The sequence below is a fragment of the Myxocyprinus asiaticus genome, chromosome 14 (genome assembly GCF_019703515.2).
Source record: "Myxocyprinus asiaticus isolate MX2 ecotype Aquarium Trade chromosome 14, UBuf_Myxa_2, whole genome shotgun sequence".
NCBI classification, from domain to species: Eukaryota; Metazoa; Chordata; class Actinopteri; order Cypriniformes; family Catostomidae; genus Myxocyprinus; species Myxocyprinus asiaticus.
This window is the reverse complement of record NC_059357.1, coordinates 29,527,517-29,635,329: the sequence shown is the minus strand read 5'-3', so window position 1 is coordinate 29,635,329 and position 107,813 is coordinate 29,527,517. Positions and strand designations below refer to the sequence as shown.

At 38.6% G+C, this 107,813-nt stretch overlaps 3 protein-coding genes across 9 annotated transcripts in view; all 3 read left to right on the top strand.

Annotated features, from left to right (window-relative positions):
* The window catches only part of LOC127451259 (E3 ubiquitin-protein ligase SMURF1-like), a 59,657-nt gene extending 36,946 nt beyond the window's left edge, over positions 1-22,711 (top strand). The window contains exons 3-20 of one of the 7 annotated variants that reach the window (XR_007899076.1): positions 1,566-1,674; positions 2,172-2,305; positions 2,469-2,534; positions 2,689-2,764; positions 3,246-3,484; positions 7,523-7,552; positions 7,648-7,732; positions 10,495-10,641; positions 11,212-11,413; positions 13,331-13,434; positions 13,625-13,739; positions 14,843-15,021; positions 15,437-15,574; positions 15,907-16,027; positions 17,863-18,064; positions 18,293-18,377; positions 20,772-21,931; positions 22,411-22,711. Coding sequence is in view for 6 of the 7 variants with exons in the window: in XM_051715796.1 (XP_051571756.1) it covers positions 1,566-1,674; positions 2,172-2,305; positions 2,469-2,534; positions 2,689-2,764; positions 3,246-3,484; positions 7,523-7,552; positions 7,648-7,732; positions 10,495-10,641; positions 11,212-11,413; positions 13,331-13,434; positions 13,625-13,739; positions 14,843-15,021; positions 15,437-15,574; positions 15,907-16,027; positions 17,863-18,064; positions 18,293-18,377; positions 20,772-20,871 (2,132 nt within the window). In the remaining variant the exon portion in view is untranslated. Of the gene's footprint in view, positions 1-1,565; positions 1,675-2,171; positions 2,306-2,468; positions 2,535-2,688; positions 2,765-3,245; positions 3,485-7,522; positions 7,553-7,647; positions 7,733-10,494; positions 10,642-11,211; positions 11,414-13,330; positions 13,435-13,624; positions 13,740-14,842; positions 15,022-15,436; positions 15,575-15,906; positions 16,028-17,862; positions 18,065-18,292; positions 18,378-20,771 lie in introns of all 7 variants that reach the window. The other 6 variants (XM_051715797.1, XM_051715796.1, XM_051715799.1 and 3 more) reach the window with 6 other exon arrangements.
* An 18,961-nt stretch (positions 22,712-41,672) lies between these two features.
* LOC127451262 (urotensin-2 receptor-like) lies at positions 41,673-43,979 on the top strand. The gene has a single exon (XM_051715803.1). The coding sequence runs from the start codon at positions 41,933-41,935 to the stop codon at positions 43,037-43,039; it is 1,107 nt and encodes a 368-aa protein (XP_051571763.1). The 5' UTR covers positions 41,673-41,932; the 3' UTR covers positions 43,040-43,979.
* Positions 43,980-48,876: 4,897 nt separating this feature from the next.
* LOC127451258 (E3 ubiquitin-protein ligase RNF216-like) lies at positions 48,877-103,420 on the top strand. Its single transcript, XM_051715795.1, has 17 exons — positions 48,877-48,969; positions 49,700-49,844; positions 49,977-50,101; positions 51,605-52,204; positions 55,493-55,569; positions 55,659-55,761; positions 56,133-56,294; positions 56,459-56,573; positions 59,882-60,018; positions 60,141-60,191; positions 60,821-60,958; positions 61,414-61,562; positions 62,014-62,092; positions 89,706-89,803; positions 95,449-95,671; positions 100,160-100,235; positions 102,790-103,420. Exons 2-17 carry the CDS (start codon positions 49,778-49,780, stop codon positions 103,077-103,079), a joined length of 2,490 nt encoding a protein of 829 aa, XP_051571755.1. The 5' UTR covers positions 48,877-48,969; positions 49,700-49,777; the 3' UTR covers positions 103,080-103,420.
* Positions 103,421-107,813: the final 4,393 nt, after the last annotated feature.

The window sequence follows — 107,813 nt, the reverse complement described above, 5'->3', positions numbered from 1 at the left end:
TACAGAATATGGCTGGGTGATATGGCCTAGCTTAGCAATTATATTGTGATTTAAAATGTTTAGAGCAAGAAGTATAATGCGGTATATTTTTCCCTAAATAAAATCAAGGTGTACTGCAATTTAATTTCCTTTATTTACACCAATATAACAATGCAGATTATTTTTACTCTTGAGTAATAAACAGAGAAAAAAACTGTGTTATTAACCTACTTATTTTTTTTTGCTAAAACAGTTTAAAGCTTGTGAAATGCCACATGAGGACTTCCAGGAACAATTTTGAGAGATGACACAGACTGTTTTGATCCGGTTCATTGATGGACAGTTTAAAAGATCTCAAGGAAGTCAAGGAAATTAATTTCAATTCCCTGCTTTCAGCATTTCTGCTACTGAGGTTTAAATCAGAGACCATATCTGACTCTTGGGCATGAAAGGAGTCTGTCGTCATTGTCTTTAGGAACTTGAAAGCCAATTGAAAAACACGTTATCACTACAGTATTCTTGATGTTGATAAATTTAAAGGAGTAGTTCACACTAAAATTTCAATTCTCTCATCGTTTACTCACCCTTATACCATTCCAGATGTGTGTGACTCTCTTTCTTCTGCTGGACACAAGCTAAGATTTTTAGAAGGATATTTCAGCTCTGCAGGTCCACACAGTGCAAGTTAATAGTTGCCGAAACTTTGAAGCTCAGAAAACATGCATAAAGTCAGCACCATATTAATCCATATGGCTCCAGTGGTTTAATCCATGTCTTCAGAAGCGATATGATAGGTGTGGGTGAGAAACAGATCAATATTTCTGTAATTTTTTTTTACTATAAATTCTCCTCCCTGCACAGTATGTGGCAATATGCATAATGTGAATCAGTAAAAACAAAAGAGGAATGTGGAAGTAAAAGTAAAAGTGTAGATTTAGAATATATATCAATAGAATATTGATCATTGTCTCACTCACACCTATCATAACTACTCTGAAGACATGGATTAAACCACTGGAGATGTACGGATTACTTTTATTCTGCCTTTATGTAATTTTTGGAGCTTCGAAGTTCTGGTCACCATTCACTTGCATTGTATGGAACTACAGAGCTGAAATATTCTTCTACAAATCTTTGTTTGTGTTCAGCAGAAGAAAGTCATACACATCTGGAATGGCATGAGGGTGAGTAAATGAGAGGATTTTCATTTTGGGGTGGACTGTCCCTTCAATGTCACCAACAAAATATAACAAACTTCACAAGCCATGATACAGTATGCATTTTTCAATAGTCCCCCATCCCACTGACACAGGTTTCAGTTGGGCAGTTTTTCACAGCTTTTCACCACTGAATAAACAGTCCTCAGGGCATGAAACTGTCCTTTCAATAACATTGAGCAAAATGCATTGCCAAATATTTTCTGTCTATCTAAATTCTTTGAGCAGTCATTGTGGAAGCTGCTTAGCTTTCCAGATAGTACCCAGTCTTTTATAGGGCAATGTGAGGACGGTGTCCATCTTTCTTTGCTGTGACAGCTGAGTTTCGTCCTTTATTATTTAGACACTGTGATTGCCTTTCTACTGTAGGGTTGCCTGATCCTTTCGCCAAAGTGGTGGTGGACGGCTCGGGTCAATGCCACTCTACCGACACGGTCAAAAACACATTGGACCCCAAGTGGAATCAGCATTACGACCTGTGAGCAAATTCCTGCAATGTTTTGTCCCTCTTTGGAGTTACTGATGTCTTATTTCCTTTATGTTGTCTGTGGTATTCTTAATGTTGTGCAGTTTCGATCATTTGGTTAATCTTTATATAAGAAAGCAATATGAGTTGGTTAATTAAAACCAGGGTCAGAAATTAATCAAAGCACGGTACAAAATGCCGCAAAAATGCACCAGTTATTTAAATGTTGGGGCAAAAAATGTTTCCCCTGTTTTTAGTCTGTTATCTAAGATTTTAGATATTTCATAATATTCTGTTTTAGATACCATAATGACCATTTCAATTAACTGATTCAATTTAAGTATTTGATATAAACGGACAACATTCTGTGTGTAACATATTAGAAACATATGTTCTTATAGATAGAAATACCCCTGAAAATCAGTTCTTGGCGACAAATATTGTGCCTTACTTACTGTTTAAGACATTATTTCACAGAGTGAAACTTGCTAAATAGAGTTTCTCTGCAGATATATTGGGAAAACAGATTCCATCACCATTAGCATCTGGAACCATAAGAAGATCCATAAAAAGCAAGGTGCGGGTTTCTTAGGCTGTGTGCGGCTCCTTTCCAACGCCATCAGCAGACTCAAAGACACAGGCTGTGAGTGTAATATCTTTATAGCTGCCCTAATCTCTTCACTGTACCATATAACAATCATTATGATCTTCATTAAATACTTGAAGGACTGCTTCTCTGTACTCTATAAAGATTTGATCATCTCATACATCACACTTATGTATGGTCTCTCCATTCTCGCCATCAGACCAGCGTTTAGACTTATGCAAGTTGAACCCATCTGACAGTGATGCTGTCCGTGGACAAATTGTTGGTATGTACTGAACAGCAGAGGTAGAACCTAAATATTAAACCTAATATCAGTTGGTTGAACTGGTGAATATGTATTTTCTGCTTTGTGAAGATTATTTGAACAGCAGAATGTTAGAATGTGAAGTTTCTCCTTTAACTTTTTTCTTCATTTGTAGTGAGTCTGCAGACTAGAGACAGAATTGGCAGTGGAGGGCCAGTGGTCGACTGTAGAGGACTGGTAGAGAATGAAGGGTGAGTCAACCTCTGTACTTGGATTGCATGTTTAGTACTGGCACAAACTGGCTGCAGGTCATATGAAAATAGAAAACACTTTGTCAGCTTCCTAAAAGTTTCTGATGGTCTGATTCGGTTTCTGTTTTGACTCTAAATACTAGAGTTTAGGCTCTGTCTGTACAACATGAAATAATGAATATTTCTGATTGAAACAGCAGGAAATAATAGCGGTCTGGACTTTATTTAATCTATCATATTGTATATGATTTTGACAAGCGGACTATGATATTAGAGGTTAATATAATTTTTTTCCCGCCCAAGTTGTTTCACGGTTGCTAAGGGTATTAATTTTCTTTTTATTTTTGACTTTTTATAGAAGAAATGACATATATTAAGATAGCAATTAGGGTCAGTTTTGATGTAATGTTGCCTTTAGTAGTGTTTGTGTGTGCTGGGTATGTGGCTGTGTTTTTACACATGCTCTGTATGCGTGTTTCAGGCCCGTCTTTGATGATTCTGGACCCGGACGGCCTCTCAGCTGCTTCATGGAGGAGCCCATGCCCTACACAGATCCCACAGGGGCAGCTGGAGGGGGCAACTGCCATGCACTCGAGTCACCCAATCAGGAGCAGAGGCTTCAAGCACAACGAATCAGAAACCAGGATTCCCGAGGGCATGCGCACACACCCCAAAACCGACCACATGGACCCCAGTCCCCCGACCTCCCTGAGGGCTATGGTAAGTGTATCCACATTAGGCATGGGTCAGGATGGTGGATTAGTCATCTAACACGACTAGTTTATAAGTGAAGCTGACTAGTTTTTGTTATCATTTTAGCTTTAAAGGGGGAGGATTTTAGTGACACAACTTTGTGGAGTTTTAGTGTGCTGACAATCTAATAGTTAGACCTTTCCATGAAGTGACGTCTCTAAATTCATCCCCTTTAAAGGGGTCATGACATGAGGAATAACATTTTCCTTGATCTTTTGACATATAAGATGTCATTGTACTATAAAAACATACTGTAAGTTTCATAACTCAAAACTTCCTCCTAACTGCAAAAAGAGCATTTGTTGAAAACTTGTTCTCAACTTCTTCCATAATGTGATGTCACACTGAGGTAGACATTTGCATCTGACCGCCTCCACAACACATCAGTGACCCCCCATTTAATGACATAAATGGCATGTAGAGAGCAGGTCAGTCAAGAGCAAATTCATAAAAGAGAAGCAGCACCAAAACCAAGCGTTTCTGACAGAGGATCAGAATGAGGGTGGAAAATGATTATGTTTCACAAATATATGACTGTTTTTTGTGCTCAAAACTTTACTAATATTATAAATGAACCTTAAGGAACAAGGCATGTCATGACCTCTTTAAAGCACTGCTTCTGTAAGTAATTCATGGCATTCTGTGGTCAGATATTTATTTCATCTCACATACTAAAACAAATCCATTCAAATTAATATTTCATGTCCATTTAATTAAGTGGCAAGAAGCCATGGCATAAGTGGGATAATTAATAGTCGTCTGCTTATTAGGTAATTGTCACGAAATCTGTCAAGAAAATGTCCTGGTCCTAAGAAACAAACAAGAAATTACATTTTGCATATAGAAGGGCCATTTTTTAGGGCCATTAACATTTTTTTACATTGTGACAAAAATATTTTGATGACAGTTATGCACATTTTACCCCCCATTTGTCATTACCGTAACAGGTCTGGACATTTTACTTTTACTATTGTTTTCAATTATGATTCTCATTATCATAACATTGTCATTTTTTTTTTATACTGTTGTGCAATTATTATTATTATTATTATTATTTTTTATTTTTTTTACGTTAATATCAGCAAAAATGAAAGGCAGTACCAAGGGAGTATGTACCCTTAATTATCGTTATCACAATGCGAAAAAGATGAGATGTGCACTGTGTGCTTACACTATACAATATGCACTCAGCCATGTAGTGTATGATTATTCAGAGTGTAATATAGTCCCAAATTGAACACTAAAGTTTTGACTTCACGGAAGCTGACAGAAGTGATGTTTCAGATGCATGCGATGTGTTGCCTTTAGCTTCAGCAGGATAGCCAAACTCAGTTCATCACATATATCTCAAATAATGATCATATTCTTAAAATGTGGGGTGATGGTAAAGCATTCAACTTACATTTGTAAGGTGCTGTCTTGACTGAAATTTGGCTAGTTGCTACATTCACCATTAATTACAGTTGTTTTGTCAGGCCAGCATCACCACCAGGTAAATAAGGATGCTCTGATCGATCGGCCACCGATCGGTATCGGCCGATATTCATGTCATATAACTTGATTGGTGATCAGTAATTTGGCCGATCGCATAAACCGATCGCTAATGTCTCAAAAGATGCGCAACTCCTTTAAGACCCGAGCAGCACTGTCATAAAGTGTGGGGAATACTGGGATAGTGTTTTAAGACAATAAACTTGATTCAGCAGTTAAGAACGTTGCAGAGGGTGAGGTATGGTGAATATGAAAAGTTTGTGTACAGTTAACCTGGCGTTTCACACACAACAAGGCAAAGGGAAAACAGTGCAAGCTCTCAGAATCTCAGTAATAACGCGAGTTACAAGATGTGGTGTAATTCAAACATCTTTATTAAATTTCTCCTGATTAAAAGGCATTAACAATAGTAGCACCCGTAGAGTCCAGAAACATAAGCTCTTTCTCCGTTTCCCTCATGAGAGAGAGTGCATGTTCCCCTCAGTAAAGTTCAAGCAGCATCAACTGAAAAATGAACTATGAATGCAATCAGCCAACTAAATGAAAAGGCAGGGAAGGAATTTATAAATATAATAATTCTTTATACAATATTTATATACCACAATATAATGTTTTAAATATAATGCAACAAATCTAATAGAAATAAGATAAGGAATAATAATAATTATATGAAATCTTAATATAGATCATTTTTGGTGGTCTATACTTGTTTAAAAGTCTTATTAAAAAAAGCTTTTTAATAAAAGAAAAGTGATGTTACTGGGAAGAGGAAAATCAGTTAATAGTGACAGTGTGCAGAAAGCTTACATATAGCCAGTTATGACAGATCTTGATAAAAGGTGAAATGATCGGTATTAGGATGTGTATCGGACGATCAGGTGACAAGAAGATCGGTGATAGGTATCGGCTGTAAAAATCATTATCGAAGCATCCCTACAGGTAACTCCGCCCCTTCTGCTACGCAGGGCAGGCAGCGACCTTGAGTGCGTGAAATGTCCAACATTCCACACTGCGTTATTTCGGTTGAAGAAGTAAATCATCTGAGTACTTGTAGTACACTTCTATTTGTTGCATTATAGATGTAAACATATGACATTTACTACAAAATGATGTAGAGTAGTGCCAAAGAGTGTGATTTGGGACACATCTATGTTCATTATGATATTCTCATTACCGCAGTGTGAAAAAATGTTATGTTATCTAAATTGTAAAGTATTTATACACCATAGTAGTACTCCTCTGGTACTGCCTTTCATTTTTGCTGTTATTAATTTGAAAAAAATAATTGCACAACAGTAATGTTATGATTACAGTAATGAAAAGCATCATTGGAAAACATAGTAAAAGTAAAATTACAGTAATGCAAATTGAGGGTAAAATGAGCTTAAGTGTCCTGAAAATATTGTCACAATGCAAAAAATGTTTATGCAATTTCATATTTGTTTGCATTGATTTGGCGTTAAATATGACCAGGGCATTTCCTTGACAGGTTTCATGTGAATCACCCATTTCAAACTCAGTAACATTCTTTGGGATTATACAATATCCGAGATATGGTCCTGATCACCCTGTCAGGGTTTATTTTGCCATAATGACTGGCTGGTTTTCATTTTCCCTTACTTATTTATTTGTTGAATGTCTGTCAGTTATCCTATTGAAGGGCTGCGCTGAGTCCATATATCACTAAAAACTTGCTAACCCCAAACTAGCCTAAATGTACAGGGCTTCTTTAAGACAAAACACCAACTGGTTGAATTTGAAAATATGTAGTTTTGCACCTCCCTAGTACACATGCCTGGTCTCTTACACACAGGTACTGCTAGAGTATTTCCCTTGAGATTAATACAGCTTAGAGCTCAGGGGTAGAGGCTACTGAAGTGCAGTGAACTGGAGAGACTCAGCCTGAGCTCTCAAAGGAGTCTATTCACTCTGGCTCTACTGCCTGCATTGTACAGGTGGATTGGCTGTAGTAAAGCTTTTCATTTCAGTGCAACTGTGCCTGACTCTGCTGGTGTTGTAGTAGAGTCCTCTGCCTTGACCAGAGGACGAAACCAATGTAATTAAATCTCAGGCCAGACATGCCACACTGGCCGTGTGCAGCCTGAGAACCGGAAGCTCGGCGTTCCATTTATAGTAGCCCTGGCATTCACTCTTGACTTGTTTCAAAATATTGGGTGTGTACATTAGACCTTGCAGTGAAAATTCAGCCTAATAGACCTGTTGTTATTAATACTACACGTACAACAATATTGACAAGAAAATGAGAGAACTACTTACTGCTCTTAAAGTGATAGTTCACCTAAAAATTATTGTTCTGTCATCAAGTACTCTCCCTCATGTCGTATGACTTTTTCTTCCATGGAACACAAAATGAGATGTTAGGCAGAATGTTCAGTCTCAGTCACCATTCACTTTCTTTTGAATGAATGTATGATTATTGCAATAAAGGTGTATGGTGATTTGAGGCTATCAGTCCCTAATATTCTGCTTAACATCTCCTTTTGTGTTCCACAGACAGAAAGTCAGGTTTGGAACAACATGAGGGTGAGTAAATAATACCAGTGTAAATTAACAGTATTGAAAATTGGAGTGATGACAACCCTACTCTTGATATCTCTCTCTTCTCTTTTCTAATACAGAGCAAAGGACTACCGTACAGGGCCAAGTCTATTTTCTGCACACACAGACTGGCGTGAGCACCTGGCATGATCCCAGAATACCCCGGTAGGTTCAATCACCATCGGCCTTTGCTGAAATAATGATCAGCCTTACTTGATTCCTCCACACTGCTATTGTGATGCCACCCTAATCATAGCTCTTTAATTTCTACAATCAACTAACTTGATTATAAACAGTCTCACTTAAAACTGCTGCTGTTGACATTTGAAGATTAATTATTTGCTTCACATCCCAATAATGACCTCATGAGAGTGAGGAATAATACTTGAGGAGAAGCCAGTTCATGAGGAGAGCAGGGTGGGAAATTAACGCCCTATCGGCAGCTGTAGTGGGCGAACTAAAACTTCTCAGATTAGCCTTAGACAAGATGCTCAAGATGTTTTTTCAACACATGCATTTGAGTATATCTTTAAGAACAGACAGAATAAAGCTGGCAAGTCACTTCTTAATGGCTGTTTGTTTTGGATATTCTGTTTGAGTACAGTGAGAAAGTTGTTCATATTTGGTTCGCTATTGGGGTCCCAAAAAAGTTTGTTGGAAGTTTGGCTTATATGTTAGATGGTACAGATCAACTCGGACCATTTCAGATGTCAGTTGTGCTTTGTGAGATTATTAATTTACAGTGGCCCCAAATTACTGTGATGAACTACACCTGTGGTTACTCCGCTAGGACACCTGTGTGAACTTGAATGGAACTGACTTCATACATCCACTAAAAATGAACTTGACACCAGTTGCTCAGAAGATTGCAAAAATGGCAATAAAAGTTAGTTTTGAGAAAAGCTCTAGCATCATTTGTTTACAGGTTTCACTTTCTTTGATTGTTGCAATGAATTTGTTGATGCAATGAAAAATTTGTAAGTGTGGCTTAGGTGTTCAAAAGTGTCGAAATACTTTTTGGGGCCACTTTATAGTGAGTTATTTGATATTTCGGTTGTAAAAATTAAAAGTGGTTAGTAAAAGTTGCTTGTAAAATTGGTCAAAAAAAGGTAAATTTCCCACTCTAGAAGAGGGTATAGAGGCAGCGATTTGGGGCACCATAATATGTGTGACCAGTAGGGATGTAACGGTTTCACGGTTTCATGATGTACCTCGGTTTTAAAACAGACGGTTTTCATACCGTTGACGACATCTCATTCACGTTGTTGCATTAATATAGTCTTTTAATTTTTTCGGAACTTTTCTAAAATCCAAATCAATTCAAATGATAGAATCGGCTACATTCACACAGCATCATATATACTTGACATGATAAAATAAATCTCTATTTTACGACTTCCTCACTTTACATTCAACCATCATTCCATTGTTAAGATGACGCGCGTTTTGCGAGTGTAGCATAAGGCAGCGTAGCACAGGGTAGCACACAGACATGTCGAAGCCTGAATCTTTATTTCCCCCACCAAAGTCCATAGTGTGGGAACACTTTGGATATGTTAAAGACCCAGGTGGTACCATCAATATTTCTCAGTTACCCAGTTTGTAAGGATTGTCACAAAAAAGTGTCGGCTCAGGCAGGAAACACTTCAAACCTGAAGCACCATCTCCGCAAGCATCATCCCACAAAATTTACGGAGATGAATGTAAGTGAAAATACAGTATATATGATAATAAAGTATAGACCCCCTTTCATAAAAAACACCAGATACAATACAGTTTTACATGATTTGTAATGTAAACGGATTTAAGCATTTATATATGCAACGTTATTATGTGGCGTCTGTTTGTTCATGCATTTATTTGCTTAAAGGAATAGTTCCCCCAAAAATGAAAATGTTCTCATCATTTACTCATCTTCATGCCATCCCAAATGTGTATGACTTACTTTCTTCTGCAGAACACAAACAAAGATTTTTAGGAGAATATCTCCGCTCTGTAGGTCCATACAATGCAAGTGAATGGTGACCAGACCTTTCAAGCTCAAAGTAATGAAAGTAATCCATGACTCCAGTTTCATTTAAGTCCATTTTTACTGTAAATCTCCACTTTCGCATTCTTTCATATTTTGAAAGTTGAGATTTATGGTAAAAAAAGGACTTAAAATATTGATCTGGTTCTCACTCACACCTATCATATCACTTCATAAGACATGGATTAAACCACTGCAGTTTTATGGATTACTTTTATGTGGCCTTTATGTGATTTTTGGAGCTTCAACGTTTTGCTAACCATACACTTGTATCGTATGGACTTACAGAGCTGAGATATTCTTCTAAAAAAATTTTGGGTGAACTATCCCTTTAAGTGCAGCACAACAGTGGGCCAATATGTTTAATACTACTAATAATAAAATGTTTAATTTATACAGTACTAAATAAGGTTTACAGAATGCTTTAGGCATACAGTAAATAAACAGTGATACTGTAGCAGACAATAGATAGCACTGGAAAAAACACCAATAACCGCAAATGAATAATTTTCAATAGGTATATTTTAGAATCAAACTAAATTACAAAAGCAACCAATTACTGAATCAAATCAGCAACTGAACTGTTAACCTGGGCATTAATCGTTACAAATTATTAGTTTTTGTTTTTGCTAAATTTCATATATCTTAAAATAATAATAGAAAAAAAAAAGGTGTATGGTATAAAATTAAATGGCAGTAGGGAACGTCTTTTTTTTTTTTTTTTTGTCTAGATTTAGCAATAACGAAATAATTAACTATGCACCTTAATACCGTGATACCGTAATACCGTGGTATTTTTTGTGACGGTTATCATACCGTGAAAATCTTATACCGTTGCACCCCTAGTGACCAGTGATGGTGTTGAGCAGCAGGGTGATGGGTGCGCTTGCTCCTTCAGGGATCTGAACAGTGTGAGCTGTGAGGAGCTGGGCCCTCTGCCGCCCGGCTGGGAGATCAGGAGCACTGTGTCAGGAAGAATTTATTTTGTCGATCACAATAATCGAACCACGCAATTCACCGACCCCAGGTTACACCACATCATAAGGTAAAACCCCACGCTTCACCGCGGCTCCGCTTATGACATCTGATTACTCACCCCAGCTCACCCCCACTTAAATTATCTTTCATTAGATCATGTTTTTTTTTTTTTTTCACCACAATGAATAAATCAGCCTTGTGTAATTAAAGTTGCTAGTAATTAAATCAGCTAGTGTAATTAAAGAGTAATTGCTTGCTCATATGTGTTTATTAATTTAATTCTCAACATTTATTTAATTCTTAATTGTCCCTAATGAGATTGTAACCCAAATAATGCATGAAAATTTCATGGTCCAGTGCTTTAAAGGGATAGCTTACTCACCTTCATGTTATTCCAACTTTATATCTTTTGTGGAACATAAAAGAAGATCTAAGGCATAATGCTTCCACAGTCACATAAAAGTGAATGGTGACGAAGGCTAACATTTTGGAAAGTCATATGGTTTGGAAGGACATGAGGGTTAGTAAATGATGACAGAATTTTAATTTTTGGGTGAATTATTATTATTATTATACTAAAACCTCATATTTGAAAGGGATTTATTGTGTGTTGTTTGTGTGTGCTCGTGGTGAGCAGCCAACACTCTCAGGTGAAGGAGTCGAGCCAGGCTTTGCCCTTGCAGATGGATGTTGGTGTGGAGGAGAGTGATGGGGAGTTACCAGTGCGTTATGAGAGAGATCTAGTCCAGAAGCTCAAGGTTCTCCGCCATGAGCTCTCCCTGCAGCAGCCTCAGGCAGGACACTGCCGTATAGAAGTGTCCCGCGAGGAGATCTTTGAGGTAACTGCAGTCATAAAGCTAGATAATACCCATCAATCTATATATGTTTATTTTCTGTATGACTTTAGGTAAGTGTGTTTATTGTTTTCCAGAAAGTCGACATGAAATACAAAACTGACCTTATTTGCTCAGTGTGGCAGGCCAGGCGGGGCGGAGCAAGGACGGAGAGGAGTGAGGCCAAGATGTGCACAGCGCTGCAGTCGAGAGAGAGAGAGAGAGAGAAAGAGAGAGAGAGAGAGAGAGACATCTTGAAGCTGGTTGTTTTTGTTGCTGTGTTTAGTTTGATGTTGAATGTTCATCCAGCTCCAGCTTCCTCCTTTCCCGACCAAAAAGAGATCTTTCACACTGGTGCCGAAGCCCAGGAAAGGTGGAAGCTGGAGCCGGATTCAGCTTCAAGATGTCTCTCTCTCTCTCTGCGTCTCTCTCTCGACTGCATTTATTTGGATTTATCCCCCGCCTACTCGTGTCGTCTTCACTCACAGCTGGGCGAGATCATTCGCCACAGGTGCACACCTCGGTCTCGCTCCGCCCCGTCTGGCCTGCCACACTCTAATGCAAGTTCTTGCTCTTAATGTGGATGATTCATTGTTGCACCTTATTCCAAAGGAAAAAAGGTCAGTGTTCATAATCTTTCATTAAAGGGTAATAACTTACTCCGTCACTAAAATTACTTTCCTTTTCGGCTGACATCATATCGGCCATACTGGCCATTGGTTAACCTTAAAGAGCACCTATTGTGGTTTTTCAAATATTACCTTTCATGTAGTGTGTTATATAGCAGTTTGTGAATGTAAAAAGTCTGCAAAGTTTCAAAAATCAAAGTGCACGAAATATGGAGTTATTGACTCCCAAAAGAAAGAACCGATTCTGAACATCTGAAACGAGTCGTTAGTAATTCCAGACTTACTTCCTGTACTAACCTACATAATTTGGTAACAAAAAACCCGCTTCTGGTCTGTTTACATGTACAGCCAGTGCAGGCTGTTAGCTGTTAGCCTCTGCTAACCGGCTAACTCACGTTATTGTCAAACTATATATAAACTTACCACAGAGAAACATCCTGTTCTCGTCGTGCTTGCGATGGTGGTTCGGGTTGATCTTCCGATGTATCACTATCAGACTCTGGCTCAAATTGGTAAAACAGACATTTTTTCAGACGGAGCTGAAACTCGGATATGGTAGTGGGCGTTTCCTTTTGACACACGCTGTAAGCGGTAGACCAATCACAACAGACTGGGACATCTGACCAATCAGAGCAGAGTTGGCTCTCTGAAAGGAGGAGTTTAGAATGAATCCTTTAGAACGGATCATTGAATGAGTCGTTTTTGACACTGGGGAAAAAAAGGTAATTGACCTTGGATGCATGTAAATCTATTGTATGAGACCTTTAAAACAAAATTAGGCACGTTTAAAAACCATAATAGGTGCACTTTAACCAATAGCCAAATAATTATTTAGGCATTGTTTTAGGCTACTGTTGTTAGCAATGCAGCTTTTCTAAAATCTTGCCAACAGGTAATGTTAATGTAAAGGTTACAGAAATAATGGCACATAAGTATAGATTTGAAAAAGAAGCTTTACCATGAAGCCTCAAAGTGTCGGCTAGCCTTGTTTCAGAGGGGAGTAGTCTTCCACAATCAACTGCAAACTTGCATTCACGTATTTATTCTGGTATGGAAAAGCTATCTTTTCACTGTCCAGTCATTTCCCAGTGGATAAAGGTACAACCCTACATGTTTCACTTGGAACTATGGATTTTAAATGGACTGTGAATATGGTTTCATGTTGACTTTATTAACTAATTCCACTGTTACCAGCATCAAATACACAACACTGTATACTTTGTCCACTGTAGTATACTATTTATTACAGTTGGTGTCACTGCTCTAAGTGCGGGGCTTTATATCTGTTCTATAGGAGTCTTATAGGCAGATCATGAAGATGAGACCTAAAGACCTGAAGAAACGTCTAATGGTGAAGTTCAGAGGAGAGGAGGGGCTGGACTATGGTGGAGTTGCTAGGTAACATGTCTGTTTCATACAAAAGGTTCTCATTAATGAATTTCCCCTGTCTAGAACAGACGTGACTTTATAATTTCAACATTTTACCCGAGTCATGTTCACTATATTGCCTTTACATTGAACTACAGCCAGTTTAGCCCAGATATGAGCATCTTATCAAAAATATGACTTCTGTGTCTGATTTTTCTAGGGAATGGTTATATCTTCTCTGCCATGAAATGCTGAATCCATACTATGGCCTGTTTCAGTACTCAACTGATAATATCTACACATTACAGATCAATCCAGACTCATCTATCAACCCTGTAAGTCATGCAGCAACTTCATTCCTAAACAAGACCCACTCTATAAATCATTAGTTGATGAAGAAATTACATTAAAAGTTTATGTCTCAACAGTAAAAAGTTTTTCTGTTAGCTTTTTTGGACCAGTCATTAAAATGTGTACTTGTCTTGCACACAAAAAAAGTATAATATTTTATTTTTCGCAATATATTTTATATGCGTCAATAAAAATGTATTTATATTTTTTATTATACAACAGTAATTTCCGGTTCTCGGATCTGATTTGACAAGAGTGCTGATAGCTCACACCACCATCAGCACTAGGACGCTTTATTGTTTGTATCACTCCGCTTGTGTTTGTGAATTTTCATTCATCCTTGTGACATTAAAGATTTGAGCCAGCAGGTGGCGACAAAAGACCATGTTGTGTGTGCTGTGAACAAGTTCAGTTGAACTGTGTCATCGTTCAGTGCGCAAAATTCTTTGAAGTCATCCAGAATTGTCTCTCACTCCATGATTGCTTCTACACTATAGCTGAGAAATGAGTTAAACTAACAGCTTCAGCATTACTGCCTATCACTGAGAGTCGTGACAGACGGAGTAATCAAACACGCTCAGGGCTCCTACCTGATAAAAGTTTACAAGTTGGAAGAAGATGTAAACTTTCAACATGGTGGAAGAGAAAACGCTTTGTGTTGGTGTCAGAAAAAGAGTTCCACATGAAATGTACAAGAATGAATCTGCCTTCCATGTTTTCTCTCCGACAACAAAACACTTGAACATGAGTGAAATACTCGTAGGGTAATTCCGATAGCACGAATGGCACCACGTCATTCTTACAGTTTTAACAAAACCTCATCTATGTTAGCGAGCTAAATAATGTTACCTTAGTAAAATTTAAATCGGCTTAATATGTGATGGAAAATGAAATGTAGTGACAGTGCAGCACTGGCCTCGAGCGATCCTTATTGTTGAGCCCTGAGGTCTGCTTCCTAGCCTTGACTACAAATGGCCATCATGTGTGTTTAGGTTGTCCAAGGGTTCCTTTGCTTCTGCTGGGTCTCATTAAACTTCCTTTCACGTGCCCTCTGCTGTTTTTTTTTTTTTTTTTTTTTTTTTTTCAGGACCACTTGTCTTACTTCCACTTTGTTGGACGAATTATGGGTCTGGCTGTTTTCCACGGGCACTACATAAATGGAGGTTTCACGCTGCCCTTCTACAAGCAGCTCCTGGGGAAGCCCATCCAGCTTTGTGACCTTGAGACGGTGGACCCAGAGCTGCACAAGAGCCTCGTCTGGATCCTGTGAGTCCACAGATTATTTAATCATATTAAATATATCAGAGACATTCTATGTCTGTTCAAATACCATGTGAGCTGCTTACCTTGGCAGCTAGTGGTTATTTTTGTGGTTATCGAAGTATAGAGTCGTTAGCTTGGCAGCAGTTAATGTCAGACTCTATTGGAATCAACTATGAGAAATAGTTGGGTCTCTCATGTTTGTGTGACACACCTGAGTGAACGTTATTGGAGTTGCTGCCTAAGTGGAACATTTCAAATCAGTCACTTATGAGGTCCCATTTTGGTTTGTATGCTGCCTTAGACTGACAAGCTATATTCCTTGTTGTCTGTCTACATAAGTGGCTTCTAAGTTCTGTGTTGTTGATGTAAAAGAATTATTAAAATAGGTAAAATAATTTATTTTACCTGTGCTTTGCAGAGAGAATGACATCACATCTGTCCTGGACCATACATTCTGCGTAGAACATAATGCTTTCGGCAAGTTCCTTCAACATGAGCTAAAACCAAATGGCAAGAACATCCCAGTCACAGAGGAGAACAAGAAAGAATATGTCAGGTAGGAGATGCAACCATTGTGGACTAACAAGGCACAGCAAATTTTTAACCCTGTCTCAGAGTAAATCTGCCACCAGAGGGCAGCAGTAATCCTGGGTACAGGAGCTTGGCACTGTTTTTCCCACTGTCAGTCTGATTGAGTGAGCCCTAGAATGTAAAAGCTACCTGTCAAAATTGGATGTCAATTTTAATGGCAGTTTTTTATTTTTTGAGAGTCATTGCCAAATAGGAATGAACCAGAGGCTGTTAATGGAGAACTGAGGAGCACAGATGATCGATGGTGTTCTCCAGGTTTCATTATGGTTCTCTAATGATTGATTGGGTCTCTTTCAGGTTGTATGTCAACTGGAGATTCATGCGAGGCATTGAGGCCCAGTTCCTTGCCCTGCAGAAGGGCTTCAATGAACTCATCCCACAGCATCTGCTCAAGCCTTTTGACAACAAGGAACTTGAGGTACTCCAGTCATTTAATAATTATGGATATTTATTATTGTTTTAGATTTATTTTTGAAATTTGTTTCCAATTTCCCATCTCTTTTACTTTTGTTTATCTTGTTATGTCACGCAACAACATCCACATATTTATATGCAAATTTCAGGTTATTGCAACATCAAAATCAGAATCAGAATGAGCTTTATTGCCAAGTATGCTTACACATACAAGGAATTTGTCTTGGTGACAGGAGTTTCCAGTACGCAACAATACAAAACAGCAACAAGACTTTTAAAAAATAATTAAAAATTAAATAAAAATTAAATACATTTTGAAAAGAAAAAAGTATATATAGAATACACAATAGACTATATATATACACACACATACATACATATATATATATATATATATCTATACACACACACACACACACACACACACATATATACATACACACATATATACACAGACACACACATACACATACATAGTGCAAATCTAAATACAAATCGGTTATATACAGTGCAAGGGAATGTAACGGCAGAAGAGGTAGTTTGTGTTGGATAATATAAAAAGACTAAGCTGTGTATTGCACATTAATTATTGCTCAATGGGGCAGTTTCACTGTTCATGAGATGGATAGCCTGAGGGAAAAAACTGTTCCTGTGCCTGACGGTTCTGGTGCTCAGAGCTCTGAAGCGTCGGCCAGAAGGCAACAGTTCAAAAATGTAGTGGGCAGGGTGTGTGGGGTCCAAAGTGATTTTTACAGCCTTTTTCCTCACTCTGGAAGTGTATATTTCTTGAAGGGAGGGCAGGTGGCAACCAATAATACTCTCAGCAGTTCGAACTGTCGTTTGTAGTCTTCTGATGTCTGATTTCGTAGCTGAACCAAACCAGACAGTTATTGAAGTGCAGAGGACAGACTCAATGACCGCTGAGTAGAACTGTATCAGCAGCACCTGTGGCAGGTTGAACTTCCTCAGCTGGCGAAGGAAGTACAACCTCTGCTGGGCCTTTTTCACAGTGGAGTCAGTGTGGGTATCCCACTTCAGGTCCCGTGAGATGGTAGTGCCCAGGAACCTGAATGACTCCACTGCTGCCACAGTGCTGTTTAGAATGGAGAGGGGGGTCAGTGTTGGGGTGTTCCTCCTAAAGTCCACAATCATCTCCACCGTTTTGAGCGTGTTCAGCTCAAGGTTGTTTTGACTGCACCAGACAGCCAGCTGTTCAACCTCCCTTCTTTATGCAGATTCATCGTCATCTCGGATGAGGCCGATGACAGTGGTGCGAATAAAATTGCCAAAATATGCATAACATTATTCAGTAAAAAGACACGTGCATAAACTATGATGGAAACACATTTAGCAAATAAAACCTAGATGCGCATCAAAGTCATATGACTGAATAATTTGCTCAGAACTGAACTGACCAGTGGATCAATATGATCACATAGCATCTCAAATGTTGCTCTAGTCATTTTGAATTCCAGAACCAAAGCTTGTCATCAAAATGTCTGACCCATAGTTGCTACAACTTCCATTTCTCTTTTGTGCCTACAGTGAGTTTGCACTAGTATCCGGATTCTTCCAGATCTAAATAATATTAGATTGTAAATGTGTGTTTGTCAGAGCCATGACTTAGCATTTAGCACACATACTACTGACTCATTGAGCCTTTGTGCTCAAATGGTTTGAATCTGACCCCAAGTCGTGTCCCAATACTGTTCGCCCTTGTTCTCCTCATCGTCTTCTGTCATCCACTTTGAATATCAATGAAAAATTGCAAAAAGCAAAAGACAATTTAGAAAATGAGTGGCTTGTAAAAGTGTTTTTATATGCATCTATGCATTGTAGCTGATCATCGGTGGTTTGGGGAAGATTGATCTGAACGACTGGATGGCCAATACACGACTGAAGCATTGTGTGGCTGACAGTAACATAGTGAAGTGGTTCTGGCAAGCAGTTGAATCATTTGATGAGGAAAGGAGAGGCAGACTGCTACAGTTCGTCACAGGCTCCACACGTGTTCCTCTACAAGGCTTCAAAGCACTGCAAGGTGGCTAATGGATAAGCCATATACACTCTCAGTACACTTGATATATGATGCATAGAACTCATTGAAATGTTAAACTTCCTAGTCTGCCATGTTTTTGTTTACATTAAGTTATAAATTCCCTAGACTAACTTGTAAAAAGTAGTTTGTGTAGCATAAATAATGCATGCTCAGTTTTGATTCAGCATGGTGATTTGGAGAACAGTGATAACTAGAATGTATCTTTGTAAGGTTCTACAGGTTCTGCAGGACCAAGACTCTTCACTATTCATTTAATTGATGCCAACACAGATAACCTGCCCAAAGCCCACACTTGGTAAGATGGGGCTTTTGAACACTTAAAACTAATCCGAGATATTGTGTTGAAGTTGTGTTGTTCTTAAGTAATATAAATTGATTACTTTATTAGAAACAAATTCTGGGTTCAAAAATTAAGCACCATCAACAGCATCTATGGCATGCTGACAATTACCACAGAATATAATTTTGACTTGTTTATCAGTTTATAAGAGCAACTAAAATTGTCTGTTACAGTAATGCTCTTACAGTGGAATTCAGTCGGGCAAGGCATTGCACTGGAATAAACATTAAAATATTTAAAAAGTGTAGCCACAAGATATGTGTTTACTAGAGGTTAGTGTTTTTGCTGATTAATCTGTGCCAATAAAGCACAATAAAAAAATATTTTAAAATAAAAATAAAAATCACAATAAAAATCTTTTGGAACCAAATCTATAATTTTTTTTCTGGTTATTATCGAGACTGCATCTGGGATTTCATAAATTCTAGACTCCTGTTAGCCTCTATGTTTGATTGTGCTGCCCTGTCACATTAAGGAAAGCCTTTTTTTAACACGTTCATTAAAAACTCTGATTAATCAGTTATCGGCTTTCTTCCTACACCCTAGTTATCGGTATCTGCAAAAATCCAATAACAGCCGACCTCTAGTGTTAACCTGTTGAAGCTCATAGTCTACTGTCCAAAAATGTTAATGTTGACAAATTATACAGATGTATAATTTGTCAACATTATTGAATGTTTTGGACAGTAGACTGTATAGTAAATGTGAACGAATGTAAGCAAAGTGACGTCAGGCCTGTGGGTGGGGAGGCATGAGCTTTAACAGGTTTTAACAAATAGACGTGTTAAAATCACTTATTACATGGGTCTCTGGAATACTCTATTCTGATTGGTCAGTGGCACCATCTAGCGGTCGGATATATGAGTAACAACCGCACATCTGGGGATTAAGACAGAAGTCAGCTTTCCTTCTTGTATCACACTGCGATCTCTACAAATAAGCTAATAAAATAATTTCAAATAATTTCGTCTGCATTTAGTTATTTATTTGGCAGTTAGTCTTATAATAAGCTGGATAATGAGCAGTCAGACTACCATTTTCACCAAATAAACTCCAACAGAACACAAACCAGAGGTGCAAATCAGCTTTTTAGCGGGTTTTTTTTTTGTTTTTTTTTTTCAAATAATAGCATAATTTCAATGCAAATCAGTATTTTATGTCCATTTACTTTTTGCCAAGTGTTCTTGTTATAAGCTGGATAATGAGCAGTCAGAGAACCATTTTCACAAAATAAATACCAACAGAACTGACACAAACCAGCTTTTTAGCGATTTTCTTTCTTTCTCACATAATAGCATAATTTCAATGCAAATCGGGATTTTATGTCCATTTACTTCTTGCCAAGTGGTCTTGTCAGACAACCGTTTTCACAAATAAACACCAACAGAACTCTGACACAAACCGGAGGTGCAAATCAGCTTTTCAGCGATTTTCTTTTTTTTTGTCTCTTCTTACATAATATCATAGTTCCAAGGCAAATCAATATTTTATGTCGATTTATTTATTTGGTAAGTAGTTTTATTATAAACTGGATAATGAGCAGTCAGATGGTAATTTTTGCAAAATAAACACCACCAGAACGGCAACGCAAATCAGAGGTGTAAATCAGCTATTCAGCAGTTTCTTTTTCCTTTCGCATAGAAACAGAATTTCAATGCATTTCGTGTCCATTTATTTATTTATTTATGTAGTAGCCATGTAATAAGTGAGAGGATGTACAGTCAGGTGATTGTTATCATAAAATAAACCTGTTCAGGGTGATACAAGTGTCCTCCGCTTGGCGTTGGGTCCTGATCACCCTGTCAGGGTTTATTCTGTGATTACAAATGGCTGACTGTACATTATCCTTTACTTACCTTGTCTTTCCGAAGTTCTGTTCTATTTTTCAACTCCTGCCACAACCATATATAGCTAAATACCAATAAATAGGGTAACTTTCACATGATGTGTGCAAGGATATCAGGAAGGGACTGTTTACATAGTTCAACTCACAGAAATTACAGCAACATATAACCAGAAGTTAAACCAAGTACTCTCACTGTCAAAAGGATGATTTTGATAACTTTAATTTGAAATTATAATTATTATTAATTTGAAAAAATGTATATAAACACTTAAACATACTGCACATTTCTGCTTTTAAACCCTCCAGAATATCTTGAAATTAATGTTTGTTTTTACAAAACTTAGGAAGGAGTCAAAAAACATTTCTGTGGTAATCAACAGCATTCCACGGATTCTGTTGATCGAGCTGGATGTGTATTTATCCCAGAACCTTCCCTTAGAAGTAATACCTTGGATATTGGTGTGGTGTAAAAACTGAACCTCGATTTTCTCGTATTTCCCCAGCTTCAACCGGATTGACATCCCGCCTTACGAGTCATATGAGAAGCTCTATGAGAAGCTCCTGACAGCTGTGGAGGAGACGTGTGGCTTTGCAGTGGAGTGAGCAAGTTTTCCTGTCCAGCCAGCCAGCAATGGCAGCAAACCCACCAAAAAACAGCCCCACACATCCCCCTCCCCTTTTCCAGGACAGATAGACTGGTGTCTCCTGACAGACTTTAGCATCACCCGCCACCCTGAAACCCTGGACTGCAATGGAGGGGAGCAACCACCCAAGGACAGGAATTCTTCAAAGACTAATCCCTCATGGTGTGATTCAGGAATTGTTTTCGCATTACCATAAAGTTCCAGAGAACTCTGATCAACGTTTCTCCTTGTTTGTTTTTGCAAAACAAAATCGACAATTGTCTTTGTCACTGAAACGGTGGATTGATAGTTAGAGTCTCAATACAGGTTTGTACTGCTCAGCTGCAGTAAGCAGAGCCTTACGGAGCCTGTGATCTACAAGAAGTAGAGCTCATAATAAGGAATAATTTAAAGGGATGGATCACCCAAAAATGAAGGTTCTGTCATTTACCCAACCTAATGCAGTTGCAAACCTGTATGATTTTCCATCTTCTGTGGAGCACAAAAGGAGATGTTAGGCAGAATGTTAGACTGTTAGTAAATGGTGACTGAGATTGTTATTCTGCCTAACATCTCCTTTTGTGTTCCACAAGAAGAAAGTCATATGGTTTTGGAGCAACATTTTTGGGTGCACTATTTGTTTAACATACACACAGCCTGTGATCATTAAACCAGTTTACCTAAAGCAAATGTGTCTTGAAGGAACAGGAGGACAGGTGGTCTTCATTGTCATGCTCAGTATGTACGCAGTGTCTCCACTTATTTTCGTTGTTTCCTTGATTGCATTTCAGTGGTTGCATTAAGTGGCTCTTGTACCGTCACCATTCTCCATGTTGCAGTTTTTTAACTTGATTGCTTGAAATGTAGTAATGAAATGTTTGTTTGTTTGTTTGTTAGCTTAATGGCAAGACTTAGACCTCTTTTGGGAACTGGGAATGTAACAGTGCCTGTGAGTTAAAGTTCCTCACCTGATGCACAAAGATGATGTGCAGTGTAGAGAAGGCCAGAAAGCCCTGTCAGCAGTGTCTGCATTATCCCAAGTATGTCAGTATTTTATTTTTTTACTTTGTTTTATCCCGTGAGCATTCCTCCGTTATCAAAAAAAGAAAGTAATGTTAAATGAATGGTGTTTTTAAATGCAGATTTTAAAGCAACTCAACTTTTCTGTCAATTTCTTGAACAACTTTGTGTTGCATTGTGATCTCATAGACCTAAACTGGACTCATAACCTTAGTTTTTGTGTCATACTAGTGAAGAAATGCAAAGAGAACTGTTTTAAGGATTGTGAATGTTTTTAAAAAGCTCTTTTTGTCCTTAATTTTCCCCAAATTAATATTGCTGTTATCTGACGGTGACTTAGCATTAACTATTTTAACTTGTCTTGACATGGTTTCTTATGAAATTCACTTCTAGACTGTTGTTCACACATCTCTGTAACCGTTGAAACCACTGCTTAGAGTAACACAATCAAGCACTTTCACCGGCACATGTACAATCACCCCTCATTTCTATTCCACAGACAGCCATGTGGTGTTTGTTTTCCAATAGAGACGTGCTGATGGCTCCACTCAGCTGTAGTGGTACATCTTGTCCTTTGTGATTGGCTTCAAACTCTGAAGTACGGGAGGTGATTAATTCCAGGTTAGGTTCAGGTTTTTTTTTCTAGTTAAAGTACAGGGAGGCATTTCAGATTTCATTATGTAGTCCTTGATGTGCATGGCATCAGATTATTCTTTGTAAATGTAAAGAATGAGCCAACCTCAGTGTTTCTTCAACCACTTTTTATCTTAATCCTTTTTTTTTTTTTTTTTTTTTTTTAACCAATTATTTATTACCATGTAATGTCCTTTTAAGTATTGCTGCTATTATCATTATTCCCTAGTTTTCCGAGAAGGCAGAGTTCTTGTGAAAGCTGTACACTAATCTCTTTTATGATATGTATGAAATAAAGTATTTAAACCTGCTGCTAATTCTTAAAGAGGTTATGGGGATGGGAAACCTGACCTTTGACCTGGATGGAGTTAGCAAGTGATGTAGGCTGGGCCCTGGTGGTCATGTTCATATTTGTGATATATGCAATAAAATCCATCACCTTTATATTCTTGGTTCTGGCTTAAAACGTCGCTTTTTCTCACTTGGATCAGATTGGTCAGAATTTGTCTTTTTGACTTGTTTTCCAAAAAGACTGTGAATGCCTAGAGCGGTGAACCGTTTTTAAACTTGCATAAACACAAAAGAGGTGATGTTAAATGTTGTGTAATTGTGGGAATGGTTAGTGAGCTTGAAGATGAGTATGGGCTTTGCCTGATGTTACAGTTGTTTTCATATTTCTCTAAGAAAAACGTTTTCCAAGTAATGTGACCAGTATCATCACATTGTACAATTATTAGGTCCTGAATGTCATGGTTTATTCGATGCAAGTGTAATGTAACTTACTATGTACTAAACATTTCTGAAAAAAATTCAGTGTAAATAAGATTATATTAAAGAAACTAAATTGCAAATTGTCTCTCCTTGCTTTTTTTGTCTTGGGTTACATAGTTCTGACAGTATTAAGCAATGTTTTTATTTTTTTAATTTTTTTCCTGAACCACAAATAAACCAACTGCTTGCTTAAATATTATGAGCATAAATATGCACTGTTCCAGGTTTTATTTCCTTATTCAAAAGGAACAGGTGGCTTGTCTAATATATGGCTTAGGACGTAATGTCCTTTGGCATCTGTGCGGAGAGCACAAGCAGAGCCTTGTGTCTGGGGTCTCTCAGTCGAGCCATTTGCAAGACTGGCTTTTAATCTTGAAGTAAATTTAGATTGGGAGGACTCTCCTGTCATGAAAAATCCATAAATGCCAACTTTTCACCATTAATTTCTTTGCCATTCTTTTTATAATGATTGGCCTCATGGGACCAATGGGACTTTTTCTGTTTGCGTCTTTTGCTATATGTTAACGGTCTACAGTATAGTATAAATACTACAGGTTTAAAAATTATGTACATAAGATGGTACACTGTAAACCCTAATGTTGTCATTAAAATCAAATCTTGAAAAATCAAGTTGTCATAATTAAACATCACTTGAAATGTCATGTTTTGGGCTCTCAACTCAAATATCTATGCTTGAACTTGTATATCTTAAAAATCCATAGACTTAAGATATTAATTCAAATGATTGAGTACACAATTGAGGCTATGGGGAATACCCATAATCACTTGCGGTTGATATATTTATTGATTGATATATGTGATGTCACCATTACTCAAATGGTGACATCACACAAAAACATATTTACAAAAAAGAAAAGGGAAAAAAAAATACTTTCTTAATAACTATTTAAATGCCTCCATAAGTTCTATTAGACCAAAGAAACATAATTAAATATATCAACCGCAAGATATATTTAATTATGTTTCTTTGATCTAATAGAACTTATGGAGGCATTTAAATAGTTATTAAGAATTCAAAGTGTTTTTTTTATTTTTTTTTTTTATATTTTTTTGTGTGATGTCACCATTTGAGTGATCTGTGTCCCCTTTGGTCAAGTTGGACCCCGTTAACATTATCTCAGTTCTCTTTGTACATGTGCATCTGATGTACAGACATGTACGTATTAATTTCTGTGGAGAATTAAGTATATTTTATGATTCATTTAGAATTAGTTATTGTATGATCTAAATTTGAGTCAATTAAATTTAAATTATTAAGTAGAAACAATATTTAAATGGCATATTTGAGTTTAGTCTACATGCTAGTCATCTAGTCACCTTTACTTAAATAGTTAAGTTAAATTAATTGCACAAATTTTGTAGATGCCATTACTCAATTAAATTGAGGGAACGAGTTTACTCAATTGAGTATTCAACTTATTAGGGTTTTCAGTGTAGGATTTTCATGTAATATTTTGTTAAGCAGGGAAACACCGTAGGATACATACTGTATATACTATATATATATATATATATATATATATATATATATATATATTATGCATTAGTTATCCTGAACTAACTATCAACAACATTTATTAATATTGGTTACTGTTAATTTATGAAGTTGTTTTTGGTTAGTTTATAATGCCAATGTTAACGTGGACAACTTTTAAAAATCTATTAGTATATGTTGAAATTATATGTTGAAGTATTGTTCATTATTAACATGAACTAACAATGTATACGAATATGTTATAACAATTGTTAACAAATAAAACCTTATTGTAAAATGTTACCAACAATATAGCAGTATATAGACCTATAAATAATTACAAATAATTACCTTCAGTTATGACATCTTAATTGCCTAACACTTTTGAAAAACAAATGACCACAAATGTCATTTGACTGAACACTGTAGTAAAATTAGGAATAGGAATTAATTAGGAATGCATTATTAAATGAACTGTCCCAACTTAAGTTTGCTGTGTCTTTTCCACTATAAAATACGTCTGGAAATTTTTATGAGAAGATGACATAAACACGAATAACCCTACCAAAGAAATAACTGCAGTATCCTTGAAGGGGGTTTTCCCCCCTTCTTAAAAATCGCTTTCCCTTAGAACATTTTGAAAGCTATATCCATAACCAATGTGTGAGCCAATACAAAACTGATTTTTATGCATTTTCAAGGGTGGTTGCTAGGGCATTGCCTGGTGGGTGTTAGTCAAAAGAGCCCACCTCTTTGTCTTTATGATATTCTGATCCCTAGTTATGGCTCAGGTCCCTTGTTCACTGTAAGGATTTTTTTTCATCTGTTTTTATTTTATGCTTTATGCCACACACAAAAATATAAATCTGAGCAATAGTAACAGCGCTTTCTTTAAAAAGCACCACTAATAAATGTTGTAAGGCTCATAGAAATATACAGTACCTTTATACAGAAGAGTGAAATGCAGTAGTTTATTTAGTGTCTCAAGGACATTGACTAAAATAAAATGAGTGAATGAAACCATTCCTCCCTGAGATCAATGCATAACAGATTTGTAATTGTCAGACTGATGTATAACAGAGCATTTGGTTTGGCAGAGGTGTGTTATCCGTAAAGTCTGTCCTCACAGGCTCACAAAAAATAAGAAGGCAAGAGGTCTCCATCACAGTCCAGCCAGTTTGCTTTTAGGAACTCGAGTGAGTTTTGATAAGCAAGATAAGATTGAAGCTTGGTGTTTGTGCATCATGTTTATTACAGACAGGCATATGCAAGTAAATCATGAGTATACTCATAATTGTCTACACAGCCTGTCTGAATTACTGGAAATAACATTAAGCACTGCCACATCTGGATTTGAGTTATTTTCATTTTTTTGTGCTGACACACCTGTTATTTGACAATAACTGTTCCAGATGTGGCAGAATGAGAAACATACAATTATTTTCTGATTGCTTAGTACTGAAAAGAACCACCAAAATAGATATCTGGCTTACTTTCTAAATATCCCATGGTGCTTCATTGTGTTCCATTCAGTCTCTAGAATTCTGCAGATTTACAACGAAAATCAGCGCAGAAAATGCCACAGATTCTGTCTGTGCCTGCCGACTACCTTTAGTTTGTCCAGTGGCACAGTTTCACTCGTCTGATAAATGCACAATATTCCATTACTTTAAAATGTCTCTCACCTTCAATAATTTCAGTAACCTTTAATATTTCATTTGGCAAATGGGCATTAATGGTGAGATATATTGGTCAAATAATATCATATAACATTTTTATTTTAAGGCCTCTAAATTATTTTTATGTGTTCCTCTGACTTTTCGCCAGATATTAGGTACTGAAGCTTTATGGGTGTCTGTTGTATCACAATGTATGCATAGACTTTTCAGAAATATGACTATTATTAATATAGTAACATTGATTCTGTTGGGGTCAAATCACATTGTAAAAAAAGCACAATAAATACAAATTAAATCTGGTGAGAATACACTGATATACTGTCCTGAAAAAATGTTCACCTAAAAACATGCTATGTGTGGTAACATAAATTAACTGCTTTGATTCAAGTAAAAAATATGATTAATAATTTCTGAATCAGCCTAAATACATCACGCAAAAATAGCTCCTTAAGGAAACAATTGCAGGTTATCACTTCTTAGAGGCTTTTAGCATGTAGAAATTAATTGCATTTATTCATGTATCTGAGACCCCAGATGGAAGTATTGCATATTTTGTATGGTGGATATCTGAAGCATGTTATCAAGTTGGCATTTTATTCATAATTAGTTCTCATTAAATAAGGAAAAGTCATGAAGTATCAACCTGTTATTAAAATGTTAAGTATATCTCTCAGATCACAAACAGAACATAAGGGGTTAAAGGCAATACAGGCTGGACTTTTGAGGAATTAAGTTTTAGATATTTTTGAACAATATTAGAGCTTATATTTCATCCATCCTTTTTGTTTTCAAAAACGTCAAACCTAAACCAAAAAATGTAGCACCTTATTTCCCACCAGGGTTGGTTTTTAAGAGACATTTTATCACTCGCAGTTTTTACTGCTCATGTAGCACTTGTTCACAGCAGGATTGGGTCATTGACAGCTGCCAAAATACCAAGAGGAAATATTGCAAATGGAGACATAATAAACCAAAAGCATTTGAGTCCCAGAGAGAGGGAGAGAGAAAGCTACAACAGTCTACAGGAGCTTACTCAACTGATACAGGTGAGCCATAAACATGTGTCCATCTGCCATGATAAACTTATATTAAAGAATGCAAGGAAAACCCAATCATTTCAGTGAATCTGTTCTTTCGGACAGTTCATGTCAATGAACCAATCTAAAAAAGATTCCCTGATACCTAAAGTTAGGATTAATTTTAGTGAATTGATTCTTTCCTACTGTTCATAGTTGATTCACATGATTCACTGATTCACTTGAGCCCTGCAATGCCTTAAAGGAATAGTTCACCCAAAAAAAAAAAAAAAAAAAAAAAAAAACAATCCCCTCATCATTTACTCACCCTCATGTCATCTCAGATGTGAATGACTTTCTTTCTTCTGCTGAACACAAAAGTAGATTTTTTGAAGAATATTTCAGATCTGTAGGCCCATACAATACAAAGCTCCAAAAAGTACAAAAAGGCAGAATAAAAGTAATCCATATGTCTCCAGTGGTTAAATCAATGTCCTCTGAAGCAAGCCAATCAGTTTTTGTCAAAACAGACCAAAATATGAATTTTCTTTTACTGTACATCTTGCCATTGCAGTCTCCTTGGCGATCATGATTTCAAGCTCGATTACACTTCCTAGCACTTGACGCGTGCACAGAGTGCTAGATGGTGCTAGAAAGTGTAATCGAGCTTGAAATCATGATCGCCAAGGAGACTGCTGATGACAAGATGCACAGTGAAAAATAAGTTATATTTTTGTCAGTTCTCACCCAAAACCAATTAGATCGCTTCTAGAGACATTGATTTAACCACTGGAGTTAGATGGATGACTTTTATGCTGGGTTTATATGCTTTATGGAGCTTCAAAGTTCTGGCCACAATTTACTTGCATTGTATGGACCTAGAGATCTGAAATAATCTTCTAAAAATCTTAATTTGTGTTCAGCAGAAGAAAGAAAGTCATACACTTCTGGGATGGCATGAGGGTGAGTAAATAATGAGAAAATTTTCATTTTGGGGTGAACTTTGCCTTCTTTTTTAAGCAAAATATTTAATTAATTTCTGCTGTTTATCGCTATATTTTGATGCAGAAAGTTGTATAAAATACGGTGTTTTCTAGTTTAATTAATTTTTAAGTATATATTTATGTTGTCACCCTATTTCTTTAACCCTTATAAAAATTAACCATGGTTCTACTAGTAAAACTATGGTTTTACTATAGTAATCCTGTTGTAACCATGGTTAATTTTGTGGTTACTATAATTTTACTACAAATAACATGGTTTAAACTATGGCTACTATAGTAAAACCATGGTTAATTTTCATAAGGGAACATCAGCCAATTAAATATACACTGTAAAAAAAATCCTGTTGTTTTTACAAAAAAATAAATAAAAAATTGGCAGCTGTGGTTGCCAGAAGAATTATGTAAAAAATACAGTAAAAATGTAAACAACTTTACAGAACAACCTGTAAATTTTACAGTTTAAAACTGTTGTAATTTACATGATCACGATGGCACTGTAAAAAAATAAAAAATAAAAAATAAATAAAATAAACATGATATTAGCCTTCTGAAACTGTAAAAATCTGCGTTTTACTTTATAAGGTATTTGTTGTAACTACATAAGAGCACATAATGACATGAAGTTCACCAATAGTGGCTCTTCCAGGAGCAATGACCAATAACCATGTAGAGACAATGCTCAGTGTCACTCACACAAACACTAAACACCATCAGGGTAACACATGTGATATTAAAATTATGCAGTAAACATGTCCTAAACTACATCAAATATAAAACAGAACACCCCAATGTATGTAACTGATATTAAAAATAAGAAGAAACATAACTATTCCCATAAAATATAATGAAATGTAATGGGTCACGCAGGGCATTTTGGGAACGCCCGATTACTGCTTTATACTGTCATTTTTACAATAAAATTTTTTTTTTACCATTAATTATACAGGAAAATCATATTTTTCAATCTAAAAAAAATTATTAATTTATTGTAAAAAAAACTACTGTATTGTCTTTTAAAATATATTAAAAATTTGTACTGCATATTTTACAGTTAATAATTGTTAATCAATTAACGTTTTATTTCTGTAGCATTTTTACAGTCTTTTACTGTTAAAATTACACACATTTTTTTACAGTGTTTAACTTTCAAGTGATTTTATTTCTGATTGCAGGATTGAATAATATCATCTGATTATTATATATCTACAATTATTTTCTTCATTAATTGTAGTTTGCTAATTTTTGATAGTAGCTTGTAGTGTAGATAACAACATTTTTTTTTAAAGATTCACTTGAGTGTAGTTTCACTACTTGAATGAGCATTTTGGGAAGCTTCTGTTTCAAAGAAGCTTTCCCAACACTGCTAAACAGTAAGCTTCAGCTTGGGCAGATGAGTGTGAAATGAAATTTCTCTATGTTAACAGTACCAGTATTTAGTTGATTCTGTGACTGTTTTATTTTAAAAATAGTTAAAACCAAATGCAGAATTTTGACAGCAGTAAATATAATCTAAAACAGATGCCTATATCAGTGGAATCACAGACTGTCACTTCTTAGCAGTATTTACCCTTTTTATAAGACTGCACAGTGCAAATGAAGAATTCACCCCAGATAAAGTAATCTGGTTACAAGGGAAGTGAATGTGATGATAGGATGCTTTCTCTTTCAAATGGTTTTTGACTTTCCTTTATATCCAGGGTATAGACATACTGTATATATTTTCAGTGATATCCACTGTGATTTCTGACTGCTTTGTGCACCTGGAGTCAAGCACATAAGCTGCTGTCATATTTATGACAGTTTCTAGATAACATCTGCAAGCCGCTGCGACAGGTCTGGAGAACATCACAGAGCAGTGCTTCAGAATGTTCCCTCCTTTAACTTAGATATACTGCTGCCTTTTCAAACAGTTTCACTCAGTCAGAAGGGTGCAGAAAATCTGACGCAGCATTTTGGCTCAGGACATCACATGGAGTTTGTGCATGGCATTCAGTCTCAGATTCCTTTCAGCAAAAGCACATCAAATGCAGCCACAGTACTCACACAACAAGCATAAGTCCTCTGAAGCTTATTTGGATCAAACCCTGGCCCATTCCCTCAGATTCTCTTTCTTGCTTTTAAGATAGATCCAATAAATTTTTTGACTATGTGATAGTCAACAAAGTCTTTAAACATGTTTTAAGAGACATAAGATTTTAAGTCTATGAAGAAAATTTTGTTATGAACGTGTTTTGAACCTATTTATCATTCATTTTATAAAAATTGTTTATGGTTTATGAACTACTTATAACCTTATACCAAATATTAGCCAGACAAGGTATTAAGCACAATTAGCTATAAAATAAAAACTAAAAAAACTGGGATAATTTATTGAAGCTTGCTTTCTGCACTGCGTTTGTTATTATACTTAACATGGCTCACAGAAGTGGAATTTAAACAAAGTCATTCAATTTGTTCACACTGTAAGTGCAAGTTTTGTATTTATTTTTTTTTATTTTTTATTGATTCATAAATTAACACACACAAAAACAACAACATATATATATATTGAATCAATTACTTTAAACATTAAACCCCCACTATATCTCCTCCCCCTACCAAACTCCCACCCCACCCTGACCCCCCCACGAACACCCCTGTGGTCAATAGAATATAGACACACACAAAAAAAACACAAAGCTAAAACAACAACAAAAAATAAAATAAAATACAATAATCAAGTATAATTAAAACAATAAAAAAAATACAAATAAATAAACTCTAAATTACTCCCTCCACCGCCCCTCCTTGAGATTCCCCCAAAAATGCTAAGTAATTGCCCCATTTCTTATTGTAAGAATCCCTAACTCCCATCCTTATGCTCGACCCCTCATCGAAGGCAGCCACCCTCCCCATCTCCACACACCGCTCCGGGAACGAAGGTGCTCCATCCGACTTCCAACTCCTCAAAATAAGCTGTCTACCAATCATCACACTGGCCAAAACCCAGTCCTTCATGTACTTATCCTCCAAATCCATGACCTCCCCATCTCCCAAAATACAGAGTCTGGGGCAGAACGAGACCTGAGTGCCCAACACATCACACACAAAACTTTGCACCTTCAGCCAAAATTCTTGGATCTTACGACACCCCCAAAAAACATGGGTGGTGTCTCCATCTTCAGAATGGCATAGCCAGCAGATGGGTGTGTCCTTAAGACCAAGCCTATACAATCTAGAGGGGGTCCAATAAAATCTATGTAAAATCTTAAATTGCATGAGGCTAACCCTTGCATCTCTAGATGCAGACTTGACGTTTTTTAGAATCCTAGCCCACACTACCTCCTCCAATAACAAATTTAAATCCTCCTCCCCTAATCTTTTGAGAGAATTTAAAGCTCCGTCCCCCAGACTCTGAATTAGCAGGGAGTAATACACTGATGCCTCATGACCCAAAAGCAGCAATCACCACTCCCAGGATAACAGTGCAGAGCAGGTGGCGCAGCTGTAAATACTTATAAAATTGAGATCTGGGAATCCCAAAATGTTGAATAAAATTTTCAAAAGATCTCAATACTCCACTCTCATATAGGTCACCAACTGTATTAACCCCCTCACAATCCAATCTGACCAACAGAAAGGGGACTTATTAATACATAGTTTAGGGTTCAGCCATATGCTCGAGGCTACGTTTAAATAAATATCCGAGTTAAACACTCTAGACACCTTTGTCCATATCGAGTGTAAATGCGAGATAACTGGGTGTGACTTAACTTCTCCAATTAGTTTGATAGAAGGGCTTTGCAGTGGCGAGATAGTGTCAAGAACTTCCTTTTCAATACAAAATCAGGGAGGGGCTCTCTCAGGTGGAAGCGACCAATGAGACAAATGTCTAAGGTAGGCCTAGCCCACCTTTGTCAATCGGCCTATGTAACTTGTTAAAATGTAACCTGGGATGCTTTCCATTCCAAATGAAGGACTTCGCTATGCTATCAAATTGTTTGAAATAAGAGAGGGGGACATCTACAGGGAGAGATTGTAGTAGGTAGTTGAATTTTGGAATACAATTCATTTTAATGAATCATCCTCCTTTCTTATCACGTTAAGGTTCCAGGGCAAGACAGAACAATAATGGGGAAAGAGGGCAACCCTGCCAAGTGCCTCTATTCAGAGTAAAATAATCTGAAATTAATCAATTTGTTTGTACCGCCACTACAGGGTGTCTATAAAGTAACTTAATCCATCCAATAAAAGTATTTCCGAACCCATATATTTCCAAAATCTTAAAAAGATAATCCTATTCAACCATATCAAACGTCTTTTCGGTGTCAAGTGACATGGCAGCGACCGGAGTCTGATCATTCGCCACTGACCACATTATATTAATGAAACGCCTAATGTTGTCAGAAGAGCTGCGGCCCCTAATAAACCCCACCTGATCTATATGTATAAGAGATGTCATAACTTTACTTAATCGGTTAGCCAGAATTTTTGCCAAAATTTTTACATCTAGCTGGATAAGGGAAATTGGACGGTAACTTTTACACTCTCTTGGATCTTTGTCCTTTTTAAGAATCAGACTGATCCGGGCTTGGTTGTCATGGTTGGCGGAACCTTTCCATTCTTTAATGATTCTGTAAAAACTTCTAGCAAAAGTGGAGCCAGTTCTGTAGCATAAGATCTAAAAAATTCAGTGGCAAAGCCATCTGGCCCCAGAGCTTTGCATGTAGGCAGGGCATTAATTACCTTGTCAAGCTCCTCCAAGTTTATCTCAGAATCAAGAGAATTTTTTTGCTCAGTCGTCAGTTTAGGAAAATCTAATGGTTCCACAAAATTTATTATATCTTCATCAGTAGATGAAGACGTGGAACTATAAAGATCAAGATAGAATTCTTTAAAGGCATTATTAATATCAGTGGCTGAGGTAAATATTTCACCACCAGCAGATTTCACTGAGGGAATGGTAGAAAAAGACTCTCTCTGCTTTATATATCTAGCCAAAAGCTTCCCTGCTTTGTCACTCGACTCAAAGTATGACTGTCTTGCCCTGAATAATCGAAACTCCACTTTCCGCGACAAAAAAGTATTATATCTGTATTTCAAATGGGTCAATTCTCTGAGGCCATCAGATGACATTTGGCTCTTCAGCTCTGCCTCTGCACTTTTAATATTCCTTTCCAACTCCACTAGCTCTCGTGCTTTGGATTTTTTGGTGAATGAGGCATACTGTATGATCCGACCCCTAAGAACCACATAAAGTGCCTCCCAAGCCACGCCCACAGAGGATACTGAGGACCAGTTGGTCTCTATATAAACATTGATTTCAGTCTTTAACATTTGTTGGAAATCAGGATTTTGCAAAAGGGATACATTAAGGCACCAACTATATGATTTCTTTTCAGGGTGTGATCTGAGACCAAGATATTTCCAATTGAGCAGTCAACAACAGATGAAAATACCTCCAAATATCTGCAAGACCAAGATTTTTACACATCCTGTGAAGCGTCAGTGTTGCTCTAGGGGGCTTACACACTTTTGCTTCACTATGATCAAGGACTGAATCCATCAATAGATTAAAATCTCCTCCCAATATTATATCATGAGGGGTGCCAGCGGCTTGCAACATCTGTTCAAGATCTATAAAAAAGCCCTGATCGTCAGTGTTAGGTGCGTAAATATTAGCCAAAATCAACCTTTGCCCCTGAATTTCTCCTAAAACAGTAATGATTCTTCCACATTTTTTTTTTTGTTTGAGACATTTGAATTGTAGATGCTTACTTATCAGTGTAATGACTCCCCTGCTCTTACTTGAGCCAGCACTAAATAAAACATGTCCACCCCATATCTTCCCAAATTTTTCCGCTTCCTGCGGGGAAAGATGCGTTTCTTGCAGAAACACTATATCATATTTTTTACACTTGAGAAAAGAAATAACCTTCCTTCTTTTTATGGGGTGCCCCAACCCACGTGGAGAGAGATAATCCACTCATATTAATAACTGACATATTGATATAATAGGAAAAAATAAATTGTGTGTCAAAAACAAGATTATAAAGACCACATTCCCCATTAGAGCAACAATAAAACCCTGAACTTCCCCCCGAACAAAACAAACAGAAAAAAATTAAAACATGCGCATTAACCCCATGCACGACAGCACCAACCGGCGTCGATCCCTCTAAACTCAAAAGGTCCATGTACACTTACAAGAACCCCCGCGACGACTTTGCCATTGGATTGCTCAAGTCCGGTGCTTCTGCACAAATTTTGTGAGGCAAAATTACATAACAGAAAATACTTTGTAAAACAGATCCCAGCCAACAGGCAGAATAAAAACAAAGAATGTGCAGATTAATTCACAGAACTGTCTTGAAGGTGTGTTCCTCCACAAAACAAACTCCAGCTGATATAAAGCCGTTCAGTTTCCTCGGACAGACAAACAATTGTTCAGTGAGCCGGCTGTTATGATTGCAGCAGATGACATAATCATTCTAATGTCCCTTAAAAATACTCCACAAAAACAAACTCCAGCTGCTAGGCGGAACCAGCACGAAAAGAATCAACACAGGCATCCCAGTTCCTCGGATGATCAAGAGCCAAACTCACATCATGACTTACTCAGCCCGTCAACTTTATAAAAGACATCCATTATGTTAGCATGTAGATATTTTGCGGTTATACATAGTGTTCATTCTCAATCTGGCCGGGAACTTCAGTATAAAAGCGATCTTCCGTCAATGCAAAAGTTTCTTGAAGGAGTCATGCCACAAAACAAACTCCAGCCACCAGGCGGAGCCAACGAAAAAAAAAAAAAAGGTGCCCAGCTTCCTCAGACAATCGAGTCACTAAACAGCGAGTCAGTCCACTAATATAAGAAACATCAAATGGCTTACTCACACCAATGTATTTATAAAGGAGAGTGCCTGTTTGGGACATGTAAATACTTTGCCGCCGTCCCTGGTGTATTTTCTCAGTTTAGCCGGAAACATCAGTGCAAAAGCAATCTTCCGTTGATGTAAGAGTTTCTTACATTCCTTGAACTGATCGTGTTTCTCTCTTGTCGGACTCGCAAAGTCTGGGAACAAGAAAATATTGTGACTCTTCCAAGAAAGCTTTCCTTTGCTCCTCGCCTGGCGCAACACAAGATCTTTATCGGATGATCTCAGAAATTTAGCCAGAATTGATCGGGGCCTGTCTCCCTCAGCAGATCTGCGAGCCGGGACTCTGTGAGCTCGCTCGATTTCCAGTTTATGGCCTGTTATGTTGAGCAGACTCAGGAAGAGCTCATCCAGGAGTTTCACCATATCTCTGCCTTCTTCATGCTCAGGAATTCCAACAATTCGTATGTTATTCCTTCAGCTTATATTTTCGAAATATTCAAGTTTTTCCAAAATGTGTTCCAAGTCTGTTTTGGACGAGGGCGGATTAGTGGATAATTCCCTTTCCGACAACTCCAGGTAATCGATTCGTTTCTCAACATCTGCAACTCTTGTGACCAATTCAGAGAATTTAGTTTCCATCGCCGTAATCGATCGACGTATTACAGCGAGTTCCTCCAAGTCAGCAACAACCTTTGTCAGCATCACCGAGATGTTAGACAACTGACGCTGAATTTCATCTCCCGACGCGCCATCCAAATCGAGTCCCTGGCTCGCAGGCCCGTCAGAGGCCTCAGCTTGAACACTGTGAAGTGTCTTTTAATGTCTCCAGAGTCTGAGGATTTTGACTTCTTTGCCATGTTTACCTCAAAGAGCAAACATGTAACTGGGTGTATCGAATCTCACCGGATAATAACATGAAAATAATTAAAAAACTAGCAAAGTGCGCACAGCCAGTCGCTCCCACGTCTGCTTCTCGCATGGTGTCACGTGTCCCCCCTTCCTGTAAGTGCAATTTTTAAAATCCTAAAGTCCAGATGTATTTGTTATATGCAAAAGAGATTTGTATTTCTCTGGGATACTTTTTGATGGAATGGACAATCCCACCCCATCAAACAATGTTTGGATGGGTAACTGCTTGTCAGGGTTTTCTATTCAACGACTGCTGAAAATGAGATGAGGCTCCAGTTTCGTGCTTACTTTATATTCTTTAGCATGGTTTCATTTTGCTGAATGAAAACTTGGAATGAAATTTGAGACTATGCAGACAGTATCCCAATTCAAATATTTAGATTTTATTTTTATTTATTTTTAAATGTTATACATAATTTTTTGTTCCTTTTTTTTCTTTTAGATCATGGATAAAGCAGACATCAGTACAGATTAATTTGCAGAGAAGAGGAAAGTGTCCACATCCTCCCTGTTTCTGTCACTGTGTCAGTACTGTGAAGGACATGGAAGGTGAATTATAGACATGGCTGTTATGCCAACCACCGCAGTGTGATCAATACTGTAGGCAGGGGTGCAGAAATTGGGTATGCAACATATGCAACGCATAGGGGCGCCATTTAAAAAAAAAAAAAATGTTTATCAAGAGCTACTGCTCAGCTCACCCTCTGTCTACCGGCTCTGACTGTCATGACAAAAATGACAAACAGAAAAAGGAAGCTGGAAATGAAAAACAGTGCATTAAAAATAAAGAAAACAATGCTCATTTGATAAAGAGAGATATGAGTATTTTTTCTGTCACGATTATGAAAAAAGTCACCTTAGGTTTGGGAATGGGCGTTCAGTCGCTTTATATTTAGAGAGAAAAGCTTGTTAAAAAGTTGTTAACTGACCCTCCGCCATGTCCAGCCAATTCTTGGGCTCCTCTTACTAACCATAACTAATATTTCTGCACTTTCCTACCTTCGCATGTTGTCTCACTGTGAAACATGACGTGAGGAACCACTGGATGTGGTGTGAGTAAATTACCTCAGGAATTATTAAGAAACACCTGGATCAGGGGGACTGGGTAGCTCAGTGGTAAAGACGCTGGCTATCACCCCTGGAGTTCACTAGTTCGCTAGTAGAGGGTAGAGTCACATGGGGTAACCTCCTCGTGGTCGCCATAATGTGGTTCGTTCTCGGGGGTGATAAGATGCGCGGGCTGACAGTCTCAGACGCGGAGGCAACTGGGATTCATCCTCCGCCACCTGGACTGAGGTGAATCACTATGTGACCACGAGGACTTAAAAGCATGTTGGGAATTGGGAGAAAAAAGGGAAAAATAAAAAAAAAAAACAAACAAAAAAACACCTGGATCAATTATTAAATAAAGAAATGGGTGATGGAGAGGCTTGCTTCAGAATCATGACTGTTCGTATATAAATTATATTCTAAATACAAAAGTATTTTAAATAATTGGCATCACATTAAGTTGTAACTTTTTTTATTTAGTTATTGATTTAAAAAAAAATTTTTATTCATTTTAATTTTAGTTGTTTTTTTATTTTATTTATTATTGTATTCTGAATTGTAGAATTTGTTACATTTTGAAGCAGTTTGAATGTTGAACAATTAGGCATCTTCTTTCTTTTTTTTTTTGTCTTTTTTTTTTTCTTTTTCTGTTTGGATGGTAAATAATAATGCAGATAAAAGGTTTAAGTGGTTTACGAGGACATTTTTTAAGTTACAAACTGGTAATTACAAGGGTATTATGCTATAAATGTGGTTTATGAGGACATTTCTAGGTCCCCATAATTCAAATCGCTTAAAAAACATACTTTTTTTTTTTTTTTTTTTATGTAATAATGCAGAAAGTTTTTTTATGAGGGTTAGGTTTAGGGGTAGGGTTAGGGGATAGAATCTATAGTTTGTACAGTATAAAAATCATTATGTCTATGGAGAGTCCTCATAATGATAGCCGCACCAACATGTGTGTGTGTGTGTGTTTGGTGGGGTGGGGGTGCCAACATTGATGTTGCATACCCCTCAATAAATGTGGAGTTGCGCCCCTAACAGTAGGACTAAAATACAGTATTCACAATGAAGCAAAAATGTAGACATATTTTGATCCTCTGGATACAAGCAGAAATGTACGTTTTCTTTTTTTGAGGTGTAGGTATAATGTTTGAGGGTTTAAAAAATTACATACAAATGATGTCTCAAATAATGACCCACTTTCTTGTTATTAATAATTCCTCAATCCTCAGAGCAGACATAACCTTCCATCTGAGTGGACCTAAGCTATATTTTATGTCATATAATATGCTTCCTTTACAGATGAAGACTAATGCTCATGGCGGCCTCTTTGAAATACTTTCAGTTCAGGAAATGCGGTGACACACATGCCCAAATGGGACTCAGAGAGCACATATATGTGTCTTAATAAAATGTTTTTAATAAATAAAATGTTTTTATTATATATTAAAGCTTCTTCGAATCCTGCACACAGCTGCATTTCTATGGCTGTTTTTGCAACAGTAAATGGAATGTCTGACATTTCTCATTTCAGCATTCAAACACCACTTACTTAAAATGCATAAACAACACACATATTCCAAGGCATGAATATGCATAATTGAATAAAAATCAGTTGTATGTTTTTCAAAAGAGCCTTTATGGCTAGAATCATGCTTCAAGCTTTTTCAGATCCATGATGGGATGTATTATACAGAAAGATGAGATCTGAAGGGTACAAAATGGCAAAGGTGATTATTTTCAGTGTAATGGACAAATGAGCAGTCGGCTCCCTGCTGATATAATTTTGTATTCATGCACATGAACTCAGGCGGTCAACGCCACAGAAAACTTGATAATTTGGCAGAAATTATACAAATATTATATTATAGATTATAAAAAATATAACTGTCTGGTTTGGTTCAGCCACCAAATCAGACAGAAGGAAACTACAAGTGACAGTCAGGACTGCTGAGAGGATTATTGGTGCCCCCCTGCCCACCCTCAAAGACCCCCACGCACCCTGCCCACTCCCTCTTTGAACTGTTGCCCTCTGGCCAGTGCTACAGAGCACTGAATGCCAGGACATCCAGGCACAAGAACAGTCTCTACCCTCCACATGAACAATTAAACTGCCTCAGGACTCCCCATAGTGCATTAATGCAAATACAGATCTCATGTACATATGTAAATTCACTCTTATTTAATTCAATAACTGTACATACCCCTACCTTGCACATATATTACCACTTGCACATGTACATAAGCCATTCTATGTTATGTCCTATTATTTGTATGTCTATTTATACTCTTACCTTGTTTTATATTCTGTGTCTCACTGTAATGTTCTGTATGCACTTTTCATAGATAATTTCATAAATAACATTTTATGTATCCAAAATACACACAATTAAATATTATCTTCACACATTTTGTATAATTTGGTAAAATTATAGCTTGATTGAAAATGATGACCAAATTAAAAAAAATAATCTGCTCACATGTGATATTAACCTGGATTTTTCTTTGTTTTCTTCAAACATCACTTGTCTCATATTTACTAGGCTCTTCACTGACACTTTTCTTGAGTACACAAGATGTGTAAAAAAAAAATTTGAAATTGAAAATTTCAGGGGCCAAATTCTTTGGTGTGGTGGAAATGACGCCACAACTGTAGGACAGTCGTATTTTTGAAAATTTTATATAAACAATTTTCACACAATAAATACTGAAATTGTTTGTGTTTATTTTATCCACTCTTTGTTTAGATTGTCATAGTTTAAAAATATTTAATAATTTTTATTTTTAGAGCTGTAAGAATTAACGCGTTAATGCATCCGATTCTTTTAAAAAATTTAACGCGTACATTTTTCTTAATCGCGATTCCGTTAATAAACACTGGTGTGAAGGCGGAATCTTTGTAATGTGTCCACCCGGAGTCATTACACTGACGCACACACCACAGCGAGAGTCCTTGGTAGAAGAGTCCTTCTACCAAGGTAAGCCTACAAGCTTAGCATAAAATAGCATAACGCAACAGTCATATAGACATTCTATTGGCAGTCCTGTCGTATTTTAGAGCTCCTTGGTTGTAACACGCAAGTTGACTGTTACGCTCTCTCCTATAATAGAGCCGCAGAGGTTATCTCAGTAAATAAAATAATCTCTGACAACGTTTCCCTGTCAGTGATAAAATGATGGAGAAAGGAGCTCTTAGCGCTATTTAATGTACAAAACAAGCCCAGATGAGACTTGTGATAGAAATCACGTATTTTTCAGCCTATGTAAGGCACATGGTGATTTCAAAGCGGCGCTCAATGCTGAATGCAGCTTCATGATTGCTGTAGGAAAGCGGATAGCCACAGATCAATACTGTTAATGATGAGAGTTTAAGAGATTTAACACCCATTGCAATGAATTTGCAACCTATGTGGGGACTAGTTCTTTCAATTAGTCACTCCCACTTAGACTTTTGGAAACATTTGATGTGACTTGAATTAGTGATAATTTAATGCATTTCTATGTTTATATTGTGGAAGGCTTTGTTTGGAAAATGTTAATAAAGCATTATATTGCTACATATTGTTTTGATCTCTTTCTAAGATGGAAATAAATACATTTGACAAGAAAATAAGTATATATAGTGTCAAATTTCAGCACTTTCCACATCTGCGATTAATTGCGATTAACTGCAAAAAATTATGCGATTAATTGCAATGAAAAAAAATTATCGACTGACAGCACTATAATATTTTTTACATTTACTTTCATAGTTTACTGTAATATTGAAAGTCTGAGTCTATACAAGGCTAAAACATTAAAATCTGTACATAAAACTCATTTGAAAAGTACCAAAAATAAACAATGAAGGTGTGTTAAGAGTCTGTTTTAATGTGACCTTCATATAACAATAATAAAAAAGTTGAAATCTGTTAGTTTTAATAAAAATCAATCCCTAAGTTAAAGAAAAGACCAGATACTCACAATAAATGAAATGTTATATATATTAACTTTTATGAACATATCATGAACATGGGTCACAATACAGATGATTCAGATGTCAAAAATACATATATTGGAAAAACTTGTAATAATATCTGTGCTGCACAAACACGTTTACATTTTGTCACTGTTCTTTTTGTTTTACTCATGGGTTCATTTGCTGTGGATAAGGACTGTGCTTCGTTCGCAGAACTATTTTTCTCTTATGTTGCTGATAATTCTCAACCAAGATAAAAGGACCTATTTATGCGGTTAATTGCGCACTGTGTGCATTCAAAAAAAAATTGCGCACTCGAAATACTTAATTGCTCTAAATTTAATGGAGTACTCACAACAGACTGATTCTCATTAATCCCACCCTCCTCACCAGAATAAATGTGTGACTGTGACAATATTACTCCCTGCTCGCAGCGAATATGACGAGAACGCAGCACAAAGTGAAATACATTATGGGCATATTTATGTACAAATGACTGCTAGAATGTACCTTTTAGCGCGTTATCTGGTTTTGTACGTTGAACATTTCTTGCAATAGTTCCTGAAATTAAATTATTTCACCACGGACTAAACTCTTTTCATACCTGAAACATTAAAAAAAAAAAAAAAAAAAAAAAAAAAGAATGGGGACAGTTGATCGACTTGCACTTGGCCTGCGTAATCAGGTAAATGTATCCTCAAACGCTTTTGCCAACATATCACCAATAACAGGACCTTCCGAAGATGCGCCCGTGTCCTCTTATGACATCCTGATAACATCTATACTCGGCACAGTTTTGACCTGCATGTGTTTGGTTGGTGTGATCGGAAACGTTTACACTCTGATCGTCATTAACATCTCCGTCCGAGTGACTGGATCCATGTATGTTTACATTGTAAACTTGGCACTTGCGGATCTGCTGTACCTCTCCACCATTCCTTTCGTGGTTTGTACCTATTTTGTCAAGGACTGGTACTTCGGCGACATCGGGTGTCGTGTTCTGTTCAGCCTGGATTTCCTCACCATGCACGCCAGCATCTTTATCCTGACCATCATGAGCACGGAGAGATACCTGGCTGTGGTGAATCCGCTGGACACCTTCGGTCGCTCCAGGCGCTACAGGCGCGCGGTCATTTGCATGGTTTGGTTCGTTTCTTTTGTCCTGGCTCTACCGACCATGATCATGATCGCTCTAAAGAGAGACGTGCACAACGGCGTAGTAAAACGCATGTGCCACCCGACTTGGCAGATAACTGCGTACAAGGTGTACCTGACTGTACTGTTCAACACTTGCATCTTGGCTCCTGGCTTCATCATTGGCTATCTCTATCTGAAGTTAGCCCGGACCTATTGGGTATCACAAACCTCTGTGTTTTCATCCAGAGAAATGAATAAGTGTCCTAAGCAAAAGGTCTTGTATCTGATATTTGGTATAGTTCTTACTTTTTGGGCATGCTTTTTACCCTTTTGGTTATGGCAGTTATTAAGTATCTATTATTTTGGGCATGGGGGGCTGTCAAGCAGTACAGTTGTATACATTAACTTTGTTGTGACTTGTTTGGCATACAGTAACAGTTGTATCAACCCTTTCTTGTACACTTTATTAACAAGGAATTATCAGGAATATGTGAGGGACAGACAAAAGAGCAGCATAGCCTTTAAGAAAAGGCTCAGACAATCATCTCAGGTGACAAGGTCCGTGTCATCTGGGAGTCAACAATTTTGTAATACTCTGACTAATACACATTAAAATGGCATCCTGGATACTTACAGCAAACTTTGATTTTTTATTTTTATTTTTTGTACATGGCAGTGTTTGCAGTGGCATAACTGATTAGAAGTCTTTGTTTCATAGAAGTTAAAAAGTCAGACTGAAAAACAGGGATTCAAATTTTTATTTAAATCTGGAAAAAAGTGAGTGTTTTGGGAATTTAAGAACATTTCAACAAAGAAATGTTATAAAGTAAAATGAACAAGATATAGAATGTATGTGAGATCCTGCACTTTTTCTTGGTCACTAATCAGATGATCAAATCTGTAACATTGACATTGTATTGAATTAGGAAAATGCAAAATAGAAGCATTTTCACAAGTGGAATATTCCACTTAAGGTCTCTTATAAGACATGATCAATAGACCATCTCTGTACATAGCGCTCAATTGCACATTATCACAAGCATACATGTGAATGTTCATATTTTGCACTATTCATGTTATTGTATTCACATTGCTGAACAGATTTGTAGATACCAGTAAAATGGTGACGTGGACGTTGTTCTGAACACAAAGAACATAAAAACATGCTGGTTTGGAAACAAACCTTGTTTTATAATGAAATTAGTGGCCTCTTTGTTAGATTATTATGAGGAAATATGTGCAATCATAAATACAGAGTTCAATATTAATGTGTTTAAAACGAAATATCTGTTTATTTAAAATTTCACTTGGCCTTCAAAAAATAGTTTGTATTATATTTGAATATGTAATAGTCTAGTTTCTACAGTTTAGTTTACACATAAAATGTTTTGTACTTCAGTGCTTTAGATTGCAGTTAAAAAGCTATTGTCAGTTTGTGGTTTCTCAATCTCATGCTGTTTAGACAAGAGTTACGACTGCGGTTAGGAATGAGAGCTGACTGCATGAAATGATCAAATGATAGCATGCGATAAAGCATACGTATGTGACTTTTAATGGTGATAATGTCTCATGTTCTTTTAAAAGCATTGATGCCTGAAATATTTAAATAAATTGTCTCAATGCAATAGAGAAACATGTTTCAATTAGATTTTTTGTAATTAATTTTCTTGTTTTCCTCTTTTATCTTAAAATATATCTCCTTGTTTTTTTGCTGACAACACTGAAAACAAACCTAAAAAAAAGATTGTCCTGAAAACGACTTGTTTCTTTTTCCAGTACCGAAGAGTTTGTTTGTAATTATTTGTTCTTTTGCTAAAAGATGGCCCACATTTTGTCATTTAACCCTTTGTGGAAATAAACTTAAAGCCACATGGTTAAGCATTTCCATAGCTTGCTGTGAATGAGATATTGCATTCATAGCCTGAGTTAACTTTGCTTAAGTGCTGAGCAGTGAGGCTTGAAAGCATTTTCACTACCTAATACATACTTATATCACCAACATATAAATGTTCAAACAAGGTTGCTTGGAAGCCCCTTATCCTGTTTTTTATAAACGCAGCAGTAAATTGTTAAGTACCCAATCATTTCTTAAATTGAACACTCACAGGACAAAAATCACGCATTTATCTAATTATCTTGTGATATTGAATCCAAACACTTGTTCTGTCAACAGAGAGGACTGTATTTCATGAACACTCCGTACTGGGTATTTTGGCACAGTATTGACACTCCATATATATTTGTCTACTGTTCTCTTGGTCAATCCTTTTTAGACTTCTCGAGTCACCTTCAGTTGTGCAATAAAAGCTACTGTGCAAAGAGCCAGTTATATCTTGTATATATAAAACCAAGAAATACCTTTACCACAGAAAGGTTTTTAGCTTACATTAAGAGGAGCAGCAGCAAAGTAGAACTGACACTAAAAGTCATAAGGTTCATTCAGTCATGACATACACAGACATACTGAGTAAACATGTTAATTAATTAATTTTATTTTATTTATTTATCACAAATTATACATTTGCACATATACAGTGAAATTCTTTTTTTCACATATCCCAGCTAAGCTGGGGACATACTGTTGCTGCTGCACAATTAGAAAAACACAAGACATGTTGCATCAAGTATGTAGATGTAGCTGCTGCACAATTAGACATAAATACAATCCCCCAACAAAGCAGGAAAGCTGCACAAACTCATAACACAAAACACAACCCCCAAACAAGCAGATCTACAGCAAAGACTTAGGGGAGACGTATGCACCGAATGTGTGCCTGCTGGCTGAATGGGATAACCCTAATGAAATAAATCTCTATGTGTGCCTGAGCTTGCTTGGCCGAATGGCTTAAACGGCTAGTGACCTGACTCATAATGTCTAGCCCAGAGCTTATTTAACTAGTGAATTAGCCTGGCTATGTGTGGATTTATTTAAACTAATCTCCAAATAAAGCAATGTGTGCCTGTGCCTAACTTGGCTACAGCTTACTTTGATAAAGACAAGCTTCTATGTGTCATGGCCAAAAGCAGACCTAACTGTGCAAGCTGTTAAAAGAAAAAGCCCTAGCAACCACCTGAGCAAATAGTATTTTCAGAGAAAATTCTAGCAGTGAAACTGGCTTACTTGCAAACTGAGCAAATTTTAATATTAGGCAAATAGAGAGTTCGTAAACTGATTAGCTACTCGATTTCTTGTCAAAGGGCTTATTGGCTTACGCCATGTGAGACGACTGGCTTGACATATCACATGTGAGCAAGCTGATTTGCTAACAGACAACAAGTTTAAAGAGCCTATCTGCTTGCACCATTCAGAGTTTCATGCCTGAACTTAGTAATTTATGTGTTATGAAACATTTTAATCACACAGGTATTAAATTATATCAAGGATGAAGCTTTTATGAAATCAGGAACATTTCATGTAATAAAATAAATGCTATAAATGTAATGAGAAAATCCTACCATACCTTAAAACTGATTTCACATGAGGAGTGCATTTTTAAACCTTCTCTTCATTGAGTTTTTGGTTTTGACAAAGAGCATAAGTTTAAATTAATAAATACTTGACAGATATGCATTACATATCCTTTTGGAGTAATATTGAACAATATATGAATTTTAACATGTTTAAAAAATGAATAAAATCAACCCAAGAGATGATTTTATGGTTCCCCTTGAATGTCATCATTGATTTACAGTGGAGGGTTGTTAACCTACTTTTTGATATTCAAGTCAGGTTTTGCAATCCCAAGCAGTAACCTCTATCACTTTGGTGTGCCACAGACTTAAAAATGTGCTCTTGAAAAGAGCCAACCAACAGATTTTCCAAGGAACATTTTGAAGCATTTCAAGGCAGCATTTTTCTGTAATGATAGAGACACAACCAGACTTAATGTGACTCAGAAATCAAACACACACACACACACACACACACACACACACACACACAAAAACTGTTAAAGGGATAGTTCACCCAAAAATGAAAATTATATCTTTTTTTTACTCACCCTCATGCCATCCCAGATGTGTGCGACTTTCATCTGAACACAAACATTTCGCAGTCTTTGAGCATCCCGCCACCTACTGGGATGGTATGGGGATGAGTAATGATGAGAGAATTTTTGGGTAAACTATCCTTTTAAAACAGCAAAACCATAAATGGAGGCTGTCCTAATTTTTTGTGATCTTATGTATTTATTTACAGTATGTATTTAAAGCGAACATTTGCATCTTACCTTAAAGTTTAGGAAGATGGCTAGAGCCATTTCCCCCATTTTTTGACAGAAAATACCACATTTCTTAAGGTATTTTGATGAAAACTTAGTGAGGTAGGTTAGATAAGAGAAACCGCAAATAATTGGTGTCTACCGATTTTAGTGGCTTGGCAGTCATAATTTCAGGGTAATGATTTCACTGATTTATATTTCAATACTCTTCCCTGCTATGATGCAGCTAACTTCCAAATTTGAGTGATGACTACTGGGTGCAACCACCTTTTATGAGAATTTCTTATGAGACTTTTATGAATAGCTTACATGTTTGTGCAATCATTCGTAATGGCACCATTCATGTATAAATCATCATGGCACAAAAATTATGTTTTTGAATAAGGATACAATTGTGTGTGAGTTGGATCCCACAAGATTATTTTGTTTGAAATAAAGAAGCTTAGACTGTGTTAGCAGTTTCCATTAATAGATCCCGTATTTAGATTTCAAGTTAATTCTTCCATATGGCACCAGTCATGGCCATTCGAGGCATGCTTTTCAATTTACACTGGCTTACTTTGAAATGTCTTCATAATTTCAGTCATCACCTTTTACAGGAGTGCCTATTGCATCCTCAGGGAGTCTGTGCATAATTGCTCTCTGTCCATCTCTCCATGGGCCAGCATATTTTCCGTTTTCACGAAATGAAGCTGAGGATGGTCATTTTGTTTGACTTGGATATGTGCCACTCAGAATAAACACTTACTTTGTTAGAGAACCTAATGGGCAGTTACTTTCTTAGTGTTTGGACAGTAAATCCAAAATCTTTGGTCAGAATATTGAGTCTGCAGCATTGGCTACTAGACTACTTTAACTATGTGTTTAACTGTACCTCTATAAATCATTCCATCAAGCAATGTCTAGTAGCAACTACAGCATTGATGCCAATCTGAGACACAGGATACCTTTGTTTGGAAGGCTTTGTGTAGACATACTTAACCAAATAGTCAGCAGATGTTGACCAATAAGACAAATAAGCACTGGATTTGAGGTATTTCCTGTAACAAACCTACCCAACTGAACTGCCAAGTCTGAAGTGAAATGAGTGATCTATCTATCTATCCATCATCTGACCTTTTTACTGTAAACTCCCCCCCCCCCCAAAACAAAAACAAAAAACAAAACGGATAATTAAAAGGACAGTTCATCCAGAAATTAAGATTCTGTCATGATTACTCGACCTCATGTTGTTCAAAGCCCACAGAAGTGAGAATTATTTAAAAAAAAATTTTTTTTTAGAATTCTATCCCCTTTTCTCCCCAATTTTGGAATGCCCAATTCCCACTACTTACTAGGTCCTCGGTGGTGGTGCAGTTCCTCGCCTCAATCCAGTTGCCTCCGCTTCTGAGACAGTCTATCCGCGCATCTTATCACGTGGTTTGCTGTGCATGACATTGCAGAGACTCACAGCACATGGAGGCTCATGCTACTCCCTGCGATCCACACACAACTTACCACGCACCCCACTGAGAGCGAGAACCACTTAATCGTGACCAAGAGGAGGTTACCCCATGTGACTCTACCCTCCCTAGCAACTGGGCCAATTTGGTTGCTTAGGAGACCTGGCTGGAGTCACTCAGCACACCCTGGATTCAAACTCAAGACTCCAGGGGTGGTAGTCAGCGTCAATACTCACTGAGCTACCAAGGCCCCACCCAGAAGTGAGAAATTTAAAGGAAATACAAAAGGCAGAATGTTAGCCCCAGTCACCATTCACTTTCATTCATCTTTTTCCATACAATGAAAGTGAATGGTGACTGAGACTAACATTCTGCCTAACATCTCCTTTTGTGGTCCATGGATGAAAGAATGAATGTCATCTATCTATTAATCAATCAATCTATCTATCTATCTATCTATCTATCTATCTATCTATCTATCTATCTCCTGACCATTTAACTGTAAAGTACTCATTAAAAACTACTTGGAGGGTCATGATTTGTAGGATAATCAGAAATGTTAGCAAAAGTTATTTTGTTTATGATTTAGTCAAAAAATCCCTATTTATTCGTACCTAAATCCTGAATTTACATATGAGATTCTAATGTTTTTTTTGTTTCAAATCCATTCTGAACAACCAAAGAAAACAGAGACATCTAGTGGCAATACAAAATTGACTCTAAAACCATTCCACAGAGAAGAACTACAACTCCCGTTCACATTCACGGCTCCGCCACATTTCGACGCACTTACGTCTGACGTCACACTCGCTTGTTTTGGCCGTTTGTTTTGATATCCGGCGATCAAACGTTGTGGATGTGTTGGACATTCTGACTGAGAGGTATGTGTAATAAATTACACAGTGTCCGTCTGTTGTATGTCTTTAATGACTTCTTTTTCTCGCCTTTAAGTTAGAGTGAATAACAGCCTGAGTGTGTAAATCTGGCTTGTTTAAGTCATGTCAGCTGGCGCGGAGGGTTAACGCCAAACAGCTAGCTGAGCTTCGCTAGGGGACTTTAGCAAGTCCAGATTTCTTTGTTTTGTGTTACTTTATATTGTAATTCTCTGTCACAGTATAAGTACATCACAGTATGTGACATGAAAAATAAAGGAAAATGGTTGATCAAAACAGCAATAGTGTTTCACATTCTTGCAATCTTTAGTTTCTGTTTAGAGACTGTCTCAAAACATAGTGAGTTCTCTACATAGACCGCATGTTTGGGCGTCACAGACGCGGATGAAACGTAATGCATAAACTTAAAGCATAAAATGCACATGCACTTTACTTTTACTCAATGCTCAGAGTCATTCAGTGACAAGATAATACTTGAAGGACACGAACTTTTTTCAACCCTTCTTGTGTTATTAATATGTATGAAATATGCATAGTCATGTTTGGAAACCACACCAGTTCCTGGGGAAATCTGATGTGCGCACACAACTGTATCATGAAGAATTTGCCTGGCATGCCTTTTATAAAGGGTTTCACAAATAAAGTGTATTTTCATTATAACCATGATGAATCCTACATCTAAAAGTATTAATGTGGTTTTATATGTGTCTGATTTCAGGAGCCTGTGTGTGCATGGGTGTTTGTGTGTGGAGAAGAGAGAGAAGGTGGAAGACTCAGGGAGTCTGTGTGGCTTATCATGGCTGACGGGTCCAGTGATGATGATGTCATACACCTGGCTAGCTTCAACACGCATCGCAGTCGAGGTTGTTGCTGGCTGATAATTTGAATACTTGTGAACAATGCCTGGCTTTATCTGATCACCTATTTTGTAAACAGTACTGGTGTTCAGGACATCCTGACCCTGTTTTTGTTTTGTTTTTTTGTGGTTTTGTCAGGTAAGAGTGTTAGGACGTACATAACCATATCCTCATCGTCGGATTCTGATGATGAACCTGTCAGGTTTGTACCAAATGTCCCTGTTGTGGTCAAGGATGATGAAGAGGAAGTGAGCATCTTAGAGGTAAATGGGTTTAACTTTGAAGTTATAATGAGCTTTCGTGAGTACAGTGGACCAAGAATGCCACACTTAAAAATGAATGAAACTCATTGCATGAGATACAAAATGTCAAACCAAGTGGCGTCTGTGAAAAACAAATAAATAATGGCAGATCTTTTTTCAGAACTAGCCGTTTTTGCTATTATTTTTAACCAACTGGTTTTAAACAACAAATGTGATTTTTAGTGGATGCATGAAGTCAGTTTCCCTCCAATTTACACAACTGTCCTGGGAAAGTAACCACAGGTGTAGTTCATGACTTTGACTATGGACATGTTTCACTAACTTTTGACACCCAGAAAGTGTTCAGATACTTTGTTTTCATTTTGAACTGTATATTTATTTTATTATTTAAAATTCAAAATTCTTTTTGTTTGAAAATTGTGCTATCTTTCTTGAAAATAAACACCACTTGGTATGATATTTTTTTATCTAATGCAATGGCATTCATACATTTTTAAGTGTCGCTTAATCTCCAGATACTTGTTAGGGTCACTGTATCTCATTTATACATATTATTTGTCTCTATTAAAGGAATAGTTTACCCAAAAATGAAATTTCTCTGATCATTTACTCACCCTCATTCCATTCCAGATGTGTTTGACTTTCTTTCTTCTGCTGAACACAAAAAAATATTTTCAGAAGAATATTTCTGCTCTGTAGGTCCATACAATGCAAGTGAATGTTGATCAGAACTTTGAAGCTCCAAAAAACACATAAAGGCAGCATAAAAGTAGTCCAATAAAACTCCAGTGTTTTAATCCATGTCTTCTGAAGTGATCCAATGCATAAATGTAACTATTATTTCACTGTACATCTTGCCATTGCAATCTCTAGGCATAATCATGATTTTAAGGTAGATTACACTTCCTAGTGCTTGACGCATGCACAGAGCGCTAGATGGCACTACAGGAAGTGTAATAAAGCTTGAAATCATGATCGCCAAGGAGACTGCTGATGTCAATATTTAAAGTGAAAAAGGAGTTATATTTTGGCCTGTTCTCATCCAAAACTGATTGGATTGCTTCATATGGATTAAATCACTGGAGTTGTATACATTTAGGCTGCCTTTATGTGTTTTTTGGAGCTTTAAAGGTCAGGTCACCATTCACTTGCATTGTATGGACTTACAGAGCTAGAAATCTTTTGTGTTCAGCAGAAGAAAGTAAGTCATTTACATCTGAGATGGCATGAAAGTGAGTAAATGATGAGAGAGTTTTAATTTTTGGGTGAACTATTCCTTTAAAAGTCAGTTTCAAGAAAGGTAAAGAGAGTGACATTTTCTTTCTGCTCAAGCCTTAAATTCATGATTCTTTATAATGACACAAAGAAGTGTGCCACAAGTTAATTCTTGGTTAATCTATTTCATACTTGTTTCAAACAAGTAGTAAATAGCCATTGTACTCAGCACATTGAAGTACTGATGATCTGTTCCTGTTCAAATATTGATTGTACACTCTCTTGCAGCCACAGCCCTCACCTCATCGTGAACTGATCCGACCTGCTGCAAAGTGGGGTGAGAAGTCCTTTCCAAGCCAGACATCTGGATTCGACAGACATCCTTCCAACACACACACCCATCACCCTCCCGTAGCCACTGTACATCCTACATTAGGAAACCAAGCCATAGGTGTCTTAACCACGGACAGGAATGCTGTACCCTCAACGTCTAGAGGAAATGCTTTGCACAGACCTCCATTGCCTGTTAAGGACTTACTGCCCTTTCATAAGGATCCTTTACCCAGTGCTCACTCAGAAAATCAGGCCATTTCTGTTACAACTGCACCTGCCATTGAATCGGGTCCGTCAGTCATGGGCCATACAATTGAAGTGGTCATCCGGCAGAGACCTGAAAGGCACACAGACAGTCCTCCGACGTCACAGGGGGTTGTGCTAGTGGAAATCCAACGAGATGAACCGCAACGGCAGCCTGTGGCCGCCCCTCTTGCTCCTGCGCGATTCCCCGCACCGGCTGACAATGAAAGACCTGGACCGTCAGAGCCCATAGAGCCCCGTGTACAGCAGGCCCCTGACCAGACTGCCCTGAATGTCCTGGTGAAGGGAGTGGTGAGTCCACTGATCAGGGTTGTGCACCATTCAGAATTGAATTGAGAGTGCCTTTTCAATTCCAGTTCGCTTTCTGAAATTGAATTGATGTAGCAAACAGGATGCAGAATTGTGATTCAAATTTGAATTTAAGTAGAATTTAAATGTATTGACATTCCTAGAAATACTTGTGACTGCTTTATGTGTAGTTTATAAGTGGTTTCATTTTTCAGCATACATTTTCCAAAAACATGTTATCATACAAACAGTATATAACATGGATAATGCCAGAAATATGAGATATTAATAGTCAATGTTTTATATATATATATATATATATATATATATATATATTAGGCAGGGCTTGACATTAAGGATTGTCATGTGCTTGTCCTTTGGACAAGTAAATTAGTCATTCACTTGTCCGAGTAAAAGGGATTTTTTTCAACTGTGGTGTAAATATAAATTTTTCAGAAGCAATATTCTCATCAATATTCTTATTCAGTCACTTGTTTCCCAGCAAGACGTGATACAATCATGTACCAACTTACATTTACACAGTTGTTTTTTCTTGACAAATAAAAAAACAGATAATTAAAAGGACAGTTCATCCAGAAATTAAAATTATGTCATGATTACTCGACCTCATGTTGTTCAAAGCCCACAGAAGTGAGAATTATTATTATTATTTTTTTTTCTAATTTTCTCCCCTTTTCTCCTCAATGAATTTTGGAATGCCCACTACTTACTGGGTCCTCGTGGTGGCGCGGTTACTCACCTCAGTCCAAGTGGCAGAGGACAAGTCTCAGTTGCCTCCGCTTCTGAGACAGTCAGTCAGCGCATCTTATCACGTGGCTCGCTGTGCATGACACTGCGGAGACTGACAGCACGTAGAGGCTCATGCTATACTCCGCGATCCACGCACAACTTACGACACACCCCATTGAGAGCGAGAACCACTTAATCACGACCACGAGGAGTTTACCCCATGTGACTCTACCCTCCCTAGCAACTGGGCCAATTTGGTTGCTTAGGAGACCTGGCTGGAGTCACTCAGCACACCCTGAATTTGAACTCGCGACTCCAGGGGTGGTAGTCAGCGTCAATACTCGCTGAGCTACCCAGGCCCCACCCAGAAGTGAGAAATTTAAAGGAAAGACAAAAGGCAGAATGTTAGCCCAGTCACTGTTAACTTTCATTCAACTTTTTCCATACAATGAAAAAGAAAACGTAGACTTTGACTTAGTCTGGCCATTCTCTGTTGACCTCTCTCACCAACAAGGCATTTCCGTCCACAGAACTGTCACTCGCTGGATGTTTTTTTTTTTTGGCACCATTCGGGGTAAATTCTAGAGACTGTTGTGTGTGAAAATCCCAGAAGATCAACAGTTATAGAAATACTCAAACCAGCCCATCTGGTCAAGCCCTGTATTAGGGCTATGTGGATACAATCAAATATTGATATATAACGATACTTTTTCTCATGATATTATATAGATACTTTGGTCCATGTATCGATATTTATATTCAACTATTTGTGTATTCATATGTAAACACACAACAAAGTTTGCACACTGTTACTTCCAAATCAATAATGAGCTCACCAAGAGACAAAAACATTTTGTTTCGAGCTACATGCTCTTCATCGGACATCAGTATATAATTGAAATTTACCCAAATAAATTGGAATTGATTTGTAGTCACATTAAATTATGATATCGTGATGTATTGCAATATATTGAATTGTGACTTGTATTGCAATACGTATCGTATCGTGAGGTGTCAGACGATATCCAACCCTAATATATATTATAATTAACTTTCGTTGTATGGTCCATGCTGGAAGAACAATTCAATTCCCCAAATGCTTTAATTTACCACTAAATCTTCAAAATGGAACCAAAATGAAACCCAACACCTTACAAGTTATCTATTCTTGCCAGATTGTTGTTGTGTTGGTCTAATGAAATCCTTCTGTTGTGACTGTTTTGTATTTCTTTGAATTACATTTCAGTAAATTAATTATTCCTGTCATTCCAATTCAAAATCCTCTGGGGTGCAGCCAATTCAAATTCCAACTAATGATTTGAAAGGGAATCAATAGAACTGTTTAAAAGAATATTCCAGGTTTAATACAAGTTAAGCTCAGTCGACAGCATTTGGGGCATACTATTGATTACCACAAAAATTAATTTAGACTCGTCTGTTCTTTTCTTTAAAAAACAGCAACATTCTGGGTTCCAGTGAGGCACTTATAATGGAAGTGAATGGGGCCAATCCCTAAATGTTAAAATACTCACTGTTTCAAAAGTATAGCCACAAGACTTAAACAATATGCGTGTAAACATGATTTTAGTGTGATAAAATCAATTAAGTTTTCTGTGTAAAGATAAAGATATCTAAAAAACTTTGTTGCCATGACGACATAATGCGTAAATCCTGAAACCCTTAAACGACCAAAAAACTACCATTTAAACAACATTGCAGCTCAAATAATACATGACTTTTAAGTGCTTTTATAAAATTATAAGCTTCAAATTTCTGTCTTTAAACCCTCCAAAAATTGTCCCCATTCACTTCCATTGTCAGTGCCTTACTATAACATCGATTTGTCCTTTTTTTTTTTTCTTTTTTCTTTAGAAAATGAGGGATATTTTTTAAGCCATGGGTTCTCTAGGGATTTTCCAATTGGTTTTTAGAATAGCGGTTTTCAATTTCAGAGTCAAATAATGTCTGTGGTTAACACTGTTAAAAGAGACATTTGTTCTACAATATACATTACACAGTGACAGTCATACGTCAAATATGAATTTTGAAGCTGTTGTGTGCTTTAAAAGCGTTCGATATAAGTACGTAACAAGTTGCTACATAACGATCACAAAGGTTGCTTGATTCATCAACCATGTACATTCTTGTGTTAGTTGTATTCCATATGAAGCAGCTTGTTAGCAACTTGCGTTTAAAGCACACAAAAGCTTAAAAATTCATGTTTGAAGTATGCCTTTGAGTAATTTGTTGTAGAACATAATTCTCTTCCAGTAATCAATTACTCTTCAAATATTGTTGACTACAGACCTTATTTTATTCATAAATTATAAACCACTATTCTTAAAACCCTGAGAACCTACAATGAAATAGCCTTCAGGGGTGGCATACAAATTGACATGATGACTGAACAGCTCCATTCTTAAATTCAGAATTTTGCCCAACCCTGCATTTGATTAGCACTTCACTCAGAAGTTACAGTATGCCACTGTGCATACTGTACATTAACAGCAGGGTTGGTTTTGCTTTGGCTCATATTCCCAGATGGACCTTTTTCCAGATGTGCAGGAAGCATATGTAGCTGAACTGATAGAGAGAGGCGAACTGAAAGATTTAAATGTGTAAGTCCAAGCTTTTCTCTACTCATTTCTCACTGAGACTCACCTTCTACCCATAAGATGTTTGTGATGCATTGTGTTTGTTATCACAGAATATGCAATTTGTTGTTGGAAAATCCTGACTATCCGAAGAAAGCCAACTCGGTTTTAATGCAAAGCAGTGTGCTCCTCGAGACTAATGACTCTGAGACACAGGTTTGCACATGTCTGTTTTCATCATGTGTAATGCAATGGATATCATGTCATTCATACAGTTTCCATGTATACTGAGTCGATGGTTTAATTACTGTGAAGTTGTTCAGTTATATGGTAAACACAGGGTTCCCGTGGTCATAGAAAACGCAGAAATACCAGGAAATTCTGAGTTATGTTTAAATTCTTTTCACAATCCTGACAAGTCATGGATATTGTCTAGAAATTGCTCTTTGGAAATGTAATCTTTATAAAATTATTTTAAAAATCCATATCCAGTAATCACAAACAACTGTAAAAGTGATGGAAATGTATCTGCCTAAATGTGTGGGAACCCTGTCTAAGAAGATCTCCTTTTTCTCTCATTTGTGCAGGAAAGTGAAAATTATTTTGATTATTTCAAACTAAAGACTGTTGGCCCAGAGGTTGTAGTCCAAGCTGCAGATATGCTGATGCGTGATTTCAAAATGTTGAGCTGTCAGGATATCAGATGGGCCCTGAATTGCCTCAAAGGACACTATGCAATCACCCGAAAGGTGCTCCTTCATATGTACTTAAATTCTTCTGTGAGCATTTAATGGCAAGTGGTTTTAATGGCATGCCATATCAGTAGTGTTGTGTTTCCATGGTCATGTTTAAGTATTGATGAAGGCTTTTGAGTTCAGGTGTTTGTTATTAATACCTCTGGTGTCTATTGAAGGCCTTATTCGAAGCCCTCAAGAAGTGGCAAGAGAACTCCACTGACCCCTCAGGGAAGAAGAAGAGAAGGAGAGAGCCCAATGAGCGCGCCTTCATAGACTTCAAGTTTGAGCAGGGTGACTACATGTATTTCTTACCTTAGGGGCCGTTCACACAGGACACGGTATTGCATTGAAAAACTGTCCAAAAATGAATAGTTCACCAAAAAATTAAAGACGAAAAAGTATCATGAAAATAGATCATACAACTTGAGTGTTATTTAAGTCTTTCGAAGCCATACAAAAGCATTGTGTATGGAACAGATTCAAATTCACATCATTATTCACTGTAAATGATGTGAATTATTTCTCCTTGGATCATCGAATCAGATCTTTGTCATGAAATGGTCGAACCAGTCAACAAAACCAGTCTGAATGATTTGTTCGAATCGGACAGATCCAGTTCTCATTCATTACGTTTACATGGACACCAGAAAGCGGCTTATTGTGAGAGAGCGTGTTTTTTTTGGGGGGGGGGATTTTTCCCCCAATTTGGAATGCCCAATTCCCAATGCGCTTTAAGTCCTGGTGGTCGCATAGTGATTTGCCTCAGTCCGGGTGGCGGAGGACAAATCCCAGTTGCCTCCGCGTCTGAGACAGTCAACCCGCACATCTTATCACGTGGCTTGTTGAGCGCGTTGCCACGGAGACATAGCGCGTGTGGAGACTTCACGCCATCCACCGCGGCATCCGCGCTCAATTGTGGGTATAGCACAGGGGCAGTGGTGGCTCAGTGGTTAAGGCTCTGGGTTACTGATCAGAAGGTTGGGGGTTCAAGCCCCAGCACCGCCAAGATGCCACTGTTGGGCCCTTGAGCAAGGCCCTTGACCCTGTCTGCTCCAGGGGCGCTGTATCATGGCTGACCTTGCACTCTGACCCCAGCTTAGCTGGGATATGTGGAAAAAAAAAGAATTTCACTGTATATATGCAAATGTATTATGTGTGATAAATAAATATAATTATTATTATTATTAATATTAGTTTATAGTGTATGTGCTTTTCCCACTCTACTCCCAGAAATGTTGAATTATTTCCGCTGTGTTGCTCCATCCTATGACGTTTGTTGTTCGGTCTGTTCACACACATCCTGCTTATGTGTTTACATGGCCACATTAAGCCGCGTTCTCGAGGAGATACCTAGAGTTGAAGTCAGAAGTTTACATACACTTAGGTTGAAGTCATTAAAACTAATTGTTTAACCACTCCACAGATTTCATATTAGCAAACTATAGTTTTGGCAAGTCATTTAGGACATCTACTTTGTGCAAGACATGAGTAATCTTTCCAATAATTGTTTACAGACATATTTTTTCACTTCTAATTGACAATATCACAATTCCAGTGGGTCAGAAGTTTACATACACTAAGTTAACTGTGCCTTTAAGCAGCTTATGTCAAGCCTTAAGAAATTAGCCAAGTACATTCTGATAATTGGAGTCAATTGGAGGTGTACCTGTGGATGTATTTTAAGGCCTACCTTCAAACTCAGTGCCTCTTTGCTTGACTTCATGGGAAAATCAAAAGAAATCAGCCAAGACTTCAGAAAAAAAAAAATATGGACCTCGCACAAGTCTGGTTCATCCTTGAGCAATTTCCGAATGGCTAAAGGTACCACGTTCATCTGTACAAACAACAGTATGCAAGTATAAACTCCGTGGGACCACACAGCCATCATACCGCTCAGGAAGGAGAAGCATTCTGTCTTCTAGAGATGAAAGTAGTTTGGTGCGAAAAGTGCAAATCAATCCTAGAACAACAGCAAAGGACCTTGTGAAGATGCTGGAGGAAACAGGTAGACAAGTATCTATATCCACAGTAAAACGAGTCCTATATCAACATAACCTGAAAGGCTGCTCAGCAAGGAAGAAGCCAATGCTCCAAAATCACCATAAAAAAGCCAGACTACAGTTTGCAAGTGCACATGGGGACTTTTTGGAAATATTTTCTCTGGTCTGATGAAACAAAAATGGAACTTTTTGGCCATAATGACCGTATTTATGTTTTGAGGAAAAAGGGTGAGGCTTGCAAGCTGAAAAACACCATCCCAACCGTGAAGCATGTGGGTGGCAGCATCATGTTGTGGGGGTACTTTGCTGCAGGAGGGACTGGTGCACTTCACAAAATAGATGGCATCATGAGGAAGGAAAATTATGTGGATATATTGATGCAACATTCAAGTCATCAGCCAGGAAGTTAAAGCTCGGTCACAAATGGGTCTTCCAAATGGACAATGACCCCAAGCATACCTCCAAAGTTGTGGCAAAATGGCTTACGGCCAACAAAGTCAAGGTATTGGAGTGGCCATCACAAAGCCCTGACCTCAATCCGATAGAAAATTTGTGGACAGAACTGAAAAAGCAACTGCGAACAAGGACGCCTACAAACCTGACTCAGTTACACCAGTTCTGTCTGGAGGAATGGGCCCAAATTCCAGCAATTTATTGAGAGAAGTTTGTGGAAGGCAAAGTGTTTGACCCAAGTTAAACAATGTAAAGGCAATACTACCAAATACTAACAAAGTGTATGTAAACTTCTGATACACTGGAAATGTGATGAAAGAAATAAAAGCTGAAATAAATAATTCTCTCTACTATTATTCTGACATTTTCACATTCTTAAAATAGTGATCCTAACTGACATATGATGGAATGTTTCTACGATTAAATGTCAGAAATTGTGAAAAACTGAGTTTAAATGTATTTGGCTAAGGTGTATGTAAACTTCTGACTTCAACTGTAGGTGTGTTAAACCGCTTTCTCTAAATCCCTTAAGCAGTATGACATTTAGAACGCCACTTTCTGCAAGAACGTGCATGTAAGTGTGGTCATTGACTCTGTTCGCAGCAAACAGGTCTCTGGAGTGTTAGATTGTCAGTAAATAATGACTCAAATTTCAGTCTGTTCATTATGCAGAGCAATCAATTGACAGCAGAAGATGTGAGAGACTGTGAACTGACCACTTTTATTTCACTTTTATGCTGCTTTTAAGTCCTTTTTTTAACCTCACTCCATGTTCATTGTTACTGCACGAAAAAAAGCATTACAAAATGTCTCCTTTTGTGTTCCCTGAAATAAAAAAAAATCATACAGGTTTGGAATAGGGTGAATAAATTATGACAGATTTTTAATTTTAGTGAACTAAACCTCATACTTGATGTTGTCTAAAAATACAGTGCTCATGGCGCAAGACACGTCACAACAGTCAAAGCTGGGGCATTTACTGTGTGTTTACACAGACCAACAATTTAAAAATAACACAGAGTTAACACTAAACCCAAGAGTGCATCCAGTAGGAACAGGCTATGGCTTGCAAATACATCAAAACAAAATCAGATAAAAAAATTAAAGACTTGATTGATTAGCTCATTTTTGTCTCATTCATCTCAGGTTCCTTTAAACTGGAGAGAAAGATGTACTTTTTGGAGAAAAATCGGAGATGGAGCCGAGGTAACGAGACTTCACAGCAGCCGTCTCTCATAAAAGAGCTTCAGTTTTACGAGCAGAAAGCCAAGGAAATGGCTGAGGTACAGCTCATTTCTTCAGTTTATCTTATGTAATAACCTAAAGAAATAGCGTTGTGATGAATCAAGCTTTCAGGCAGCCAAACGTTCAATAATTGTGTGGTTCTTTTGTTTCCCACTTCTAGCATGAAGATTTCCTTTTGGCTTTGCAAGTGAATGAGGAGCAGTATCAAAAGGTGGGTGTGAAGTGTTTGCATACTTTAGACGCTTCTGGAATGACATGTCAAACCACATCATAAGAATCGTAAGCTGTAATCTCAGCTGCAGTTCTATGTGCCTCAACAACTGGTTGAATCAGTGACCACCTGTTTTAATAATCTATTTTAAAACATTTAGTTCTGGTCCACTAATTCGATTGGACAAGTGGCGTTTCAAGAGTGTGGACATTTCGTTTAACAGCTCTGAAATGTTTCAAAGTTTGTATCTCTCAGTTTTTCTGTTATTGCTTGCTGCATAAAATTCCAATTATGTGGTTTGTAACATTGTAACTAAACTATTTTCATTGGTGAAAAAACCAGTTGGCTCTTTATGTCCGAAATGGTGTTTACTCAATATTAACTTCATGTTTATAACTTAATAACTGTTGTATGTGATGGTCACAGCCATGTAGTTGGATTAGCTGCATTTAAAGCCATAAAATAGCGTAACTAATAATGTTTTATCTACTGTAATATGTTTTAGAAATGAAATGGTTGACCGGTCTCAGACATGGTATTTTGTTATTGATTTGGATGCTGAACATTGTGATTACAGAGCATTAAATTATGACATGAAAATTACATTTTGGTCTTTTCTGTGCTCTCAGGATGGGCAGTTGATTTTGTGTGGATGCTGCTGTGGGGATTTTGCCTTTGAAGAGATGACCCAGTGTATGGACGGCCATCTCTTCTGCAAGGAATGCCTGGTGAAGTATGCCCAGGAGGCAGTGTTCGGCTCAGGACGGGTAAGCCAGTCCTAGAGGACGATTGTAGAATTATAGCTGCTGATAGTTAGTACTCAACCGCATCCTGTTTTACAGATATGATATTTCATCATCCGGGACTGGAGTGCTGAGATTAGACTATTCAGTCTCAGAGGTTACCTTTGTGTCATTTGAACTCTGTGCAAACAGCATGTTTTGTGTGAACTCATATTTTGAAATCCCCTTGTATTTTGGTTTCATTTAAGCCCTGTGCTTTTTAGGTGCTTTCCAGTTTCTCTACTGTGTTCCTTTCATTTTTATCCTAAAATGAATTCAGTTCCAATAAAATTAAGTGTCAAGCAAAACATTTCACAGAAAGAAGTTTAAGTTTTAAATGATAAAACAATAGACTGTCCAGCACTTACACAAGAAGTATTTGTACACCTTCTGGTTCTGGCTAGAAATAAGTGAAAAATATTATTTGTGTTTGTTTGCAGTCAGAGTTGAGCTGTATGGACGGAAACTGTACGTGTTCCTTCCCTACCAGTGAACTGGAGAAGGTTTTACCTGAGAACATTCTGTGCAAATATTACGAGCGACAGGCAGAGGAGGCCGTAGCAGCCACCTGTGCTGACGAACTGGTCAGGTGAGTAAAAGGCAATGGTTTACCCAAAAATGAACACTCTTGTCATCATTTATTCAACTCATGTCATTCCAAAACCCATATGACTTTCTTTTTTTAATGGAACAAAAAATATTTATGCTATTGTTTTCCATGTAATGAAATTGAATAGTAACTAAGTAGTCAATATGACTTGAGCGTGCTATATTCCAAGTCCTCTGAAGCCATACAATAGCTTTGTGTGAGAAACAAACCAAATTTTAAGTCTTTATTCACTAACAATCTTGACAGCCTATTTAATTTTAGGGGCCGGAGACTGTCTTAGGTTCAAATATATCAATGTTATTAATGAATCAAATTACAATTGGACTCAGGGAAAAAATAAAAATGTGAAAAAATGTATGAAATCACCTCTTTAAGTGGCTCACCATCATAATTTATAAAAAAAAAATGTTTTCCTTACTTTCTTTTCAAGGTGTCCATTTTGTAACTTTCCAGCACTTTTGGACAAAGAGATTTCTCTGTTCAGTTGCCCAAACCCTCGCTGCAGAAAGGTTGGTCTGTTTGTTGGATCTACATAAGGGTGTGTGTGTGTGTGTGTGTGTGTGTGTGTGTGTGTGTGTGCTGTGTCTGTTAATAATTCAATGACATCTTTTTTTGCAGTAGCCCCTTTATAAAAATACTGTTGTGATCTGGCTCAATTCTCTCTCTGTCCACTTCTATATGTGTCTCGAAGCTGTCACTTGTAAGGCTGTCAAATTAAAATTAAAAATTAAAATTTTCTTTGAAATTAAGATAAAAATGCACATTTTGAATGCTAAAAGTGTGCATTTGATTTTTGGATGTGTGCCAAGTACTGTCGATGACCTCAGACTCATCGCATTTTTGCTCTGAAAAAGGCTAGATGCAGCGCAACAAATACAGTTTAACAGAATGCAGGTGTGTCGAGTGTTTTTAAGTTGAAAAACACAGCGCTCTTGAACAAGACACTGAATAAACAACAAAATGTTGTGTGCACTCACTGCAACATAAAACAGCTGTTAGAGATATTTCCCACAGGTGTCAATCCTTACCGCTCTTCCTCTCCTGCCTCACTCTCTACAGACGTCGCTTGGCCATGCCCCCATCACCACATACCACCATCGCCCAACTCAGGCCGTGGAGCCATCTGGCCTTTCACTTAGCCCCCCCCCCCATTTCTGGAGAGGAAATCCGTAACAGCCATCTGTGCCCCTGGCCTGTGGACCACCTCAAACTTAAAAGGCTGGAGAGCTAGATACCAATGGGTGATCTGCTCGTTGGTATCCTTCATAGAAGGATGGAGCCACTGGAGTGGGGCGTGGTCTGAACAGAGGGTGAAAGTATGCCCCAGCAGATAGTACCGGAGGGTGAGGACCGTCCACTTGATGCCCAAACACTCCTTCTCGACTGTGCTGTACTTAGTCTCTCTCAATGAGAGCTTTTGACTAATGTACAACATGGGGCGCTCCTCCCCCTCCACCATCTGGGACGGTACCGCTCCCACCCCTCTGTCTGATGCATCCGTCTGCAAGATAAAAGGGAGAGTGAAGTTAGGAGAGTGCAATAACGGCCCACTGCAAAGTGCAGCTTTCACCTGTGTGAACGCCTGCTGACACGGCTCCATCCACTGGACCAGATATGGTGCCCCCTATTTAGTAAGATCAGTCAGCGGGCTGGTGACGGTCGAATAATTAGGTACAAACCTGCGATAATAGCCAGCCAGCCCCAGGAACTGTCTCACCTCCTTTTTGATCTTAGGTCTCGGGCAGGCTGCAATCGCTGCGGTCTTATCAGTTTGGGGCTTCACCTGCCCATTATCCAAGTGGAAGCGCAGATACCGTACTTCCACCCGCCCAATTGTGCACTTCTTTGGGTTTGCCGTGAGTCCCGCCCGTCTCAATGACCTCAGGACAGGCTGCAGGTGCCGCTGCAAATCATTACTGAAAATTATGATGTCATCTAGATGCGTGCGGTTTGAGGATTCTGTCAATGAGCTGCTGAAACATAGCCGGGTCCCCGAACAAACCGAACGGAAGCGTCACAGATTGGTGTATTCCGAACAGTGTGGAAAATGCCGTCTTTTCACAGGACATGGGAGTTAAGGAGTTAATCCAGTGTCGAATAAAAGCGAGCACGCCTAACCGATCGAGCAGCTCATCAGTCCGTGACATTGGGTACGCATCAAATTTAGACACCGCATTGAATTTTCTATAATCCACACAGAACCGGACTGAGTCGTCGCTCTTAGGAACCAAAACCACCGGGCTGGCCCAGTCACTGTGGGATTCTTCTATTACCCCCATATCCAGTATGGCCTTTAATTCTTCCTGAACCACTTCTTTTTTGTGCTCAGGTAATCGGTAGGGATGACTATGTACTACTTCCCCTGGGGTCGTTTCGATATTGTGCTCTATGAGATTCGTATGACCAGAAAGAAGTGAGAACACGTCGGAAAATTCTTCTTGCAACCTCCGTGACTTGGGATGGTGAGAGGTGGTCTGCACATGTGACCGGGGTGACTCGATCAGTGGCTTTTAAGTTCACTTCTGGTCTGAGCTCCTCCCTCACCGGAACCACCATCGCCAAAGTCACAGGGACTGCCTCTCTCCACGGTTTTAGGAGGTTGAGGTGGTAAATCTGACATGTTCCGCCTCTATCTGTTCGTTTCACCTCATAATCGATTTCCCTAACTCACCGTGTGACCTCAAAGTGTTCTTGCCGCTTGGTGAGTAATTTAGAGCTCGATGTGGGGAGCAATACAACGACTTTATCTCCCGGTGAAAATTCCCGTAGCCAAGGACCCCTATTATACAGCCGGCTTTGACATTTTTGAGCCTGGAGCAAATTCTCCTGTGTTAATTGCCCCAGTGCATGGAGTTTTACTCTCAGGTCAAGAACGTATTGAATTTCGTTTTTGCTGTTTGATGGTCCCTCCTCCCAGTTTTCCCATAGAACGTCGAACACGCTGCATGGTCAACGCCCATACAATAATACAAATGGGGAGAACCCAGTGGAGGCTTGTGGGACCTCTTACGAATCATATTCTTCAGGGTCTGATGGAATCGTTCGACCAAGCCATCCATTTGGCGGTGGTAAATGCTGGTCCGAATCGATTTAATCCCCAATAATCCGTACAGTTCGTGTAGTGTACATGACATAAACATAGTGCCCTGATCAGTGAGGATTTCTTTTGGAATCCCCACTCTGGAGATGATTCTGAAAAGTGCCTCGCAACACTTGGGGTGGCCATCACTAAAGGGTAATTTTGGGTATCCCCGTGTACACACCTTACCTTCACCGGCCTGTATCCAAAGCCTTGGATTGAACCAAGCTTTGGTAAATGGAGGTTTGATTACAACCTGAATCCACCAAGGCTTGGCATGTACCCCCCTTAATACTCACAGGTATCCGGTACACTCCTGCTCGATCGGGGGCGGCCTGTGGCGCGTCAGACATCCGGACCAATGTCTCCACCTCCATCGCGAGGCATCGGACCTGGAAATGCCCAGGTTCCCTACAACTCCTGCAGACCGGCCCAACCTTCATGCCCACACCTGCGGCAGTGGATTCACCAGCCTGTGGGGGTTAGGGAAAACCGGAGGGTTGAACAGCCCAGGGAACCAGTTTTGGGATCTGAATTCCCTGTTTCCGAGGAATAGGAACAGTAGGAGGGGAATGTTAGGGGGAGGGAGGAGAGAGAGAGAGAGAGAGCAAAGATGAAGGGGACTTGCCAGTCCCCGAATACTCCGCCATATTGTCCTCAGCCAGCTGAACCGCCCCATCCAGCGATGCTGGTCGGTGGCACTGGACTCACTCCGCTGTCCCTTTCGGTAGTCGGACGATGAACTGCTCCACTACCACCAGATCGAGTATCTCCTCAGCGTCACAATCTTCAGCCAGCAGCCACCTTCGGGAGGCATCACGGAGCTGTTGAGCGAATGCGAATGGCCGGCCAAGCTTGCCGAACATCAGCAAGCGGAAGTGTTGGCGTTGTTGCTCTGGGCTTCAGCCGACCCGTTGCAGGATGGCTTTCTTCAGATCTTCGTACACCAGGAGGTTGGACGCAGGTTGTTGGTGGGCTGCGAGTTGGGCTTCCCTGGACAACAGCGGCACGAGGCGGGCCGCCCACTGAGTGCTGGGCCAGTTCCATGCTCCCACCATCCGCTCGAAGAGCTCAAGGAACGCCTCCTGGTTGTCTTGAGGTCCCATCTTCGTCAGTGTGATGTGCTGTACAGCCTTAGGTGGGTCCGGGGTCATGGCGGAAGATCCTCCTGGTGTACCACACCTGCCAGTTCTGCGCTTGAGCCTGGAAGAGTGCCTGGAACCGCTGCTCCTGTTCCAGATGCATCAGCAGAGACTGATGTTGGGCTTGGTGGATGCTGGCGAGGGTCTTGAATACTTGGGCCAGTGGCGAGGACTCCATGACGGTGTTTTCTTCCTCCTAATTCCCGTGGTTCGGCATCACTGTGATATTTTTCTAACTTGCTTTCTAGGAAGAAGTGGGAGCCGGACAAACAATTCACCGTGAGTCTTTTATTCCTGGTACTTTTCAGTATAACACACATACAGATGGCCTTTCAGCCCAACCGATCACAGACACAGTTAAATTCTTGTGTCACGCTCTCTCCTTCGGTGGTCTGGATTGCCCTTTTATCCCTCTCCAGCATTCACTGCAACACAAAACAACTGTTAGAGATAATTTCCCACAGGTGTCAATCCTTACCGCTCTTCCTCTCACGGCCTCGCTTTCTACAGACGTTGCTCGGCCATGCCCCATCACCACACATGGCGAAACGATTAAAAACGTTCATCTAGCACGTTTACAAAGAAAAACAAATGGCAAAATGGGTGGTTGCACAAGCGTTCGGTGTGAACAGCCCCTTAGTTGGAGGTCTTTGGCTGTTACGTCTTGCTCTCTTATCAGCATTTCTCAGATTAAGCTATGGGATTTATTTTAAAATGCTTTGTCAGGTAAGGAGTTCAGTTTTGAAATGTGTGTCTCGAGATCCTGGTGTTCTGTTCCATCCTGTTGTGCTCCGTCTGTATGAACAGCCCCTACCTGAGCTCAGAGTCTGGGAATATTGCTACCGTACATGCAACTAATTAAAAAAAAAGAAAATGAAAAACTATGGTATTGCTGCTATTATGATGCTTGAGTCCCAGGTGTACTGTGGCATCAGTGCAACACTGTTACATTTAACTGTCTGCTGAAGCATTTTTCCCCTATTATATTTAAGCAATATCACACAAGCAAGAGTGCTGTATGGTCCTACATCAGCGAGGCTGTGATTTAGTCGCAGTCATGAGGCGCAGGCCTGTCACAAAAAATGCAATTTCTTACGCAATGGATCAGAATACTTTTTTACGCAACGGATCAGAATCTGCTGTTGCTAGTTCAAGATATGCGCACAAGCGTCTGTTACTAATTTGAAAATGTCACTTTAGAACTAGTAACGATAGTTTGGGCTGTTTCTAACAAGTTATTAGAGAGAGAAGGATTTGTCTGTGTGTGTATGTTTGAGAAAGAGAGATTGAGCATGTGTGATACCTGCGTCTGTCTCGACTCTCAAGCAGAAATGCTGTAGTGTGTTAAATAATGTAATTTTGGTCAAAGACACCCTCTGTGGAAAAATAGGCATCTGAGTGGGGGGTATTCCTCCCTATTTCACAGTAGCCGGTGCGCAAGAGTCATCAATGTTTACATCTTCTACAATGTAAGCGCTTTGAGTTTGTCTGATTACTTAGTCTGTCGTGTCTCTTAATGCTGAAGCTGTAGTGTAGTAGTAATTAGAATGATCATGGAGTGAGAGACAATGCCTATGACTTCAAAGAAACCGCTCTCTGACTGTCAGCGCTGACTCAATGCACATCAGACTTTACAGTCTCATAACACACAAAAATGGTTAAATACATCCTATTTTCTCTGTGTAAAAATAGATGTCTGAGCGGGGGTCCCCCTGAGTATTTAACGGTAGCCGGTGCGCAAGAGTCATTCACTACAGAAACTGTTCTCTCCACCACCATGTTGATTAGATCTCCTCACAATGTGGAAACTCTGGTATTAGCTAAGCACCTTGAGTATGCTTTTGATTTTTCCATCTGTTGTGTCTCTCAGCTATGATGAGCATTAATGCTGACGCTGTTAGTTTAACTATATTTCCCAGCTGTAATATAGTAGTAGTAATCTGAGCGATCATGGATTGAGAGACAATGCTGATAACTTCAAAGAAACTTTACTGACTCATAACACATAAAAATGGCCTTTTGTCGCTACCTGCTGGCTAAAATCTTTAATGTCACTGTGAAAAATGAAAAGACACTCATCTAGCTGCTTTTTGACATCTACACTGCTCTTACACATTAGTTTAGAAAGCCACAAACACAAGCGGAGTGATACAAACAGTGAAGCGTCCGAGTGCTGATGGTGTGTGACATTAGTACTTATGGAACGTCTCTTGTCCAGATTCAAGGACCAGAACTAACTGTTGTATATTTATATTTTAATTTTTGTATACACTTTAGTCTGCTGACTTTAAAATGTTAATTTAATTCGATTGATGATAAGCAAAATCATTTTTTCAGATTTGTAGTATGGGGCACCGTGATATACAGTGTTAGGGGATGTGAAACTAATGGTATTTTTTCATTGGCAGGGTTTACTCTGCTGGAATTAGTCAGGATAGGGCAAGAACAGAGAAAGTCATTCATCATATCTGCTATACATTTGCAGCACTCTGAACTCAAAACAGAGCTTAACAAGGGTTGAGGAGTTCACCACAACCAGATGAATCAGTATTCCAGTATTCTCATGATGTTTGGTAAATGATATCAGGGAAAATGTGGATTTTAGCCTCAGGATGTGAATTACAAACCACAGCTTGTGCCAGGATTGTGATAGGTGAGGTCTTGGAAAGCAGGCTGACTAGTCTATATCAGTTCAGCCTTTCAATTACAGTAGAGTTCAAAAGTCCACATTGAAAATCTGGGATTCCAAATCGAATTTAAACCTGAAAATAAACAAAGTTTTAAGTGTAAAAACAAAGGTTTTGACGTAAAATGAAAGCAAAATAATTTAGATTCTGCACTATTTCTAGGTTACTAATCAAAAAGCTAAATTTGTGAACATGTTAACTACTTTGTACAAAAGTATTTCCTTGTTTCTATTGAGACAGCTCAAGCTCAGATCATACTGGGATAACATGGATCATCAGGCTTTGCACAAACTTGCAAAGTCCATGCCAGCTCGAGTGCATGCTGTTATTAAAGCAAAAGGGAGACATACCAACAATTACTAAGAATTTCTTACATTCATGTTAATTTTTCCATTCAACTTTTCACTCATTGTTATTCTGATAATAGTTGTAAAAAAGCTACCTTAAATCTATGAAGCATTTTCACAAGTGGATACAGACGTTTGAACCCCACTGTATTGGCTGAATTTTAAGAAGAATGTTGTGTCATGCCCAAATCATGGTGTTTTTATGTCTTTTGTCTTATCAGTGGAGGACATTGTTGTGTTATGCTGTAAGGAATGTATCAGGCAGTGCCAGGAGTTAGGGAGCGGTCTGCCTGTGTGTGTGCTAGTGGATTACAGCTGACATGCAGACCTTGTCAAGGACACTGAACTAACAGCCACATTCTCAACAGTCCTGAGAGGAATGCTAGAGCTGCCTGCAGTTTGTCAAGTCTTTCTTTCCATTTATCTCTCTCCATCTCTCTTTGCCTTAGTCTCTCTATCACTTATCACAGTAAATACATGTGGAAGGTCTGTGGTCATGAGTTTCTTTCAAACTAAAGCTCAGGGAGTAGAATATTGCTAGATATTGTCATTTAATGAAAAGTATGTTTTGAATTCCTGTCTTATGGTACAGTTTTCCATGTTAGTTTGAATCTTAAACAGTCAGGGAAACCAGTTTCTTGTCAGTTTGCTCGTTATTCACAAGTAATGGCTTATCAATAATGTTTTTGTTACTGTGGCAGCCTAGTATCTTGTAAGCAATACTTTGTTTACCAGCAGACTGATTCAAATCTGTGCAACCTCAACTCTGGAAAGTTGCATAAAGCCAGCCAGTCAGACTGAAACCAATTTTGTGCCCTCTGCAGTATGCATCATAGGTCAGTAACCAGTCTTTGGGCAATCCATGAGAGTGCATTCTGAAGCCAATACTGGGCCTACATGGCAATAATAGAGAGATTACATACTGGTACTTCTAAATATTTTGTTACAGTACGGTAACAGGTTATAAAATTGTCTTTATACCACAGACCTCCTTGTTAACGTACTGTTTGCGTTTGCATGTATTTGCATCCATTCCACCACAGATGTACTTTTCCATAGTGCAAGTGGTTGTGGGCAATGTTAGCCTAAAATGGATGCACATTCAGAAAATAGTACAACATATTTTAGTACAACAATAGTACAGCATCAGAATCAGAATGAGCTTTATTGCCAAGTATGCTTACACATACAAGAAATTTGTCTTGGTGACAGAAGCTTCCAGTACACAACAATACAAAACAGCAAAAATAAAGTATATATAGAATACACAATAGACAAATATATATACACACACACACACACACACACACACACACACACACACACACACACATACATATATACACATACATACATTCATACATATATACACATACATACATACATACATATATACACATACATACATACATACATACATACATACACACATACACATACGTAGTGCAAATCTAAATACAAATCGGTTATATACAGTGCAAGGGAATGTAACGGCAGAAGAGGTAGGATGTGTTGGATAATATAAAAAGACTAAGCTGTGTATTGCACATTAATTATTGCTCACTGGGGCAATTTCACTGTTCATGAGATGGATAGCCTGAGGGAAAAAACTGTTCCTGTGCCTGACGGTTCTGGTGCTCAGAGCTCTGAAGCGTCAGCCAGAAGGCAACAGTTCAAAAAGGTAGTGGGCAGGGTGAGTGGGCTCCAGAGTGATTTTTCCAGCCTTTTTCCTCACTCTGGAAGTGTATATTTCTTGAAGGGAGGGCAGGTGGCAACCAATAATCCTCTCAGCAGTCCGAACTGTCGTTTGTAGTCTTCTGATGTCTGGTTTCATAGCTGAACCAAACCAGACAGTTATAGAAGTGCAGAGGACAGACTCAATGACTGCTTAGTAGAACTGTATCAGCAGCACCTGTGGCAGGTTGAACTTCCTCAACTGGCGAAGGAAGTACAACCTCTGCTGGGCCTTTTTCACAATGGAGTCAGTGTGGGTCTCCCACTTCAGGTCCTGTGAGATGGTAGTGCCCAGGAACCTGAATGACTCCACTGCTGCCACAGTGCTGTTTAGAATGGTGAGGAGGTTCAGTGTTGGGGTGTTCCTCCTAAAGTCCACAATGATCTCCACCGTTTTGAGCGTGTTCAGCTCAAGGTTGTTTTGACTGCACCAGACAGCCAGCTGTGTAACCTCCCTTCTGTATGCAGACTCATCATCATCTTGGATGAGGCCGATGACAGTGGTGTAGGGGTGTAACGGTATGACATTTTCACCGTATGATAACTGTCACAGAAATTACCATGGTATTATGGTTTCATGGTATTTAGGTGTATTGATAATATTAAAAGCAGTTCAATATTTGGTTATGAAATAGGCTATTTCTGATTAACACACAGATAAATATTTCAGTTATAACCAATTCTTGAACTTTATTTTGGATTTCTTCAACTTTAATTCTTTAACTGATCTTGAACATCATGACACTCTCTTAATCCGACAAGGTAAAAAAAGAAAAACAAATCACAAACTGGTAAATATTAATAACAGTTTTTTTGGCAACATGTACAGTAGTCAGATGATTATAACTAAAAATATTTTGTTATTGTTATTTTATGATTTATGAAATTGAATTGAATCATTTGTAATAATGATTGCCCAGGTTAACACTTAAAATATGCATTTGCATGCATTCAGTAATTTGTTGCATTTGTGATTTTAGTTCAATTATACAATACCTACTGAAAATATATTATTCATGTGCAGTTTATTTATTGGCATTTTGACCAATACTGACAATTTCTGCCACAGTTTCTCTGTCAATTTCTTGCATGCATATTGTCAGTTTCCTGAACACCAAAAGCCATGCATTTTGTAAACTCTATTTAGTACTATGTTTTACAAATAATACATATTATTAGTATTATCAAACACATTGGCCTACTGTTGTGCTGCACTTAGGCAAAAGAACAAACAGTTGGCACATCGTAAAGTTGAACAAGGTCTTAAATCCTTTTGCTGCGTTTGTGAATGTGACAAAGCATAAACATAACTTGAGCCTAACTAGTCATTACAAATCATGTAAAACTACGTTGAATCTGGTGTTTTTATGATACGGGCTATAATTTATTATCATGTGTACTGTATTTCCACTTACATTCATCTCCGCAAATTGCATGGGATGGTGCTCACGGAGATGGTGCTTAAGGTTTGAAGTGTTTCCCGCCTGAGCCGTTACTTTTTTGTGTCAAATTTACAGACTGGGTAACCATCAACATTGATGGTGCCTCGTGGGTCTTTTACATAGCCAAGTAATCCCAGACAGCGGACTTCAACTTCTGTGGCGGCAGAAATAAAGGTTCAGGCTCGGACACGTCTGTATGTTGCGCTCGTGCTGCACTGCTGCTGCTCCCCGCTCATGCTGGACTTCTGTTGTGTTTGTGATGCTCAGCACTTGTGAAACCTGCATGTCACCTTTAAAGTTGAGTGACAGTCAAATGCAACACGAGGAAGGCGCAATTTAAAGATTTATTTTATCTAGCCAAGTTTATATGATGCTGTGTAAATGTTGCAGATTCTGTCTTAATTAAACTGATTTGGATTTTAGAAAAGTTCTGAAAAAATATGTCTTAATTTTCATGCAATACAGTCAATGAGAAGATTTCAACGGTATGATAACCGTCCGTTTTAAAACCGAGGTATATTGTGAAACCTTGAAACCATTACATCCCTACAGTGGTGTCATCTGCAAATTTCAGGAGCTTGACAGAGGGATTCTTGGCGATGCAGTCGTTGGTGTAGAGGGAGAAGAGTAGTGGGGAGAGCACACATCCCTGGGGGGCACCAGTGTTGATTGTACAGGTGCTGAAAGTGAATTTCCCCTGTCTCACAAGCTGCTGCCTGTCTGTCAGAAAGCTGGTGATCCACTGACAGACAGACATGGGAACAGAGAGTTGGTGTAATTTAGTCCGGAGTATAGCTGGGATGATGGTGTTGAAAGCCGAACTGAAGTCCACAAAAAGGATTCTTGCATATGTCACTGGTCTGTCCAGATGTTGCAGAATATGATGCAATCCCATGTTGACTGCATCATCCACAGACCTGTTTGCTCTAAGCAAATTGAAGGGGATCTAGAAAGGGTCCAGTGATGTCTTTCAGGTGGGCCAACACCAGTCTCTCAAATGACTTCATGACCACAGATGTCAGAGCGACGGGTCTGTAGTCATTAAGTCCTGTGATTTTTGGTTTCTTTGGGATGGGGATGATAGTGGAGCGTTTGAAGCAGCATGGGACTTCACACTGCTCCAGTGATCTATTGAAGATCATCTAATGTTTCCAATGTACTATAATTGTACTATAATTTGGGACACAATAAGCCTAATCTCGCAGACTATTTAGGATAAACTAGTGTTGTCACGATACCAAAATTTCTGTAGTCAGTGAAATTTCACGGTTCACGATATCAATTTTGATTCCACCACAAAAATATGGTAATGTGCTATTGAATTTAACAAACTTTTATTCAGTACAACAGCACTCTTAGATATAATATATATATATATATATATATATATATATATATATATATATATATATATATATATATATATATATATTCTTACAGCTGTGCTCAAATGTTTGCATACCATGGCAGAAAATGTGAAATTTTGGCATTGATTTTTATTTAAGGTTAGTGATCATATGAATCCATTTATTATCACATAGATGTTTGGCTCCTTTTCAAATCAAATAATCAAAATAATGATAACAGAAATCACCCAAATGGCCCTGATCAAAAGTTTACATACCCTTGAATGTTTGGCCTTGTTACAGACACACAAGGTGACACACACAGGTTTAAATGGCAATTAAAGTTTAATTTCCCACACCTGTGGCTTTTTAAATTGCAATTAGTGTCTGTGTATAAATAATCAATGAGTTTGTTAGCTCTCACGTGGATGCACTGAGCAGGCTAGATACTGAGCCATGGGGAGCAGAAAAGAACTGTCAAAAGACCTGTGCAACAAGGTAATGGAACTTTATAAAGATGGAAAAGGATATAAAAAGATATCCAAAGCCTTGAAAATGCCAGTCAGTACTGTTCAATCACTTATTAAGAAGTGGAAAATTCGGGCATCTCTTGATGCCATGCCAAGGTCAGGTAGACCAAGAAAGATTTCAGCCACAACTGCCAGAAGAATTGTTTGGGATACAAAAAAAAACCCACAAGTAAAGACGGTGTGGCTGTTTCAAGGAGCACAATACGACGATACTTGAACAAAAAGGAGCTGCATGGTCGAGTTGCCAGAAAGAAGTTTTTACTACACCAATGCCACAAAAAAGCCCGGTTACAATATGCCCGACAACACCTTGACACGCCTCACAGCTTCTGGCACACTGTAATTTGGAGTGACGAGACCAAAATAGAGCTTTATGGTCACAACCATAAGCGCTATGTTTGGAGAGGGGTCAACAAGGCCTTATAGTGAAAAGAATACCATCCCCACTGTGAAGCATGGTGGTGGCTCACTGATGTTTTGGGGGTGTGTGAGCTCTAAAGGCACAGGGAATCTTGTGAAAATTGATGGCAAGATGAATGCAGCATGTTATCAGAAAATACTGGCAGACAATTTTCATTCTGCACAAAAGCTGCGCATGGGAAGCTCTTGGACTTTCCAGCATGACAATGACCCTAAGCACAAGGCCAAGTTGACCCTCCAGTGGTTACAGCAGAAAAAGATGAAGGTTCTGGAGTGGCCATCACAGTTTCCTGACCTTAATATCATCGAGCCGCTCTGGGGAGATCTCAAACGTGCAGTTCATGCAAGACGACCAAAGACTTTGCATGACCTGGAGGCATTTTGCCAGGACGAATGGGCAGCTATACCACCTGCAAGAATTTGGGGCCTCATAGACAACTATTACAAAAGACTGCATGCTGTCATTGATGCTAAAGGGGGCAAAACACAGTATTAAGAACTAAGGGTATGCAGACTTTTGAACAGGGGTCATTTCATTTTTTTCTTAGTTGCCATATTTTGTTTTATGATTGTGCCATTCTGTTATAACCTACAGTTGAATATGAATCCCATAAGAAATAAAAGAAACGTGTTTTGCCTGCTCACTCATGTTTTCTTTAAAAATGGTACATATTACCAATTCTCCAAGGGTATGCAAACTTTTGAGCACAAATGTATGTATATATATATATATATATATATATATATATATATATATATATATATATATATATATATATATATACAGGTGCATCTCAATAAATTAGAATGTCGTGGAAAAGTTCATTTATTTCAGTAATTCAACTCAAATTGTGAAACTCGTGTATTAAATAAATTCAATGCACACAGACTGAAGTAGATTAAGTCTTTGGTTCTTTTAATTGTGATGATTTTGGCTCACATTTAACAAAAACCCACCAATTCACTATCTCAAAAAATTAGAATACATCATAAGACCAATACAAAAAATATTTTTAGTGAATTGTTGGCCTTCTGGAAAGTATGTTCATTTACTGTATATGTACTCAATACTTGGTAGGGGCTCCTTTTGCTTTAATTACTGCCTCAATTTGGTGTGGCATGGAGGTGATCAGTTTGTGGCACTGCTGAGGTGGTATGGAAGCCCAGGTTTCTTTGACAGTGGCCTTCAGCTCATCTGCATTTTTTGGTCTCTTGTTTCTCATTTTCCTCTTGACAATACCCCATAGATTCACTGTGGGGTTCAGATCTGGTGAGTTTGCTGGCCAGTCAAGCACACCAACACCATGGTCATTTAACCAACTTTTGGTGCTTTTGGCAGTGTGGGCAGGTGCCAAATCCTGCTGGAAAATGAAATCAGCATCTTTAAAAAGCTGGTCAGCAGAAGGAAGCATGAAGTGCTCCAAAATTTCTTGGTAAACGGGTGCAGTGACTTTGGTTTTCAAAAAACACAATGGACCAACACCAGCAGATGACATTGCACCCCAAATCATCACAAACTGTGGAAACTTAACACTGGACTTCAAGCAACTTGGGCTATGAGCTTCTCCACCCTTCCTCCAGACTCTAGGACCTTGGTTTCCAAATGAAATACAAAACTTGCTCTCATCTGAAAAGAGGACTTTGGACCAATGGGCAACAGTCCAGTTCTTCTTCTCCTTAGCCTAGGTAAGACGCCTCTGACGTTGTCTGTGGTTCAGGAGTGGCTTAACAAGAGGAATACGACAACTGTAGCCAAATTACTTGACATGTCTGTGTCTTGATGCCTTGACCCCAGCCTCAGTCCATTCCTTGTGAAGTTCACCCAAATTCTTGAATCGATTTTGCTTGACAATCATAAGGCTGCGGTTCTCTCGGTTGGTTGTGCATCTTTTTCTTCCACACTTTTTCCTTCCACTCAACTTTCTGTTAACATGCTTGGATACAGCACTCTGTAAACAGCCAGCTTCTTTGGCAATGAATGTTTGTGGATTACCCTCCTTGTGAAGGGTGTCAATGATTGTCTTCTGGACAACTGTCAGATCAGCAGTCTTCCCCATGATTGTGTAGCCTAGTGAACCAAACTGAGAGACCATTTTGAAGGCTCAGGAAACCTTTGCAGGTGTTTTGAGTTGATTAGCTGATTGGCATGTCACCATATTCAAATTTTTTGAGATAGTGAATTGGTGGGTTTTTGTTAAATGTGAGCCAAAATCATCACAATTAAAAGAACCAAAGACTTAAACTACTTCAGTCTGTGTGCATTGAATTTATTTAATACACGAGTTTCACAATTTGAGTTGAATTACTGAAATAAATGAACTTTTCCACGACATTCTAATTTATTGAGATGCACCTGTATGTATGTATATATATATATATATATATGTATGTATGTATGTATATATATATATATATATATATATATATATATATATATATATATATATATATATGAGAGAGAGAGAGAGAGAGAGCTTGATTTGTATCATTATTATCATTTATTAATCATTATTTATTATTAATAATAATATTACTACTGTGAATATTACATTTTACTACACAGTTGTAATATATTTCTGTTGCAATTTCTTACATTTCAGGCATTTATCTTTCATTTTTAATCTGACTTTAATTTTCATGTTAGCTTTTATTTTGACACTTTATTTTAAAGCTTCACTTCTGACAGACAAACAGCAAATGCTACGATTTAATTTTATAAATATATAGTCTACATGTGCTGCATGCTTAACAGTAAATTAGTGCTCTGCTTTATCTTATACAATGCAAATTATTCTCAATGTCTGTGGAGTTTCCAGTGTATTCACACATTCATTTAAAGCTCATGCAAACTACGTTTGGAGCCTTTCGCGGTTTAATAATCACACTAGGACCAATCACAATTTTAATTTGATTAAGTGTACATTTCAGTTTAAAAGGAGTTACAGAGAACACGCTCAAATAAGCGTGTGCATTTGAAAGCAGTCGTGTGTCAGTCAGACAGCGTGCGGGTATTGGATTGAGTCGGTGCTTGGTACTACCGGTATTGCAGAAACACTGGTATGGTGACTTTGTTTTTAATTTTAGTACCGACTTGCTACCAAAGTACCGGAACTTTTGACGACACTAGGGCTTTGTTCACACTGCAGGAAAAATCCGATTTTTCCTCAAATCCGATTTTTTTGATTGACTGTTCAAACTGTAAGTTAGATGTGGCCAGATCAGAATTTTTTCTGTTCAGACAACAGTCGCTTTTGCATCCACATTAGTTGTCATGGTAACGCAGCAAACTTGCATATATTCACCATGCAAGAGATTTTAGTGATGGATGTTTTACCATTGATTATGCTTTTCATGATGGCAGTATCCAAATATGAACATTCTTCACAGACAACGGCTTAAAAATGGGGCAGCATATGCAATGTTTGTTGCTGCTAGTGTTGTTGCTGCCCGTTTTAGTGGGTATGTCCTGTATTTTGGCCGAAATTACATCTCATATGGGACGCATTTTATCTTGGGTTCCTGTATTATAGCAGAGAGCAAAACATCCCGTATTGAAGGCTTGATGTCCCGTATTAAATCATAAAAAGGTCAGATGCTGAGACGAGGTCCCGTGTCCTGTGATGAAATGCTTCTCAAATGTCCCGTATTCGCACGACATTCAATACTTTATCGCGTTGTGGTTTCTCGTGTACGGGTTACTGCATCTTAGTGCTTTTCTTTGGGTTAGTTAAGCCAATGTCTGTGTTATTATAAGAGGTTTGCAGTGCTTTGTGTGCCCTGTAACATATAAATGACATATGGGTGTGTTTCATTCAGAAGAGATGATCTCTAGGCCCTGTTTACCTTCCACTGATTTGTAGGGCTCAAATGTGTAATAAACAGGCTGAAATCACTTTTTAAGTAATTTGTATTGAAAATTTTGTTTGTAACGATCCTACTGCATGGCTATCATTATTGTATTAAATTCAATGTGCCCTGTGAAGGCATTAATTATGCCGTTCGGAGCGCAGTATGATTTGTCATCGCAAAACATGACATTTAACAGCCATCACGCACAGCAAATGATGAAAAAACCACATAAAATCCGATCTGACCGTTCAGACTGAGATGCATTAAGAAAAATCACATTTTAATCTGATTCCAAACTACCTACGAATGTGGTTTGGATGAGGCTTGTAAAAATCGGATTTAATGTGTTTTTGTCCTGTTCAGACTACAAAAACCTAAACGGATTTGAGTGACAGCATCCAAAAAAATCTGATTTTTTTCTGCTTGTGTGAACATAGCCTAGGATAAATGGTATAGAAACTGGGTTGCAGACCTTATTAGGAACAAAAAAATCAAATTTTCTTATCTATTAGTAGATTAGTTGCCTAGGAAAATCTGCTAGCATTATCTTTATTAAGGGATTGATCATGGTAGGCATTCTCTTTAAGACTCTTTATCCTTCTGTGTGTTATCTGTCTTATAACAGTTGTCCTTTAGGTGGCAATGTTGCTCTATAATGCCAGTGAAGTTTCTTATTCTGCCATATCTGCTGCTGATTACACGCCTACACCCACCTCACACTTCTGCAGCAGCTCACAGCAGGGCGGGAGAGGGAAGGCGGGGGAAGGCGCTCAAACGGCCACATCTTTGGCCTTCCTCTGCACTGCTGATTGATTAAGTGTGCCATCAGGCAGGGCCTCCATTTTCCCGCTCCTATTTCTCTTCCCCCTGGCCAAGTCACAGTGCAGGATGGGGGAAATGGAGAACTGCAGTGTAGTATGATTTCATAATGTGACCCACTTTCACTTCTTCTTTCTAGTCCTCTTTCTGGCTCTCAACATGGCATTCTTATCAATATGGAGAATTGGGTTTTTGGCTGGCATTATGAGGACTTTTCTAAAGTTGCTCCTCTCTAGAACAAATTTGAGGGGTAGATAATCTGCATAAAATGGCAATTGCCTATTGGATCATGAATTGATCTTTGACAAACTCATGGTCTTGAAGTGGCTAGTAAGGAAAATGTATGGGGTGGTGTGGTTAAGTGGTTAAACATCTGGACTGGTAAGAGAATGGTTGTAGTTTCAAACCCCACAAGAGTTGATCTTTGAGCTGTCAGCACTGTGCCCATGAGTAAAAGACTTCAGGTTACTTATAGATTGGATGATTGTCCCAGCATAAATGTACTATAGGTTGCTTTGGTGTCAGCTAATCTGTTTCTCTGGATGACTTAGATTTAGTGGCGACTCATCATTGTGGTCAGCACAAACCATGTTTGTCTTTGTTGCAAGTGAATGTGTATTTAATCTGGCCCATTTTCTTTTACCTTACATTGTCTATTCATGGTTTACAAAGATGAAGGCATGTTGACTAGCTTCTACCAAGTAACAAATGTATTTGCGCCAATATACCGTAGGATTTGATTGGAACAACAAAAGAAATGGCAAGTGTTTTCTCATTTTCTAAAGATGATAAGCCTATTTATTTTGCTCTTCTACCTATACACAATCAATTAGTAAATTAGTTTATACTCTTAATACGTTTTAGTGCACTTTAAAAGTTTTATTTCAGTCAGATGTAAAGTGTGAAGTATGTAAAAGATTTTGATGTGAAAATACGTTCTACTATCCCAGTTTGTTGTTCATTTACAACTATAAGTAAGCCATTATTGGGTTTTCCTCCCCAAAAAATATAAACACTGAGCCTCCCAGGTACTATCAAATCATTGATGTTTATATTTTCAGCAGCCCACTCCGCTCCACCCATCCCTTTCTAGCTCAACCTATAGTGTGAGTTTGGGGTATGGCTACTTGTTTAGCTAGGTGAATATGAACATCCATGTGAACGTGTACAGATCAAAAGAAATTTAGCTTTGCCAAAATTCAAAGACTTGCAAAAAGACACAGATACTGAGAATGGAATATTGCCAGAATTAACTTTGGCATAGCATTTACAAGGTGGAGGACTTTGAAGGAATTTATGGGGTTCGATGGAGATGCTGAGTTGCTTCTCGACAGGTAAGCTACACTCAAGGTATTGCCAGACAAGTAAGCTCATTACTGTCGAGCTCCAGAAATATTTGTAATATATTCTGTATATATATTATTATGCTTACTAGTTACCAGAAGAACCATCCTACCCCATGTGCTGGATCCCCCACACATCTATCTGCTGTACAATCTTGCAATGTTATCGGATGACCCGATTCCTTTGCCACGCTTTCTGTCCGGTGTGTATAGGTTATAGTGGTCTTGTTCATTACGACGTTAAACGTTTATCACCTTTTATTTAGTATGGCCTATTTGTTCATAGGGTTATCAGAGAGTGTGAAAGGGAATGATGAGTGTTATGGTTGTCGGCAAAGGTTGTTTGAAAGCATACTTTATTTTTGTAATTACATTTGGTGGCACTAGTAGCGCAGAAATACACACTTAATCCTTTAGACAGCTTTTAAAAATGTAATTTAAATGTTTTAGTCAGACTGAAATCGTGCCTGTTGTGAAGTCAGGCTAACATACCTTGATAATGCAATTGTAGCTTGGCTATGTCCAGCATGTATACACGTTAATCGGACCACAATCTGAACTCTGCGTTTCGCACATGATTCGAAAGACAGAGATGACACATAACGTGTATTGCAGACACTTTCTCAGCTGATGTCCTTCCTTACACACTGAAGTTGTAAGACACTTTCTCAGCTATGCAAAAACCCACTGTAGCTCAATTATTACTGTGCTTGTAAATGTACTGACCGAGCCACATTACTGAGCTTCACATCTAAGGTTGTAACCGAATATTCACGATTTGGGGGGACCAAATGAAAAAGTTTAAGAAATGATCATTGGAAAAGCTGTATTGTTAGACCTCTGTTTTAAATGTATCGGGTTGGACATGTCTTGATGTCTATGGTGGTTACAGCCCTGCTCAGACCATTTAAAATCATCTTGTTGTTTGGGGATGTTTTCTGGTGTCTAACTCACATTTGTTCATGATAAGAACAGTTGGCTGTGGAAAACTCTGGAATCCCAGTGCCCCATTAATGACTCCGATACTCATGTTTCAGTATTTTCCCTCCTGTATCTCTCTCTCTCTCTCTCTGTCTCTCTCTCTCTCTCTCTCTCTCTCTCTCTCTCTCTCTCTCTCACACACACATATTCAATTTGTCTGTGGTGATGTGTGCCCTCAAGTTCCTGTCTTGAGAAGGGAAGAGACACCCTCTGCTCTGCCCTTTGCCTCCCCTCTTTTCACTCGGTGAAGATGAAAGTTATAAAACTGACACACTTTTTTTCTCTTCACTGCCTCTTTGGCTCCACCCCTCACAGCAGTTACAGAACTCTCATTGGCTGAACCTTAATGGCTAAAATTTGAATTTTGGTACAGTTCATGTTTGACCCAGATTTGTTTTCCTTTTTTTTTTTTTTTTTTTCTCAGGCTTGAAAATTTCAAAAAATGCTGTTTTTTGCTTTTTGTTCCCAACAGCGATGTTGATGAATGTTAGGATGGCTTTCACAGGCCAACTTTCCCCACTCTTTGGCTCTGTGTACTGGCTTTTATATTACACTGGTTATTTTCCATGTATCCATGTTTCTCTAATTTGCGTTGAAAGACAGCAAAATCTTGGCATGTTTTGCACAGCTCATGGTTTACACACAGGTTTGAGTTTTGTATAACACCATATTCAGTACTCTTATGTTTGTAGAGTTTTTATACTGTGGCTTTCATATAATCCAGCCTATCTAATAGTTGCATTACATAGAATGGAAAAAAGTGTTAAAGTTTTTTGTGTTAAAGCTCAGTGATATCCAGCCCTGGCCTAGAGATGTTTTAATGTGTGTTAGCACATGCTGTGGGTGCATCACTCTCTGCCTGAGGCTCATTCAGGCCTGTGATCCTCCAAAACAAGCAGCCCCAATCAGATGCTCCGTAAATCTCCTGCCTTATAAGGCCTGCTGTTGCTGAAGCCTCTTACACGGTGCTGCAGGAGAGAAGCAGAAAGCTACCAAACAGATGTTGCAACAGTTCGCACTCAGAATCAGAATGAGCTTTATTGCCAAGTATGCTTACACATACAAGGAATTTGTCTTGGTGACAGGAGCTTCCAGTGTACAACAATACAAAAACAATACAAAAACAGCAGCAAGACATAGAAAATAATAAAAAATAATAATAGTTATACACATACATACACACACAGACACATACATACATACACATACGTAGTGCAATCTAATACAAATCTGTTATCTGTTATGTACAGTTCAAATGTTTTTTGTTTTTTTTCTCTAGAGTAATGAAATGGCTGAAGAGGTTGGATAAATATATAAAAAAGACTAAACTGTGTATTGCACATAGTTATTGCTCAATGGGGCAATTTCACTGTTCATGAGATGGATAGCCTGAGGGAAAAAACTGTTCCTGTGCCTGACAGTTCTGGTGCTTAGAGCTCTGAAATGTTGGCCAGAAGGCAACAGTTCAAAAATGTAGTGGGCAGGGTGTGTGGGGTCCAGAGTGATTTTTCCAGCCTTTTTCCTCACTCTGGAAGTGTATATTTCTTGAAGGGAGGGCAGGTGGCAACCAATAATCCTCTCAGCAGTCCGAACTGTCGTTTGTAGTCTTCTGATGTCTGATTTCGTAGCTGAACCAAACCAGACAGATATTGAAGTGCAGAGGACAGACTCAATGACCGCTGAGTAGAACTGTATCAGCAGCACCTGTGGTAGGTTGAACTTCCTCAGCTGGCGAAGGAAGTACAACCTCTGCTGGGCCTTTTTCACAATGGAGTCAGTGTGGGTCTCCCACTTCAGGTCCTGTGAGATGGTAGTGCCCAGGAACCTGAATGACTCCACTGCTGCCATAGTGCTGTTTAGAATGGTGAGGAGGTTCAGTGTTGGGGTGTTTCTCCTAAAGTCCACAATGATCTCCACCGTTTTGAGTGTGTTCAGCTCAAGGTTGTTTTGACTGCACCAGACAGCCAGCTGTTCAACCTCCCTTCTGTATGCAGACTCATCGTCATCTCGGATGAGGCCGATGACAGTAGTGTCATCTGCAAACTTCAGGGGCTTGACAGAGGGGTCCTTGACGATGCAGTCATTGGTGTAGAGGGAAAAGAGTAGTGGGGAGAGCACACATCCCTGGGGGGGCACCAGTGCTGATTGTACAGGTGCTGGAAGTGAGTTTCCCCTGTCTCACAAGCTGCTGCCTGTCCGTCAGAAACCTGGTAATCCACTGACAGATAGACGTGTGAACAGAGAGTTGGTGTAATTTAGTCCGGAGTATAGCTGGGATGATGGTGTTGAAAGCCGAACTGAAGTCCACAAAAAGGATCCTTGCATATGTCCCTGGTCTGTCCAGATGTTACAGGATATGATGCAATCCCATGTTGACTGCATCATCCACAGACCTGTTTGCTCTAAGCAAATTGAAGGGGATCTAGAAAGGGTCCAGTGATGGTCTTCAGGTGGGCCAACACCAGTCTCTCTCAGTAACAAGTTTATAAGTTTACCTACCTAAAAACCTAATGAGTCATTACAAATCATGTAAAACTGTATTGTATCTGGAAAAGATGTCCCCAGTTTAAAGTATTTCCTGCCTGAGATTACACTTTTTCAACAGACCTTACAAACTGGGTAATCATCATCATTGATTCTCACATGTCACCTTTAAAATGGAGTGATGGTTGAATGTAAAATGAAGTCACAATTTAGAGATTTAATTTTCTTAATTTAAGATTCTTTAAGATGTCTTAATTAGTTAGATATATTTGTAGATGTACGTTACCAAATAAGTAACTAATTTGGATTTTTGAAACCTTACTTTATATTCATGCATTACCATGAATGAGAAGAACGGAAAAATGGAATGAAACCACCTGTTTACCAATTTTGCTGAAGTATAACCATTTTAAAACGATAAATTCCATGGATTGATATCTCATGGGGCTGCAATGGTACATGTTTTTATGATAAACTGAATGGATACAGGGCTTTTGGTACACAGTGACTAATAATTAAAACCAATAAAATTAAAATACGGCTTTTTTTTTTTTTTTTTTCTGAGAAAAAACAAATTTGATAATGTAAAACTAAGTTCTAATGATGAATGGACGTTTACACACAATTATGCTCAGTCCAGATAAAACTAGCCTGACTGCCTGGAGCTGTGGTTTCTGGTTATAAGCTTTCACTCTTAAATGAGAGGTATTCATGCAGCGATTAACAGGAAAAGGAGGGTTGCTAGTTTTGGCGAGTCAGATACAAGTTACAAGAATATGTGGCGAGACCGCAATTGTCACCCCTGGGCTTGTTTTGTCGAGATAAAGACTTGTCGTTGTAATTGTTTTCCTTGTGTCGCTGAGGTTGTTTTTCCAGTTTGTTTTGGTACTGTGCTCTCTACACCAGATGACAGCTATTTTTTATATCTTCATTACACTGAACAGGCCCTCATGGGTACAGACGAACGCTACATACATCCTGTGTGGGTAGAAGGTTTCTGTGGCTCTTGTGCAACATTATTTTCTGTGATAAACGGTGCTGCAAAGTCACATTTCTTCTGCACATTAGATATATCGCCCCCTCGCAGCACTTACTGTGATTCATGGCACACTAGCCTGTCTGAAGTCTTTCCCTGCAAGAACTTTACCTCACCCTTTATTTTCCAAGCAAAACGTTTCTCAGTACCATAGATTTTTTGGTTGAAAGGGTCAGCTTAAATGAATAGTTGTCATCAGCCCCCTCCCCCTGTCATTATTTACTCACCCTCATGTTATTCCAAACCTGTATGCTGTTATTTTTTCTGTAGAACACAAAAGAAGTTTTAACAAACTTCATGCAGGTATTTTTCTTTCAACAATCCATGTCTGTTAAACTCCAAAAATGACTCTAGGGATGTTAATGAATAATCGATGATCCATTATTCGTCATTGATAATTTGAACAATTAAACTTAAGGTTTTGTGATTAATCAGTTTCAGCACATGCGTTAAGTAATAATGCTAGCAGATAGGGAAAAGACTGGCTATACAGTCATCCGATGCTAAAGGGTACTTGATGTCACGTCCTGTCAGCACAACAGAATATAAAACAAAGGTAGGTCTTTCACTTCCTTGTCACAAATTCATACTAAACTTAGCCTGAATGTATTAAAAATACACTAAACTTAATACAGATATTTCGAATTTCTTAGATTTATTTATTTAAATGATATTTAAACAGTAGGCTACATGCACATACTGTTTCACGTTTTAACATTATTCTTCTACAGTAAGGAATTTTACTCCGATAAAATATTGACATTTTTAAGTTTGCATTAGAACGGAATTATTCGTTCACAAATCGGATTGATCCAGTACCAGTCCTCCAGCTCAGCTCACTCAATTAATGATCTGGTTACACTGGTTCTCAAGTTAACAGCTAACTGGATGGGAAGACTGTCTTTTTCTTTTTTTTTTTTTGTGCTCATTTTATCTAGGTATGGATATTGTCAAAGATTTCAAGATTTGATTTTATTCCGATTCACAAGCTCTTCATTTGATTCTATTGTGATTTCATTTGAATATATTTCAGTTATAATGTCCATTTTGCTTGCATGCAAAAGAAATTATCAGCTAATGCTGTAAATTATACAGGGAACCTTTTTAATTTGGCTCTTTATGGAAATGTACACAGTTGTATGCAGTTTAATTGCAATATACTTAACAGATATAATAATCAACACAACCAAAACTAAAGTAAATTTTAAAGTGATAAAATATGAATCGTGGGATTTTAAGAATCAATATCAGGATTGTTCAAATAAGGATTTGATTAATTGGAAAATAAATATTTTTTTACAAGCCCTACTTTGAAATGTCGTTGTACAGAAAATACATTTTATGAGGTTTCTTCAAAATATCTCGTTGTTCCACAAAAGAAAGAAAGTCATATGGTAATGGAACAACATGAGGGTGAATACATGATGACAGAATATTCATTTTACGACTTAGAAAGCTCAAAGGAATAATGTTAATGGGCTTGCACATTTCTTTCTTTTGTAAGCCCCACAGATCTCAAATACTTGCTTGTTCTTGAAGGAATCACTGTTTCACTGTTTGCCAGAACAGAGATAAGAGCTGAACATTGCATAACAGGGGAGACTTGTGTGAATCTGAAGCTGACTCCGCCCTGTTCCGGAGCGTGTTTTCAGCTAATCTGGAAGTGTCAGCCTAGCCTTGCAAGGTATGCTTTGAACCAGGAAGCACAGAGCATCAGCGTGATGTCACTGCTGTATTTTTAGTCGCTTATATAAATTAAGGTACCAGTGTGCATTCACACTTCTCAGAGTGAGAGTCACATTTAGAGAGCCGCAGTCACTTCCTGGAGACTCCTACTCTTTGTTGATATGCAGATACACCATTTATGGGCATCTACACTGAACACATTGCCATTAAGTTTTCATATTTAAAAAGCTGTGTAGCTTTAAGAGACAAGTTACTTCTAGTTTTTAAATGAAACTTTCACAATAAGCTTGAAACTTTGTTTTAAATGAGGAAATGGAGACACAAGCTGGTAGTTGTTTAAATGATCTCCACATTGTTTTCATCCTAGATTTAGCCATTTTAAAAAACACAGTACTGTGCAAAAGTTTTAGGCACTTGTGAAAAATGTTGCATAGTGAAGATGTCTTCAAAAATAATGACATAGTTTTCATTTATCACTTAATATCATACAAAGTCCAGTAAACATAAAAAAAGCTAAATCAATATTCGGTGTGACCACCTTTGCCTTTAAAACAGCACCAATTCTCCTAGGTACTCCTGGACACAGTTTTTCTTGGTTTTTGGCAGATATTCTTCTATATATTTAGGTTGTCTCAATTGCTTCTGTCTCTTGTAATCTCAGACTGACACAATGTTCAGTGGGGGCCTTTTTGGGGGCCATGACATCTGTTGCAGGGCTCCCTGTTCTTCTATTCTAATCTTTTCTATTTGCAAAAGAAATGTTTGAGAGTCTAACATTTTTTAGACATTTCATTTCCATATCATATTTCCTATTGACACACTAAAGCTGAAGATATAAATAACCATCTTAAGACAAATGCTTTTGTGAAACATCTAATGTGCCTAAGACTTTTGCATAGTACTGTATATTTTCAGGACTTTTGTAGCTGTTGTAGCAGCTTTCTTGGTCACCCTACTTGGTTGACTGGATTTGTCCCTCCCATGCTGTGCTGCTGTTTTCCACTTGGGGGCGATACATCATTACAGTAGTTCTTGTACTGTAGTTCACATGTGTCCACGCCTCATGCCGCATGGCCATTTTCTGCTATGGTTTTTACACCATTCCCAGTGTAGTACAGTTTCTAGTTTCTTTACAACTGTGCTAATGAATCTTCTATGATTTTTTCAATATGGAGCCTGAAGCAGAATGCTGGTCTTCATAAGTATATTTCCCTGGCCTACATATATGAAAGAAATGGTTGCTTTGCCAAAATATTTTGCAATTTCCAGCTTAGGATGACACCCAGGGGCAGGGAGCAATTGTTCTGAAGGTTTCTGCATCACCAAGTTGTCATTTATCATCTGTCACTGTCATTAATATTCACCATTAGCTTTAAATATTTATGCTAATGGCATTTTCCATAGGGACAGTTTCCAGGCAACACTCAGTTATGGAATTAGAGAGCTCTCAGTGGATAGTGGCCAAATGTGTTCCTTCTCCATCAGTTCATCTGCTTAGTTTGCAGATTGTGGGAGGAAGGGGTTGGATCTTCAGCTGCCATTTCACTGTGCCCATTTCTTATCTCTTCTTGAAACAAACGGCTAATGTTTATCTTAATAATACAAGGAGCTTAGCTATGTGCTGGTGTGCTTACTGAAAATAAAACCCCACCTCAAACTGAACAGTCAGTGAAAGTGGAGGTTGCGTCCAACATGTTCTAATCTTTTACAATAGAACTATGCATGTGAAATGCGTAGGCGTTTACATGGTCTTAGCACAGCCAACTTCACGCTCTGAATTTAGCAATTTAGCTGCATGTCGCACTCAGATGTCCTTTCCAGTCAGCTGAAAGCAAAGCATTGTGGACAGGCATGGCTAAAATGGAAGATGAAAATGTTGTTCCTAGGCAACCAGACAGACGATGACTCACATCCAAAGAGAAGGGCAGGGAACTGTGCACACTCAGTCTGCAGGAGCTTCTTTGTCAATTAGAGCTATTTGCTTGCTTAAAATGATAGTTTGGATGACTTAAATTTATAATGAACAGTTCTGTAGCCTAGATGTTCCATTGTTAGTGATGTTTGCTAAGGCAAGCATTATTATTACTATTCTGCATATATAGTGTTAGGAATGTTCAACAAACCCCAGACCTTAAGTATTAAATGTTGCCACAAAATATTAAACTTAACCTTCACATGATGTGCTACTACTTTTCTAAGCTATCTGACCTATGTTTTTCTAATATTTTTCACCTGACAGAAGAAAATTGGAGGTGAAACAACAACAAATTTTTACAACAGCAGATTATCTGTTCATAAATGCATATTTTTCGCTCGGTTCCTCACACAATGCTATCTTATGACATCAAAACACTTTTACGATGGTTCATTGTTTGTAAGGCGATACATTGTAGCGTTTGCATTTTATAACCATACAAGCTTATTTGAATGCAATCAAACTGCACAAGAAGCTCAACTGATAGAGTAATGCAAAGGACCAGGGTACAAGTCCAGAAGAGCATGCAAGTCGATTCATGAACTGAAAGTGTCCTAAAAGCACCTCAGAATTACGTGGTTGCTTCAGCAATTGTGTTTTTCATCTCATTTGCTTATTGTTACACTATCAGTTAGGTTTAGGGTAGGGAGGTAGATTTTGTTGGTTTTTAAACTCACATTAACCTAAACGTCATCTGTTTGGGAGAAAATTAATTCTCTTTTAGTACCACACAGTGGACATTTCACCTCGGAACTGCTGCAATATGTGTTATGCACCACATAAATTTGTCATAATTTTCATGAGATCAGGCTCAACCCAAGCCATATCAAGGGACCAAAAAAACAACAAAAAGGCTTGAAGGTTGGCTCTTTTGACTTGATTACTCACTACATGCTTGCACCATGCCAGTAACTTTTGCATGGGCAAGCACAACTTGCATACAGTTTTGAAATAAAATTTGAAATAATGTGTAGTTAAGCCCAAAGGGGATTATGCCAAATATATGTCCAGATTTTTCATGGAAAGGAAGTAATACGCATCTCTTAAACAATTCAGGGAACACTGGCTCCTTTCTTATGCACAAACAGAGGTCTCTGAGCAACAGAAATGTGACCCTTATTTGCCATTAGATGAATGAATTGTTGTCCAGATGTTTTTCTTTCCACTGTTTATTTCAATTGTGATCTATAATACAGCTGCTTGTTTGTGTCCTCTTCCTCAGGAGAGTTGCAGGAAGTGCCATGTGGTGTGGAAGGAGCACGCAGGAAAGACCTGTGAGCAGGTCCTGGAGAGAGACGAGATCCGGCTGCGAGTGGCCTTGTAAGTGCCCAGCAGAAAACTCTTAGTGTAGAGCTTGTTAATAATTAATGCATGTCGTATTGAGGGTACTCAGTAGTGTAGTGAACCTCATGGGAGATCATCAGTATCCTTAATGCAGAGTCAGCCTTTTCCCCAGGCCTTTCTCATGGCACTCTAAAACGCACTGTATTAGACCAATTCCCCTGTGTGTTATGTTTGCAAATACACATCAGCCAAAGCTGTCCCTGTGCACAGGAGGTATTCATGAGGAAGTGTGCTGTAGCGCTGGTGCCTGTATAAACTGATTCAGTGTGAAAAAAGCAGGCTATCTTGTTGGACAGTCTCTGGACTGGACAGGATGTGATATACTGGTTTCCTTCCTGTCATTGGATGGGGCATACACAAGTATCAAAGACTGTGTATCCTGTTTACACTTGACCCCTTTTTCTCTAGCCTGCTTTTATAGAGACAGGAAACTGACCCTAACTGAGAGATTAAATTAAACATGGTATCACAAATCTCAACTATTCTGTAGGTTTACAGCAAGACAATGTCTTGTTGGGATGCTTCAATCAATACTAGTATGATTTCTATATGTAAAATAGAGTGAAATAACTGATGACAAAATGAACATTATTGCTCTGTTCCAGAACTTAGTGACCCACCTTGCTGTCTACCGCCCAAATAGGCAGTTGCCTTCTAAGGCAGCATCCTAATCATTATGGAACCTTATAAGTGACTGATTTAAAACACTCTTCATAGGCAGCAACTTTGTGATCCACACAAATAGCACTCCTCGCATGAAGTGGTGGACTTGTGGAGACTTGACTCCAAAATCATTTAATGTGTGCATATTGCTAAGATAACATTGCAATACTCTAACAAGCTTAAAAATACACTGCACACACAAATATTAGATAAAATAGTTGATTTTTTTACCCAATACTTTTTGATTATGCATGCGATATAGGGATATTTACAATTGTCATTTCTCACGACTTGGTCCACCATCTTGGATGATTTTTTTGAGCTGTGAATTCTTTTTGGGATTGCACTCTTTGTGGAAAAATATATGCGTTTCTGCCATAAAGGTGCTGCAAGCGGTTTTAACCCTTCTGGAATTTCCACCAGCTAAGCTGTTGGATTAGCCACACCCCCTCTTTCCAAAACCCTGCACTCCAAAAGTACCAGATGAGCTTTGAGACTGACACCAAGCAGAAACAGTTGTCAAAAGCAAAAGCAGCAAAATAGCGCCCTCAACTGACAACTGTTATGAAAAAACATGGCATAAAAATGGCATTAAGCCTCAATAATTTGCTGCAACTACAGTACTATGAGAACATGCAAAATGATTGACAGGCAGAAAGTGTCAGTGACAGCGGCCCACGGACACATTTTTGTTTTCTGTTTACAGAGTCTAGAGCTGTGACAGAGACCAGTGAGCTATCTCACAACACTTATTTCATTAATATGTTTCAGGGAGTAGGACATTTTTATGCATACCTTTCCATGAAAAAATCGTTTACAGCACCTTTAAAGTGCACCTTTTATGATTTTTAAACGTGCCTAATTTTGTTTTAAAGGTCTCATACAATAGATTTACATGCATCCAAGGTCAAAAAACACTTACATTTGCTCATAATTTAAATTGCAGCATTACCTTTTTTTCCCAGTGTCTCAAATGACTCGTTCAATGATCCATTCTAAAGGCTTCATTCTAAATTCCTCCTTTCAGAAAGCCTACTCTACTCTGATTGGTCAGATGTCCCAGTCTGTTGTGATTGGTCTACCGCTTACAGCACGTGTTGAAAGGAAACGCCCACTACCATATCCGAGTTTCAGCTCCGTCTGAAAAAATGTCTGTTTTACCAATTTGAGCCAGAGTCTGATAGTGATACATCGGAAGATCAACCCGAACCACCATCGCAAGCACGACGAGAACAGGACGTTTCTCTGTGATAAGTTTATATATAGTTTGACAATAACATGAGTTAGCCGGTTAGCAGAGGCTAACAGCTAACAGGCTAACAGCCTGCACTGGCTGTACATGTAAACAGACCAGAGGCAGGTTCTTTGTTACCAAATTACATAGGTTAGTACAGGAAGTAAGTCTGGAATTACTAACGACTCGTTTCAGGTGTTCAGAATTGGTTCTTTCTTTTGGGTGTCAATAACTCCAACACACTACATGAAAGGTGATATTTGAAAAACCATAATAGGTGCTCTTTAAGAATCAGAAGAACCAGAATGAGCTTTATTGCCAAGTATGCTTAGACATACAAGGAATTTGTCTTGGTGACAGAAGCTTCCAGAGCACAAAAAATACAGCAACAAGACAGAGATAATAATAAAAAAATAGAATACAAATAAAAAGTGAATAGAAAATAAAGTATATATAGAAATACTCAATAGGACTAATATATATATATATATATATAGTCCTATTGTGTATTTCTGTATATACTTTTTCTATTCACTTTTTATTTGTATTCTATGTTTTATGTATGTATGTACAATATACAAATACAAATCTGTTATATACAGAAGCAAGGGAATGTAATGTTGGATAAATATAAATAGACTAAGCTGTGTATTGCACATTAATTATTGCTCAATGGGGCAGTTTTAACTGTTCATGAGATGGATAGCCTGAGGGAAAAAACTGTTCCTGTGCCTGACGGTTCAGGTGCTCAGAGCTCTGTAGCACCTGCCAGAAGGCAACAGTTCAAAAAGGTAGTGGGCTGGGTGAGTGGGGTCCAGAGTGATTTTTCCAGCCCTTTTCCTCATCTGGAAGTGTACAGCTCTTGAAGGGAGGGCAGGGGGCAACCGATAATCCTCTCAGCAGTCCGAACTGTCCTTTGTAGTCTTCTACTGAAGTGCAGAGGACAGACTCAATGACTGCTGAGTAGAACTGTATCAGCAGCGCCTGTGGCAGGTTGAACTTCCTCAGCTGGCGAAGGATGTACAACCTCTGCTGGGCCTTTTTCACAATGGAGTCAATGTGGGTCTCCCACTTCAGGTCCTGTAAGATGGTAGTGCTCAGGAACGTGAATGACTCCACTGATGCCAGAGTGCTGTTTAGAATGGTGAGGGGTGTCAGTGTTGGGGTGTTCCTCCTAAAGTCCACAATCATCTCCACCGTTTTGAGCATGTTCAGCTCTAGGTTGTTTGACTACACCAGTGAGCCAGCCGTTCAACCTCCCTTTAGTATGCAGACTCATCGTCATCTTGGATGTGGCCGATGACAGTAATGTCGTCTGCAAACTTCAGGAGCTTGACAGAGGGGTCCTTGGTGGTGCAGTCATTTGTATACAGGGAGAAGAGTAGTTGGGAGAGCACACATCCCTGGGGGGGCACCAGTGCTGATTGTACATGTGCTGGAGGTGAGTTCTCCCTGTCTCACTAGCTGCTGCCTGTCCGTCAGAAAGCTGGTAATCCACTGACAGATAGACGTGGGAACAGAGTTGGTGTAATTTAGTCTGGAGAGTAGCTGGGATGATGGTGTTGAAAGCCGAACTGAAGTCATCTGTCCAGATGTTGCAGGATATGATGCAATCCCACGTTGACTGCATCATCCACAGACCTGTTTGCTCGATAAGCAAATTGAAGGGTCCAGTGATGTTCTTCATGTGGGCCAACACCAGTCTCTCAAATGATTTCATGACCACAGACGTCAGAGCGACGGTTCTGTAGTCATTAAGTCCTGTGATTTTGGGTTTCTTTGGGACAGGAATGATGATTGAGCATTTGAAGCAGCATGGGACTTCACACTGCTCCAGTGATCTGTTGAAGATCAGTGTGAAGATGGGGGCCAGTTGGTTAGTACAGGATTTTAGACAAGTGGGTGAAACACTGTCTGGGCCCTGTGCATTCCTTGTCTTTTGTTTTTCGGAAGACACGGCAAACCTCCTCTTCACAGATCTTAAATGCAGGTTGAGTAGCAGGAGGGGGAAGGTCAGAGCAGGTGTGGGGTGTGAGATTGTGCCTTTCAAATCTACAGTAGAACTTATTCAGGTCATCAGCCAGTTGTTGGTCCACTACAGTGTTGGGGGTAGGAGTCTTGTAGTTAGTAAGTTGTTTCAGGCCACTCCACACTGATACAGGGTCGTTAGCTAAAAACTTGTTTTTCAGCTTATCAGAATAGCTTCTTTTAGCCACTCTGATTTCCTTATTCAGTGTGTTCTTGGCCTGATTGGACAAGATTTTATCCCTATCTCTGTAAGCATTCTCTTTTGGCTGACAAAGCTGCCTGAGTTCTGCCGTAAACCACGGTTTATCATTGTTGTATGTTAAATAAGTCCTAGTAGGAATGCACATATCCTCACAGAAACTGATATATGATGTCACAGTATCTTTGAGCTCATCCAGACTGGTGTCTGCAGCCTCAAAAACACTCCAATCAGTGCAGTCAAAGCAGGCTTGTAGTTCCAGCTCTGCTTCATTGGTCCATCTCTTTACAGTCTTCACTACTTCTGCCTGTTGGTTGGAAGAAGATGAACCAGACAGTGATCAGAGAGTCCCAAAACTGCTCTAGGGACAGAGCGATATGCATCCTTTATTGTTGTGTAGCAATGATCCAGTATGTTCCTGTCTCTGGTGGGGCATGTAATGTGCTGTTTGTATTTGGGCAGTTCACGTGTGAGGTTTTCTTTGTTAAAATCCCCAAGAATAATAATAACTTAGCCCGGGTATTGTTGTTCCGTGCCTGTGATTTGATCAGCCAGCTGTTGCAGCGCTGCGTTCACGCATGCATGTGGTGGGATATAAACACTCACCAGAATAAACAAGGAAAACTCCCGCGGTGAGTAGAAAGGCTAACAGTTAATAAAGAGCGCTTCCAGATTAGGTTAGCACATCTTCTTTAACGTTTTTACATCTGTACACCAACTTTCATTGATGTAAAAGCATGTTCCACCGCCTCTCGTTTTCCTTGTTAACTCTGCAATGCGATCTGCTCTGAACAGCTGAAAGCCCGGCAGATGTAACGCGCTGTCCGGAATGGCTTCACTCAGCCAGGTTTCTGAGAAGCACAAGGTGGCAGAGGTTGAAAAGTCCTTGTTTGTACGGGTGAGGAGATGTAGTTCATCCATTTTGTTAGGAAGAGAGCGGAGATTTGCTAGATGAATACTCTACAGCGCTGTTCGAAAGTCGTGCTGATGAAGTTTGACCAGCGCACTGGCTCTTTTCCCTCGCCTGCGTCTCTTAAACAACACAGCTGCGCCTCCAACTAAAATGTCCAGCAAAGCGTCCGAATAGTCAAAAACTGGGAAAAGATTGTCTGGTGTGTGCTGCTGAATGTTCAGCAGTTCGTCCCTGGTAAAACTTATTGGAAAAAGATTACTAAACACAGGACAAACAAACAAAAACAACTAAAGAATTGGAGAGCTCCACACTGTGGCTGTTATCCCAGCGCTATCATGCAACGTAAAAAAAAGGCACAAGTATACTTTAGATTTTCCTTGTGCTGCTATGTCTCGCGCACAATGCACAGCCTTTAGACTTTGGCTATAACAAGGTATCTTGGAAGGGTGCAGATCTGTTGGAAGAGCCCTCATGTTGGCAACGCCTATGATGACTTGAAATGCTGTCTTGGTAGGGAGCTAACTAGGTTTTTGAAACAGAGTTAAAATGTTTACGTAACCCATATGTCACTTTTCTTCTGACAGTGAGGAGAAGATGACAGCTGCCCGTGTCAGGAAGTGCCACAATTGTTCCACTGGCCTGGTGAAGTCTGAGGGCTGCAACCGAATGTCGTGTCGCTGCGGCGCCTTCATGTGCTACCTCTGCCGAGAGCCTATCAACGGCTACAACCACTTCTGCCAGCACGCCCGCTCACCTGGTGCCCCCTGCCGACACTGCAAGAAGTGCTCGCTGTGGACGGACCCCACGGTAAATGTTGACAACATCCTCCTCTGTTACCTCTTTTCCACCGACAGGGTGCTGGTGCCAGGGCTGGTTCCCGGGCCGGTGCCCGATCTGGAACCATTCCATGCATTTCCACTGTAGAAAAGAGAGTTCTGCGCTGGTAGGCTATTATTATAAAATAATAGGCTGTTATTTACAAATATTATGTGTGAATCAGGGTTCAACAATAAGGATGGCACAGTGGCCGGGGGAGAGAATTTTGGTCCAGAATTGTCTCTTTCCCCATTGGGCCAGTGCTGCGTTTTCACAAAAATCTTACATTCCTTGATCTTAAAAATGTGTTTTTATGCCTTGCAAACGTAAACATTTGGTTTCCTGTAATATACTGAATATTGAAATTCTGCTGATTTAAATATGTCACCAAGTTGAAAATCCTAGGAGATAAACAGTTACAGAAATACTCAAACCAGCCCATCTGGCACCAACAAGCATGAGATTGTTCAAGCCATTGAGATCACATTTTTTTTCCCCCATTCTGATTGTTGATCTGAACATTAACTGAAGCTCCTGACCCATATCTGCATGATTTTATGCACTGCACTGCTGCCACATGATTGGCTGATTAGATAATCGCATGGATGATTGTTGGTTCCAGATGGGCTGGATTGAGTATTTCTGTAACTGCTGATCTCCTGGGATTTTCATGCACAACAGTCTCTAGAATTTTCTCAGAATGGTGCCAAAAATAAAAAACATCCAGTGAGCGGCAGTTCTGTGGACAGAAACGCCTTGTTAATGAGAGAGGTCAACAGAGAATGGCCAGACTGGTTTGAACTGACAAAGTCTACGGTAACTCAGATAACCGTTCTGTACAATTGTGGTGAGAAGAATAACATCTCAGAATGCTATTCTGAGATGCGGGTTGGCACTGTTTTGGCGGCACAAGGGGGACTTACACAATATTAGGCAGGTGGTTTTAATGTTGTGGCTGATCGGCACATATAAAAATACATTGCTAAAAAATTTCATGTATAATTTTTGTGTGGTGGGACCAGTGAACACATGGGCAGAACAAGTAAAAATCTGAACTACTGGACCAACTGGACAGGCCAAAAAAATTCCTTAATATTGAGCTATGTTAATTAATTGCTATGGATTTTGTTTGTTAAAACTTTTTGCAATCGCATCAAAAGCAGCTTGTGATATTAAGATGCTGAAATAAATGAGTTTGTGTTAAAATATGTTTTCAAAACTTGTAAAACTCATTAACGAAGACCGTAATGCGCTGTTTATACACAGCTTATGTAGTAACATGGCGATGTCTATGTTGGGCTCTCAAGTTAGTGGAAATGCAGGCGGGTCCCTAACTGTGTACCATCTCTGGCACAAAAACCAGCACCATTTCTGCAAAAAACAAATAATTGAATATTGCACTCCTTTCTTGCTCAACTTTAGTGTGAGGTCATCCCTGAAACACACATGTACACAGCTCTATATGTCTGCTCTCAGTTTACAACAGGTTTAGTCCTCCAGGTTTAGTGTAAAACCTGTTTATGGCCTCTGTTTACTACCCAGGGGGTGTTGCTCTGAGTTACTCCATGCTCCTTGTCTTTGGCCCTCATTTTGTAATCATTTTATGTGATACATGTATGGTTTGTTCTTTGTAAGTGTAATTTTGTCTTTAAATAAACACCAAGTCATATAGGGTGTCTGTTACGGCCTTATGTCAGCTTTGTATACAGGGCTCTTACAGAGTTTGAGTTATGACCGGTACTTCAGTGGAGCACTCTGGGTCTCATGGATTAGCAGTAATGAGCTCTGAATGGGGAGAGCTCTTCTGCATGAATACTGCTGCTAACAAGAGTAAACTATCATGCATTTGCCTCAAGCTATGCAACAAAATCGCACTCACCTCTTTAGCACTCTGTTTACAATGAGTAAAGAACAATTTGCTCTGCAACTCATGTATTATTTACAACATACTGCTAAGTTTTTCCTTTTATAATCACAAAAGAAGCACAAATCATTATTGCACTCACTCACTAGGATTGTTCATACAAGGTAGATACAGTGCATCCGGAAATTATTCACAGCGCTTCACTTTTTCCACATTTTGTTATGTTACAGTCTTATTCCAAAATGGATTAAATTTATTATGTTCCTCAAAATTCTACAAACAATACCCCATAATGACAACGTGAAAGAAGTTTGTTTGAAATCTTTGCAAATTTATTAAAAAAATAAAAAAATAAAAAATCACATGTACATAAGTATTCACAGCCTTTGCCATGACACTCAAAATTGAGCTCAGGTGCATCCTATTTCCACTGTTCATCCTTTAGATGTTTCTACAACTTGACTGGAGTCCACCTGTGGTAAATTCAGTTGATTGGACATGATTTGGAAAGGCACACACCTGTCTATATAAGGTCCCACAGTTAACAGTGTATGTCAGAGCACAAACCAAGCCAGGAAGTCCAAGGAATTGTCTGTAGACCTCCGAGTCAGGATTGTATCGAGGCACAGATCTGGGGAAGGGTACAGAAAAATTTCTGCAGCATTGAAGGTCCCAATGAGCACAGTGGCCTCCATCATCCATAAATGGAAGAAGTTTGGAACCACCAGGACTCTTCCTAGAGCTGGCCGCCCGGCCAAACTGAGCGATCGGGGGAGAAGGGCCTTAGTCAGGGAGGTGACCAAGAACCCGATGGTCACTCTGACAGAGCTCCAGCATTTCGCTGTGGAGAGAGGAGAACCTTCCAGAAGAACAACCATCTCTGCAGCACTCCACCAATCAGGCCTGTATGGTAGAGTGGCCAGACGGAAGCCACTCCTCAGTAAAAGGCACATGACAGCCTGCCTGGAGTTTGCCAAAAGGCACCTGAAGGACTCTCAGACCATGAGAAACAAAATTCTCTGGTCTGATGAAACAAAGATTGAACTCTTTGGCCTGAATGGCAAGCGTCATGTCTGGAGGAAACCAGGCACCGCTCATCACCTGGCCAATACCATCCCTACAGTGAAGCATGGTGGTGGCAGCATCATGCTGTGGGGATGTTTTTCAGCGGCAGGAACTGGGAGACTAGTCAGGATCGAGGGAAAGATGAATGCAGCAATGTACAGAGACATCCTTGATGAAAACCTGCTCCAGAGCGCTCTGGACCTCAGACTGGGGCGAAGGTTCATCTTCCAACAGGACAACGACCCTAAGCACACAGCCAAGATAACAAAGGAGTGGCTATGGGACAACTCTGGGAATGTCCTTGAGTGGCCCAGCCAGAGCCCAGACTTGAACCCGATTGAACATCTCTGGAGAGATCTGAAAATGGCTGTGCACTGACGCTCTCCATCCAACCTGATGGAGCTTGAGAGGTCCTGCAAAGAAGAATGGGAGAAACTGCCCAAAAATAGGTGTGCCAAGCTTGTAGCATCATACTCAAAAAAAACTTGAGGCTGTAATTGGTGCCAAAGATCCTTCAACAAAGTATTGAGCAAAGGCTGTGAATACTTATGTACGTGTGATTTGTTTTTTTTGTTTTTTTCGTTTTTTATTTTTAATAAATTTGCAAAGATTTCAAACAAACTTCTTTCACGTTGTCATTATGGGTTATTGATTGTAGAATTTTGAGGAAAATAATGAATTTAATCCATTTTGGAATAAGGCTGTAACATAACAAAATGTGGAAAAAGTGAAGCGCTGTGAATACTTTCCGGATGCACTGTAGATAAATGAAAAACATACGTGACTTTAAGACTTAAATTCTGGACTGTTCCTCACATACAACTATCAGAAGATATTTGGAGTCAGATCCCAAGTCATATGGACAAATTTTATGGTTCTTTTTTGTCCTTTTTGGAACTTGACAGCCATGGTCACCATCCACTTTCATTGTTTGGAAAATAGCAGCTTGGGCATTCAGGTGAATATATCCTTTTGTGTTTCAGGGGAAAAATTGATCATTTGTGATTGGAGTGAATAGATGACGTAATTTTCAGTTTTGGGTCAACTATTCCTAAACTGTGAACATAATAGGAAAATCTTTTCCCAGTTGTAGGAGTTCCACCAATTATCAGATTTAAGGCATTTGAATCCATGTTTTCGTGTGAAGAGCGCAGTCACAGTGCTGTCCTGCCGGCAGCCCGGGGACTGCAATTACCTCTCCATTCAGAACCATTCCTAATCACCTGGCACTGTACGCCAGTTCTGAGAGAGTGAGTTTTGAAGGCTAACTGGTGAACTTGAGCTGTTTTGTGTTTGACCGATGAAGTGGATTCCCTCAAGTTCATCTGATGTTCCATTTTTTTTGCCCAGGCTGTGGTCTGACAGTGATGTTGGCATCAGATTGAGGCTGGTAGTGTTTGCTGGCCTTTTCACACGAATGAAGAGTAATCGGAGATCCTAATTGCCATGCCATTTCTGAAAGGCTTTTTTGTTTTGTCCCCTTTTGTATTTCTTCTGTCCCACTCTCTCTCTCTCTCTCTCTCTCTCTCTCTCTCTCTTTCAATCCGCAGCAAGATGATGAGCGAATCATTCAGGAGATTCAAAAAGAAGGTGAAGCAGAGTTAAATAAGAAGAGCAATCAGGCAGGTCAGTGTTCAGTGTGTTACTCGTTCACTGTTCTGACTGCCGTATAAAGGCAAACATGGTAATAGGGCTGCACGGTAATGATGAAAATCATAATTTATGATTATTTCGCTTGATATTGCAATTGTGATTTATTCATTTAGATTAAAATATTTGTGGTAGGGCAACTGCATGCCATAATCTTTATGTAGGCTATACATCCGAAACAAGCTGAGAATTGTTCCTGAATTGCTTTATTGCATTAAAAAACAAGTGTTTTTAAATTTTGTTTACATGTTGAATTGATTATACACAGAAAATGTGCAACAAAACAATACTAGAATACTAGGTTGTCGTTTCTTATATGATAATAGACTAATTTAAACAGATTTTCTGATTGTCTATTACATTCATCTTCACAACTGACCAAAATATTTTGTCATTTTAAAAAAATTACACTACGGCAATAGATCTAAATTGAATGATGTAACTGACACTTTTTTGACCCTTAGTTAATTGCAGCAGCTGTCCTTGTAATCTCGATTATTTTTTCGATTAATTTTGCAGCCCTACGCAGTTGCTACAGATTTTGTCAAAATAGAGTTAACTAACTAAAGACAATGACATTTTCATGGTGCATTTGGAAACAAAACAGACAGAGGCACATAACACAATTTACAGTAATACACAAACACAGTTTAACAGCAAGACAAATGGACTTGAAATCTATTGTTTAAAATTGTCAGGCAATGGAAGGTACAAGAAGTAACAATGAGCAATGTGCAAAAATAAAACAATAAAAACATTATTTAATGTACAATAATAAATAAAGTTGCAATATGTCCATAGTATAGTAGGGATTGTTGGTAGTTTAAGAAATGATAGATTATGATCTGGTGTGCAACGGACAGGTTTGGCTCAACAACGCACATCGCGTACATTTCTAATAAGTGCATTGTCATGTATTTATCAGTGTCATAACTTTTTTCCCATTAATTTTTTTATTAATGGGTGATTTTCAGGGTAATTCTTTACCTTTATGCAGGCATATTTTTCCTAACATATAACGGCCTAGAAAAGAACACAATGAAATATATAAAATGTTGGATAACTGATAAAAAAAGGAATTCATTACAGGAGCCATTTTTGTCACCACATTTCAAATATCTTTGGCATTTAAAAAAAAAAAAACATTTGCCACTTAAGGCCTCTGCACACCAAACGCACATTTTCAGCGCTATTTTTTGCCGCGATCAACATTTTGATGCAAAATAATGGATTCCTAATGAGCTATTCTCACCTGGAGCAAACATTCGTGCTGAATCGCACAATGCGACAAAGCGAACCTTTTTTTTTATAGTGAGTGTGTCGATTTATTTTCTTTTTGTTCACTGGGTGAAGAAATGCCCTGATCAATAATATTTAAGCTTTAGATCATGTGTCAGAAGCCATCGGAGTTACCAGAACCAGAGCAACTGGTGGCGCTAAAGCACAGAAAGATGACCAACGACATTAAAAGCTGAAGTAACTCGAGGAAGATACCCTGAACCAGCAGTGAGGATGTTTATTTTGTTTGCATTACATGCCTTAAACTGAAATCTTTTTTTCGCATATGGGTTCTCAACATGTAAATGATATTACTGCGTCACTCCCTTGCATCCCCTTTTTAAAAAAACTCTCTGATCTTATGTGGATTGTCTACATAATTTATTGCATATTGCTGCATTGTTTTGCTTTTGCATTTAATAAACAACTTTACAGATCATAAGTGTTTTTCTTCACCAAATATTAATAATATTAATAAAATTGTTGTGACCTCTAGTGCACTCTGTGTGCCTTTGAATACCAAAAACAATCGTTATAGCTGTTATCTTTAATAGTCATTAGCAGTATTAAAGTATCTAATAATGGGTCAGACTGAAGATGGGTTTTGTTGGGTGAGATCTGTTTTATACTTGCACTTTTTGAGCGTTTAAATTTCATCGTGTTTAATTAGTAACAGGATTTTGAGCAAATATAACACAAGTAGATGTACATGGCAATAAGATACAGTCGAACGTTTGTTTTAAACATTTGTTTGAAGAGTCATTATGAGTGTGCATTGCGAAGTGATTTTAAACAAATGCGCTTAACACAAGTATATACAGTATGCGTAACAGTTGCATATAAATTGTCAAGTGGTTATTTCTTCTCACCCAAAGATGGGCGAAGGGCAGACCAGCTCAAAGGTGAGTTTAGCCACCTACCGTATGGGGTAACATTGTTTGTTGATTAGCGCCACCTATTGTAAAGGCATGAATGTGCTAGCGATTTGATTCCCATAATCGCATCGCCTTTAGTATGCAAAGGCCTTCATGGTGTTTTGTTTGTTTGCCCCCAGTCCTGGTTAATTTATGACCCTGGTATGTACAACACATATGGCTCAACAATCAAAATTTTGAAAAGTTATTTTGCTTTGGATAAAAGCGTCTGCCAAATGAATAAATGTAAATTCCTCATTGGTGTTGTTATGTTTTGCCTTTGTTTGGCACCTAAACCGGAGTTGTTTCTTATTATTTTTGTGATCTCTCTCTTTCAGAAACAACTGGGAAGAGATTGGGTCCTCCCCCCGAGCCCATCCCTGCCAAGCGTCCTCGTGTTGTACCGCAGGCCCCAAATGCATTTCCTCAGGCAGTCCGAGCGCCACTGCACATCCCCCAGGTCATACTGCCCGGAGCGCAGCATCTTTTTCTTCAGCCCATTCCAGCTCCATACGTGCCCCCATTGCCCAACCTCCCCCCAGTAAACTACAACCCACGTAACGTGAACTTTGACTTCAACATGCCTATGCACTATGGACCGGCGCATCGCTTCTTCAGACCTATCTGAAGACACCATGGTACAAAGAGCCCCATTCAAACTATTAAAATAATTCTGTCTTAAACTGTTAGCCCTTGCTGGTTTTGGTTTTATGGGAACCAAACTTTTTTCTGGAGTGCTTAAGAATGCAGCAAGGTACCTGTTGGACTTGCTTCTTCAGTTGACAGTATGTTTTGAATGAAGTGCAGATTGATTAATACAAACTTCTGTTAGTTTTCAGTTGAATAAACACAAAAACTTGTTGAATATTTAACATTTGTTTTTACAAAATTATTAAATTATGGGTTACTTTCTGAAATTAAAAATATTTTAGCTGGTATTTCCATTGAGATCCTCATGAGGTATACAATTAAACTGGCACTTAACAGAATTCACAGCATTCCTACTAAATATTTTGACAAATTTCAACCAAGGTTAAAGTGTTATTTGAGAACTTCTGGAAACACAATGTCTGGATTATCAGTTTTGTATGGTCTTATCTGATCGGCATCACAAAAGGAAGTTGTTGGAGGAAAATGTGAGAAGAGGCAAAAGTCAGGTAAGAGAATATTCAAATTGAATTAGAAAATAGACATTTATTTGTTCTGTTGCATTCTCAGTGCAAGCCTCCCTCCACTCTCTCATGCACAATGCAAAATTTGGATCAATTTAGACATATATATAAAACTATTATAATCAGCCACTTTCCGTGTACATGTATGACAAAAAAAATCTACATTTGTTGTTACATTTTTGGGTTCAGTTTACTCTTTAAAGTCGAAAACTGTATTTTGAGTGGGGGCACACTGGACCATTGTTTTCTATGAATGTAAGCACATCACCGGTGCCCAGCTACAACTTCAGAAGCTACTCTAAATTCTTCTGTGTTTCTCACATAATTTTACAATTAAATCTGTCCCAAAAATAGCTTTTACAGGGTTCCCGCGGATCCTTAAGTCTTAAATGCAGTTTTCCCAAACTTAAGGTCACAAAAAACTTAAATATCTTAAATGATACAACGAAAGTCTTAATTATAATTTAAAGAGGTCTTAAATTTGGGGGCGGAAACACAGGAATTGTGATATGACCTAATGTGATTATCAAACTTCAAAAGAATATGATTTAATTAAGTAAATGCATGCGCTGCCTCCTCCAGAGTGAAAACGCGTCACTGTTGCAGGTCTTGTGAGTGTTTTCAGCTGTTGCAGAGCAGTTCACAATCATTAGGTCATATCGGAAATTTATGACAAACTGTCACTAATGATCAACTCTTGATGATGATATAGTGTTGATGAAATATGACAATGTTTACTTTTAATTGTTTATATTGTAATACATTGTAGATTATTGTAGGAGTGCACATTTTATTTCCCTTATCTGTTTGAATGAGCAACTGGAAGCAGTGAAGCGCAAACATTTCAAAATAAGAGTCCCCGGTGTATTTCAGCCTTTTAAGTTCAAAGTTACATGATTTATTTATTTAATGATTTTTTTGTTTAAAACTGCATCTGGAATTTAATTCAGTTTGGACTCTTGTAGCCTCTGTCTGGCCCTCTCCATCACAGGAAGACTAAGAACATTTCACATAGGCTGCCAGTTTTCAAAACTATTGGCAGATTAATTGCATTTCTTTCAACACATTTTCATATCAGCACAATCCAATACTGGTCAACCTCTAATTTGTATCTATTTATATAATGGTACATAAACCAATTTTAAAGTGTGGAAAACGTCTTGAGTATTTAAAACTTGCATATAGCCAGAGGCTAATTAGCAGACGGGCCACTTCTGTTTAAATGAATGAGAGAAACTGGAACGCCCAACCAAGGAAATCTGAGCGGTCAACGGATGTAGAAAGGAGGTCCCACCTTAAAGGTAAAAGAGCCAATCACCTTTTATATACAGACATCTCCTGTCAAGCGACTCACTAACGCACATGCGTATAAGCTATACAAGCCAGGATAATTGCGTGTTTTAGCGTAATAGGAGATAAAGAAGCACGATTTATGATACCAGTATTATCACATTTTATTGCTGATTTGAAATATGTTCTTTGGTCGTAATCTTGACCAACCGTTTTTTAGATTTCGATCTTTCCCCATTCAAGTATATAGGAGCTTTCCAAGACTGGAAATAACCTCCCGAGAGCGTTCCAAAGATGGCCGACAGTGGACTTGCTAAAAAGACTTTGATACAGCTACCCTGTTTTACTGAAAAGCAATGTTAAGGCCATGTTGAATGTGTGTCCCTGCCTGTTTAAATAAGAGTATGTGATACATGATTTATTTTGAGATTGTGTGAGTTTGTTTTTGTTTGGGGATACGGAATTATTTGATTTGTTCAGTTCTTAAAAAAGGTCTTAAAAAGTCTTAAATTTGATTTTAAAAACTCTGCAGCAACCCTATTTTAGATATCCTATCGAATAGCATGTTTGGTTAACAGTCCTAGTCAGGCTAGCTAGTTAATGTTAGCTAACTAGATAGTTGCCATTTAAAGGGATAGTTTGCCAAAATGAAAATGCTGCCTTTATGTGATTTTTGGAACTTCAGATTTTTGGTCACCATTCACTTGCATTGTATGGACCTACAGAGCTGAAATATTCTAAAAACCTTTGTTTGTGTTCAGGAGAAGAAAGAAAGTCATACACATCTGGGATGGCATGAGGGTGAGTAAATGATGAAAGAATTTTCATTTTTCATTGAGTGAACTGTCCCTTTAACTTTTAATTCAACTGCTACAAAGCTATATACACAACAGAGACTTGTAAAATATTGTGTAATTTTAACTCAGTGTAAAATTAAAACTCATCCATCCTGAATCTGAATTCAAATTTAGGAGTTGACTATGCTTGTGCATAGAGAACAATGCGTTCTGTGCGCGATACCTGTGCATTGTCCCACATTTGACACAACCATGGAGCTATAAAACACCTGGAGAGAGCTGTCCGTTATAATCCCCATTCATCTCTATGACTGCTCAGCTAGCGCAGGGTTCCCAGAAAGCTAGCGAAATGGAGGCTGCCACTTTGCTCATGGGCGATCATTTCCGGGATCGGGTGTCACGTGACTGATCACTCGACAATGGGAATAGATAGGGGAAAATATAAATAAATTTCACGCTTTTAAGAGCCATTCAAAAACAATCCATCACCAGATGATGATGTGCTATAATGTAATTGAATAATTTTAATAGAAAATTTTATTGCATTTTTTTAATTTTTTTTTTTATTTCGTCATAAAACACGGCTACTTTTGAATGGTTGTCTATGGAGAATGTCTCGGTTACGTACGTTATCTCGGTTCCCTGAGACGAAGGGAACGAGACATTGCGTGCTAACGCATATGGGGAGTTGTCCTTCCACACGACCTCTCTACAATAACGCCAGTATTCTAATATTGGCTATGTTCTTCTGGTTACATACGTAACCGAGACGTTCCCTAACGACTCAGTATACTTGACATTGCCTGCTAACACATATGGGGAACAGAATCCCATCAAGCCGCACTACACAACATAACCTTCCAGAGAGGAAACATGGTGCCGCTGTCCGACGTGAGTATGCCGCAAGTGAGTGACCCTCATGTTGGGCCAGGAGGGAAGCACTCAGAATGTACAGGTGCATCTCAATAAATTAGAATGTCGTGGAAAAGTTCATTTATTTCAGTAATTCAACTCAAATTGTGAAACTCGTGTATTAAATAAATTCAATGCACACAGACTGAAGTAGTTTAAGTCTTTGGTTCTTTTAATTGTGATGATTTTGGCTCACATTTAACAAAAACCCACTGTGGTCACATACAATAATACACACACACACAATCAATAAAATAAAAAATAAATAAATTAAAAAATCTAAAAAATAAAATATATAAAAAACATGCATAATTAAACTAGTCCCCCAAATCCGACAGATACCTACCCCACTTCCTGAAAAACAAGTCCTCCAGCCCCAGCCTTCCATCTATCATTTTCTCAAAAGCCGCCATCCTCCCCATCTCCGCACACCACTCCGGAAATGGTGGCGCTCCAATCATCACTCCAGTCAGAACCCAATTTTTTATATATTTGTCCCCCGAATTTATAACTTCCCCATCGCCCAAAATACAAAGTCTGGGGCAAAGTAAAATTGAGTGCCCAGAATGTCACACAGTTGAGTGTGCTTTTACACCAATTGGGCAGATCTTACCCTGCGACTTATAAGCCAGGGCAATCGCATCAACGATCTAATGGGAAAGTCTTTGCTTGGAGACGGACATTCCTTTCTTGCATTCTCCATAGCATACAAAGAGCTGATCAGACAGTCTGAACTGGTGGGTGCACTCAACGTATGCATGTAGCACCCGCACAGGGCATAACAAATGCAAGGATTGTTCCTCATCCAAATTAAATGGAGGAGGGAAGAAAGCTTGAAGGTGAACCACCTGCTCTCTGAAGGGCGTGGGTAGAACCTTAGGCACATAGCCTTTTCTGGTTTTGACAGTGGCTTTTGAGAGACCAAACTCCAGACATGAATTTTCAAATGATAATGCAAGTCACCGACCCGTTTTACTGAGGCCAGTGCCAGCAGTAGTGTGGTCTTAATGGAGAGCATGCGCAAATCAACAGAGTCCAAAGGCTCAAAGGGGGGGCCCTGCAAGCACATTTAGAACCAAAGTTAGGTCCCAAGTCGGGACTGTAGCCGGCCGAGGTGGATTTAATTGTCTTGCTCCTCTGAGGAACATTATGATTAAATCATGTTTGCCTATAATGCAGCGGCTTCAGGTG

Coding starts and splice junctions, on each gene's coding strand:
- LOC127451262 (XM_051715803.1), top strand. CDS start 41,933: ATGGGGACAGTTGATCGACTTGCACTTGGCCTGCGTAATCAGGTAAAT.
- LOC127451258 (XM_051715795.1), top strand. CDS start 49,778: ATGGCTGACGGGTCCAGTGATGATGATGTCATACACCTGGCTAGCTTC. Junction 56,295..56,458: donor ACTATGCAATCACCCGAAAG/GTGCTCCTTCAT, acceptor TGTCTATTGAAG/GCCTTATTCGAAGCCCTCAA. Junction 89,804..95,448: donor ATCCGGCTGCGAGTGGCCTT/GTAAGTGCCCAG, acceptor TTCTTCTGACAG/TGAGGAGAAGATGACAGCTG.